Genomic DNA, 144,179 nt, shown 5'->3' with positions numbered 1-144,179 from the left:
ACCTGTCTATATAAGGTCCCACACTTGACAGTGCATGTCAGATCACAAACCAAGCATGAAGTGCAAGGAATTGTCGGTAGACCTCCGAGACAGGATTGTCTTGAGGCACATATCTGGGGAAGGGTACAGAAGAATATCTGCTGCTTTGAAGGTCCCAATGAGCACAGTGCCCTCCGTCATCCATATATGGAATAAGTTCAGAACCACAAGGACTCTTCCTACAGTTGGCCGGCCGTCTAAACTGAGCGATTGGGAGAGAAGGGCCCTAGTCAGGGAGGTGACCAAGAACCAGATGGTCACTCTGTCAGAGCTACAGCATTCCTCTGTGGAGAGTGGAGAACCTACCAGAAGGACAACCATCGCTGCAGCAATCCACCAATCAGGCCTGTATGGCAGAACAGCCAGACGGAAGCCAAACCTCAATAAAAAGCACATGGCAGCCCACCTGGAGTTTGCCAAAATGCACCTGAAGGACTCTCTGGTCTGATGAGACAAAGATTGAACTCTTTGGTGTTAATGCCAGGCGTTATGTTTGGAGGAAACCAGGCACCGCTCATCACCAGGCCAATACCATCCCTACAGTGAAGCATGGTGGTGGCAGCATCATGCTGTGGGGATGTTTTTCAGCAGCAGGAACTGAGAGACTAGTCAGGATAGAGGGAAAGATGAATGCAGCAATGTACAAAGACATCCTGGATGAAAACCTGCTCCAGACCACCACTGACCTCAGACTGGGGCGACGGTTCATCTTTCAGCAGGACAACGACCCTAAGCACACAGCCAAGATATCAAAGGAGTGGCTTCAGGACAACTCTGTGAATGTCCTTGAGTGGCCCAGCCAGAGCCCAGACTTGAATCCATTTGAACATCTCTGGAGAGATCTGAAAATGGCTGTGCACCGATGCTTCCCATCCAACCTGATAGAGCTTGAGAGGTGCTACAAAGAAGAATGGACGAAAGTGCCCAAAGATAGGTGTGCCAAGCTTGTCACATCATATTCAAAAAGACTTGAGGCTGTAATTGCAGCCAAAGGTGCATCAACAAAGTATTGAGCAAGGATTGTGAATACTTATGCACGTGTGATTTCTTTGTTTGTTTGTTTTTTATTAAATTTGCAAAAATCTAAAAAAAACAAAAAAACTTTTTAGACGTTGTCATTATGGGGTATTGTTTGTAGAATTTTGAGGACAAAAATTAATTTATTCCAATTTGGAATAAGGCTGTAACATAACAAAATGTGGAAAAGTTAAGCATTGTGAATACTTTCTGGATGCACTGTACTACCTACACTACACTCGCTCTCCGCACACACTACCTACACTACACTCGCTCTCCGCACACACTACCTACACTACACTCGCTCTCCGCACACACTACCTACACTACACTCGCTCTAAACACACACTACCTACACTACACTCGCTCTCCGCACACACTACCTACACTACACTCGCTCTCTGCATACACTACCTACGCTGCACTCGCTCTCCGCACACACTACCTACACTGCACCTGCTCTCCGCACACACTACCTACACTGCACTCGCTCTCCGCACACACTACACTCGCTCTCCACACACAGGACCTCATTCAGAGTTGGTCGAAGCGGCCGCACGGTCGTACGGGAAAAGGGGCCGGATATGCAAATGATTCCCTCGCAAGTTGCGTCCCTAAGTTCGGATCGGTAGCTGGCCGACCAAGGGGAGGAAGCGGTCGGAATTCAAAAAAATACACCCCCTTCTCGTACGCATTGCACGTCATCTCCGGGCATATAAGGATTAATTGAGACCATTGGGAACCATCGGAACTGGTCGTAGAGCTTAAGGTTGACCATACCCTCTCTTAAGCTCTACGAAGATGTCAGTGTAAAAACCTCCCATGTCACATGTGCCATGACGCTACTTTGTTAATTATGCAATCCCATAAACCGTATGCACTCCCATAAAATGCTGTTCGCATAATTAGGCACGCCTGCGTTCGGATCTCCACTCCCCCATTTTCAAGCACCTTCCCCTGTTACCACCCACAAACGCCTCAATCTGTCACTCAAACTACCGACCTGGCTGTGTTCAAGGAGAGAGAAATTTCTGTTCGTAGCAGCTAGTTTGCGCACGCGCATTGCGAACTTTACGCATGCGCAGTATAGCGAACATCGGTGGCATATGACCGTGCGGCCACTTCGACCGACTCTGAATGAGGTCCACAGTACCTACACTACACTCGCTCTCCGCACGCAATACCTACACTACACTCGCTCTCCGCACACACTACCTACACTACACTCGCTCTCTGCATACACTACCTACGCTGCACTTGCTCTCCGCACACACTACCTACACTGCACCCGATCTCCGCACACACTACCTACACTGCACCTGCTCTCCGCACACACTACCTACACTGCACCTGCTCTCCGCACACACTACCTACACTGCACTTGCTTTCCGCACACACTACACTCGCCCTCCGCACACACCAGGCATCTTCTTTTGGAAACAAAATGTCAGAACAGAAAATAGAACTATGAGAACGCAACCACAGATGGCTGAGAAACCTGCATGCAGAAAAAAACAGAAATCTGGTTAGGTTGAATTTTGTAGGAGGAGCCTCTCTACATTCACACCATGAAACCTAAGTCTTCCGAATACGGTGGTACTGTTTAGAAGGAACAGCCTTCTGAGTTCTAATCATAGTAGGGATTACCTTGGATGGCATTCCTTTACATCTCGAGATGGCCCTTTCAACTGCCACACCATCAAATGTAGCCACCTTAAGTCTAGATAGACTAAAGGACCCTGTAGTAAGAGATCTTCTCTCAGAGAAATGGGCCACGGATCGTCGATCAGCAGAAATTGAAGGCTGAAATACCAAGCTCCGTGAGGCCAATCCGGGACTACCAATAGAAACTTGGCCTTCTCCCTTTTGATGCGTTGTAGAATCCGAGGGAGAAGAGGAAACAAATAGACATATCTGGAACTGCCACAGTGTTGACAGTGTGTCCACTGCCACTAGGTCAGTAGAGAAGCAGTTGATGATTTTGCCTGGATGCCATGAGGTCGAACTATGGAAGTCCCCATCGTTGGACCAGCTGTTGAAAAACCTGCGGATGTTGCAAGTCCTACCAGCTGAGGTAGTCTGCCTCCCAATTTTGTACGCCTGGAATGAAGATTGTTTAGATTGCCATTGAGAACTTTCCCACGCAGGTTGGAATCCAGCCTACCTCCTTTAGAGCCGCCCGACATCTGGTGCCGCCTTGGTTAATGTATGCCACGGTTGTTGCATTGTCCGACTGGACCCTGACTGCTCGGCCCCACAACAGGTGATCTGTTGTCTGAATAGCGTAGAACACTGCCCGCAATTCCAATATGTTTATCAGCAGACTCGCTTCCTGTGATGTCCACCGGCCTTGGAAGTATCGAAGCCGGATGATTGGCTGAGGCAGAATCTGTTTACAATCGGAATCTGCAAGACGACCATTTTGCGACTGATCTCCCAGCGCCATTTTAAGTTACAACTCATGAGCTAAGTACAGATGGCAATGTATTTGGTAATCTTTTGACAAGCCATGACAAGCCCATTCTGGGGACAACCTTGCATAGAAAAATATCAATACAAACACAGTATCAGTTAGTAACTAGAAAAACAGCTTCCTGAGAAAATTAATTAGAAAAAAACAATACACCAGGAACTGTGGGTGTTTTTGCATGTAAATTAAGAAACCTCACATGTAGGTATAGCTATGGCAATTGAAATATAACCCAGACAATGATCTGCACAATTGAATTTGTAAATAGGCAGAAGAAAACCTTTAGTTTCACTGTCACAGAGGCAGGTACCAGCAAACAGCTGGGGGTCTCCATCCTGCTTGGATGTGAAACTCATTACTAATAACACATTGCATTGCAGTTTAAAAATGTTAGTAAGGGATGATGTATGTGTGTGTGTGTATATATATATATATATATATATATATATATTAAATCCATCATAAATAGACTCACATGCATAAACACTGCACATTATGCACAGTTGCGCTGTTTCACTCTACAAATAAACGCACCACGCATTTTAGCAACTTTATGCAATATTCTCTTACACTTACACAGATTACATGAAAGGTTCACTAATATTAAAGTGTAATATTCAAGGTTTACTCAGTGATTATTAATGTTGTGAAATAAAGATGATTGATTTCTAAGGTTTAACACATGATAAGCCAACCATGTTTCGTAGCGTACTGATCTACTCTGTCTCAACAGCTTTCCGGTGTCAACGGTGAGAAGATCGCAACATGCATTCTCAACTTATGGACTGTAGAGAGTTAAAACACCAAAATGTACTTTGTAATGTTAGCAGTTGCATGCAGGGGGAATAAGGAGACAATAGGCTGTTGGAGGCTGACCTGTGTCCATTTGAACAACCTGTTAAATATCCTGTAACAGATGCACCCGCACTGGGAACCAATGAAACTATGCCAAACTTTTCTATTGTATTGCTTATCCCTGTAAGGGTATAAATGTGCTTACAGACTCCAATCTGGAGTCTTCATGCTGATGCTGTTGATGGAGGTTTCTTATGGATTCCGGTAACTGGTCCCAGTGCGCGTGCGTATGTATAACTGTACCTTGGGTCTTTATAATTTCTTTGCGCTAAATTGTCTTTAGATCACGGCGTGTAACCTACTGTTTTTATGTTGAATAATATACTTTGTGCTTTGGAAACACATTTTCAAGGTCTGAAGGCTTTTATTTTACTGTATGACTGTGTACGCAAATAGCATCAATTTTAGAAGGTATAGGAAGGGTTGTACCATAGGTTTAATACCATTATAACAGAAGTGATGTTCCTGAATCACAGCCCCACATGCTCTCAGACTTGTGTCTGTGGTGATAAGAGTCCCATCTCACACTCCGAATCCCTTTCCCTCCAGTAGGTGTATCGAGTTCAACCACCAGAGAAGGGGTATCCAAGTAGGAAGGTATAGGCAGGTTTTAGAAGGTATAGGAAGGATTGTACCAGTGGTTTTATACCGTTATAACAGATGGGGGCTCAGAGTGAGGTCACTTACCAATTCACACGATAAACATACGGTTATCGATTTCTCACCAAAGGGTGGAGTGGCCACACGCAGTTTACCTGCAACCACTTGATGCTGAGAGATCACTATCCGTTATCATGTGAATCAAGGTACGCTGACTAGAATCCAGGGACAAGAAAGGAAAAAGTTTTTTTCCTTTCTTGATAGAATTGCATGCTAAAAGGGGTGCCGCAGTATTGCGTACACGGCTGGGTCGCATTTTTGCGTACGCAGCAGAGACGCATTTTTGCATACGCAGCTAAGGGTAAGAGTCATACGGTTGTGTAGTAGTCGCATTATTGTGTATGCGACTAGTCGTACAATAGCGTATACGTATTTCCGGTCTTGCTGCCACATGTTTTAAAACAGAGCCGTTGAGATTACTTATCGATTGTTGTCAATAACTGGGTTAACGAGTATTTTTCTGCGCAGGAAAAAAGTGTGTAACTGTGAGTATTTGTTTAGGATGTAACACAGGACCTAAATGCTAAGGGTATCGTAGGACCCTTAAGTGCTAGGCGTAACGAATGGCCTAGTGACTCGGTAGCAGCTTACCGTTTACTTTATACAAGGCAGGTGTATGGGTTGTTATTTTTGTTAGGGTTTGGCTCCCAGTGTGATTATAGTATTCAGTAATCAGTGTGTGATAATCTGTTAGGCTTATTTGAGCACTGTAATTGAACCACATAGTTTTGGCTAAACTGTGATTGTGAACTGGTGAGAGGGTGGACGAAATCATCTGGAAAACAAAGGGTACTTTGCTGCCCCCTAGCGGTTGAAACGTAGTCAAAAAAGGATTGCTGTGTGGAAGTGGCCTTTCTTCCATAGGTGAGTGGAGGCATCTAGAGGTCTTCCATAGGGTTCGTGGATACACCCTTTTTCCAAGGCGTCCACAGGTAAGTGAAAGTATCTTGACTGTCTTTCACCAGTTTAAATCTTTATTGAAAAACGTACTAGTTGTCCCAAGATGGGAGCCACACAAACAATAGAGATGTTAGACAATGATGTGCTGCTAATGGAAGTGCCGCTTGGATCGGCCCGTCGTATTATGCATACTAAGTGCGGTGCTTATGCAATAAGGTATTGTGATGTATGGTTTAAGATAACGATGAAGAGTGTTAGGCCGTTTCCCAGAATTGGTAGTTTTGATAAAGATGTATTGAACAATGGGCGAGATCACATCAGCCTGACGCGTTCTCAAGTGAAAAAGGTAAAATATAACGAATGTTTAAAATTGTGGCAGCATGAAGGGGATGCGTGGCTTAAAGGTGTGCAAGCGACGCCAAATGCTGTTGCGAACGCATTACCAGAAAGTACACCCTCAGCGCTAAATTGCAATGCATGCGAGCTGCAAAATAGCACGCATGTGCAGCAAAGTAGCGTTGTGTAAGGTATTGACAGTGGTTCACGCGCACCACCGCCACCTTATGTGGATGGAGGTGCAGGTACAGTTATTGAAAAAAACCATAAAAATGTAACAAGTAATTTGTACCCTCTCTTAAGTAACCATAAGGAAAATGTTTATGATGTGGATGATGAGCCTATTGTTATGTCTGCCATTTCCCATGCTGTACACATGTTAGATGGTCCACCACGACAATCACAAGTGGTGCCGCCATCTTCATCAGTGGTAGTACAGGAAGTGTTAACATCCACTGCTCCTGTAGAGGAATTTGTTAACCTTATACTTTGCAGTAACAGACTAAACCCCCAGCCAGGTAATAAGGTCAAAAGTAGCAGTGCGGCCGGTCTGCATCCCATCCAGACAATAACTGTTCCGAATGGGAATGCGGATGCGAACGGAGTAGTGCCCACAAGGGAAGTAGTAATGCATTGTCCTTGGACAAGAGCGGAGCTAAATTCCATAATGAATGATTTCCCCGATCCCAAAAAGGAATTAGCCAAATGTCAAAGATTTTTGAGAAATTTGGGTAGTTCCCACGAGCCAACTAACAAAGATTGGTGAGTAGTGTTAAGGGCTTGTCTTCCACGCAATATCAACGTGACAAAATTTATCACGGATTGTGTATTGGATGGAGACGTTCCCTTAACAGATGAAATTAATCAAGATAACATTTCCCGCATTGTAACCCAATTGGGTATATAATTTCCAGTAGTAGTTAACTGGAACAAAATCTTCACCATAAAACAAAAAGAGAGTGAATCTGCAGAAGATTATTGTGACCGGGCTCTGCAGGCTATCACCCAGTACACTGGGTTAGAAGATATTAAAGATAGCACTCACCACAGGGGAATGATTGTCACTGTACTCATGGATGGTCTTAAAGAGAACTTAAAGACCCGGGTTCAGGCCTCACAGCCTGGCTGGAGGGGAGTCATAATAGACACCCTCATAGAATCTGCAATTGAACATGACAAAAACATCTTTAAAAAGAGAGACCCAGAGCGAGAAACTAATGGTTGTCAGTATTCAAGCTCTAGAAGGAATGACAGTAACATCACAGCCTGCACCCACACCTGTACAGGTACACTTCCTCACTAACCCCACACCAACACAAACGCAGCCCTACCCCACTTATCACACACAGCCACAGGTCCCATACTATCCACAAACCCCATATCCTCCACAATATCCTTACCCATACCCACCACCTTTCTCTCCTGCTCAACTCACACAACAATCATTTCATCCACTTCACCCACGAAAGTGTTTTAATTGCAACCAACCAGTACATGTAAGTAAGAACTGTATGGCAAAGAGGGTAGGACCCCCTAACCAGGGAGTACCTGAATATCCCCATAAAGGATATACACAGAGACCAGCCAAAATCCAACAGACACCAGCTCCAATTGTGGCCGTTAATGCTTTATTGGAGAGTGGGAGCCAACGCTAAGGGTCAGGTCATACCTGTAGTCTACAGATAGTCAGGTTAACGGGAAGTACTAGAGAAGAACCGGTAATGATGGTTGATGTAGCTGGTACTCAATATCCTTTTCTTGTAGACACAGGGGCGACCAGGTCAGTGATAAAATCTTCCGTTAATTTACAGGTAACCAACGAGACAGTACCAACAATGGGCGTAACAGGTAAAGTGCAACATTATCCTTTAACAAAATCCACAGAGGTCACTATCGGGCCATTGTATACCAGGCATTCTTTTCTCCTGGCAGCAGCAGCAGCTCTCCTACTAACCTACCGGGAAGGGATTTGTTATGTAAGATGGGATGTGTCATATATTGTACCCCTGATGGTGTATTTTTAGATATCCCAGAGAGAGTTGCGCACGAGGTGAGGGATATGTTGGATACTCCCCAAAGGATAATGTATCACTCTACCAGTTTAAGTGAAAATCCATCTCAGGTAGATCAAATGTTATCCCAAAGTCCAGATTCACTTTGGACCAAGGATGGACAGGACACTGGATTATTGGCAAACGTAAGCCCCGTAATGGTAAATTTAAAAGGCGGTAGGCAAGCTATAAAAATTCCCAAGTACCCATTAAAACAGGAGGTAGAATTAGGGGTATAACCCATAATTGAGCGATTGCTGCAACAGGGAATTTTAGTTCATACAGCCAGTGTAGCCAACAGTCCCTTTTTTCCTGTAAAGAAGAGTGGTGGGAGGGGTTATAGGCTGGTACAAGACCTTAGAGGTGTTAATAAGGTGGTAGAGAGCCAATTTCCCGTAGTGCCAAATCCAGCTGTCATTCTCATGCAAATACCAGCAAATGCAACCCATTTCACTGTCATTGAGCTATGTTCTGCTTTCTCCTCTGTGCCTCTTCATCCTGACTGTCAGTACTTATTCGCTTTCGCATACAGGGGTGTACAATATATATGGACACGATTGCCCCAGGGTTTCATAGACAGCCCTAGTATCTTTTCCCAGGCCTTACATGACTGTTTACAATCTTTTCAACCTGCCAATGGATCTGTTCTAATACAATATGTAGACGATTTATTGATATGTTCTGATTCGTTTATGTCATGTTTAAATGATACTAAACTTTTGTTGCTTCATCTCTCGCAAACAGGACACAAGGTTGCTAAGGACAAACTACAGCCGTGCCAATCCAGAGTAAAATACTTGGGACACTGCCTAACCCAGGGGTTACAACATCTAACTACTGATCGAATCCAGGCCATACAGAACATGACACTGCCGCATAACCAACAGCAAATTCGTACCTTCTTGGGAATGTGTGGATGCTGCCGAATGTGGATCCCAGGTTTTTCTATTTTGGCCTTGTCATTACAGGACTTACGGCCTGATTCAGAGCTGGACGCTATTTGCGCCCGCTCGTTCATAAAAAGGAGCTGGATATTTAAATAGAGCGCTCGCTCTTTGCGGTCTGTTGACACCTCTATGTCTGAATGAGCGAACGAAACATGCGCTTGCTATTTTTTAAAAAACGCCCGCTGGCCGCTCGCATCCTACGTCATCTCCGCTATTTATTAGATTAATCGAGTACATCGAAAGGCGTATGAATTGCTCGCAGTGCTTGTGGTAGCATTTTCCTACCGCAATCATGCAAACAGTTCAGGCTAAAAGACAACCAAGTGACGTGGTCGATGACGCTGCTTTGTAAATATGCACACCCTTAAAACGCCCATTTTGACCGTTTGGCATGCCTGCGTTCGGATCACCACTCCCCGTTTTCAAGCACCTTCCCCTTTTACCACCCACAAATGCCTCATTCTGTCACTCAAATTAGCAGGCATTCGCTATTTTGCGAGCACAGAATTTCCGACCGCAATGACTGGTTCGCGCATGTGTATTATGACCCATACGCATGCGCAGTTGTGCGAACATCGCTCGGCGGGAACGAGCGGCCGCTTACGAGCGGCTCTGATTCAGGCCCTTAGTCTCTTCCTCAAAGCCCGACTGTGTCATACACACAGAGGAAACAGAGCAGGCTTTCCTTAATCTTAACGATAGTCTGACAAAAGCACCTGCCTTGGGAATACCGGACTATGAAAAACCTTTTGATTTGTATTGTACGGAAGCCGATGGTTGCACAGCAGGAGTCCTCACACGAAAACATGGTGAAGCCAGTAGGCCCGTAGCATACTACAGTGCCCAACTGGACACTGTGGCAAGATCACTCCCAACGTGTTTAAGAAGTGTAGCAGCAACGGCTCTACTGGTGAGTAAAAGTGAGGACGTAGTATTTATTATTATTATTATCCTTTATTTATATGGCGCCACAAGGGTTCCGCAGCGCCTTACAAAGTACAGAAACAAATGAGCACACAAGACAACAATTATTAACAGTACAGACAATGCAGGACAAGTACATGATTTATAAACAATGCTGCATAACACCTAAATAAGCAGCAGGGTGTCAGTAATCAGTTTTAGGTGCCATTGTAAATGAAAGTAAAAGTAAGGCAAGAAGAAGCACGTGAGGAAAGAGGGCCCTGCTCGTGAGAGCTTACATTCTGAGGGGAGGGTCAGACAAACAGGGGTGACACAGATGGGCTAGATAGTGAGGAAGGAGCATAGAGTAGTGGGTTAGGATGACCGCTGGAGAGCATTGAGGAAGAAATGGGTCTTGAGGGCCCATTTGAAGATTAAGAGACAGGAAGCCAAGTGATGGAGGAATTTTGCAGGAGCAGTGGTGTCAGAGGGGTATAGCCAGGGTTTGGTGATGGCAAGGATAATCAAGGCATTGCAGATGAAGTGCTCATGAACGGGGACCAGTTTATTATAGACAAAACTGGCTTTCCAGAGGGAACAGGAGAGAGGGACAAAGTTAAGAGGCGAGAAGAGAATGAGATTATTAGGGTTGATGTAGTGTGGAGGTGATATTGATCTAGAGAAGGAGGATAAGGAGTGTGGGGTTATGTGGCTGGCTTCTGAATGAGGAAGGGTGACAGCAGGTGGTGGGTAAGGTGGAGGTTTAGTGTGGTGTGGGGGGGGGAAGGATAGGTAACTTGGAGAAAAGAGAGGGTGCAGAGTTTAGTGGTGCAGCAGGACCATGGTGGAAGAGAAGTTAATAATACTGGAGTTGTGGGAGATGCAGTGGAGAGACTTATATGTGATGAAGAGAGACAGAGGAGGGGAAGGAGGGATTAGAACATAGAGGGGACAATGGATGGAGAAAAGAGGTGAAAACTGGTGGTAGAGGAGAAAATAATGTAGCAGCTGAGTGAGGGAGGAGTAGAAGAAAAGAGACATTGTGTAGATGAGGCAGTTGGGGGGAGGGAAGTCAGTAGTAGTAATGAGTGTGAGATGAGAAAGCAGTACAGGTCAAAGGTCAAAATCAGATAAAAGGAAGAACAGTGCTGGAAGATGTAAAGGCACAACTACAATAGTATATTATAACCAAAAAAGGAGTCTAGAGGTGTTCAAGTTGCAAGACTTGAGAATTAGTATAAAATAAGAATATACTAAAAAAAATAAAATAAAAGGTATAGGTGTGAAACAATGGCAGATACTACAGTGGTATAAAGATAAATTGACAGTGGTATTGGAATGAATTAAACAATGTAGAGAAGAAACACAAACATACAAGTATTAAATGTTCAGTAAGCAGGTAGTTGTTTGCAATGCTGAAGCAGGGTGTTGGCAAAAAGTGTGTCCAGGTTATAATGGAAGCTGGTGGCTGAGTAGCAGGGTTTCCAGAAGCTCAGAAATTCCTTTGTTTTTTCCCTAAGTTTTAGTGAGTTCTTTTAAAATGTTGTCCTCCTGTCTTCCTCCTGCTTAACTCCTGACTAACTCCTTAAGTTATGCTGTACATGTAGTCCCACTTAGAAAAAAACCCACTTTGAAATAAAACCTAGAGGCCTTGTACAAGCCTAAAGCCTAGTGACCTACTGATTATATAGTTAAGCATAACATGTGTAGTCACTGATTACACCCACCCTCAATACCCTCACCCACACCAGATACAAGTCATAAAATTCTAATACAAACAAGCAGAGCCAAAACAGCATCCCATGAAGCTAGGAGATAAGACCTGACTATATAATTAAATTTAAAGTTACTCTGAGTTTACAGATATTAATTAAAGACAGTATACCCAGCAAATCAGAGAATTCCAGACAGCATTGGTTTTTCTATAATAGGTGCCTGGTGCAAATATATGATTACCCAGCAAAATAGAGAATTCCAGACAGCATTGTTTTTTCTATAATAGGTGCCTGGTGCAAATATATGATTACCCAGCAAATCAGAGAATTCCAGACAGCATTGGTTTTTCTATAATAGGTGCCTGGTGCAAATATATGATTACCCAGCAAATCAGAGAATTCCAGACAGCATTGGTTTTTCTATAATAGGTGCCTGGTGCAAATATATGGTTACCCAGCAAATCAGAGAATTCCAGACAGCATTGGTTTTTCTATAATAGGTGCCTGGTGCAAATATATGATTACCCAGCAAATCAGAGAATTCCAGACAGCATTGGTTTTTCTATAATAGGTGTCTGGTGCAAATATATGATTGCCTGCAATGAAAGAATGGAAAAATCCGTCAAATCATCATCCCTCACTGATCGCAGAGGATATAGCTAGTAAGAACTCCTGACTAACTCCTTAAGTTATGCTGTACATGTAGTCCCACTTAGAAAAAACCCCACTTTGAAATAAAACCTAGCAGCCTTGTACAAGCCTAAAGCCTTGTGACCTACTGATAGGGCAAGTATTGGGCCATGATATGATTGTCCATACTCCCCATGCTGTATCTGCTCTGCTGAACTCTGCCCAAACCAGACACTTCTCTTCAGCTAGGCTTATCAAATGGGAACTAGCTCTAATAGCACCTGCAAACATCACTGTTAAACGATGCAATACGCGGAACCCAGCAACATATTTACCATATGTACAACGTGATGTACAAAGGGTGGAAGGAGACGAGTTGCTGGTGGGAAGTGAGTTCAGCGGACATAGTGATGCACATGATTGTATGGAATATCTAAACCAGACCTTTACTGCAAGACCTGACATACGTGACACACCTTTAGAGAATGTGGATGTGACATTTTACACGGATGGGAGTTGTCATAGACAAACAGACACAGGTGAACTATGTACAGGTTATGCTGTTGTAAATGACACAGACATCATAGAAGCTGAACCCCTTGGTCCTCCTCACTCAGCCCAGGTGGCGGAGTTAGTAGCACTAAAAAGAGCGTGTGAATTGGCAGTAGGCAAATCTGCTAACATTTACACTGACTCTAGGTATGCGTTCAGAGTGGTACACGATTTCGGAGCTCTATGGCATCTGAGAAATGTTATGACAGCAGCAGGCACACCAGTTGCACATTCCAGACACATAAAACAATTACTAAAAGCGATTCAACTGCCCAAAACGGTGGCAGTAATTAAGTGTAAAGCCCATTCATGTGAGGATGATCCGGTGTTACTGGGCAACAGCAGAGCAGACGAAGCTGCAAAATGGGCAGCAGGGTTAAAAATGAATATACCAACGGAACAAATTAATGTCTTTTCAAACAATTGATATGCTGAAATTAATTAAGATGCAAAATTTGTGTTCAATCCAGGAAAAGTCAGTCTGGAAGTCCAAAGGATGTGGGCAAGAGTCCTCTGGACTCTGGAGGGATGGACAAGGTAAGCCAGTAGCTCCCAAGGCGTACTACCCCAGCCTGGCAGAGGCAGCACACGGTCTGACTCACTTGGGAAAGCAGGGTATGTGCAAATTGGTGAGAGCATACTGGTGCGCACCTGGGTTTTCTTCTCAAGCGGAAAAGAGAGCAATGTCCTGTCTGACCTGCTTGAGGAAAAACATTGGGAAAATTATCCCTACCGAACAATCCCACAATCCACTGACTGATGTACCTTTCCAGGTAATGCAAATTGATTTCATCCAATTACCACCTTGCAGGAATCGTAAGTATGTATTAGTGTGCACTGACATGTTTTCCAACTGGGTAGAGGCATACCCAGCAGCCACTAATACTGCTGCGTTTTATGCCAAGAAAATTGTACAGGAGTTTGTATGCAGATACGGTATCCCTAAAATTATCGAGAGTGATAGGGGTACTCATTTCACAGGTGATGTTTTTCAAAATATGTGTAAACTGATGGGTATTAATAGCCGACTTCACACCCCCTACCAACCGCAAGCCAGCGCCAAGGTAGAGAGGATGAACAGGACTATTAAAAATAAGTTAAGTAAAATCATGGCAGAAACTGGACTAGGATGGCCAGAAGCATTACCGTTGGTCCTACATAGCATAAGGACCACTCCTAGACCCCCTCTAAATCTGTCCCCCTTTGAAATACTGTTTGGTAGACAACCTCATTTGGTTATAAGTCCACAGGAAGACTTGAAGGGTAACAATGAGGTAACTGTAAGGTATCTTATATCAATGAGTAAACAGTTAAAACAGCAATAGCAGAAACTGAAATTGTTGTCACATGATATGCCTGAAACTAACTGTCATGATGTTGAACCTGGAGAACATGTTATGATCAGAAATTTCTTACGTTCAGGTTGTTTGACTGATCGTTGGGAGGGTCCATATCAGGTGTTGCTGACGACTACCACATCTTTGAAGGTGGCCGAAAGAGATACCTGGGTCCATTCCACTCACTGCAAAAAGGTCAACCAACCAGTGGAGAAACAAGGCGGAGACAAGGCTGATAACGTGGACCTGTCGATCGCGAGCTTGTTTCGGGAGGATTAAAAGGTTGTAGTGAGATACCTGAGCTAAAACAAATTTGCAGGTCCTTGTTGTGGAGATGGACTGGTCTGCTGTGTTCATTTTCATATTCTCTTCCAGAATTTCCATCATCCTGGTTTGCTTGGGGATATCTGGTTTCTGTGACGGGGGACCGATAGAGGAGATGGGAGCTGATGGCAATGCGGATGGAGTGGAGTCAAGAGGAGGAGTGCTATGCCAATCAGGGGAGTGTCTGTCCAATCTTAGTACTGTAATTGTTAAGAGATCTGCTATTCTGGATACTCGGGGAAGGTGTGGTGGTTTATCGTCTGAGGATTACTGTATTTGTGAGCTTTGTGGGTCCCTAGTTGATGAAAAATGTATTCAACGGTGCCAGCCTAAATATGACCCGTACTGGGGTGGGTACCCTTTAGAGGATTATCATAGCATGGTAGGCAAAGTTATAAATCAGACTGATTGTTGGGTGTGCTCACATGTGCCACAGGGACAGCATAATGTAGGGTTGGTGCCATTTCCACTGAATATTATGGAGATTTAAGAATTGCAAAAAGGGAAAACGTTGGATGGAAAATTCCTATCATCCAAACCGCCTCATTTCAAACATAACCAACCCCAATAAACCTGGGAGTTGGAAAGTGACGGGGAATAACCAGACGATGACCTTCTCACTGAGAGCTGATAATGAGCCTATGAATTATGATCTGTTACGCTCAATGAGATCTAATGGGAGACACTTTAGGTATCGGTATACACTCAGTTCCACCAAAGAAATGATTGGTAAGGTATTAGACGGATATTGTGCTAAGATAATACAACCAGAAACTTGCATGTATCAGATGGAAGAACCTGAGATTATTTGCAAGGGAAATGTGTTTAATGATAATGATGCATACCATTCCTTATGTTCTCCCCGATGATGTAATTTTATATGTGGAAGGAAAGCGTATAAGTGGCTCTCCCTGAGTTCTCAAGGTTTGTGTTACCTGGGAAGAGTAGTCCCAGAAGTTATGACCCTCAAACATGATTGAATGCTTGGTATTCATAAAAACACACCATCACCATATCTTCACACACATTATGAACACAGAGACCAAAGAAATATGATACCTGGTGATGTGCATAAAGCCACTTAGTTAATTAGTGAGACAACTGGCTTTCAAGTTTTAGTAGCATTGGATGCCACCAGGATCGCTCGGGGTACACTAAATTATAGATATATCCAAGATCTTGCCAAATTAATGGACAATATCAACGAGATGTATGATGACACATTCAGATATACAGGTAAAGAGTTACAAGCTTATAAGAAAGAACTTGTGCAGCACAGGTTGGTGTTGAATTATTTAACAGCTGTCACGGGAGGGTATTGCATAACTTTAGCCACCCAGTTTGGAGGAAAGTGTTGCACTTACATTACCAACGATACAAGTGACCCCAAGGAGGTGATAGACCGGAAGATGGATGAAATTCTGCAGCTAAAATGGGAATTTCGAAAGAACCATAATGTTTCAGTGGCTGAAGTAGAGGAGAAGGTAGAGGAATGGGTTTCATGGTTGAACCCAGTGAAATTGTTCTCAGGTCTAGGAGAATGGGTCCAGGAAATGATCGCAAGCATAGGTAAACTCCTGATCCTTATACTGGTTGTCATCATAGTAATTGGCATGTGTGTCAAGTGTGTTCCTACTGTGTTGAAGTGTGGAAAATGTAAAAATAAGGTAAACCGGAAGAACGAAATTATGATGGTGGTCAGTAGTGACAATATGAATACTGAGGTAAAGGAAGTACTGCATTACAATCCTGAGTTAGAGTGTACTGTACGACAATGTAACCTGAATTTGTGTGGTTGTGCATAAATATATAGTTTATGTTATTTTAAGTCATCTTAGATAACGCAGTCCCAATCCCCCCCTTTCCAAACTTCCTTTCTAGGTGAGATGAGTTCCCACATCCTGCCAATGGTCCCTTGAGGATCCGCAGATGGCATATAAGGGTTGTTTTACCCTCCTGGAGACGCATTGTCTAAATGGTTCAAATGACCAAACCATGTCATACCATATATAACATTAAACGGTATATTCTCATGCATGACTAAACAGATTCAGAACAGAGTATGATAGCATGTTGTTGGCTATCAAAGGGTGGACTGTCGAAGCCGGATGATTGGCTGAGGCAGAATCTGTTTACAATCGGAATCTGCAATATGCTATTTTGCGACTGATCTCCCAGCGCCATTTTAAGTTACAACTCACGAGCTAAGTACAGATGCCAATGTTTTTGGTAATCCTTTTAGAAGCCATGACAAGCCCCTTCTGGGGACAACCTTGCATAGAAAAATACCAAAACAAACACAGTATCAGTTAGTAACTAGAAAACAATTAGAAAAAAACAATACACCAGGAACTGTGGGTGTTTTTGCATGTAAATTAAGAAACCTCACATGTAGGCAGGTATAGCTATGGCAATTGAAATATAACCCAGACAATGATCTGCACAATTGAATTTGTAAATAGGCAGAAGAAAACCTTTAGTTTCACTGTCAGAGAGGCAGGTACCAGCAAACAGCTGGGGGTCTCCATCCTGCTTGGGTGTGAAACTCATTACTAATAACACATTGCATTGCAGTTTAAAAATGTTAGTAAGGGATTATGTATGTGTGTGTGTATGTATATATATATATATATATATATATATATTAAATCCATCATAAAATGACTCACATGCATAAACACCGCACATTATGCACAGTTGCGCTGTTTCACTCTACAAATAAACGCACCACGCATATTAGCAACTTTATGCAATATTCTCTTACACTTACACAAATTACATGAAAGGTTCACTAATATTAAAGTGTAATATTCAAGGTTTACTCAGTAATTATTAATATTGTGAAATAAAGATTATTTGATATCTAAGGTTTAACACATGATAAGCCAACCATGTTTGGTAGCATACTGATCTACTCTGTCTCAACAGCTTTCCAGTGTTATCGGTGAGAAGATCGCAACATGCATTCTCAATTTATGGACTGTAGAGAGTTAAAACACCAAAATGTCCTTTGTAATGTTAGCAGTTGCATGCAGGGGGAATAAGGAGACAATAGGCTGTCGGAGGCTGACCTGTGTCCATTTGAATCAACCTGTTAAATATCCTAACAGATACACCCGCACTGCGAACCAATGAAACCATGCCAAACTTTTCTATTGTATTGCTTATCCCTGTAAGGGTATAAAAGTGCTTACAGACTCCAATCTGGAGTCTTCATGCTGATGCTGTTGATGGAGGTTTCTTATGGATGCTGGTAACTGGTCCCAGTGCGCGTGCGTATGTATAATTGTACCTTGGGTCTGTATAATTTCTTTGCGCTAAATTGTCTTTAGATCACAGCGTGTAACCTACTGTTTTTATGTTGAATAATATACTTTGTGCTTTGGAAACACATTTTCAAGGTCTGAAGGCTTTTATTTTACTGTATGACTGCGTACGCAAATAGCATCAATTTTAGAAGGTATAGGCAGGTTTTAGAAGGTATAGGAAGGATTGTACCAGAGGTTTAATACCGTTATAACAGAAGTGATGTTCCTGAATCACAGCCCCACATGCTCTCAGACTTGTGTCTGTGGTGATGAGTCCCATCCCACACTCCGAATCCCTTTCCCTCCAGTAGGTGTATCGAGTTCAACCACCAGAGAAGGGGTATCTGAGTTCTGGGACTTAACCATTAGTGAAGGAAAAGATGGAATCCTGTCCACTGAGAGAGGAGGTCTAGCTGAAATGTCCTGGAGTGAAATCGTCCGTAAGGAAATGCCTCTAATGCCGTAACCATCTTCCCCAGGAGTCGAATGCAAACATGCACCGATACCGGACAATGTCGAAGGACCATCCTCACCATCTCCTGAATGGAAGTTGCTTTTTCCTGAGGTATTCACACTATCTGACATAAGCATACTCAGAAACTGAAGCCTCTACATCGGTTGAAGATGAGTCTTGAGAAAATTGGGCCTTTAGCAGAAGATCATCCAGGTAAGGAATAATAGTGATCCCCTGTTACTGAAAGATAGTCCTCATCACAGCCATGACCTTTGTGAATATCCTGAGGACTGATGATAAGCCAAAAAATAAGTCCTGAATCTGGAAATGAGAGTTCCGAACTACGACTCTCAGAAACGCCTGGTGAGGTGGCCAGATAGGGATGTAAAGGAAGGCGTCGTTGATATCTAGAGATACCATGAATTCGTCATCCTCTAGTGCCTCTATCCCCGACTGAAGGGACTCCATCTTGAACTTGATAATCCTTAGGTAGAGATTGAGATTCTTCAAGTTCAGAGTAGGTCTGACCAAGCCGTCAGGCTTCGGAACCACAAAGAGACTGGAGTAAAAACTTTGTACGGTCTGATTTCTGGGAACCTGGACCACCACTCTCATGGATAAAGCTATTGTATACTTTGCTGCAAAAGATACTCCTGTCTTTGGAAACTGGCCCACCTGTAGTAAAAAAACCAGGGTGGAGAAGGATACAGTCAAGCTTGTATCCCTGAGTGATGAGATCCCAGACCAAAGCGTCTGTACAAGATTCCGTCCATACTTCTCTGAAGTCCTGAAAACACTCTCCCACTCTGGGATCCCCCAGGTGAGAGGAAAGCCCATCATGCCTAGGCTTGGTAGTGAACTTGAGTAGATGTTGTTGAAACTCTGAAACTCTGCCTTGAAACCACGGGAAGTTTTCTCCTGTGAAATGACCACATGAACAACCCAGAGCACTAAAAGGGACCGAAACGAGGGTTCTGAGTAAGAACTTCTAGTGGGAGAAGCCGCAGATGGAAGATAAGAGGATTTACCCAGAGTAACTTGAGAAATCCATTTATCTAGATCCACTGCAAGCAATACACTATCTGCGAATGGAAGTGTTTTCACAGCTTTCTTCGATTCTACATCCTTCTTCAGCAGATTACAACGACATGTTGCAGTATCACACCTGCAGCTGTATAAATGGACTTGAGAGTATTCTTCAATCTCCTGTCCAATGTCTTTAAAAGACATGGCCTCAGGAACTGGTAGCGTTGACTCTTAAACAGCCACAAAACCGATTTTATCTACTATAGTGGGAGTCTCACAAGATTTTCTGCTATTAGCAGGAAAAAGGGAAAAAGATAACCACCGGAACATCTACATTTTTTTTGTTTCTATTATCTGGATGTTTCCAAGTTGACATTTTTTGTTTCTTTATAAAGAAATACTGTGGAGCAGGACTAGTGTCCTCTTCCTGTATCTGCAATACTGGCGGATTGCAGAAAATAAAGCCTCTATCCCATCTGACACTGTTTAGTGGTTCGGGAAAGAGCCATGGTTTTGAGATCCCATGAATTTAGCTAATGGACCTCCCCCCATGCTTCTAGAGCCCCTCTATCTGTCCGAGAAGCCTCCAGCTCAGCAGAGATATGCCATTGCTTAAGCAACAGCGCTCTACGCACCGACATCACCTCCTGGAGGGGATAAGGCAAATGTCATTGGACGCTTATTCAAGGTAAGATGCAGCTTCACCTATATGCTATGCTAATGGAATACGCTCCTTAATAGCAGCTTATCTCTTATCAGCCAATTGCCCAAAGCTCATTTACTTTGTTGGCGTAAACTGCGCCGTCCAAGACGGCGAATTTGACATCCCTGAAGATTATTGATCAGGATGCAGTTTTTACTAGGGAGAACACACAACCTGTACCGCAGTGGGAATTTGTGTTACACAATAAGGAGTTAGAGGACTGCCCCTGGGTAAACTAATCTGCACAATATTTGCAGGTAAATAACCACTGAGACGCCTTAGAGCCTCATGATACATACAGACCCCACACAAACAACTGTAAAGTGTAGTGAAAATGGTCAAAAGAAGAAACTGGGATACAGAGAGGCAGGAGAGAGCCACACTTGCCCTAATAGTGCTCCTAGCAGTGCCAGAAAACACTAGGCATATATGGATGTAATCACAGATACTTAAATGCTCTCCTGACCAGCCTAAACCCCACTGTATACTTACAGTCCAAGTTAGGCTACCAGTTTCATGCAGCATCGTTTTTCTCATACAGCAGACAGAGTCCCTCCGTGTAATGGCCGCCAGCACACTTCCAGAGAAGCGCTGGGAGGAAGGAGCAGGACTCCAGGGCTAAGCTCCGCCACCCTGCTATGGCGCCTCATTTAACTATAAGCGCACTATGTATTCTGCTCAACGTGTTGAGCCATAGTAAGACATATTGTCTCAGTAATTGAGTGCCATGTATTAGCTTGAGCTATTTAGGCACATTAATGTCTGCCGTTTGGCTGCTCCGCTAGTTGGAGCTGTCTGCTGCTGAATATACCGCCCTTGAAAATATTAACCTGACTACCCTGCTAGTCGGGGAGCCAGGGAATACTCACGGAGCTGCCCGCTGCAGTAATGACTGGTGAGGGACCTTAAGCACTCTGCAAGCAGCGGCATCTGGAACCCCCTAAGTGGAGACGGAGGTCTCTGTAGTCTTGGACCCCAGACGAAGAGCGGGCACTTGTGAGCGAGTCCCCAACGACAGCTCCTACGACACAGACAGGCAGAGCAGCTGCTGCCGGTCTGTCCTCAATAAACTTCTTTGCTTCAGCACTCTTTCTAATTAAAAACCCTGAGGAGAAGTGTGCATACACAACCAGCTCCCCTCGGGCACAAACTAAGACTGGGCTTGTAGGGGAGTATAGAGGGGGAGGAGCTAGTCACACTTCTTAAAATTTAAAGTGCCAGCTCCCATTAAGCACCATCTATAGCCCACTGTCTATAATCCTCCAGTGTTCCCTAGGGGATGAAGGAGAAAACATAATTATCCAGTGTAATGATGAATAGGCCCCTAAAAATGCAAATCGTCAGCAGTTTATCCCAAACTGCTGCCATTCTAGCGCTAAGCTCCTACCTGTTGGTGCTAGGGTAAAAAATAAAACAAAACCTGTGTGTACTGTGATAAATATGTTATATGTCTCCTTTTATAAAACTGTATATAGTTAACTGTACACTTTAATATTTTTGTTTATTTAATATATTAGTTTTTAGGGTACACAGTTTTTTGTTTTTTTTACCCAGGTACCTATTGGGCAGTGGTACCAGGCAGGAAAGGCCAATGTTACTTATCACAGGAACATGCAATCACTAGACAAGGGTGGCCAAAATGGAGGTTCAGGACGGTGAGGTGAGTAAACACTAAGGGGTCTATTTACTAAGCTTTGTTAGGAGATAAAGGGAACGGAGGTAAGGTACCAGCTAATCAGCTCCTAACTGTCATGTCAGAGGCTGTGTTTGATGTTTGAAAAATGACAGTTAGGAGCTGATTGGCTGGTACCTTATCTCCGTTCCCTTTATCTCCTAACAAAGCTTAGTAAATAGACCCCTGTAAAACGCTAGGAAACAGAGGATTCTATATTGTCGACTAGGCGCTACCTGTGATCAGATACTACTGATCACGCGATATGCTGATAAGGCTTTAGGAAGGGTCAGCGAATCTGGTTCGAAAATGGTCAGACAGAAGGTACAAAATTGATAGACAAATGAATGGGAGTCAAGCTGAAGGTCAGGTACCCGAGAAATCTGAACAGCACAAAAGCTTTTATAAAGCACATCTAATACACACACCCCTGTCATGGTCACCACTCCAATAAATTTCCTTAAGCCTGAATCTACATAAAAATGTTATTTGACAAATAGAAAGGCTCCATAAGAGGGTATGAGATCCCAGCTTTCCACCTATCTGACCCTCACCTGTTTTCCCATTAAGAAAAAGGAGACACTCTGGTCCTGGAAGCTCATCTGCTTTCATCCTAGCTAAGACTGTCCTACACATATTTGCTCTCTCTTCTACAGACCCGAGGAAACTAGCAATAGAACAGGTTTGGTCTGCTCACCGGTTCAAAAATAGATTTTTACATAGTCACATAAGTGTCAAACTCCTGCTTCAAAGCAAAGTTGGTGAATAAGGAACAGTCACCAAATTCTGCTTCCATATTAAGGTATTTTAACCTAAAACTAAGGTCAGTCAACACTGCACGAACATAGAAAGATCGCGCTTCAGGTCTGTCTGCTTAATGTCATATCTGACAACAAAAATAAAGTTGGATATGTACTAATGGAAAGTATAACCAGATTTTGCTTCTAGCAGTCATGTCAGGTATCATAATGCAGCTCTAGCTCACAGTGGTAGCAACAAATACCTGTCCACATAAATCACCTGTAAAAACAGTCGCAGGCTGCACACAGGTACAGGGTATAAATTCCTGAGGGGGAGGGGGTTATATCAGGAAAACAAATACTGGTCCACATAAATCACCTGCAAAAAGGGTCACAGCCTGGCGGGCGTGGGGGGGGGGGGGGGCTTACAACACAGCAGTGATGAATGCCAATGGTGAAGCCATTTATCAGGAAATCTGAAACACATTACATCATATACATGAGTTATTGGTACATGTTACATGCAGGCTACTTAGCTAAGGATGGGTGACAAGGAATGGAGCAATAAACACTAAATATTAACATCGTACGTGTGGCCACTGGAAGGAGCGTGTCTGCAAGAATAATGAACGTTTGCCACTGGAGTTGTCACATTGGGGCCTATACAGACGTATATTACCGCAGTCACCTGCATCTTTATGCTAATGCCACCGCTGATTGTGGTAGGACTAAGACGCCCACTTGCAGGTTCAAGGCATTTCCGTCTTTAGACGCATCATCGGTTGCACCATTGAGACTTGCAGCAGCCCTATGGCAGGTGCAATAGCTGAGTGTGGCCTCCTATGTCAGCAGTTCTGCATCTCTGTACACAGCCAATTTCAACAACATGCCCACATCACCACCCCCGTTACCTCCCAGAAACGCCCAGTGCAATTCCCAGACCCTGCGTCTGAATCTGTGCTGCTTCTCTGTGCGCAGTGTTGAAGCTGGATTAGTGGCTGAGACGGAATCAGCGTAAAAATTAGCGTGCACGACGCCATCTTGCGAATGGCAGCTAGACTCCATTTTAGAAAGATGCCATTTTGCGACCAGCGCCATTTTAAGTTACAACTCCCGAGCTAAGTACAGATGGCAATGTTTTTGATAATCTTTTTAGAAGCCATGACAGGCCCATTCTGGGGACAACCTTGCATAGAGAAATACCAAAACGCCTAGAAAAACAGCCTCCTGAGAAAAGTAAATAGAATGGACAATACACCAGGAACTGTGAGTGTTTTTGTAAAGGGAGAGACCTCACATGTGGACAGGTGGAGCTGTGGCAATTGTAATATGGCCCAGACATTTGAATTTGACTGAATGAACAATGGTAAGAAATCTGCTCTTTTTCAGACAGGCTGGCTCCACCTTGTTTGAGAAGTGAAGCTCACTGCCCATAACACATTTGCATTGCAGTTTGAAACGGTTAGTAAGGAATGAGATATGGATATATATATATATATATATGTTAAATGCATCAAATAGAATCTCATGCATAAACACTGCACATTACGCACAGTTGCGAACGCTGTTTATTAGCTGCATGCGTGCACATCTGCCCCAAATCAGATAAACCTAACTAGCGTCTTTTCCCATATCCCTAATACTTACATAATGCACACTTACACAAAAGGTTCCATAGCTATAAAGTAAAAGATCCAAGTTTTATTCATTTATTACAAATGCTGCGAAATAAAGACTATTTGGTATCTAAGGTTTAATACGTGATAAGTAAGCCGTGTTTGATATTATACTGATCCGCACTTTATCCACAGCTTTCCGGTATCATCAGTGTGAAGATTGGAACATGCGTTCGCAACTTATGGACCGTAAAGACATAAAGAACCAAAATGTACTTTGTAAAACCAACAGTCTAGATTTGTATGAGGTGGGAAAATTAAGGCAACCAGCTGTTGGAGGTTGGACTGTGGACATTTGAATCAACCTGTTAAGTGCCTTGTAACAAACGCACCGCCAATGGAATCGCAACAAGACCTTTCTTTTGTTCAGCTTATTTCTGGGGGGTACAAATATGTGTGCTCTGACCCTGGGTTTCTAGTCTATTCTGCTGATTGCTGATTGACGGAGGTCTCTTGCTGATGCCGCAATCTAGTCCCAGAGCGCTTGCGTATGTATGACTGTATCTTGGGTCTGTATAATTCTTTGCGCTAAATTGTACTTAGATCACAGCGTGTAACTGACTGTACTTTACTTGAATAAAACTTTGTGCTTTGGAACACATGTTCAAGGTCTAAAGTCTTTATTTTACTGTATGACTGCGTATGCAAATAGCGTCAATTTTAGAGGTTTATAGGCAGGGTTTAGAAGGTATAGGTAGGTCGTATAGAGATTGAAATCTAGAATCCTTAGTTGGGGGCTCATAGTGAAGTCATGTACCTAATCACACGATATATACACAGATATCTATATCTCAGCAAAGGGTGGATAGTGGCCACAAGCAGTCTTGCCTGCAACCATTCGATGCTGAGAGATCGCTACCCGTTATCGTGTGACCAAGAGAGGCTGACTAGAATCCAGGGATAAGAGAGGAAGAAGTTTGTTTTCCTTTGTTGATAGTATTTTGCGTTTAAAAGGGGTGTCGCAGTATTGCGCACGCGGCTAAGTCGCATTTTTGCAATAGGGAAGCACTTTTGCGTACACAGCTAAAGGTACGTCATACGGTTGTGTGGTAGTCGCATCATTATGTATGCGACTAGTCACACAATAGCGTATACGCATTTTCCAATTGTGCTGCCACGTGTTTAAACATTGTGAAAAATACACGTTTACCCAGATATTATTAACAGCCAGCAGACACACCTGCACCTGAACAGTTATACGCCCTCACTAGTTCTACACCACAGCAAACACAGCCTTATCCCACTTATCCTACACAACTACAAGTCCCATACTACCCACAAGCTCCATACCTACCACAATATCCTTTTCCTCAATATCATTACCCATACCCACCACCTTTCTCTCTTGCTCAACGCACACAACAATCCTTCCCACGAAAGTGGTTTAATTGCAACCAGCATGGACACATAAGTAAGAGCTGCACGGCAAAGAGGGTAGGACCCCTGACCAGGGAGTACCTGGATATCCCCATAAAGGATATACACAGAGACCAGCCAATATCCAACAGGCACCAGCTCCAATTGTGGCCGTTAATGCTTTATTGGAGAGTGGGAGCCAATGCTAGGGGTCAGGTCATACCTGTAGTCTACAGATAGTCAGGTTAACGGGAAGTACTAGAGAAGAACCGGTAATGATGGTTGATGTAACTGGTACTCAATATCCTTTTCTTGTAGACACAGGGGCGACCAGGTCAGTGATAAAATCTTCCGTTAATTTACAGGTAACCAACGAGACAGTACCAACAATGGGCGTAACGGGTAAAGTGCAACATTATCCTTTAACAAAATCCACAGAGGTCACTATCGGGCCATTGTATACCAGGCATTCTTTTCTCCTGGCAGCAGCAGCTCCTACTAACCTACCGGGAAGGGATTTGTTATGTAAGATGGGATGTGTCATATATTGTACCCCTGATGGTATATTTTTAGATATCCCAGAGAGAGTTGCGCACGAGGTGAGGGATATGTTGGATACTCCCCAAAGGATAATGTATCACTCTACCAGTTTAAGTGAAAGGACCCCCAAACCACGGAGTAACTGGTTATCCCCATAAGGGATATGCACAGAGACCAGCAAATGTCCAACAGGCACCAGCTCCAATTGTGGCCGTTAATGCTTTACTGGAGAGTGGGAGCCAACACTAGGAGTCGGGTCATATTTGTGATCTGCAGATAGACAGGTTGACGGGAAGTACTAGAAAAAAAAAACTGGTAATGGTCATTGATGTAACTGATACTCAATCTCTGTTCTGCTTTCTTCCCTGTGCCCTAACACCCTGACTGTCAGTATTTAGGTCATGTTTAAATGATATTAAACTGTTGTGCTTTATCTCTCACACACAGGACACAAGGTCGCTAAGGACAAATGGCAGCCATGCCAGGCTAAGGTCAAATACTCGGAATACTGTCCAACCCAGGGGCCCAGGCAATATTTAGAGCAGTAGATATTGATAACAGAATTTAAATTGCAGGAATTTGTGTACAAATACAGTATCCCTAGAATAATTGAATATAGGAGGGATACTCATTTCACAAGTAATATCTTTTATAACCTGTGTAAGGTGATGGGTATTAATATCAAGATCATCCCAGACCATCTGTCTACCTGTCCCCCTTTGAGATACTGTTTAACAGGCAGCCTCATGTGAAAATATGATGAGGTTACTGTGCAGTGTCTCACGAAGATGAGTAAGAACAACTGAAATTGAAAATGTTATTAACTAACATGACTGAAGCAAACTCATGATGTTAAACCTGGAGAATCTGTTATGATCCAATAATTTTTTATGTTCAGGTTGCCTGACTGATTGGTGGAAAGGTCCCTATCTGACGTTGTTGACAAAGTACCACATCCTCAAAGGGTGGCCGGGGAATATACGTGGGTCCATTCCACTCACTATATGGAGGTTAACCAACCGGTGGAGATACAAGGCGGAGACGAGGCCGATAACGTGGACCTGTCGATCGCGAGCTTGTGCCGGGAGGATTAGAAAGGTGACAGTGAGAAACCTGAGCTAAAAGAAAACTGTAGATCAGTGTCGCAGCAAGGGATTGTTCTGCTGTGTTCATTTTTGTATTCTTCCAGAGTTTCCATCATCTTGGTTTGTTTGGGGATACCTAGTTTCTGTGATGGAGGACCGATAGAGGAGATGGGAGATGATGGCGGTGCTGATGGAGTGGAGTCAGGAGGAGTGCTATGACCAATCTTAGTACCGTAATTGTTATGTTATTTGGGAAGACTGCTTTCAGAAATTATGACCCTTACACATGGTGAACTGCTTGGTATTCATAAAAACACACCATCACCATATCTTCACACACAGTATGAACACAGAGACCAAAGAAATATGATACCTGGTGACGTGCATAAAGCCACTCAGTTAATTAGTGAGACAACTGGCTTTCAAGTTTTAGTCACACTGGATCCCACCAGGATTGCTCAGGGTACGCTAAATTTTAGATATATCCAAGATCTTGCTAAAATGATAGATAATATCACCGAGATGTATGATGACACGTTCAGGTATACAGGTAGGGAATTGCAAGCGTACAAGAAAGAACTGGTGCAACACAGACTAGTACTAAATAATTTAACAGCTGTCACTGGAGGGTATTGCGTAACTTTAGCCACCAAGTTTGGAGGAAAGTGTTGCACTTACATTACCAACGATACAAGTGACCCCAAGGAGGTGATAGACCGGAAGATGGATGAAATTCTACAGCTAAAATGGGAATTTCGGAAGAACCATAAGGCTTCAGTGGCTGAAGTAGAGGAAAAGGTAGAGGAATGGGTGTCATGGTTGAACCCCGTGAAGTGGTTCTCAGGTCTAGGGGAGTGGGTCCAGGAAATGATCGCAAGCATAGGTAAACTCCTGATCCTTATATTGGTTGTCATCATAGTAATTGGCATATGTGTCAAGTGTGTTCCTAATGTGGTGAAGTGTGGAAAATTTAAAAATAAGGTAAATTGGAAGAGCAAAATTATGATGGTGGTTAGTAGTACCCATATGAATACTGAGGTAAATGTAGAACTGCATTACAACCCTGAACTAGAAATACCATCATATAATGTATTATATTTAGATGTGCATAAAAAGTATTATAAAAATGTTATTTTAAATACACCTCAAATAATGTAAGTCCCTAATTCCCGATCAAAACTTCCTTTATAGGACTGGTGCATCCCCACATCTTTCACATGATATCCCAAGGTCCGTGGTGTGCGTATAATGGTAGTTTTATGTCCCCTCCTAGAGACACAATATTGATGGATTAAGAACCACCTTGTGCCATCCACTAATAACATTAAGTAATATATGTATGTAAGCCTAAAATTAATTTTAACATCAGGATGTGATAGCATATTGTTCGCTATCAAAGGGTGGACTGTCGAAGGTGGATTAGTGGCTGAGACGGAATCAGCATAAAAATTAGCGTGCGCGATGCCATCTTGCGAATGGCAGCTAGACTGCATTTTAGAAAGACGCCATTTTGCGACCAGTGCCATTTTAAGTTACAACTCACGAGCTAAGTACAGATGGCAATGTTTTTGATAATCTTTTTAGAAGCCATGACAGGCCATTCTGGGGACAACCTTGCATAGAGAAATACCAAAACAACTAGAAAAACAGCCTCCTGAGAAAAGTAAATAGAATAGACAATACACCAGGAACTGTGAGTGTTTTTGCATGTAAAGGGAGAGACCTCACATGTGGACAGGTGTAGCTGTGGCAATTGTAATATGGCCCAGACACTTGAATTTGACTGAATGAACAATGGTAAGATCTCTGCTCTTTGTCAGACAGGCTGGCACCAACACAGCTGGGGGTCTCCACCTTGTTTGAGAAGTGAAGCTCACTGCCCATAACACATTTGCATTGCAGTTTGAAACGGTTAGTAAGGAATGAGATATGTGTGTATGTATGTATATATATATATATATATATATATATGTATATATATGTGTGTGTGTGTTAAATCCATCATATATAGAATCTCATGCATAAACACCACACATTACGCACAGTTGCGCTGCTAACATGACGCACAGTAGCGAATGCACAATACCCTGTATGCAAACACTGCTTATTAGCTGCATGCGTGCACATCTGCCCCAAATCACATAAACCTAACTAGCGTCTTTTCTCATATCCCTAATACTTACATAATGCACACTTACACAAAAGGTTCCATAGCTATAAAGTAAAAGATCCAAGTTTTATTCATTTATTACAAATGCTGTGAAATGAAGACTATTTGGTATCTAAGGTTTAATACATGATAAGTAAGCCGTGTTTGAGATTATACTGATCCGCACTTTATCCACAGCTTTCCGGTATCATCGGTGTGAAGATCAGAACATGCGTTCACAACTTATGGACCGTAAAGACATAAAGAACCAAAATGTACTTTGTAAAACCAACAGTCTAGATTTGCATGAGGTGGGAAAACGAAGGCTACCAGCTGTTGGAGGCTGGACTGTGGCCATTTGAATCAACCTGTTAAGTGCCTTGTAACAAACGCACCGTGAAGGAGAGCCAATGGAATCGCAACAAGACCTCTCTTTTGCTCAGCTTATTTCTGGGGGGTTATAAATATGTGTGCTCTGACCCTGGGTTTCTAGGCTATTCTGCTGATTGACAGAGGTCTCTTACTGATGCCGGAATCTGGTCCCAGAACGCTTGCGTATGTATGACTGTATCTTGGGTCTGTATAATTCTTTGCGCTAAATTGTACTTAGCGTATAACTGACTGTACTTTACTTGAATAATACTTTGTGCTTTGGAACACATGTTCAAGGTCTAAAGTCTTTATTTTACTGTATGACTGCGTACGCAAATAGCGTCAATTTTAGAGATTTATAGGCAGGGTTTAGAAGGTATAGGTAGGTGCGTATAGAGGTTGAAATCCAGTATCCTTAGCAGGCCATCAGTGAACATGGCCGTGTGACTCAGATGTATGTGCAGTAGAAAAACCATTGGCCAACCGCAGGCATATGGCCACTGCATCCACCTCTGAATCCGGCCCTCAGTGTTGTGCTCTTAACTAGAACGAACAATACCTGGATTATAATTTCTTAGAAAGTTTTCATTTTCAAAAACTGATGAGTTTTCAATTTTTTTTTTAACCATTTGACAGATATAATCTTTAACACAAAGATTAGCAGAGGTAAAAGCGATTTTGTTGTCAGTTTTCCAAAACAGCTCGGTTTCCCTGTAATAACACTGACATTTAAAACACAGACTGGAAAATTGCAGATAATTGTCGAATTTGCACATTGGAACTATCACAGCTGTAGTATGACCTACATGAGTAATCGCTTATTGAGGCAGCACGTAATATCAGGGTATTATTGTACAATAATATATTTTTTAATGTAACACTTTTAGGAGAGTGACATAATACCAGGGATTTGGGTACGAGATGCTGGCGCTCGGGATCCAGGCTGTCAAAATCCTGAAGTCGGGCATCCCGACAGGGTTAGAATACAGACACCTGTCAGTAGGTATCCTGAACCTCCCCAGAGCCTAAACCTAACCTCTTCCCTCCCCGCAACCTAACCCTCCCTGCACTGCCTAAACCAAACCTTTTCCTTCCCCGCACCCTAACTTTCCCCCCTTAGTGCCTAACCCTAACCCCATTAATTAACTTTGGGATGCCGGCGCCGGGATTCTAAGCACAGGCATCCCCTTTGCTGGGATATTGACTGTATCCCAATACCAGGGTATTACTTGTTGCACCAATAAAAATCTATAACATTTTTCAAATAGTAAGTTCTCCATCTGTGTAAAGTACAGCACATGTATCTTTATGTTATGCCAGTTAGATAGGAAATTATAATACAGATATTGTTGTTTCTAGGTTTAAGGCAGAAAACTTTTAGTGCAGCATTAGTATGAGGCAATGCATAATGGTCCTGATTTCAAGCCTCAAGCAAAGCCCAGGTCAGGGGCATATCTATAATGGGTGCACCCACAGTCCTATACTTACCACTCCGTAGTGCTGCAGAGGAGCAAAACATAAATGGAAAAATGGCAGCAGCCATTTTCCTGGAAACCATGCATGCGCAGTACATTCTGGCACTAAGCTAGAATCTACAGTGCACCGCTGGAGAGAGGAGGGGGCCCGCACTGAGTCTGCACGCATGCCCCCTCCTCTCATAAAATGCCCCTGGCCCAGGTGTTCACATACTTCAGCGATTTTTTTGCAACTGTGCAGATGTCTTTCTAAAGACTCATATGGCGCATGTTACACAAAGGTGCTGTTCCTATCAAGATGGACCATATCAGTAATGTTGTGTATAACTGATGGGTGGTGAAGGTGGCTAGTAGTGCACATACAAATGGTCCCCACAGTGGGTGTGTAATGGGAGTGTCACAGGTATGTCAGTGCAAGCGGCTGCATTCTCAGCCGCAGGTATAAGGCCGCCATAGTCAGAAGGAGAAGCTGCACATGCCATAATATGGCTGGTGCGTCTGATGGTGGAATAAATGGATGCACCAATCGATATTACAGCGAGCATGGACACTAGTAGTGGCAGCTGCACGGATAACCACAAGGGATGGAATTTGTATCAGCATTTGCATAAAGTCGCAGATGGGCGATTTCCAATAGACGCTGCTGCATGTGACTCACAATCAGGCCCATTGTGACAACTCCAACGGCACATCTTACACGTCTAAATTGCTCCTAGAATGTGAGGTAATATAGATTGTATGTTAGGTGCTCTTTTACCAAATGTAGACTTCAGTCCATTTTTTGATCTAGCTAAACAGTTCCCAATCTCGGCCCTCAAGGCACCCTAACAGTCCAGGTTTTAAGGCGATCCATGCTTGAGCCCAGGTGACTTAATTAGTACCTCCATCAAGTTGATTTAACCACCTATGCTTAACCATGGATCTCTCTAAAACCTGGACAGTTGGGGAGCCATGAGGACTGTGTTTGGGAACCTCTGATCGAGACCTTTGATCCACCAATAGCAAAGTCACATGTATGCAAAAAAATCAAAAAACAAATACTATGGTTCTCAATTATTACATATTTGCTTTGGAGTTACACGATCATTGCAGTTACCACAGACATTCATTACTATTATGTGAATATCCCAGGCCTGGGTCAGAGGCAAACGCACTGCCGATGTTGGACTTAAGCTGGGTACACACGAAAAGATTTTCTGTCCAACCATCCAACTAGTTGATTGGTTGGAATGAAAATCTGGTAATGTATGGGAGTAAATGATGATCGGCAATTTGCTCCTAAATGCCAGAAAACAGATGAAAATGGATGTTCAGACAAGTTTGTTAAATGTTTGATCTAAACAATTTGTTCAAACAACAGTTTTAGTCCATTTTCTGGCATTTGGGAGCAAATTGTTGAGCGTCATTTACTTTCATACCGTACCAGATTTTTATTCCAACCAATCAACTAGTTGGCTGGTTGGACAGAAAATCTTTACGTGGGTACCCATCTTATGTGTAGCGATTTGTTGCTACTGTGCATGCTTCCCTATGGTGTCCGTGTGGTCACAGATGTAATTTCAGGTGCACACAGACAGAAGTGTATTGAGGTGGGCGTTCCTGGGCAGCGACAGGGAGGAGTCTTTGCACACGCATGGAGATGGTTTGTCTTATGGGAGTGTGACATTTATGTAGGAGAAAGTTGTATCAGACAGATGCTCGCACTGACACTGGAGACCATACACGGATGGAGATAGTGCACCTGCCATAGAGCTGGTGCAAGTATTAATGGTGCGACCAATGGTGGTGTCTAAGGACGCACCGATCTGTATTACTGCATATACAGATGCTGACAGAGGGCATCTCAGTCCCTGCAAATTAAGATGCACAGATGTCCAGAAGGGAAGGACTTTATATCAGCATGTGCATAAACACACAGACGGTCGACCGCCGTTAGGTGCAAGTTGTGGACGCTACTGCATCCACCTATTAATCAGGCTCCCCATCTCATGACAAATCAACGCTACATGATTTTATTTGTTAATTGCCAAATGTACGTCACATGTTGTAAGTGGTATAAAGCCACCAATTTACCTTTAAGAGTTATCACTAGAGATGTGCACCGAACCATTTTTGCTGGATTTGGCTCTGATTAGTCATCCGGATTTGGATATGCCAAAACATCGTGATTGGTTTTGGATTTTTTACAAAAATTTACAAAAAAAAAAAAAAGCTAAAAATCACAGAATTTGGACTTTTTTTGTTGCCATTATTAACCTCAATAACATTAATTTCCAGTAATTTCCAGTCAATTTAGACCACCACCACCATTATTGGCCAAAGGCTGCAGTGAGCTAGCTGGTTACTAAGCAACAGAGCAGCGGCACAGACACCGCAGTTTAAAGCACATCTATGAAACATTGCCACACAGCATGTATAGACAGAGGGCTACAGCCCAAGGAGTCACGGTGCTTGTATAAACAGAGGGCTACAGCCCAAGGAGTCACTGTGCTTGTATACACAGAGGGCTATGGCCCAAGGAGTCACGGTGCTTGTAATACAGTATACACAAAGGGCTACAACCCAAGGAGTCACAGTGCTTGTATACAGAGGGCTACTGCCCAGGGAGTCACAGTGCTTGTAATACAGTATACACAGAGGGCTACAGCCCAAGCAGAGACAGTGCTTGTATACAGTACACAGTGATACAGCACAAAAAAAAAACTTTTTTAAGTCTTTTTTTTTATTTCTTTTTAAAAATATTATTTTACTTGTTTTTTACACTGAAGCAGATGTGCATGAAAACAACACAGCATACATCAGTATGCCTTGTACACACAGCCACTTGTGAGTCTGGACACAACCACTTTAATCAGCAGAGTAGAGCAGCATACATCAGCATACAGTGTCCCCCCTATGCTGTCACTTAACAACACAGCCACTTGTGAGTCTGGACACAGGCTACAGCCACTTTAATCAGCAGAGTAGTGCAGCATACATCTTACACTTTAACATATGCAGAGACATTGCAGAGCAGTGCGCAGCGTGCGAGTGAACAGTGAAATGGCGTGGTCGCGGCGCCTTATACAGAGTTGAACTCTCGCGAGAATTCGACGTCTGGAGGATGACGTTCGGCCTCAAAGTGGGATCAGTCAGGCGGGAAAACCAGAGCCTTGGCTCAGGTGGACTTGGTGCTCGGATTCCACATAATCTCTAGTTATCAGTTGATTAAGGGGTCATGCCTCTTTGGTACACTTTATTAACAGTTTTTGGCAGGGAGTAAGGCAGGCCACTGTCCCTTTTACCAGTCAGGGTTGGCTTAACTGTCACATATATCAGCCTAGACCTAACTCACACCTTTAATACTATACTGGGAGTTCCCACTCCAGTCTTACGCCGCCAAGATTCGGCTGGTAGATTGATTGTTAATGCAGTAACAGATGTCCAGAACTACACATAGAACAATGTAATTGTGGTTTCAATCCTTCCATTACTGTAAATTCAGACGCTTTGTACTGCCAAATCAGAAAAACATAAAATAAAAGCTTAGGACTGGTCTAAGCAGTCCTCCTGTTACAAAGGTGCATCTTGATCCTGCCACACCAAACGAACAACTGAAGTCCTATGGCTAGGAGCGGGGTATATATGGTGAAGGACCCGAAGAATTCTGGGAGCAGAAGCTTAAACTGTCTGGTGCCTGGTCTACCAACCATAATATCCCCATGGTATCCCTGTGGACCCCGAAGAATAAAAAAAAATGTCAAACTGGTGACCAGAGCATGTGTCACTATTATTATTGTTTATTTATATGGCGCCACAAGTGTTCCGCAGCGCCTTACAAAGTACATAAACAAATAGATTGATTTACAGTGACTTACAGTACAATACATTACAGGACATGGATAATATACTTTGCTACATTCACGACCATAACGCCCAGATAAGCAACAATGCAAAGCAACCAAGTGTTAGGTGCCCTGGTAGAGAGTAAGAAGTAGATGAAGTTATAGTAAGGAGATGCACAAGAGGGTAGAGGGCCCTGCTCATAGGAGCTTACATTCTACACTGTCATGTATTTGCCAGCACTGTAAGCAGATGTGAATTACAGCCTGTTAAGAGTTTTTTTTGGTTTCAGGTTTTTTTTATTTTTGCTGGGGATCATTTTAGCTGGTTTCCAGCAATTATAGCGCCTAACAGTAATACATAGCTAGGCCACACAGGGTGTGACTGGCTGCAGTAACAGTGACTACTGCACGTAAGAACACTGACTAGGAGTTGCAACCCACTGTTAATTACCAGAAAATGCAGGAGAGAGGAAGAGGAGCCCAAGAATATGGCTTAAGTCTGGGTTCCTCAATCTGTAGTACATGCATTTCCATGAGCCACATTCAAAATGGTACTTTTTTCACTACCAAAGAGCGAGAACCAGGGCACTTGCAAACTTCATCAAAGGCTACACTCAGCCACATGTATTCCAGTTTGATAGGATGAGGAATAGCAGAGATAAACACAATGTGTGCACTGAAGTCATCTTGGTGCAGTGAAATCCAATGAACCAGAGCCTTCCAGCATAGATCCATCAAACAGCAGCCAAGGGGGATACAACAGAATTGGTGATTTTACATGAGTGCTGTGTCTCTCAGAAATGTTAAATGCTTTGCTCTTCATCCGACAATCAATAATAAACATATATATCCAAGACCGAGACAGAACCTGGGCAGTCACTGGCTTAGTGGAATGTTTATCTAAGCCTACATTCATTGCAGCAACATATAAAACATTCAAAAGAGTAATTGTCCATAAATGCATGCAGGGCAATGTGGATTAAAAAGTACATGCTTTAGAGGGTACTTGAGATAAACCGATGTATAATGAGGTTTATTTGGCATAAATATTAGCTATTTACCCCATTGAGAATCATTTTACCACATGGTAGATGATACGAAACAAAAAAGTTAGGAAACCGTAGCCAAAGTGGCCATTGGCAGATAAACTTGATCGGTACATGGCAAATAGTGTATTGTAGGGCCCAGTATTATAAAATATGGTCATAGTTAGATAGGATGCTGTATTTCCTTCCAATGTTTTTTTGCTGGCTCATAGCTGTTGTCATGCCTCAAGCACATCTAAAACATGAAACATCTATTCCTAACTTTTAAAACTCCTTACTTGTGCAGTGTTCAGGCCCCCATTCATTTGACGGCCATTTCCCTGATCAGACTGGAACCACCGATGGCCGTCTATTTCGGACTTGAAATAGATGCCCATCAATGATCTGTGATCCGTCTGGGAATCTATGAAATGTTTCATGTTAAAAATGCCCGATTTGCTGATAATATTTTGGTCAGGATCGGCAAATCCTCACCCCAGCATCTGGGCAATTACCCCATTCCACCACAGAGGTATGGGGGCCTTAAGCCTACAGCAAAAATTACGGTCAAACAAATATATAAACAATGGGCGTTTTTTCTTCTCTGTCTCTAGAAAACCTACGTGTGTACCAATGTGGTGATAAATAAGTCAAGAGACAATTATTCTTTTAAGTAAAATCATTTTATATACATTAATGCATATATTTACATTGTAATACTGGTCTGAAAAGAATGTCATGACATCATACTATAAACATTGCAAGATAAATTAAATATGTTTAATACATTGAAGAAAATGAGATGGATTAAGAATGATGAACCACAACGCAATAGATTACCACAAAGATATTATTCCAAAATGTATTCATTCCACTATTCCTTGCAGCAACTGAAATGCATATCTTCCATTACTTCAAATGACAAATACAACTGAAAGGTGTAATATTTTTCTCGTCAACAATTTAAAGGATGGCAAAACATTTACTTTAAGGTTTTAGATTACCATTCACGGGAACCCTCCTGTAAATAGGAATTCCACACGTTAGGATTATATCCAGCACCACTTATTCTTTTGTTTCCTTGCTTAGCTTTGATATCATTGGGACTTTGAGTACAAGTTAAGCCTTTTAAAATCCATTGTATGTAAACCAGTTATATATATATATATATATATTTTTTTTTTCTTTAGAGGAAAAATTATATATTCACAGGACAGTTGAAACTCAGATGATGTTGCTACAATTATAATAGAGAATGCCAAATTATTCTGAAAAAATCACACCAACACGTAAGAGATGAACAACTCCTCGTCTAAAATGCTGGTCAATTCAGCATACAACATAACATACTAGATCAAATGGAATAATTTTATTTCTCACTCCACAATGCTCACCTTTTTGTATACAATTATGTGGGATTGACTTTAACAAATATAATTAACATAAAAGTACCACTAAACCTAAAATAATTGATTGTCTATATAAAAAAAGCTACCAATAACTTTAACAAATATATACATAAAAGCAGACCATCATCCCTCTAAAAGACACTGCAGCCAACCTGAAATGGCTGATACTGTACATTAGTTAGCACTCAACTACACAGCAAGTACCAATACAGTGTTAATGAACTTTAGTCCACATACAGGAGCTTTTATCTATATATTTGTGAATGTTAATAGCTTTGTTATGTAACTTAATCTGTGTTTTAGGTTTAGTAACTTTAAAGTAGCAAAGTTGGCTGCGTACAGACTTCAGGGCTTTGAGCCTCTGTTGTAGACAAGCCGAGATAATGAAATGTACACATTGATTTGCATAAATGGAGTAAGAGCAGAGGCGGAACCATGCATCGCATGGCAATATTTAGGGGGAACTCTTTCAGCATGTGCATGAGTCACACATATGAGGCGTCCACTTTGCTTTTCGCAGAGCAAGGGTCCTTGGGAAAAGGATGTGGGTGCCTCGGAAAAGGGGGTGCCCCGAAAGGCCACCCCCATGGTAGTTCCACTAGTGAGTAAGAGTGAAATTTCTGGTCACTTCATTGCACGTGACTGAAAAAGGTGCCACAGTTTCTACAAAGATGCTGCTGACTTGCTGGAGAAAGTAGCTGGAAAATGTCAGCTGGAACTGCAATGAGTGAACTTTACACAAATTACCATCCAATGAATGAATGAACTGTGGCAACAGGCTATCACTAAGTAGGAAATGCGACTGTACATAGCATAAAACACCAGTGAATCCCTTCCACATGTCACTGCCACGGGTGGTTCACAGTGCACTTCAGGAAAGTGGGTCAAGTTCATGCAGCTTTCTAGCTTAGCATCGGTTTACATGGATCCTGGCAACTTGATAGCTGACAGAAGTGTACACAATTCTTTGGTTGCAGATAAGTTAAAAGAAGGGAATATTTAAAAAGAAAACATGTAACTGTACATTACTGTTGATCTCCCTGCATTTCACTTTAGTGAATATACAGAAATCTGATCCAATGTCTGTATATAAATAGGGTATACATTCCTAATTACAGAACATTTACTGCAACAAAGTAAATGTATAAAAACTACTACATCTAAAAAGTGCTTACTTACAAGAATTAATGACTTTAAATTACAAAAAACATATCCAAATACAATTTGGATTCCAAACATAACCATTGACCTTTACCACGGAAAGAAAACATTTAGTCTACAACACTCAACCACTGAGGCCAAACGAGACCACGGCACACAATGTGTCATCTCTACAAACATCCTCAGAGCAAAACTTTCCAGTCCTAACTTAACCTTTAGAATCCAGCTGTGCACAGAGCCATATGCCAGCTGTATAGAATGAAAACAGCTAATCTGTACCACACTTACTGAGGCCAATGATTAAAACAACAAAGGTTACCAATGTGGTAGTTAAACTTCTCTTGTGGGAGAGGATGATCTGACAATTATCTGAGCTGCCACATTAACAGCGGACAGTTAGTATTTTTTATAGCACAGGTTCTCAATCTCAGTCCTCAGGACCCCAAACAGTGCATGTTTTCCAGGTCTCCTCACAGAATCGCAAGCAAAATAATTAGCTCCACCTGTGGATCTTTTAAAAATGTGTCAGTGAGTAATGACTACACCTGTGCAACTGCTGGGTGACCTGGAAAACATGAAATGTGTGGGGTCCTGAAGACAGAGCTTGAGAACCACTGATTTATAGTAAAGATTGAAAACAAGAATCCGCAGCCCTGTCACAAAAGAAAATGTAAAAAAAGGCTCATTAAAAAGGTAACAGAATAGCACAAATACATTTTTGCCGTACAATCTTCAAAACCAAAGAGATTTGTGAGGCAGCAGAAAGGACCAGCAATAGACATAGGGAGAATTATGGCCACAGCCCAAAAGATGGCATCAAGAAGGAAAGCTCTATTTACACCCTACTAGAGAGTGTATATAAAAAAGTATGGGAACCAACGCTTGTTTAAACCAAATCTCTTATTAAATAATCCATTTACATGAGAAACGGATGTGTAAAACACTATAGCAACACATTTATTACATTATAATACAAGCAATCACAAAAGGGATCAACATAAAAACATATATATTATGCTTCAGAAGAAGCTGGAGGGGCTTACTCAAGCGAAAAGTGGGTTTAACCAAATACTGCACATCTGTGGCTGGGACTCCTGCACAATTGTGAATTCTGGACTCATTAATATCCAGCAGATTTTGGACTTACTATAACACCTGTGGACACCATTGCTATACTTGGATTTTCCAACCTAGTAACCACTTGGTAAATATTTGCTGTATATAACCAAAACGATTGTCCTAAAAACTAAGTCCTAAATGCCAGTCAAATAATATATAATATACAGGAGTCCTCCTAGCAGTTGACTGATAATATATATGTTTTTATGTTGAAGATCCCTTTTGTGATTGATGGTATTATAGTTTAATAAATGTGTTGCTATAGTGTATTACACATTTCTCATGTAAATAGATTTTTTAATAAGAGATTTGATTTAAACAAGTGCTGGTTCCCATACTTTATTTCATTTTATTTATCAGAGGCTGACAAACTCTTACCAGCAGCTAATTGGCAAGCTCTCACAGGTTCTGTTTACTCATTCTAGATAGAGTATATAATTAACTGTTACAGGCTTTGATAAGGCTCTAATTTAATCTTTAAATTACTAACTCAACATAAGTGGAGTTTACCTTTAAATAACATATTGCTCCAATAACAAATAAGAGATTTAAGGACTTTCAATAGCATGAAACATGTTCCGCATACCATTCCGCCTAGTAGCTATTTAAATGAACATAGATAACATTTCAAGACTTTACCCTCTCATGTGAATGGAGCAAAAGTCAAATGTGTGTAAAATTTACTTTGAAAACATATACACAATTATAATCTGCAGATAGGTTTTTTTGACTTGCAGGACAGATCTGTAAGACTGACAACTTGCAAGTGACCACATATGCTTGCAAACAATATAATATAGTAAAAATTAAATGGTAGTTGTCCCAGTCATAACACAAAAGTAGCATCTGTGTTTTACCCCATCATGCATAAAATAATGGATGTGTGGTCATGATGCTGTGTGATTCCTCTATGCACCAATATCACAACATGGAAAGTGCACACTAACAATACAGCACTACATTTCATTGAAAAATGTGCAGAACCCAAGCACTGCAGCACATCGCAACTTATAGACCTTCGCTTGGTGCCATGAGATTTTTAGTTCCAAAATCCAATGAAAATGGGCCTAGTTTTGAAATCTAAATATAGAAAAAAGCTAAATAGTGCAGAATGTGAAAGGGCTAATGTAACTCTCAGGAGGGCAGAACGTCCATTAGAGGTCCAACAATTGAAACGCAAACATTTTCTGAATCCATCCTTGAAAATGTGTAGTAGAAATTCCTACTTTTATAAATAATGAATCTTGAATGTGCATGCTTATAAGCCAGAACAAGGGGAGTTATAATAGAAACAAAATAGTTCTGACAAGCTTACTGTACGTTTGTCTGCTGTTGAGTGTCTGTAATTCAGCATTTACAAAAAGCTATTCAAGGCAGTGCTGAGACATCACTTGCTTTATTAACATGCTATGATTGGATAGCTGTGGAGACAGTAGCCAATGACTGGCCTTGCCCTCCTAGAAACAGAAAAGTGCAGTACAGAAACTATGAATTAAGGAAGCATAAAGAACAAAGTATTTAGAAACTATTACTAGGGGGAGGCAATCCACTGTTGGTGACAAAATTAATTACATGGGGAGGCAATCCTCTGGCCAACAGGCAAGTCACGGTGGAGACTAAATTAATTCTGCATATAACTCTTACCAAAGTTTTGCACTGCATTTTTTATCAACAGTTTAGAAGCCCAGCTCATCCGAAACACTCTTTATACAGACACTTCAGTATACTATGCTGTCAATCAATGTGCTGTAATGGAGAAGTGTAGAAACCAGCTGTTCTGCTCAAAACAGAGCAGTTTGAGCACTAGCGATTACTAGTTAGGAAACAGTTACTGTTCATAAAGGCACAATCACTTCCATGGTGACACCTTGTGAGGGGGTAATGCTCTAGCCTTATGACACAAGAGAGTGAGCTTAGGAACTGTAGTCAGCACTTGAATGTGTCATCATAGGAGCGACTTACTAATGCTTGTCCTTTTCTAGGTGATAAAGTGCCCAGAGGACATCACCCTAAAGGTTCAAATGAAAGAATTTCATGTTAGGATATGTAACAGCAGACAATACCTTTGTATCAGTCAGATTTTTTTAAAGCATCTATATGAAACTGATGGGTTACATACAACAAGGTTTAAAATGGCGTCACAGTAAATGCATACGAGAAGTGGCGTGGTGGTTTGGACCCTTCAAGGTGATCCAAAGGATTGTAGTCCTTGTAGGACTAAAAAGCTGTCTTCTACTCTTTTGGGGCTCTGCCTTTGATATGCAAACAAACTTACTAGATGGTCATCATCTGATTGCAGTTCACAGATAGCAACCAGAAGTACACATCTAATACCATGATAAAATCAACATATATACACGTTAACAGAAAAAAATTAACATACATACATTCTGGAAGAGGACCGCAAGTTTGCACAAACGTACATTTAACTGAACCCTCTGCTATGAAAAAGCTTTGCAAGATGAGGGAAGATCCACGTTGCAGAGAAAGCCAGGGGACACTTGGTCTGTACCACAAGACACTAACATTGTTGTCGAGAAGTATATTGTTTACAGAGAACCCCAAATTGGCATTTTCATCTGCAGTTAATCACTGCATGTTCAGGCACACTAAGTTTATACCACATATGCATATTTTATATGAAAGAAAAATTTCAAATAGAAAACTAGATTATCTAAAACGAAATCTATTAAAGCTCAGGATTGTGCAGTAAAAAGGAAAAAAAACAGCACGCAACTGAAACACACAAATTCTGATGCACAAACGGAAGCGGTCATCATAATTGATACAACGGTGCCACCTACTGGACAAGAAGTTGTTAACAGCAAAAACACTTCCTTGATTCCAGGGTTAATAAAGGTTTCTCAAACATTATGTTCACTTAAAAAAAAAAGCTTGAGCATGGGGAATATTAGAAAGTTCTAGATTTTTAAATTATACTGGCCTGTATACAGAGCAGCTGGTGAACAAGTCAAAGGCATGTGCTCTATCCAAATATTCCTGAGGAAACTGCTAGCCAGTGTAACCATGTCAGTTACATTCCACAAAAGCTATCTTCAAGTATATTAATGTACTGACTGCCAGCCAAACCTGAAACATGTAAGCTCAGGAGTATGTTCTAGGCTTCTCTGGTAGTATTAAGCAGCTTGTGTATACAGCAGCCTGCTGATTATCAAGGGACAAAAAATGGAGAGGGCTCATACCTTTGTAAAGTACTGCAAATCCATGAACGGCTGTGTAATCCCTGCTAGATTTGTACCTAATAACAGTACAGTAGTGTGAGTTCATATGTTTCTAAATAAATTACAGTACCAATGATTTTTTTTTAAACCTCTATCTACATTTATGCTGTATGTTCAAGCACTGTGGAAATTCAGTGATATAATTTACATAAAACTATTTTAGAGTTCTTTAAGATGCAAGATTTCTTTTCTTAAAAAAGAAAAACCCATAAAAAAAAAAAAAAAAAAAAAAAACACTTTAGCTACTGAGAATCTTCTTGAGAGTTTGTTTGTTCTTCGATAATTTGCTTTACTATTTCTGCAAGTTTGAGGCGGTCAACTTTGTCTGTAAATCCTTGCCCTAAAACAAAAATACATTTTACAGATTAGTCTGTTGCTTTATTATCACAATCTAAAGAGAACATCTGCACATAGAACTACAACTAAACACTTTTTGGTATTTATTTATTAACATATCACTAAGGGGCCTATTCATCATCACTTAATTGTCACAAAAGCAGGTGAAAAAGCACATTTTCACCAGCAATTGTGACAATGAAGTATTCGGGCCATTCATTAAGAAGGTGAAGCAGGAGATATCTCCTACTTACCTTCTGTTTGCGGAATGGCCCGATGTTCCCATACACTATGGGGACAGAATTCTTCAAGCTCCGAAAATATAATATTTTCAGAGCTTGACTGTGGGGGCATTCGCCATCTTCAGATGGCGAATACCCCGCTTGGGGTTCGCAACCCGCTCTTCCCTATGGGAAGTAGGCCCGGGTTACGAGAAGGGATCCTTTCGAATCCCTTCGCCCCTGTCCGGCTCCTTCCGCCGGACGTCGGGGCTCTTGTGCGCATGCGTGACCTGCCGCTCGCGGGGGCAGCTGATTTCACGACGGGGCAATGCTGAATTGCTCCGGTGGCCGCGGCGAATTAGAATGTTAATTATCGGGTCCGTTCGGACCCCGATAATTAACATCATGAATAGGCCCCTAAATCTTGTAAAAATATATCACTATTATTATTATCCTTTATTTATAATGGCGTCACAAGTGTTCTGCAGCATCTTACAGAGAATAATATAAACAAATAAGGGAACAAGAATCCAGTGACTAATTACAGTATAATACAGTGCAGGACAAAAACCATGTTATACAGATTGGTGCGTTAGCGATTAAAACATTCAAAATGAGCAGCAGGGAGTCAACAATCAAGTGTTAGGTGCCCTTGTGGGGAGAAAGGAGTGGAAGAAAGTATAAGGAGAAACACATGAGGGAAGATGGCCATGCTCGTGGGTGCTTACATTCTAAAGGGGAGGGACAGAAAAACAGGCGTGACACAGATGGGGTAGACAGGGAGGAAAGAGCATGTAGTGAGGTAGGATGAGAGCTGGTAGGCCATGATGAAGTAGTGGGTCTTGAGAGCCAGTTTGAAGATTTGTAGAGAGGTGGAGAGTCAGAGAGTTCCATAGGTAGGAAGCAGCACAGGTAAAATCGTGAAGGCGGGAATGGGTAGAAGTAATCAGTTGGCAGGAGAGGCATACAATTTTTTGAGCAAAGTGGATGGGTGGGAGTGTGAAGGGAGATGAGGTCAGAGATGTAAATGGCAGATAATTGGGTGAGGGCTTTGTAGGTGAGTAAGAACTTGTATCAGTCCTTATAAATTACTAAGTGTATAGTGGCCTAGCCCACTTCCTTCCTATTGTTTAGAGCCCAGAAGGCAAATCAATCCACAGATCCCAAGCAAACATGGCTGCCCGTGTGGAGACTAAAGACCTTAAGAAACTAGCAGGGAGGTGGAACTGGGGTTAAGATCATCTACTACTATTTGTACTTAAAATGCGTAAGTGGCATCACCCCCAACCCACATACTGCATGGGACTTATTATCCTTTATTTATACAGCACAGTAGAATCAGACCCAAGCCTCAAGCATTCCAGACAGCAGACACCAGATTTGGCTGAAATCCTAATGGCACTCATAGAAACTGTGTGCTGGGGTCATGGGTTACATTCCGAGCAGTGCATTATTTGTGCGCAGTCTGAATGTTACAGGGTCTGTAGTGAACGATTCTATATTCCTTGTACAGCGTTGGGTAATATAATTTGCTCTATATATATATAATAGTATTGGATCTCTGTTCTGCCCTTCCTTCTCATTGAACCTGTACAGTGGAAATGAGCTGTCTTTTTATGTACCAACATCTTAATATAAACTGTGTGTGGCCTGTGAGTTGCCCGCACTTCTTTGCTCCTGACTTACCATTCCAGCTGAAGCTTTGCAGTGTATCTCTCAATAATTTACAGTCTCTGTTGAATTCCCAGGCTTCCAGCACAACTTCATTCAATTTCTCATCCTCATTTTCTCCTGCACAAAAGAAATTCACAGAAGCAAAAGTCAGTGTGTGCATCGTGCCCACTCCTATTTTACAGCATTTTACATAGTGAGCATTGAGACCAATGCACAAAAGGGATTGAAATATTGGATATAGGGTTGTATAATGTTCTGGATTTACAGTTCCTCAATACTGCACATGGTAAATACATTTTTCTTCCAAATACCACAGTGGTATATATTCACTTTTAAGCACACTAATTACACCTTTTCTCACTATATAGCTGCCAAGTCGTTCTTCATTAAAGACCCATAGGCCTCCCCCAGAACCGCAGGAGTTTTTAGCCCTGGCCAGCTGTGCACTGGTAATTGTGAGGTGAATAAAGCACAGACTGAACATTAATAGGTGGAAAAGAATAGTTATTGTGTGCCCACATTACATTATCTGTCTTCTACAGAATGTGTACAGTGCCTACATGAGAACACCTCTTTCCACCTCACTGATCGCAAGTGTAGATATGTACAAATTGCTTCTTACTCTGCTTTCCTGCGGGCGCTCATTATCGGAGCATGGGCAGTGCAAACAAAAGCTCTGCAAACTGGCATATAGATTCCGAAAGGTAAAGTGTCTGTATAATATAAATTATTATTTGGAGGTCAGAAAATGATTTTTCAAATAAACTGATTACTTGTGATTTTGTAGTTTTTAAAGGAGATTATTTTTGATACTAAAAGCTATAACTATGCATGTTGGCTATTAACACATATTGGCATATACAATTTGGAGCAAGGTTTACTTTGCAAAAAGTCACGGGGACCTCGCAACCGGTTGTGGATTACCGCGGGTATGCGCACTCCCAATACCCGCTGTATTCAATTTAAAAAAAATGCACGTGGGGTTTTCAGCACTGTAAACCCTGCGGTGCGAGAATAAAAAAACCTATTTACCTCTCCGGTGGTCTCCAGGGCTTCCGGTCATCTTCTCTCCATCTTTGCACTGAGGAGTGGGCTGCTTGGAGGGGAGGTGGCTGCTGGGAGATGTAGTTCTCCCTGCAGCTGCCTCCGGGGGGACTCGCACACACACGGGGGTCACATAGAAAGACACTCACATACACACACAATCACTCACACCGCTGCTGCAGAAGAGCAGGTCCTGACACTGGAAGGTGAAGACAGCACTTCAGAAAGTATTTCCTGACTAATTAGGCTAATTGGAAGCAGAGGGGGTTACAAAAAATTGGTCGTGCTCTGGAGGTGTTCAAAATAAAACCTCTTGGCGCTCGAATAATGAAAAACCCTGCATCTAATTGAATAGCAAAAATCCCACACCTGCAGGAAAAACTCAGAAGGTGCGTGATTTTTGCTATTCTTGCACCTAATTGAAGATGCCCCATAGAGGTTGATTAAGTTATCCACAAAAGGACGCATGTTGTACTTGCAATGGTGTTTCCACACCACAACGTTGCAACATCCACAAGACTTTTGCCCTTCTGCTCCACGGGAGGTTTCTATCCTCTCTGAGCTCGCCTTAAGACATTAAGAGTTGTTGTATAACATATCTTTTAACTCTTTCTTCGAGGTCCATAGGGTCAAAAAGAATTACATTGGTGCCTGGATCACTCCAACCACATACCCCAAACAGTTACAAACTTTAGCTCCCAGGATGCACTGGGGCCTCCTCCATATATACCTTGCCCCTGGCTACAGGCACTTAGTTTGTTACCAAGCCCAAAGCAGGAGAAGGAAGGACAATTGTAAACCATAAACACTCTAAGAAGAGGGAATCATTGAAATACAAAAGAAAAAAAAAAAAAAAGATTACCCAATAACAACATCGAAGAAAAAGTGTAAACAAAAAGGTATGTTATACCATAACTCTTTTCTTCTTCGGGTTCCTTAGGGTCCACAGGAATTACCTTGGGCATGTCCCGAAGCAGTTCCCTTAAGGGTGGGAATGATCCTGTTTAGCAGAAAGGAGAATCCGACGCTCAAAGGAAGCATCCTGAGAGGCAAAAGTATAAAAGGCATAATATTTGAGAAAAGTGTGGATGGAAGACCACATGGCTGCTTTGTTCAGTAGAGGCACCACGACGAAACGCCCACGACAGTCCCATTGATCGAGTAGAATGTGCTGTCACTGTGTTTTGAACAGAGAGATCAGCTTGTGTGTAAGCCTGAGAATTCGTCATACGAAGCCATCTAGCCAGAGTCTGGTTGTTAGCTGGCCACCCTCGCTTATGACAGCCATACAACACAAAAAGAGAAATCAGATTTCTTAATGGAGTTGGTACGATCCACGTAGATACGTAGGGCCCGCACCACATCCAGAGAAGCATCACCTACAGAGAGGTCTGAAGACTGGCAGGCTGGAACCCCTATTCCTTAATTTACATGAAAGCGGGATACTACCTTAGGAAGGTAACCCGCCCTAGTATGAAAAACAGCTCTATCCTGATGAAAAATCAAAAAGGGAGAGTGACAAGAAAGGGCTGCCAAATCAGAGACCCTGCGGGCAGAGGAGATAGCAAGAAGAAAAATGGTCTTCGCTGTCAACCACTTAAGGTCTACTGATTTCAGGGGTACAAATGGGGGAGCCTGTAGAGACCTGAAAACCAAAGACAAATCCCACGGAGCTACCGGAGGGACAAAGGGAGGCTGAACTCTCAGAACACCCTGAAAAAATGTCCTCACATCAGGCAGCAGGGCAATCCTTCGTAGTGCAGACACCTGAACTCTCAGGGTGGCCAGGCAGAGACCCAGGTCTTACTTAGCTTGGAGAAAAAGCAAGCAATCGCGAGACCCTAAAAACTTTAGGATCATATTTTCACCACTGAAGATACGAGTGCCAAATTCTGTAATAGATGCAGGCAGAGGAAGGCTTCCGTGACCTAAGCATCGTCTGAATTACAGAAGTAGCAAAACCCTTGGTTCTTAAGATGGAATATTAAAGAGCCACGCCGTCAGACAGACGGGGAAGGTCCGGATGCAGGCAGGGACCCTGTGTTAACAGGTCTGGCCTTAGAGGAAGAGGCCATGGAGTGTCTATGGAGAGACTCTGAAGATCGTCGAACCAATGGCATCTGAGCCAAGCAGGGGCTATCAGTATTACTGTTCCGCCTTCCTGCTTGAATTTCCTAATGACCCTTGGGAGGAGGGAGATCAGAGGAAAAAAAGATATGCTAACTCGAAGTCCCACCGCACTGCTAGAGTGTTCATCGGCTGAGGGATCCCTGGTTCTAGACCCGTACCCGAGAACCTTGTGGTCCCATTACCCGGCGTGTATATTCTGAGGACTTAGGAAGTCCGCTTCCCAGTTGAGGACTCCTGGTATGAATACTGCAGATTGCTGGAAGATGACATTCTGCCCAGACCAGAAGGTGTGTCTTCCGCATGGCTGCCAGACTTTGCGTGCCTCCCTGATGGTTGAGGTAGACTACTGCGGTCGCATTGTCTGACTGTATCTGGACAGACCTGCCCTTTAGTATATCCTGTGCCTGATCGAGTGCTCTGCACGAAGTTCCAGGATGTTTATGGATAGGTGACCCTCCATCTTCCCTGAAAGGTGTGACGACCCATCACTGTGCCCCATCCGTGGAGGCTGGCATCCGTAGTGAGGAGCACCCAATCTGGAATCCAGAAGGAGTGACCCCTGTTCAGACGAAACGTCTGCAGCCACCATGAGAGGGAAAGCCGATCCTCTGTAGGGGATCAGGTGTTACAGTGGTCTGGAGTGGAACTGAGCATATTCCACCATGTCGAAGGTGGACACCATGGACCCCAGAACCTGCATCACTGAGTGGATAGACGCAGTCTGATTGCGGAGAAATCTGCGAAACCGCAATTGAAGGGCCACAATCTAGTCTCCTTGCAGAAATATCCTTTGTGCCAGAGAATCCAGGAGTGCACCTAAATGCACCATCTGCTGTACTGGAGAAAACAACGACTTTTTCAATGTATGATCCAGCCGTTTCTGTGTAGGCAGGCAATCGTCAGTCTGGGATGATGTAATATATCTGGAGACTGTGCCAATATCAGGAGGTTGTCCAAGTATGGCCTTCTGACTCCCTGACGCCTGAGGTAGTAGGCTGTCATCACTGCCATTATTTTGGTAAAAACCTGTGGGGCTGTTGATAAACGAAAAGGCAGAGCCTGAAATTGGAAATGTTGCTGCAGAACTGCAAACAGCAGAAACCTTTGGTGGGAAGGCGTAATTGGCATATTCAGGTACGTATCCTGAATGTCCAAGGACACCATAAAATCCCCCAGTTCCATTTCCAGAACAATTGACCAAAGAGTTCCATATGGAACTTGGGCACCAGGATAAATCTGTTGAGGCCTTTCAGATTCAGAATTGGGCGGTTGGACCCATTGGGTTTCTGGATCAAAAATAGATTGGAATAACAACCCTTTCTTTGTTGATCCAACGAAACTGGGATTATCACCCCTAAACCCAGCAGGGAACGAATGGCCTGCTGGAGGGCTAAGGCCTCGGCAGACTCCGAGGGAAGAGCTGTGCAAAAACGCTTTTGCGGGGGACTCTTCCAGAAAGTAAGGGCGTACCCTCGAGAGAGGCCAGTTCTCAGACCCAGGCGTCTGTTGTCTGATGCCAGGTACCCGAAAACTGAAGAAGTCGGCCTCCTACCTTGGGATTCCCCAGGGGTAGGCCCCTCCCATCAGGCCGAGGGTTTGTTGTCTGACTTGGAAGCCGGACGTCTGGTTGCCCAAGATCTCTTAGTTTGCAGCCTCCTACGATAACTGGGTTGTCTAAAGGAAGATTGACCTTTCGCTTTTCCTTGCAGGCGAAAGGTTGAAAATGACGACTGCCTAGGTCTAGGGGTAGTTGTTGAAGGTAGACCAGCTACTTTAGAAGCTGCCAGAGTAGCCACAATCTTATCCAATTCTGCCAAACAATATGCCTACCGTAAATGGCAGGGTTTCCAGAGCCTACTTGGAAATTGCATCTGCTTTCCAGGCCCTTAACCATAGAGCTCTACGAGCAACAACTGAAGCAGCTGATGCCTTAGAAGCCAGAATACTGGCATCTTATGCCACCTCTTCCAAATAGGAGGCTGCCTCCTTGATATAGGAGACAATCGTCAGCTGCTCCCTGGAAGCCTCTGGAAGTGTATTTTCCAGTGCCCCTTGTCCATTCCTCAATGGCCATAGATACCCAAGCCGTGGCCGGGCGGATAACAGCTCCTGACAGAGAAAAAAACGGCTTGAGACAGGCTTCAAGTCTTTTATCTGTGGGATCCTTAAGGGAGGATGCAGATGGTATAGGCAATGTGCCGCTCTTAACCAGATGTGTCACATGAGCATCCACAGTAGGCAGAACTCCCCGCTTAGCACATTTGCCAGGTGGGAGTGGGTATAAAGCTGTAAATTTCTTTGTAACATGGAATCATCTATCAGGAGAACTCCATGCTTCCCCCATAAGTTCAGAGAGTTGCTCAGATTTGGGAAGATGAAGAGAGAGACTCTTGAGAGGAGCCTTGTACATCTTCAAAATCAACTGAAGGTACATCAGAATCTACAGGCTGGACGGACCGATAGGAAGAAGCCGAGCGCCTTCTGGTTTTAGGTACTACTGGCCTACCTGCTTGCAGCATTTGCTGACATGCAGCAGGGGACGGAGCCATACTCTGGCTTGAGTGAGCATAAACATCCATCCAGGACGGAGGCATAAACATAGCAGGTTGTAGCTGCTGAGGGTACCCCATAGTAGGTGTTGGCATGGGTGTAGATAAACGGTTCACAACCTGCGCCATAATCTGGGAAAAGGAAGCCCAAAGGGGGTTCCTGCCCAGAAGCTGGTAGGCGGGAATGATGTGGTGGCTCCTTATAACAGCGACCACACAATCCATCCTGTATGAAATCATGAGAGGACAAGCCCGCCTGACAGGCCATACATGACACCAGCACAGGGGCTTAGCCTCCTGTTTCTCCTTATATTTAGACATAACAATACAATATTATGCAAAGTACAATGTGACAGTGTTCACCCCCAAAACAACCCACACACCTGTAGCAGAGGATTATGAGAAGAAATAGCAGTGATACTTCTAACTGACAGTTACTCAGGAATAAAAAAAAAGGCAGCATAACACACAGCAGAACTTACACAAGTCACATACACTGCAGATAGATAGATAGATAGATAGATAGATAGATAGATAGATAGATAGAGACTCTTAATCAACTACGATAAGCACAAAAGCTTAGTAGGATATTGAGCTCTGTATAACCTGGCCACCAAAGGAGAGGTATACAGGAGACTGACCAAGATTCAAAGCTACAGTAGAGCACCTGAAAGTGGTCTCTGGGTTTGTCATATACAAGAGAGGCAGGGAGGTAAACCCAAACGCGGGAAACCTTGTCTCTGGACAGCATCTGAGCTGGGTGAGGGGCTGCCGGGGAGAACCTACATCCACTAGGCTGTATCAATCCACCGAGCGCACTGGCTTCTTACATGGCCACCGCCACTGTCCCCGGCGCCAGAATTATCTGGCACGGTGGTCTAGTGGGGGAAGCAGTTGTCCCTGGTTCCCCACAACAGCGACCTCCGGCAGGTCTCCACTGCCGTAGGTACGGAATGCCAGCGGGGAACCACCTTTCCTGCATCCCCGTGTCTCCGGCTGCAGTCCTGGGCTCAGCGTCTATTCAAACTCTGCTGACGCCTGCCGAAATCACCAGTTCCTTCACTGGTGTTGCAATGCCGGCGGGGGTATATGGAGCAGCAGCACGGGCGTTCATCCAGATGCCTAGCACAGCTTACTCATATTAAAAAAAAAAAAAAAAAAAGCTTGGGACTGCCTATGCAATCCCCTGTTACAAGGTGCACTCATCCTGCGCACCACCAAAAAACTAAGTGCCTGCAGCCAGGGGCGCGGTGTATATGGAGGAGGACCCAGTGCATCCTGGGAGCTAAAGCTTGCAACTGTTTGGTGCCTGGATCACTCCAACCACATACCCCAAGGTAATTCCTGTGGACCCAATGGAACCCGAAGAAGAAACCTGCATTACGGTTTGATAGGTGTACCACCCCAGTATAAGTGAGGCATATAGCCACACTTACCTGCGGTCGAGAGTAATTTAAGGGGTTGAATTAACCCCTTAGTTGGTGGACTGCAATTGGAACACAAGCAGTATAAATAAAATCAGTTGATTAATTTACCAGCTTGCGGTAGTATACACTGTGCAATAACATCCCGCAGCTTTTCCAAAGCAACATTGGAATCTTCTCCTCCATTCTCAGGATCCTGGATGTAAACACTATCCTTTGGCTTTGTCCTACATTTTAAAAGGGAAACAAACCAAAGTTTTCATAAGATAGATTATACAGTTACTGAACATGAAGCAGATGTAATTTGATATGGAAAAAGCCTTACAGCATTGCCAAATAAAGATGTGCTAGTTCTTCTACCACAGCAAACCTTAGTGAAATGATATGCACTCTAAAATATATCTAACTGTGTGCAAGTAGAAGGAGAAAAAACAAAATGTTCACTAATATATAGACCAATCCCACTCATTTAGACCAAACTAACAAATTTAATTTGAGGAGAGAATGATTAGTATTTTTTTTATTTTTTTATTATTATTTAGGTTTTTGTTTTTTTAAACCAGGAGTGACCTTCTGGAGACACCAAAGACTCTGTTGTATTCAGCTAATGCCAGGACATACAGGACCAACATAACCTGGATAAAGTAGTACAAGAACCAAGTACAACATTACTAGATCCCTTAGCAAAGGCTGGCAGGGGAGACCCGATTCTGGTCTTCTAGTGACAGCACAGGATTCGCTAATCTAATACAGAAATGAACAGCACTCAGCAATGAAAGAACACAGAGTTCATTTTGAAAGCAGTGTGTAGGAACTGAACTAAATAGTTCTCTGTTCCAGGATTAGAATCCCAGGCTATCACTGATAGCAAGTATCCGGCGAAGGGCAGCTTTTGGCACAGCACGGTTGCCATCTTTATTAATGGACATTCAGAGATGTGGGAACTCCAGAAGAACTGGTTATAACCAGACAGTAAATTTGAGAAAACTTAATCAAATCAGATTTTGGTAGTTACTGGTAAATCCTTTTCTCCGATTCCACAGGGGACACTGGAAGCTAGTACACTGGGGTATAGAGGCATGGTTAGTTGGAGCTGGCACTTTAAATAATTTAGAGTGTGAAGCTCCTCCCCCTCTATTCCCCACCAGCCCTCAGTTTAGAAAAAATGAAGACAGAGGAGATGGACAACAATAGGAGTAAAGAGAAGGGAAGGTCACACAACAGCAAAACTATACACCACACGGAACGAACCGAACAGGCAGACGAAGAGCGCTAAGGTGGGCGTCCAGTGTCCCCTGTGGAATCAGAGAAAAGGATTTACCGGTAAGTACCAAAATCCCATTTTCTCTTTCATCCACTAGGGGACACTGGAAGCTAGTACACTGGGGACGTCCCAAAGTTTTCTCCACAGACAGGAGCGCTGTGAGGAACCTGCAAAACAAGGCTGCCAAATCGTGACGTTGAAGCCGCAAGCGTGTCAAACCTAGGACCAAGTAGCCGCACTAAACAGATGCATGGTGGAAGCACCCTGACATGTCGCCCACGACATACCCACAGAGCATGTGGAATGTGCTGAAATAGACAGAGGAGACCTATCACTGCTGACATAAGCCTGACTTATAGCCAGCCAAATCCACCTCGCCAACTTTTGTTTTGACGCTGGCCAGCCCCTCCGAACAGAACCACAAACGAATCAGTCTTACGGAAAGACGTTGTCCGAGCCACACAGACACAGAGTGCTCTAACACCCAGAGTCAAGGATACTTCGGAGTCCTCAACCAAGGAAGGCACCACAATAGGCTGATTGATATGGAAAGCCGACACAACCATAAGAAGTAAAACAGCTTGCGTACTGAGCTCCACCCTATCATCATGACAGATAAGGTATGGGGGCATACAAGACAGGGCCCCCAACTCAGAAACCCATCGGGCCGAAGCCTACACCAGGAGGAGAACTGTCTTGCAAGACAAATACTTGATATCTACCTTATCAAGCAGCTAAAACATGTAAGACATGAAGAAAAGTAAGAACCAAATTCAGGGCCCTGGGCGCTGTAGGTGAAACAAAAAGGTGGCTGCACCCACAACACTCCCTGAAGAAAAGTCTGCACCCCAGGAATGATGGTGAATTTGCGTTGAAAGAAAATAGAGAGGGCAGATATCTGCACTTTTAAAGAACCTAAACGGAGACCAGCATCGAGCCCCGTTTGAAGAAAAAAAACAATAGCCTAGATAAACGAAAATTCCTGGGCGAAAAGTCCCGACACTCACCCGTGCTACATAAGACCTCCAAATGTGGTGGTAATGCACAGCCGCAACAGTTTCTCTGGTGCAAAGCATAGTGGGGATAACAGAGTCTGGGATGTCTTTGCGTTTAGAGATAACGGCCTCAATAGCCACCCTGTTAAACGCAAATGCGCTAGGTTAGGGTGTACAAAAGGACCCTGTTGCAGAAGATCCAGACGAAGTGGTAGGGGCCACGGTCGTCTGCTAAGAGATTCCGAAGGTCCGAGAACCAACTCCTCCGAGGCCAGTCCAGTGCCACGAGTATGACAGAGTCCGACTCGTGTAAGATCCGCTTAGTAGACGAGGAAGCAATGGAATTGGGGGTAAAGCATATCTTAGATCCATGGTACTGTTAGCGCATCCACTGCCTCTAGACCTTAGTAAGTGTGCGGCTTAGAGCAGAGCGTTTTAAACTGCTGAGTTCCAACAAATTTATGGGCCACCGTCTTTCCTGTGGAGACCAACGGCCCTGAAACTGACAGTTTTAGACTACCGCTCCCCATCCTCGGAGACTAGCGTCTGTTGTCACGATCTAATCCCACATTCCAAATCTTCGACTCGCCAAGAGGTTGTTGGGTTGCATCCACCAGAGAGACACCTTTGTCGTCGGGGGCCAACCGGATCATCAGATGTAGGAATAGGTGAGACCCTGACCCCTGTGTTAGGAGGTCCAGATGGAACACCCGGGAGTGGAATCGTCCGAATTGTAGTCCCTCAAAGGCAGCTACCATCTTTCCCAAGAGACGAAGACAAAGTAGTAAAGACACCTTCTTCGGTCTGAGAAGTCTCTGAACTAGTAGCCGAATGTCCTGGGCTTTGTGTTCCGACAGGAATACTCGCTGTACCCACGTATCCAGGATCATCTCCAGAAACTGTAGTCTTTGAGACAGAATTTGGTTGGATTTTCTTTGAAATGGATCATACAACCGTGCTGCGTTAGTTTTGTATGTTAGTAAGGCGTGGTCCAAGAGAAGATATTCCGATGGCTTTGATCAACAGGTCGTCTAAGTAAGGAATTATTGTCACACCTGATGTCCGAAGGTGTGCAATCATGACAGACATGACCCTGGTGAAGACACGGGGTATCGAGGATATAGCAAACGGCAATGCCCGAAAGGGATAGTGATCGTGAAATATCACAAAATGCAGGAAAGCTGGATGCGGTACCCAAATTGAGACATGTAGATACGAGTCTCTTACATCTAGAGAAATTAGTAACGACACCATTCCAAGCTCGCAATGACTGAGTGAATAGACTCCATCTTGAAGCGATGAACCATCACATACTGTCACAAAAACAATAAAAAACTTTAGTTTTAGGATAGGCCTGACAGGCCCATTCGGCCTGGTTACCACAAAGAAGGTCTGAGTAGAAACCCCAGACCCCGATGATGTACCGGAACCAGCACTGCCGATTTTAGGAGAGACAGAACTGCCTCGCACAGATCTCTGGCCCTGTCTGCTGACACCGGTAGACCCGTAGTGAAAAAACGATTTGAAAATGAAACTTCTAAATCTATCCTGTACAACAGAGAATAATCTGCGGATCCAAAGAGGTCTGTTGAAAAGTGTGTAAGTGAGCTCCTGCTGTAGGAGATCCCAAGTGGGACGGGAGACCGTCACGCCACCTGTTATCAACTGGTTGTAGTTCCTGTCGACGTGCTACCGTCTATTGGCGACCTCTACTTCTACCACCCCTAGGGTGCGTGAAAAGAGCCCTGGCTTCACCTCGAAAGAGCTGCTTGGCACGAAAGGAACGAAACTTGGGACCAGTGTAAGTAACTGGATGGTGGGGCAGTTGAAGGGAGGAAAGTAGACCTACCCCCTGTGGGTTGGGATAGCCATTCGTCCAGTTCTGTACAACAAAGTATATCACCCGTGAACCGCAGACCTTCAACCGCCCCCTATGGATTCTGCATCCGCCTGCCAAGACCGCAGCTAGAGAGCTCTGCGGGCTGCATTAGCGGAAACGGATATACGTGATCTGGCTGATATTCATGGAAGCCTCTCCCAGGTACACCACCGATTCACTGTGTTCTGCTAGGAATTGTAACTCTGCACTGAAAGTACCGGAGTCCAGACCCATTATGAGCTGCTCCTCTCAGCAGGCTACAACCTTGGAACCCAAGCGCTAACAGATGCTAGTTGTGCTTCTGCAGAAGTGTACACAGATCGGTGTGTTGTTTCTAACTTACGATCCGAAAGTCCATAAATGATGTTGCACCTGGGACAGAATCGTTCTTTGATACCAGAGAACTGGAGCCGCTGGTGGAAAGGTTTTCCGCTGTTCTATCAGAGATAGAGGAAACAGATGGCTGGAGTTGAAACGTCTCGGGATCTGGAAACGCTTATCTGGTTGCTTCTAGGCCATTGAAAACTGGACCTGAAGTTACCGTGGAAAGGGGAAAAAAAAAAAATGAGAGACTTCTCTTGCGGTTAACCAAATAGATTAAACTATTTAGGTACTATGTCTACTGGGAGATTAAGTACCTGCTGACCGCCAAGATTAATAGCTCTACCCCCTGAGTACCAGATATTAATCCTGCGGTACAGTCTTGGTAGGAAGTGTAGGGCATTCTACTAGTGGAACCCATATTCACTGATTTGGCCAGTCCTGCCCCCCCAGGCGGACTGTAATAACGCTAAATCATCACGTCCGCTACGGCTGAGGCCCATGGAGGAGTAGGTGAGGAAATCAGAGTAACGGGAATTTTCCCCTGTATACGTATCACAGATTGTGGTACCAGTAGGATTTGGCTGTGAAGTTTTGTCATTGCTTATAGAGCAACAAACAACTTTAGAGAAGTTTGGTGGCTACCTTGCCTGTCCTGGTAGAGACACATACCCACTCACACAGACAGGAAAATATACAGTTACGGGAGACAAAGGGGGAGAATCACACCAATCCCTTGTCCAATTAACGGATTCCCTATAAGCACCAGCCTTGTCAGAAGGTGCCCAGAGAATCACTGTAACCGCGTAGTCTCTGCAACATGACGCCTGTACTCAGCCTGGAAGGAGAGATGCAGGGAGAATATGTGTAAAAGCAGCAGCGTTGTTACAGCTTGTGTGCAGTGAGAGCCCGCTCTATGAACCTCCGTCCCCAACCTTACTATTGTCATGATTATATATACACTCACAGCCCTTGTTTATACATGTTGCCGCTAGCGCCGGGTACTTGCTGGACCAGCATTTACACCCACTGCTTCCGTGTCACAAAAGCAGTGGAGCAACAGCAGTGAGAGCCGCAGTCGCGAAGCTCGCAGCTTAGAGGAAGGTGGAGCGTGTGTGGGAGCAGCAGCAGCGCTGTATGTTACAGCCTGTGTGCAGAGAGAGAGCCTGCGCTGTGAAGCTATGTCCCCAACCTCTCTACATCCCAGCACCATGTTATTACCAGCTACCGCTAGCGCCGAGTACCGGCTTGACTGGCTTACCATCCCGCTGCTTCCGTGTCCCAGAAGCAGTGGGGGAACACTAGTGAGCCGCAGTATCAGAGGCGGGGGGGGTGAAGCTCTCGGTGTGTAAGGAGAGCAGTGTCTAGCCAGGACTTTCATACTCACAGCGTTCCTACGGCTGCAAAGGGAAGCTGTCAAGGGCTTTCAGAAGCCCTTTGCACTCCCCAACAGCTCTCCTGGTGCGGCAGCGGAGGGGAGTTGTAAGACCCCAACCTTTGGATAGGTGGCGAAGGGCCTCTCTAGGCCAGGGGTAGCCAACCTCGGTCCTTGAGAGCTACCAACAGTTCACGTTTTCCAGATCACCTAGCTGGTGCACAGGTGTATTCATTACTCACTAACACATTTGAAAAGATTTACAGGTGAAGTTAATTATTTCACTTGTGATTCTGTGAGGAGAACTGGAAAATATGCACTGTTGGTAGCTCACGAGGACCAGGGTTGGCTACCCCTGCTCTAGGCAGTCTGCCTCTGTAAAAGTTAAAATAAGAAAAATAAAATAAAGCAAAATGCTGGAGCTCTGTCCTGAGTGACCAGCTCCTACAGCACATTTTTCTAAACTGAGGGCTGTTGGGGACTAGAGGGGGAGGAGCTTCAACTAACCACACCTCTATACTCCAGTGTTCTAGCTTCCAGTGTCCCCTAGTGGATGAAAGAGAAATTTACTAAAAGATTAAGGGCTCTATTTACTACAATCCGCATTAAAATGCAGATTGTAGTGTGATATTACTGACTGCATTCGCATTGCAAATTCAGACAATATCACAGGGATTAAAAATGCCTTGCAGGGACAGAGCTTGCGATAAAGTTCTGTCCCTGTGAATCCCATCCGCAGCCTTATCACTGTATTTTTCGGGGTAAAAAAGTGACAAGGTGCCTGCGCATGCGCCGACCGGCCGCCGCTTTCCCCCACCCCCTCCTTAATTTCAGTCAGCTGACCGTATCACATTGCAGGATGGGAGACCAGCTGACCAGAGCTATGGAGGACATCACTGGAGCACCGATCACCGCCCCTGGACTGATCAGCTTGTGGCCTGTTTAGATCACACAGTTGATCACTGGAGCCGGCTCCGGGCTCTGCTATGCCTGTTAGAGCAGAGCAGGAGTGCTGTAACCAGGGGAAACCCTGGATAACGCCACCTCCAGGTGGCGCTTTTATCACAGGGCTTCCACCCGGTATTTTTTCACAATTTATTTTTAGTAAATCTCAGGCAGATCGCATTTCCCATTACAATCATGGGAAATGCGATCTGATTACTAAAAATATGTGATAATTAGAGCTTGGAGTAGAATTTTATGACTTCTACTTCAATTGCCCTTTAGTAAATTTAGCTGAAACTAAAATAATGAGAAGAGGGTGTGAAAACACCCTATTTCACATTATTTTAGTAAAAATAATGTTAGTAAATAGAACCCTTAGAGATGTGCATAATAACAATTCTCATTTTTACAAAGCAAGCCATAAAAATGGGAAGATAATAATAGATTGGTAGGATGTTCAAAATGTAAATGCCTGCCAATGTTCTGATATAAGAGACCAACAAATCATTTACGGAAGTGAAAAGCAGACAGCAGAGACCGGACTTTACGATATAAAGTGTCAGGGCTAAGTGGACAATTAGTTTAGGATGTGAACATATTAACTAACACAAATGTATCCCCCCTAAAAATCTTCCACTCTAGTTTGGTGGGTATACCATCGCTGACGCTGTCCTAACACCACTACAATTTTAAGTTCCATAGGGAGGCAGACACTGACACAGACTTGTTCGTTTGGAATTTTCAGGTTGGATCACAATAGAAGGGATCATGTCATGCTGTTATTAATGGGGAGTGAGGGCTCTCCACAATACTAACCCTAGCAACTTTCTCTTGCGTAGAATAGGATTGTTGACGATATTTAATGGTTTCAAATTGACATTGAGATCTTGTATTCTCATGTTGGCAAGCTGCTCGGCATGGGCTTGTTGTATCCCGGCAACCATAGCCTGCAATGGAAAATGCCACACATTTTAATTAGTTCCTCTGAAACTCTCTAAAGACAGCTCTGCCTCTAAAGTGATGATAGCTGAAAAGTCTTTAGTCTTACATTGTACTGACAACAGGATACACTGCCCTAATAAACAGCACATGCCTTAGCAAGTCTATTATATACATATTGTAACGTAAAGACCCATGTCATATTTGGCAAGTAACATTTCCCCGTTAGACATAATCTGAAACCCATTATTAATATATAGGTAGTACATATTCGTCCAGTGCTCCCTCTTGACACATAAATACAATATAATGTAGGATATCCTCATTAGAACACCAGTTTGTGTGTTTTAGGATACAGTTATAAAGACAGAGCACTGTAATTATATTTCACTATTGCTTGCAATGGATTCAAATATAAAAAGTCCCTGTGACACTTTATATTTTTTAGAAAGAGATCATTTGAGATACACATAAACTGAAATGTGTTACTTTACTATGCGTTATGCTTTGGCCACTGTCCAGGTAACGGGACATTACTTTGCATCCCCGCAGAGTGCAACAACAGACACTCAAACCATTGCCACGTGTATCAGATGAAGATACAATCTGTAAACTTTGTGATTAATACAAAAGCACAGAGCTAAATTACAACCTTATCCTTCATCATCTGTGCAGATGGCAATATGTTATCCAGGGCTTCAGTAGAGTTCAGCCAAGGGTGGTCCAGAACGCCTTCAATGGTGAGACGCTCCTCAGGCTTAACCTTCAGCAACCTGAAGAGGAGACATGTCTAGATATTATCACTGGTCATGTGAAAGGTAATATTTATCCAAGATAAATATAAGAGTGTTCATATGAATCTTAAAACAGCTGCTTAATATAAATATAACAGTTTCCAAAATCCTATCCTTCCTTGGTTCAACCTCACAAGTAAAGGGTCATCGTTTCCACAAGAAAACCAGTGCCAGCAGTGCTGTAATGTTGTGGGGACGGGAATAAAGCCACAGAAAAGTGAAACGGAGTGGTGAGGGACAGGAAAGTATGTAGGGAGTACTTTTTGTATACATACTTTATTTAAACTGACTTGACAATGGCAAAATACGCTTTTGCCTTGCCAGATTCTGTCTTTCTGTAGTTAGGAGAAAGCCCAGCCCACTGCAGTCACATGACTTATTGTATAAAAGCGTGGTGATGGCTCTGTACTGCATGTCTACTATGATTGAAGGGGAAATGCAGGAAGAAAGGAGATGCCAATGGAGATTGTTGTGTTGAAATGTATTCGATTCCCCCTTCTTGAGAACTCCAAGAGGAGAAGATACTTACATATTTGTGTGCAAATGCACCTACGATTAGTCCTGCATTGTAACAAACAATGGCTATAAGTATATAAGATAGAGAACAACCATAGTTCTATCACACAAAACAATGGAGGGAAGGTCAATGGATAGAAAGTAAGGGAGTCAGATGGTGGAGTTATTGAGGAATTGGGAGATCAGATCAGGGTGATGACCAAGGCACAAAGTTGAACTGTGTGGAAGAGGTGAATGGAGAGTAACTGGAAGGAGGAGAGAGCAGGGCAAGTGAGGGGGAGAGAGTGTGGGGATGGCAAAGGTTGGGAGGGAGGATAGATGCAGGGTGGAGGAGTAGAAATACTTCTTTTATTTTATGTACAGGATTCAGCTCAGTAATAGCCAGCTGTTGAGATATACATTATCCTTAAGAAGTTAGAAAACTAAAACATGAGTATCTTCTTGCTCAACTAGCACCTGTTGGTCTTGGCTAGACCCAGACATCCAGCATTTTCTGTAGTGATAACACCACAAAAATAAAATAAAACACAGTAACTTACTTTCTAACAATGTCTTTTGCCATTTCTGAGATCTGGCTCCATTCTTCCTCAGGAAACTCAAAACTTCCCGTCATTATCTTCTTCCTCATGTCTTTTGGGATAGTCCGACTGTGATGCTTGGAGTAGAAGGGAGGATAGCCACAGAGCATCACATAGATAATTACACCTAAGGACCACAAGTCACAGCTCTGGGAGAGAGAGAGACACATAGAAGAAGATTGCAAAAAAAAAAAATGTAACTTACATTTTTTTACGCGGCTTTTACATTTACAATCATTTATAGCCTACATAGAAAAACCACCACCACCACAAGCACCTTACTTTAGGCAAGATTCAAAAAACAGATCAACACATCAGAACTGAAGGCTACAGCAAAGAACCACAAATCTCTTTGCTTTATCCTCATTCCCGGTAAGTTTTGTGACCACCAAAAGTAGGCAAATGCATCAGACTGTGCTGAGATGGAAGCCCCGGAGATGGGCTATAGAGACTGGAAACCGATGGTCTGTTTCCCCTTATGTTACTCTGCGATTGTTAACCCTTTCTTTAAAACTGCACTGGTTGTGAATATTTGGGTTTTTAATCTGAAATTTGCATGAGTGTGAAAATACTTTCACTGTCCTTAATATTAGGCTGGAAAGTAGCTGTGTAAGTACTGGTAGACTCAGAGTACAGTATTGCAATTTTATATACTCCCATATATTACAGAATTTTGTGCAATTTAAAGTTGTACAGGGGAAGTAGGCTTTCTTTTCTACCACTTATATAAAAGAAGAGTCTGCCCACATCCCTGTTATAAGAGTCTCCACATATATTTCTGGAAATAAACATTATATACATAAACACAGACAAACAAGCAAGTGATTCTAGTTATGTTTTGTTCTACTATTTCATTTTCTAGTAGACCTTGACAAAATACAAAATGCATATATCTTGACACACAGCATATACCTCACTACTTCAGGATGAACGAACAGTTTCTGAATCTAGATAGGTTACTAAAATATGTCAATATACCTTATTGTAGGTGTATGGTGTCGGTGAGGTAGGAATAATCCCAGACTTCTCTTTCTGGTGTCTTCTTTGTGCCTCCAGAACCTGATAAGTGCAGTACAAAGACACAGAATGAGCACTGTAGGACTGTAATGTGAGGTGGTGCTGTTTTATTAGATTACACTCCTAGCAAGGGATTTTGTACATATGCATTTTGCTGTTATTATGTACAAATTGTAAAGATTATTGTGGTGTGGTCAATAAGGAATAAGATCTTTAATTACTGGGCATAGCTGAATTTAATTTGATTTGAAAGAAAAATACTGTGTAATGTAATTGACAGGGAAAGTAAAAGGTTTGACATTGAGTGCAATTAAACTGACACTGTCACCTTGCAGTGATTCAGCGCCGAGACAAACTCTGCTCAACTACATTTGGTTTGTAGTTTGGTTAATGTTTTCAAAAAACATTGAATAGGTGTATCTTTTTGTTCCTTGGACATGCATACTTGTACATGTAGCGTAAAGCCATGCATAAGAACTTGCTGACAAGTGTTTCTCTGTTCGGCAGTGAAAAATCTTTTCATTCCTAAAAGTACCACTTAAAATTGTAAAAGGATGGTGAAAAAGAGCACAACTCCGCAACATACCGCAGATAAATAACCTGTACATAAGTACCCACATACACCTAAGCTCAAATCCCGCCAAATAGCCCCATTGGCACATAACAGACTTGTGACTTAGCTGCACCATGCAAATTTGTCATGAAATATGGGTCTTAATCTTCTACTGTATAACAATTCCTCTGTCACAAAAGATGGAGCATCCAAGTCATTCCAGGCATCTTGTGCCACGTGGCGCAAAAAGGATAGGTGTATGAGGACACATTTGTATATCATAGGTCAAGTGAAGAAAAACAAAAACACTACCATCCAAATGTGCTTAGACTCATGTAAAAATCAGGCTTGCAAAGCCACCATTTTTCTTTCCATCCATAATCTAAATACAAGTAACATGCAGATTTACATAAAAACTGCATTCATCATACCTAACTTGTGCTTAAATGGAAGACCAAAACAATGGAAGCCATGGATTATATGGTATCTGTAGCTATGAATAAATTGCTGTAAACAATTTGTACATTTCCTCATGGAAAAAGTAAAGCAAAGTATTCACAATAAACCATAGCAGTTTGGAAGGACAGCTTAATCATTGCAGGTCAAATTGGCTACAAATCCACCAGTAAGTAAGTTTGAATTGCATTAAAAGCCCATCAGCCAATGACAGTGACCTTTCAGAGTGTGCGGGAATCAGACGGCTATACCAGCTGGGCTTCATGTGACCTGAGCCTCTGAGTCTGTACTATTTATTTAATAATTTGTGTGACACAGCTGGACATAGATCCTTGCCCATGATTGGAAGGGCAGAACCTCTATCATTTCAATTTTACCTACTTTTATCCACACACCACAAGCCGCATCCAACTCAGCAACCCAATGTATGAACTTTCAAATAACACTGCTCAACAAAATATGTTTCCAAAGTGTAAATCGTTACTTCTAATTGATTTCAGCATGCGAAGAATGAATATGACATTTAAAACTCTCAGTAAGCTCTCTGTTCCGAGATATAGCCCAATTATGATGATGTAGGAGTATTTTGGCGTCTAGAGAATACTATAGGTTGGCAAATGTGAATACATGAATGCTGAGTCATTGAAGGTCATGGAAATAAATGCCCATCACAGTCCTCTGGTTGATCGAATTCTTCTGCTCCCAGACATCAAACTCGGACTTATGAATAACTTTGTAAACGGGATGAACAGGGATGGAGAAGCTTTCAAGTACCTCAGAGGAACATTTCCACTTCTGAGTGATGCTAAAGTTAAGGAAGGAATCTTTGGTGGTGCAAAAATTCGCCAACTTCTTAAGGATGAAAACTTCGACAGAGTCCTTTAGGTTGATGAGAACTTGGCTTAAGAAGCCCTTAAAGACGTTGTACATGGCTTCTTGTATAGCAGAAGAGCTGGAAAATTAGAGTTATGGTAGACTTACCTAGATAACTCCTTTTCTTTGAGGTCCATAGGGTCCACAGGGATACCAAGGGGATATTATGGTTGGAGAGATCCAGGCACCAAATAGTTAAAACGTCAGCTCCCAGGATGCCTCGAGTCCTCATCCATATATACCTCGCCCTAGCCATAGGCCTTCAGTTTAGTTAGAAATCCTCAAGGCAGGAGAAGGAAGAGCAATTGTACACCAGAAACACTTTTACACAAAATGAGGTAATCTGTGACCGAAAGAAAAAATTACCCATGCAGCTAGGTGCGTCAGGGTGGGTGCCCTGTGGACCATATGGATCTTGAAGAAAAGGAGTTATCTAGGTAAGTTCATCATGGCTCTAAATTTTCTTCTTCAGGGTCCATAGGGATCCACAAGGATACCATGGGGGATGTCCTAAAGCAGTTCCCCTAGGATGGGGGACGCTCCTGAGCAGAAAGGAGAATTCATCGCCCAAAGGAAGCATCCGGAGAGGCAAAAGTATCAAAGGCATAGAACAAGAAAAGTGTGGACAAAAGATTACGTGGCTGCCTTGCACAATTGTTTAACATAGGCACCACAAGGAAAACAACCACGATGGTTCCACAGACAGAGTAGAATGTGCTGTCACTGTGCTTGGTACAGGGAGATCAGGTTGTGTTTACACCTGAGAGATAGTCATGTGTAGCCATCTCGCCATAGTCTGCTTATTAGCTGGCCATCCTCATTTGTGAAAACCATATAATGCAAAAAAAAAAAACATCTGATTTTCTAACAGAGTTTGTGCGCTCCACATAGAGCACGAACTACATCCAGGGAGGCTTCACCTACAGAAAGATCTGGAGCCTGAAAAGCTGGAACTACAATTTCTTCATTTACATGAAAACGGGACACTACCTTAGGAAGGTAACCCTCCTTTGTACAAAGAACAGCTTTATCCTGGTGAAAAATTAAAAATGAGCATCAAGAAAGTGCTGCCAAATCAGAGACTCTGCGAGCAGAAGAGATAGCGAGAAGGAAAAGTGTCTTCGCTGTCAATCACTTCAAATCTACAGAGAGTCTAGAGGTTCAAATGGGGGAGCTTGTAGCCCCTTGAGAACCAAAGACAAATCCCACGGTGCTACCGGTGAAACAAAAGGAGGCTGAACTCACAGAACTCCTAGGAAAATAAAAATTCTAACATCTGGTAACCAGACTGACAGTGCAGAAACCTGCACTCTCAAAGTGGCCAGAGGGAAACCTTGGTCTAAAACCACCTGGAGAAAAGCCAGTACCCTGGAAATCCTAAACACATATTCGGATGATACTTCCTATGGGAACACCATTGACCAAAAGAATGCCAAACTCTGTAATAGATGCGGGCAGAGGCAGGCTTCCGTGCCCTAAGCATCGTTTGAATTACAAAATTGGAAGAATATTTCGCTCTTAGGATGGAAGATTCAAGAGCCATGCCATCAAAGCCAGACAAGGTAAGTACGGATGCCGGCAGGGACCCCGCGTTAGCAGATCCTACCATAGAGAAAGGGGATACGGACTGTCTCTACAGATTCTGTATTTCGTGTACCAATGACGTCTGGCCAAGCCGGAGCCACCAGTTTTACTGTTCCTTCTTCCCGCCTGAATTTCCTGTGAACTCTTGGGAGGAGGGAGCTCAGAGGAAAGAGATAAGCCAGCTTGAAGTCCCATCTTACTGCCAGTTTGTCCACGAAGGCTGCTGATGGGTCCCTGGACCTGGACCCGTACTTGGGGGACCTTGTGGTTGTGACGTGACGCCATCAGATCCATCTCTGGTAGACCACATTTGTTTACCAGGATCTGAAACACTCCCGGATGGAGAGTCTACTCTACGGCATGTATGTACTGGCGACATAAGATGTCTGCTTCCCAATGGAGTACTCCCAGTAAGAATATTGCCAAGATGGCTGGAAGATGACGTTCTGCCCAAATCAGAACCCTGATCACTTCTTTCATGGCTGCGTAACTTCTTGCGCCTCCCTGATGATTGAGGTAGACCACTGTTGTCGCATTGTTGGAATGGATCTGGACCGGCTTGCCATGGAGCAGGTCCTGTGCCATGAGAAGTGTTTTGTATACTGCTCGCAGTTCCAGAATGTTTATTGACAGATAACTTTCCTGAATTGTCCATCTTTCCTGAAAAGTGTGATGACCTGTCACTGCTCCTCATCCACGAAAATTTGCATCTGTGGTGAGAAGCACCCAATTTGGAATCCAGAATGGGCACCTTTGGTTCAGATGATCGAACTTCTGGAGTAAGAAAGATCCTCTGGGACCTTATTAGATTATACTGTCCGTTCCACTTGGAGAGAATACATTTTTGCAGAGGCCTGGAATGGAACTGAGCATACCCCACCATGTCGAAGGTGGATACTATTGATCCCAGGACCTGCATTGCTAACAGAATGGATACCCCTCGCTTGCGCAGCAGCTTGCGTATCCGCAACGCTAGGGCCACTATCTTGTCGTCTGGCAGAAACACCATTTGTGCCCAAGAATCCAGTTGAGCTCTCAGATGCATTATCTGCTGTGTTGAAAAAAGTGATGATTTCTTCCAATTGATGATCCAGCCGTGCTTTTGTAAGCAGGCTATGGTCAGTTGAGGATGGTTTTGTAAAACAAATGGAGGCTGCCCCAATATCAGAAGGTCGTCCAGGTATGGCAGAATTCTGACTCCCCGACGCCTGAGATAGGCAGTCATGACTGCCATTAATTTGGTAAATACCCAGGGACCCGTAGATAGGCCAAAGGGTAGAGTCTGAAATTGGTAATGTTGCTGAAGGACAGCAAACCGTAAAAATTGCTGGTGGGGTGATATAATAGGAACATGCAGATATGCATCCTGAATGTCCAGGGAAACCATGTAACCCCCGGCTCCATTGCCAAAATAATTGATCGGAGTGTATCCAAACAAAAACTTGGGTACATGGATAAACTGTTGAGGGTTTTTAGATTTAGTATAGGGCAACAAGCCCCACTCGATTTCTGAACCAGAAATAGATTGGAATAATAACCCCTTCCCTGTTGCGACACAGGAACTGGGATTATTACCCCCGCCTGCAGCAGGGAGTGAATAGCTTCTTGAAGGGCTAAAGCCTTGACCGCATCGGATGGAAGATCTGTGCAAAAAAACTTCTGGGGAGGATGCCTCCTGAAAGTGACGGCATACCCCTGAGAGACCACTTCTCGGACCCAAGCATCTCTTGCTGTTTGACGCCAATAATCAGCAAGCTGAAGAAGTCATCCTTCCACCCTGGGATCCGCCAGGAGGCGGCCCGCCCCGTCAGGCTGAGGATTTGTCGCCCAGTTTAGAAGCTGGACGTCTTGCCAGGCCTCTTAGCTTGTCGCCTTGACATTTTGCAAAAACTAGATGTCTTAGAGGAAGGCTGTTCCCTTGCTCGTCCCCGAGGACGGAAGGACAAAAATAAGAAACCAGCCTAGACTTTATAGTCGCTGTAGATGGCAGACCTGCTGACTTTGTAGCCAGAGTAGCTATTATTTTATCAGACTGCTCCAAAAATTACTTTTTCATAGAAAGGTAAAACTTCCAGCGCCTTCTGTGATCCTGTATCAGTTTTCCAGGATCTTAACCAAATGACCCTGCGTGCCACTATGGAAACTGCTGATGCTTTAGAAGCTAAAATTCCATCATCTACAGCAGCTCCTCCCAGATAGGAAGCCGCTTCTCATATGTGGGAGATATACATCATCTGTTCTCTGGTAGCATTTGGTAGAGAATCCTCCAATGCTCCCATCCATTCTTCAACAGCTTTGGCTACCCAGGATTCAGCCATAGCTGGACGAGTAGCAGCTCCAGATGATGAAAATATTGTTTTCAGACATGTTTACATTTTTCTATCTGTGGAATCCTTCAGGGAAGATGCTGACGGAATAGGCAATGTAGCATTTCTGATTAAATGTGTCACATGAGCATCCACAGTAGGAGGTAACTCCCGCTTAGCACATACAGAAGCCGGGAAAGGATACAACAATGTTATTCTCTTATTCACACAAAAACTTGTCAGGCTTACCCCATTACTCATCCATGAGGGAATCGGTATGAAATACCGCCGGCCATCGGTTCGATTCCCAGCAGCGCCTGGCCGACTACGGCAGAGATCCCGGCAGCGGAAGCCCGACAGCGCTGGAAATCCTGATCGTTCCTAAGGTAAGTATAAACTAACCTAACCCCCTAACCCTAACCTCCCCTGCAAGTGCCTAACCCTAACCCCCCCCTTCCTCGCTGCCTAAACCCAAGTCCCCCTGGGGGGGTGCCTAATCCTAAATCCCCCCGGGGGTGCCTAACCCTAACCCTCCCTCCCCCTAGCTTAACCCTAACCCTCCCGGGGGGTGCCTAACCCTAAGTCCCCCCCTGGTGCCCTAGACCTAACCCTCCCCCCCGCGGCTGTCCGCTCGCAGGGGGGGGGTTAGACGCCCGGCATTTTACCCTCGCCGGGATATGACAGTCGGGAAGCCGGCTGCCGGTATTAAGGCAGCCGGCTTCCCGACTGTATACCTCCATAAGCTCAGTGAGCTGTTCAGATACAGGAGACTCCGTTCTGACCACCTTCCAGTGGTGATTAAACACTGGAGCCTTCTTACTATGAACTGGTTCATCATCCTGAATATCTAGGATTGATTTAACCACCTTCACCAAAGAAGGAACATCCACTGTGGACGGATGGTCCTCCTCCCAGAGCTAGACCCTGAAGAGGAACCTTGCGCATCATCTGATTCCTCTGATGATGCATCTGAATTCATATGTTGAGCAGACTGAAAAAAATAAATAAATTATAACTTGCACTTAGGCGCCTTTGTAACTACCGTCTGCTATCAACATTAGATGGAGCCATACTCTGACTAGAATGGCCATAAACATCTTTCCAGGAAGGATGCATAGGAGGTGCAAACATGGCATGCTGTGGACACCCCATCCAAGTAGGCATAGTGGGAGCAGCCATACGATCCACAAACTGCTTCATTATCTGGGACAAAGAGGATACCCAAGATGGCTCTTGTCCAGGTGGCTCTTTATAACAGACAAACACACAAACCATCCTTAATATCCTGAGGGGACAAATAGGCCATACATGATTTACATGAAACCGGCACAGAGGGCCCCCCCCCCTGTATTCCTTTATCTTTTGACATGTTCAATAAAGCCAATAATTGCATTGTTATATGACAGCCTTCACAAAATCTTAATGAATGTTTAGTACTCAGAGAAAAACCTCCACTCCAAGATGGAGAGAAAAACAGTGATAGTTATAACTGACAGACAGAAATAATAGATGACAGTGTCAATAAAGCAGCTAGCAAACAGTCACATACAACGCATATGTAATATAATTACAATAGACTCTAAATCAACTACACAAACACAATGAAAGTATAGAGCACTATATACCTTAACCAAGGAAGAGGTATACAGGGAGACTGACCCAAACCCTCCTGAGACCAACAGCTACAGAGCGCACTGAGCGTGGACCGTGAGCGTCTCATACACACGTGGAGGGTAGGTGGAGCAACCCAGACGCAGAAAACCCTCTGTAGGGACTGCGTCTGGGTCAGGGAGGAGCTGCCGGGGGGGAGCGCCTACCTCCCCTAAACTGTGTTAACCAACCGGGTACGCTGGCCTCATGGCAGCAGAAGCGGCTGCTGCTGATCCCTGGCGTCAGACGATAAGGCTCCGGTGGTGTAGTGAGGACGCGGACAATCCCGGCAGCTTCTGGTGAGTCTCTGACACCAGAAGCAAGGACAGCCTTGCAATCCCCCGTAAGCGAGGAATCGCCTTAGCTGACATCTCCGCGAGTCTGGTTGCAGTCCGGGTCGCAGCATTGCTGCTAGCAAGCTCAGCTGCAACCCGCCGAAATCACCAGCCCAGTTACTGCTGTTGTGGAGTGGCGGAGGTAGATGGAGTCGCAGTACATGCATCTTAATTCAGATGCTTAGTACTACCAACCCAAAAAGATAGAAATAAAACATAAAATAAAGGCTTAGGACTGCCTGAGCGGTCCCCTGTTACAAAAGATGCGTCTTGATCCTGCTGCACCAAATGAACAACTGAAAGCATATGGCTAGAGGCAGGGTATATATGGAGGAGGGCCTGAAGCTTTAACTGTTTGGTGCATGGATCTCTCCAACCATAATATCCCCATGGTATCCCTGTGTGACTCTATGGACCCTGAAGAAGAAACTATGTTGAGATTGATTATGCTTTTCTAGAAAGTTGTTCACAATTACGCTGCAACAGGTCACTCAAAATCCACTTTCTCGACGCTCATCTGCACTTCTTCCCTGGCAACTGCAGTGCAGCGAGTGATGAGCACGGTGAGCGATTCTACCAAGACATTTCAGCAATGGAACAAAGATATCAAGGATAGGTGGGACGCTTCTATGTTTGCTGACTACTGTTGAACGGTGACAAGAGATGCCCCAGAAGAGTACAAGCGACAAGCAAAGAGAAAGCGCTCTCATGAATAGGCCATTATTTGAGTTAGTACTTTTGGTTGCTGTATGTTGTTTCGTTTTGCGTTCTCATTTGCGATTAGTGAAAAGAGCTAACCTCTTGTAGCAGATGATCCCAAAATAAAACTTTGGTGATTTACTAACATCAGTGAGATAAATTTGAGATTTTTTTTTTTTTAAATTTCAAAACTTGGCTTTTTGAGAGAATCAAAATTTGGATTTTGAATTTTTCATTGTTATTGAAACATACTGCTGGGTTATAGATCATATGAAAGCCCATAAAGAGAGGTTTTAAATGAGACCTTTTCCAAATCTCTAAGTGAATTAGGTAAGCTGCAAATGTAATTTAAAAAAATAGTTAAATAGCCAATTTTTTGTTAAAAAATTGCAGCTTTAAAAAGGCATATAACTTCAAAACCAGTGTACTTATTTATCACCCTAAGATTTAGGGGGTTTCCTTACACCCATAGCAGCATTTAATATACCAAATGTAATTGAAATAACAGATTGTAAGGTAGAATTTTTTTGAAAATTGTGTTGATTTGATGTGGAATAAACCCTACAGTTATTTATGCTGTATCAAGAAAATATCAGATTTGAAAATTGCTTTTCACTATGACTATATTACTGAAGTACATATAGCGCAAGTAGTGTAGCTCAAAAACTAGAGCCAATAAAAAGATTCTGAAGTTATATTGGTTTTTCTTGACCTCAAATTAGTAAAGTATGATTATTTTTAGAAAGGAAATAAATGAAAAGTATTTCTTTGTTGTGCAGTGTTATCAAGTATATCCTTCTCTCTATTCCCAAAGAAAAGCACATTGGAATATAGAGTTTGGAGCAGGGAGCCTGTTACTTTAAGAAACCTGTAGGCAGATGTTTTGATTGGCGCCACTCGAGTAATACCAAATACAATAAAAATATAAAATTTAAAAAAGGGTGGGTGTAGTGTCATGCAGCCTAGGTGAATAAGGAACTTCCCAAAAGTCCCAAAGGTGTAAAGAGATAGGTTTGTGTATGTTTCTCCGGTGCTGGATATGACATTTTCTTTAAAAATATTAGGAGAAATTTAGTTAGACCAACAATGTGCCTATTAAAATTGTGGGATCTAGTTGTGGTCAGAATTAATCCTGTATAGTGCAGATCTAGGTGTTTATTTGCTAAGCTTCAATGCTTCCACTCATGTTTATGCCAGAAATTTAAAAGGACACGACAATGGAAAGCACCGGGTTTTAGAACCAGACTCTTAGTATATAAACCCACTAATCCAGAGTTTCACAAACACTGCCATTACGGTCCAGGTTTTAAAAGACATCTATGCTAGAGCCGATGTGACTTATAATTAATACCTCAATCAGTTTGATTTATCCATCTGGACTCATGCATTAATATCCTTTAAATGTGGACTGTAATGGCAGTTTGGGAAACTCTGCCCTAATCTATTACTCTTCTAATAATGAGAAACTGATGTATATAAAAGAATCAAAAAGTATACTTGCTCTGTATTGTCGATTTATTTATTAATTTACACACAGTGAGCGAGACTAATATCCTAAATATAACTTGCTACTGTATATATCTTTGTATACCACTGGTTCCTGGGAGTGAAGGATAAACACCCCCGACATATGTGCTTCTATCTTTTGATGCAATAAAAGTTTATTTATTTCACTAGCCACTTGACTGTTCTTTTCTTTACATTAGTTTCTCATTATTAGTATACGAGTAAGAAATTAGATCTCCACTATATTGCAATAAATAAGTCCAGAACTAGAGCCCACAAACATTTTAATTACAGCTTGCACATTGTTAGTTTAACTAATTTCTCATACTATTTTAAAACAAAATATATCAAGCGCCTGAAGAAACACACTTTAATAAACCTGTAAAATGCATGCTCCTTCACCTTTATACCCCAGTGGCTTCCAGAGAGCCCCAGTTTGGTTTAGGTGCCTGAAGGGGTTGGGTCTCATTGTAAGGGCTGCTACGGAAGCCTTTTTTTCTTTTTAACCTAACTGGCATCCATCAACTGCTGCTGGGTATGCCTGGGCAGACTGCAGAGGTGGCACGATTGGCACCATCCTTTTACAGAGGGATTGTCTTTGGTGGGGGACCAAATCTGCGCGGATACAGGTTGTGCTTGGTGCCCCCACGTCTTCGGTTATCAGGCCCAGGCCAGTCCCGGAGACACTGCAGAGGCACGTGAGCTGGCAGAACAAATCACAATCGCCCCTCCTATCACCATTGTCTGTACTAGTGTCTGTTCTCCACACTAGGCAAAGTATGGTCATGGACAGCACCATCTCCTTGGAAAGCTTCTCTGACAGGGGTAAGCCTATCCACTGTGGGGGTTGCGATTGCAATTCATGGACACTTGCTTATGGACTGCTACTGGTGCTAAATGTGTAATCGGTTCTGGCAATTGCACTGTAGCAGGTGGTAAAGGCAAGGTTTAATTTTCATTCCATAGCCACTCCAGTTTATTCACTGCAGGTTGCTGTGAATGTTGGATCTATACATCAGCTAGACTTATGCACTGTATATGTCTATTGCTGTGCACTCTCACTATTCCAGGTGTACTGCAGCGGTCCTCTCCATCATTCCTTATTAGTTCCTTAAGGTCCAATTAGGTGGCGTATGCGCAGAGTAAGGACTGGTTTTACCAGTCCCAAGTGCCACACTAAATTATCTTTAGATCATTCAGGTGCTGTGGTTTTTTGTGCAGCATGTGGCAGTCCAACTACCTTACAGACCGAAGCATTCTACAATCAGGATGAGCCTGTATGTGTAGATCTGTTTTAGGTGATGAGTTTTTTTTTACCCAGGGTCTGAGTGAGATCCTTTTCCTTCTCTGCTCCTCTGGGGGAGGATTAAGGGACAGTGAATTCCCTGACTTTACCACCCAGGGGCATTTGTGCCTTGCTGTGGAGTTTTGAGGCAGACCAGCTTGACAAAATTACCATGGTTCAGTCTATGCATTACCCACTCAGGTTTTCCACTTGACAAGTTCTCTCAAGCGTTGATGATGTGACTTAGCTTTGAACTTGTAGGTTCTCTCGCTCTTCTGAAAGGTTTCCAATCAGCAGCAGAGAGAATAAATTTAGTGCATGACATCAGGCAGGTGCTAAAATTTTCAGGAAGATGAGGAGTTGGCTGTGCCAACATTTTCTAAAAGCTAGAGAAGGCATATGGTTCAATCACTTTGGCCCCCTTTTTTTTGGGTGCCCTACTTGCAAGGTTTCAGGTCTGACGTTGATGGCAGGCCCTTCGCTCAGTTTCTTGTGAGGTTACAGAAATGGCAGTCCCCACCGGGGGTAGATACTACAATAGTGCAATCTTACTAGACCACCTCTTGACCAAATCCAAATTGCTGAGGCCCTGTTGGACGGCACGGATAAGAAAATGGGAAAATGGAGTCTACCGTTTAGCATGTGTATTTTCTTGGGGCTGTAGAGAGGTTGTCTGAAAACGTGGCATAGGGAACCCTTTTGTTCCTACAGAAAGGTGAGGGCTCAGACTTCCGGAGGGGCAGTTCTCCACCCCCATGGAGAACTGCGTTGTGTTCACAGGCTTGGGCTGTGACGTGACTAGCTGCCAAGTCCTCTGACCTATACTCAGCATGACAAGAAGGTCCGCAAGAGGATAATAATACATGACGTTCCTTGCGGTAGCACTCTAATGGCCCCTATTGTCTTGGTACAGGAACATTCATGCCATGGAGGAGGGCCCAGACTGTCACCTGTCTCAAACTTGATCACTTCAGTCCTCTATTCTCTCCAGAGTTTATCTTGGTTGGCTTTACCAGAAGAAGGGCTGCTGAAGCCTTGATCCTTATAGGTTTTTTTTCTGGCAGTTGTTCAAACCTTGCTCAGTGTTTGCAGATCTGTTTCGATAAAACCTTACCACCGGGTTTGGAAATTTTTCATAACCTGGTAAGAAGCAAAAAGGTTTCCTACATCTACATTTGGCCCAGCTGCTGCTGTTTGGCAATATATTCTGGATGGTGGTTTAAATTTCCGTTCCGTTAAGGTTTTTGGCTTTCTTTCAGAGAAGGATCTCTCCTTTGCTGGAATGCAGGCCTTCTTATAAAAAGGTATGAATTCAGATCAGCCTCTATTTACATATCCATCCTATAGCTCCCCAAGAGCTCTACTTGACGCCCTGTTCTGTTCAGGACAAATGATCAGTTGTTCCTTTAAGATGTCCACAAGAAAGGCTTGCCAGCATCATAACAGCATCATAACAGACCATTGCCAGGTCCCCACCTGCAATGCAGCATGGTTTTACCAAGATGCACAATTACTTGCTCTTTCTTACTCTGGGCCTGAGTCAGCAAGCAACACCCAGGAGAGAAAGCACGCACTTGGCCGATGATTTTGTACTGTGCATGCATCGCACAGACGTGCGCGAACTGGCCAGTGCGGTCGGGTAAGCGTACGCAGACCCCTTCCAATATTGATTGACAGAAAGTGCCGTTTGTAGGTGGTGACGGAGGGTGGACGGGCGTGCCTGTGCGTTGGGACGCTGTTTTAGGGGCGTGCATAAATTACCTACTGCTGTGCCGCACGCAGTGATGAGACTCCGTGCACACAGGAAGTTGCTAAAATCCTGCGCGAGGTCTGGTCAACCACTTATGCAAATGTGGTCAATGCTTTTTGATGTTACCGATGTTTACGCCATCTTGCGTACTCATCAGGCTTTGAGTAAAGGGAGATGGGCGTCTGCATCTTATGCTGCTGTCCCTGTGTGTATGCATTGATTAGATATCCTCGCAGCGGTCAGGTGCGTGAGTCTGCTAGCGTGTTCCTTGCTGAATAAGGCCCTCTATTCACAAATATGAATCAGAACCTTTAACTGTACTTTATTAACACTACTTTTTCTTTCAGAGTTTATTACTGTCTTTTTCTGCAAATCTGCTTACACACATGGAATACATTGTACATAAAATTCACCAAAATAGAATCGGCTGCAAATTAATGCAGAGTGAAAGAATTTCCATGTTTCCATTAATGGTTCAGATTACTTACGGAAAACACTGAATTAACAAGGGTAAATGAAGCGATGCAGTTAATGAATCCACTTATTAATGTTACCTGAGGTGCTACGTAATAAGGGGTGAACTGCGGTGTCATAAGGTCCCCCTGGTCTATTTTTGCAAAACCAAAGTCACACAATTTGACTGGAGCATCCTGAAATATACAAATTTGAAACAAAAAAAGTGTCAGTTTTATTCCTACACTCAGATAACCTTATGAAATATTAATTGGTAGACTGGCTAGAAAATCATTATAGTGGTAGCTCATTGAGCCTGCATGTTTATAATACTCCATCTGTAATTAGTGTGAAAACTGCCCACAAGACAAAGAATTATAACATCTTACCAAAGAGTTATCCTTAAAGAGCAGGTTCTCTGGTTTCAGATCCCTATGTGCAATATTTAGCGAGTGACAATGCTCTAGGGACAAAGCAATCTGTAAGAAGAAAATACAAGTCAATACACATTTTTTTGGTCTCCTTTACATGCTAACCGATTTATTGCAAGAGGAGCTGCAATAATGAACAGACCTTTCTGGCAACAAAGTAGTTAAATGCATGGACCTCTCTGCTCTTCATTTATTAAGACACACTATTGAGATTTAAACGTCCCAGATATACTCAACCTTTCAGCTCCACAGGGATTTGCAACACCAGAGCAGCAGACAGCAGTGGGTGAGTATCCCATAGTAACAGCAGATAAGGAACTAATGACATATAGTCAGGCTTCATGGAGAAGCGGATACTGAAACATATGGAAACTTATTTGCAATAATCTTGTACATCTGCACTGAGAGAAGTGGGAAAGGCTGAACTTTGCAATAAATACATTTTCATATTTCCGTTATCAACCTATAAATCACAAAAGGTGCAAATCAGCAACCACAAATCAAAAGGTTAAATGGTCAGATATGACCGCCATTTGTTTTTGATCATATGATTTAAACCAAGACAGGCTTGCAGTCCACTGCAGGCCCTAGAAGCAGAGTACAAGCTTACGGTAACCCCAGAAAAAGGAATTACATAGTGTGGCTGAAATAAAATCGTTATGCCAGTGGTAGCGTGCATCACATATTTTGATTATAACAAAGCAGGCAATAAGGTCAAGTGAGAACCTAAGTCTCTTTAATGCCTTTAACCCCTAGTTGTTCATTGCAAGACTGCTGGTGGAAGCTTCTGGAACTTGCCTGCTTTGTTACTTGGCTGGCTTGCTTCTCAGTGAAGTGCCGGTGCTGGCTGATTCTGTGAAACAGCTCTCCCCCCTCCATCATCTCCATAACAATTAGGAGCCGTGCCCTGTTCAAAAGCGTTAATTTAAAGAGTGGGTCAAATATCAGTGAGTATGCAGTTAATGCTGATGCTGGTCAACGGAAGGCGCAACCTTGCCTTGTTACTGCTCTCCCCATTTGTTGTCTGGATAGATTTTAGTTTGGTTGTGGTGAAGGTCGCGCCCCAGATTGACAGCACTGGCACTTCTCTTCCAGCAGTGATAGAATCAACCTTCCTGCCATTATATAGTGTGTTGTAATTCTGTTCAGCCCAATATGTGTGGGTGACACCAGTACTCTACTAACGCTGCCTGTTACAATGTGGATATCTACAAACAGTGGCAGTAGGCACATAAGAACGCAGCATGTCATTTCACTAGAACTAATGACATCACTCATGCCATTGGTCCAGAATGAAATTACAGGTCGCATTATAGGTTTCCAGGCCACATTATACATCCACTGAGTGCAGATTACAGGTGTACCTTAAATAATACTAAGTGAGCTTCCAGAGGTTCTCATTGGTCACCAATTATATTATGCAAATCGTCTGCTCTGTCTTTAGTGTTTATCTGGTTTGTACCTTATTGGTAGGATTTGCGCCGTTTTGACTAACTCTAAAGATAATGTCAGTTTACTAGTATGATTTTAGGATCCCACTGATCTAAAAAGTGTGGCAATAAATACACTACATGGTAGCATCAGTGATAACTTGTTTGTTTCTAGTTGTCAATGATTTGTGACAATATAGGGAGTTTAGGAGTAGTTTTACCTTTTTTTCTTCTATATTCATGCCTATGTCTATAATGTATAGAGATGCTGGCTGGGAGAGAACCTAATCTATCTTCGCAATCATGACCCCTGAATAAATGGTTAAAACCAATCAGAGCAGCTATATTTTGGAACAATGCAGAAAGTATAACACTGACAGATCAGATGCACCCCCACCCGTCATAACACCGCAACATAAGCAGCTGCCGCCTGACAGGCACATTAAACAGGGGAAGCTCAATATAGCTGGCAATGGAGTATCAAAGGCAATATACTGAAACTTTCTGTAGATTAATGAAGATTTCCTATCAATAATTAGAGGAATTGGAGCGTATGAAGACCTGATAATCTCCAGCATTGTAAACTCATTGATGAGACCCAGCATTGGGAAAGCAGAGCTTTACACTTGGGTCCTGTACGATGCAGTATTTGTAAATAAATTCCTGAGGAAAAGAAGAATAATTTTATGATAACCTATATCAAGTAACATAAGGAATAGAGAATTAAACAAAAAAGAACATAAACCCTTCAGAACTAGATCATCCTACTAAAGTAGTCTTACATTTTTGTTACAGGACAAACTATTGGTGGTCATACTTCTGCAAAAGAATAAAGTACATGTAATCAAGATGCAGCATACATAAAGGTCACTGTGGCCAAACAGAACAGGTCGGCTAATGTAGAATGGTCTGCTCTTACCTGGGACTAGTTTCGTGGGGGAACTGCACACTGTTTGCATAAACGTCAATGATTTGCACAATGTTTGGATGTGATGCACACAGCATATGCAGCCGTACCTTGAAGAAAAGAGCACAGGTATTAGACTACTTGGTGAGCATTAGAGATGAAAGGGGAGGCTAAATACATGGAACACATAGGGGGAGGGGCCCTAGATTGCACACGCTAAATCAATGGAACACATGGAGAAACACAGGATGGGGAACCAGGAATTAATGGAGTACAACATTCACATGGAAAAGGGGACCATGCAATAAGGCTATTAGATAGCATGCAGTTTACAGTGCAAGGTATAAAAGACCACTGACCTTCAAATACAATTTGCTATATGTAAAAAATTCACAAATGTTACAGAATTTTCAAGAGCTTATCAGACCCAAGATATAATATAAAGCTGTGAAAGTAGGAAAAGTTTTTTTCACATACGCACATCCAATTGTGTGTGTTTAACAAAGATTTATAAATAGTGGATGTGGGAATTTAATTAAAGGACAGCTAAAATAGGATATGCGCAAGAGCTAAACATAATATCCATAGATATATCTGTAAAAGGTTGTATACCCTCACAGAAATATTTCACACTGAATTAAACCTTCACGTCCAGCAGAGTTAAAACTATTTTTTAATGTTATCAGTCATTTCAGGTTGCTGCAGTGTCTTGTAATGGGAGTGCTGGATAGGGAGAAGACGTCCCCACCCCACCTCCACAAAGAGTAGATTTTTCTTGCAATATCTCCAGTTATGATAAGCTTCCTGAAACATGTACATAGATATTAGTGAATGTTATTATTAGCTCTGTTAAAAATATACATATTGTATTTTAAGTTAAGTAACCGTTCAAGCAGTGATTTTAACAAACATCTCCTTTCTTATTACTGTTCACATAGACAATAGGAAGCCCTGTATGGGAACTACTGTGTGTCTTCACTGCTGTGCTCCTGCTCTACTTTTGCACTTTCAACATTCCATAAAGTACTCTAACACTGATGTGAAACTGGCAATAGAAAGACAGATTGCTGCCCAGTTGAGGCATAAACAGACAAGGCTGGTTATTTTGCATTCTGGCTAAAAAGATGGGCAGAATCCTTTAATAACAGGGTGGCCAACCCACAGTTCCGAGAAGCATGTTGGTATTTGATCTTTTAAAATATGGCCCCAGAGTTGTAGTGTGGTGCTATGTACACCAGTGGCTGGGGAGGGGGAACGCTGATAGGGACGAACCGCCACCTACATTACTTGACTTCTTTGCACAACATAGAGAGATCACACAGCTCATCCAATCAGGGAAGAGGAGCATGTAGTGTGCTCTTCAGCCTTTCTGCTCTCTGTGTTGACTCCAGCAGTGAAGGTACGTGTGGAAGATGTGAGGAGGCATATAAGAAATGTATAGGCCTTTTGGTAGGTCTGATAGCAAGTAAATGGCATGTTGAGTGGTGCAATAGTATATGAAGAGGTCTGAGGGGTATATGAAGGTAACTGAGGGCATTTAAGAAGCATGTGAAGAGGTCTGACGACAAGTGTGCCCCAAAAAGCCATTTTTCGTCTTCTCCTTGCTTTCTGGCAAGAATAGAAAAATAAAAAGTCTGATGGCAATGTAAGCCATGTTGGTAGGTTTGATGGCATGTGGAAAGGACAAATGGCATGTAAGGGGCATGGGGAGAGGCCTGAAGGGCACGTGGAAAGAATATGGGTATGATAGGCATGAAATGTCTGATGGGCATGAAAGATATGTGGAGATGTCTGATGGGCATTGTTGATCATTTACAACTGTTTTTTTTAACCATAACAACAGGTCTCTCAGCAGTGATTGTGTAGCGGTAGCAGCATAAGTAAGACTATTTGTAGCATTTTGAACACTCCTCCACAGAACTCAGCAGCAAGGTAAGAGCTGTTCTGATTTGAGCATTATTTTGAACATTTTGGCATTTGGGGAGATCAGAAGGGCATGTAAGTGATATGTGGGAAGGTCTAAAGATTGCCAATAGTCCCAATGAGTCAACAATGTGTCACACAAGATTAACAAACAATTTGATTGTTTTATTTTAGCCAAATACTGTAAAGGGGTTGGATACAGAAGGTCGATGTTGATCTCACTATGCTGGCACTGGGATCCCTAATTGGTGAAATGCTATTTCGAGCTTTTGACCCATGGGGTTGTTATAACTTTAGACATGCCAGTGAGCGGCATGTTTAAGGATATATATCCCCACTTTGAGGTCCATGCTATACGCCTCTTCCAACCAGTAAACCTCAGAGTAGCTGTCATTTACCGTCCCCCCCTGGCTCTCCCTCCAAATTCCTTGACAACTGTACTTCCTGGCTCCCTCACTTTCTCTTCTCAGATCTTCCCTCCATTATCCTAGGTGATTTTAATATTCCTATTGACATTCCCACAGAATCCTCTGCCGCTAAACTCCTTACCCTCACCTCTTCATTTGGTCTCGCCCAATGGACCTATTCACCCTCCCATGTGAGTGGGTACTCACTTGACCTGGGCTTTACTCACCGTTGTGATATTTCTGATTACGCCAATTCCCCATTCCACTTCTCTGACCATCACCTTCTCTCTTATCTTATCCCTCTCTCCTTTCCCTCCTTTACCTCCTAAGGCTACCATTACTAAGCGTAACATTGAGGCCATTGACACTGTTGCTTTTCCTCCCTGCTGGACTCACTTCTTTCACCTATCCTTTCTCTCTCCTGTCCTGAAAAAGCCAATTCCCTGTACAATTCCTCCCTTACTTCTGCTCTTGACTCTGTTGCTCCGGAAATAACTACTCACCCTCGCAGATCCACACCACAACCCTGGCATTCCAAATGCACCAGATACCTGCAAAAGTGCTCAAGAATTGCCGAGCGTCAGTGGAGGAAATCACACTCTAAGGCTGACTTCCTCCATTTCAAATGTATTCTCTCATCCTACAGTTCTGTCCTGTCCCTCTCCAAAAAAACATATTTCAAGAACCTCATCTCCTCCCAGTCCTCAAACCCCCAGCATCTCTTTGCCACTTTCAACTCCCTTCTCTGCCCTTCCCCTCCTCGCTTTCTGCCCTTGACTTTGCCACCTACTTTACATCTAAAATTGACTCCATATGTGAGGACATCATACCCCATCAGACCCTCAGCACTCCTGACCCTCCTTTCCCTGACCACCCTCCCCTTCTGTCTCACCAACTCTGATATCCTTCTCCCGTTTCTGGAGACGAAGTTATGGTCCTCATCCGGTCCTCCCCTCATTCCACCTCCCCCCTTGACCCTATCCCTTCCCGTGTCCTGTGTTACCTTTCTCCTTCTGCCTGTTCCCATCTTGCTCACCTCCTCAATCTCTCCCTATTATCTGGCACGGTCCCTTCTGCATTCAAACATGCCCTCGTCTCCCCCATTCTTAAAAAACCTATCCTTGATCCTAACATACTCTCCAACTACCGACTAATCTCTCTCCTCCCTTTTGCTTCCAAACTCCTTGAGCGTATTGTTTACAACCGCCTCACCACCTGTCTTTCCTCTCACTCCCTCTGTGACTCATTTCAATCTAGCTTCCGTTCTCTCCACTCCACTGAAACTGCCCTCACAAAAGTCAGCAATGACCTCCTTGCTGCCAAATCCAAGGGCCACTATTCTCTGCTCATTCTCCTTGACTGCTCTGCTGCATTTGACACTGTAGCCCACCCTCTCCTCCTGCAAATCCTTCGCACTATTGGTTTACGTGGCACTGCCCTCTCCTGGCTGTCCTCCTACCTCCTCTCATAACTCCTCTTCCCCCCCCTCACTAACTGTAGGAGTTCCCCAAGGTTCTGTTCTTGGACCTCTCCTTTTCTCCCTATATACGTCCTCTTTAGGCGAACGCAAACTCTTTTGAACTCCAATATCATCTCTATGCTGATGATACTGAAATTTACCTTTCCACCCCTGAGCTCTCCCCCTCACTTCTTACCTGTATCTCCAACTGTCTCTCTGCAGTATCTTCATGGATGTCCCAGCGCTTTCTTAAACTTAACATGTCTAAGACTGAGCTGATTATCTTCCCACCCTCATCCACTACCTCACTTCCCACAATTTCATTATCTATTGACGGCACAGCTATCTCCTGTAGCCCCAAAGTGCGGTGTCTTGGAGTTATCCTAGACTCCTCCCCCTCCTTTAAACCACACATACAGCACCTCTCGCAGTCCTGTCGTTTCCACCTAAAAATATCTCCAGGATTAGACTCTTCCTCACCCAGGATGCAACTAAAACCCTCATCCACTCGCTGGTTATCTCCAGATTGGACTACTGTAACCTTCTTCTAGCTGGCCTCCCAGTCTCTCACCTCTCTCCACCACAATCGGTCCTCAATGCAGCTGCTCAGGTTATCTTCCTCTCCAGACGTTCTACATCTGCCTCTCCTTCAAGACCTACACTACCTTTCCCCTTCAGATACCAAGTCAAGATTCTTACACTCGCCTATAAAGCCCTCACCAAATCCTCCCACATACATTTCTGACCTTCTCTCCCTTCACACTCCCACCCGCTTCGATCAACATATGAATGCCGCCTCTCTTGCCAACTGATTTCTTCCTTCCACTCCCGCATCCAAGATTTTGCCAGTGCTGCTCCCTACCTTTGGAACGCTTTCCCTCTCCCCATCAGACTCTCTACAAATCTTCAAGCAGGCTCTCAAGACCCACTACTTCATCAAGGCCTCCCAGCTCTCATCCTAACCCACTTCATGCTCTTTCCTCCCTATCTTCCCCTTCTGTGTCACGCCTGTGTCTGCCCCTCCCCTTTAGAATGTAAGCTCTCACGAGCAGGGACCTCTTCCCTCATATGCTTCTCTTTACATTTTCTTCTACTCATTACTCCCCATAAGGGCACCTAATGCTTAACTGCCAACTCCCTTATTGTATCCTTGTCCTGCAAGTTACTTGTTTCTTGTTCACTTATTAGTTTTATGTACTATGTAAGGCGCTGCGGAACACTTGTGGTGCCATATAAATAAAAGGATAATAATAATAAATCACATGCAGGGGTAAATGATGTAAGTAGTGTTTTGGCCGTATCAGGATCCCAGCGCTGGCATACTGAAGTCGTCATCACTGTCAACCTCCTGATCGCATAGAATTATTGTTAATGGTTATACTTACAATGTATGTGTGTATGGTATGAGCGGGTTTATACTGCGCATATGTAGTGTTCCTTATAGGATGTAGAGGCGGCAGGGCACTTACCAAAGTTGTTCCCCCAAAAAGGGGTGTGGTCACCAGAAAAGGGGGCATGTCATTGAGACCCGCCTCCTTTTCATCACTCTTCAGGGCGTGCTCAACACTCACAGAGATGCTGGGCTACTCCCAAGCTCTCCTGCAGTGTGCATAGATGCCGTGCGCATGGCATCTATTCACTCACCCAAGTCGCCAGTGATCTTTTCACAGGAACTCCCAGAACCCAACCTCCCACCGCAGGACACTTCGGCCCGTGTGTTGGGACGGCTGTTTCAGCGGGGCGCCGCCAAAAGGCCAGGGTGCATTTCAGTTACTTCAAATTCGGCAGGGTGTGGCGCCCAGCGGGAACGCTACATATGCACATATAACAGGTAAACGTGGCTCTCTGTAGCATATATAGAGATTTTTGGACTCTTAGGGGGTAAATTTGCTGTGCAGAATTTTCAAAAGGCGTATTTTGTATTTAATATTAGTGCCCCTTTAATTCCAACAGCCGAAACCCTCAAGATGCGGTGGGTTTGAAGAGCATCGCATAATAAAAATACCCCCTTATTTTCAGAATGGTTGCCCATCCCTGCTTTAACATTTTATAGGTGAGAAGGGTTGAAATTGGAGAAGGGTTGAAATTAAATCATCAGCCCCTAATTTATTAAAACCATCCACAAGCTTAATATGAACATTTTGAAGAACACTGCAAGGAACCTTTCCCAACCTGAAATTGGCTGATAACAATGGCTTACAGTATTTTAAACTGTAATAGATCTGTTGATTTGAGCACAAACAGAGAAATTGAGCTCCATTTGTTATTATTATAACCATATTGGTCCCAAATTGTTCCAAAAGAAAGCCTAAAGTAACATCTAATAGAGATAGGCAATGACCTCGATCCTGTAGTGCAGGGACAGGGAACATCAGACCCAGGGGCCGTATAAGGCCCTCAGAATCATTTGGTCTGGCCCTCTGAGCTTTTTTCCGTTAGCCTCATCTGGCTAGCAGGGTGCCTAGAATGGCGCCCTGCACCCAGAATCTATGCAGCAGTGCCGCCTGGAGTGCCCTTAGGATACTTCAGACGGTCACACCGCTGCCCTTACAGCTCCCCAGAGCATCTTCAGGATGCTCCAGGCATTGCTGTAATCACCAGCGGTTGTGGCCCCGCCCAGTGTGACGTCACACGGAGGGGTGTGGCCTGCACCAGGCCCATGCATAATGTCATATACAGTATATCAAAATGGACACACATCTGGCTGCCCGGACAAAGACCTGATCAGCAATTTTGAAGTGTACAACCTTATAAAAAATAATTTTAGAAAGATGATTTTGTAAAATAGGTTAGGAAACAGAACTATAATATATATTTAAATCAGAAATAAAAATGCATAATTTTTTTATTTGACCCAACACAATAGAATTACATTTTCATAGTAATAAACTTGGGTTTAAGAATATGGCTTTAAAATCATATAATGGAACATTAAAGAAACAGTGCACTAGTTAATTTGCTCTATTTCATTCCACTGCGTGGGAAGTCACACTGATAATGGAAACAAAACAATGAGGTTCATTTACCAGCATTGATGCAAATAAGTAATAACCCATGTCAATCAATCACAAATTTGGATTTGCTTACTGCTATTTATGTTTGCTATGGTATCTGCTGCGGCCCTTCTATATTGGCATCATAAAAGTAATGCCCCTAGTAGGGTTAGTATGGCAAAACTACCAAATTTACCAAGCTGTGAAAACTAACTTTTCAGAGCTTGGCCCCCAATATAGTTCTCCATTGTAGCCTGCAGGCTTACTTCCGGTAATCAATGCTTGTACATGTGCGGTCTGCTGACATCACATGCGCATTAAGCAAGCCAGTCCGAACCAGGAAGTATACACACAGGGGGCGATTCAATTGATTGCGACGTTGAACAGCCCCAGGAAGGAGGTCCCAGAGCTATTCAATTCATTGACTTAAGTACTTCTAGTCAGGACTTTACAGCGCTGTGAAGTCCAACTGGAAGCATTTCTGGGTTATCCTTATAGGTGGTTATTGGTCTCGACAAAGGTCCGTTTAGAGGCAGAAACGTCGATATGTACACCATAATTGTAATGCCATGAGTAATAATAAAGGATACATTTTCATTGCTGCTACTGAAAAATCTGGCGAGTGCTCTCCTCTTGATATATATTATATATGATGACTGGTGGCCATCTGAGATTACGCACCCCAGCATTTGAACTATATTGCAATACTGTGAGCGCAGCCCTGCACATGGTAATAAATAAATGTATACACATACATACACACATACTTACATATACCAGGATTAGCTGGAACCCAAATCAATATTTTCAGGAAATAATTACCCTTTGACTATAATTTTTAGATCACAGACAACACGTTTCATATTTGCTGTAGCAGCCTAATGAATTGATGCCAAAACACAGCGTTTCCATTTCACTGAAGCATTGACCAAACTAAAACTCTATCCCTCAATGGGTCCTTTGCCTGCTTTACAGTCACCAGAGTGAGGTTTTATAACACAACAAAAACAATGAATCCAAAAACATTTGGAATAAAGCACTGACTGGACTAGGTCAGTTGCCATTATGATTATATAGCTTTACAACAAAGGAAAAGTCCTGTAAAACTAAAATTATCACACGTAGGGGTCTATTCATCACCACTTAATCTATACAAAATCAACACTTTCACATACTTTTGTATAAACTGTGAGGGCTATTCACCAAGTTCCGAAAAAAAAATTTTTTTCGGAACTTGATGGTGTTACTGAACTTGGCCCTTGAACTTGATGGTGTTACTGAACACCATCCTGAGATGGCATTTACATGGCAGCCTGTGAAGACTCACAAGGTAACCACTGCAGCCAGCAGAGGGATCTATTGAGATCCCTCCCTGCTGTGCTCAACTTCGGGAGCTGAGAGCTCCGGGGCACCGCAGTACTGTGACCAACTCACTTGCTCACAATCCTCCTCCTGTCCAGGCTCCATGGTGCTGCTCCAGGTAGGGAGAGGAGACAGGTAAGTGTAAGCAGGGAAGTGGGGAGGACAGAGCAGACACCGGTGAATGGTTATGGGAAACAGCATTGGGGTGAGGTGATCGGACACAGGGAAGCAAGGACAAAGTGTACACTAGGGAAAGCTTATGGGATACAGCAGAAGGGGGAAGAGATGACACAGAGGACATGGGAGGGGGGTGGGTTAAACACAGCAATGGGGTTAGCGGGGGCCATAGACGGCGGCAGGAAAATCCTTAGGGGCACAGCAGGTGTAGGGGGAAAACTATCACTTTACTGAAAAGCAGAAGGGATACTTTAGGCAGTCTCCAAACTGGCTCTGAACAGTTTTTTAAACTTGCAGCTAGTTTAAAACATAATCACAAGTGATAATTATGTAAGGATGAATAAACCCCGTACTGTTCATTCTAGCACCCTGCACCTGTCACAAACAGTGTAGTTCCTCTTTCCTGCCTGGGGTGTCGCTCTCTGCTCTGGTGCTTCTAGCATACTAAGCTGATGCAACAGAGCAGAGAGTGACACCCCAGGCAGGAAAGAGGAACTGTATTGGCTGTGACAGGTGCAGGGTGCTAGAATGAACACTACTCACATTTCTTCTACTTCTCAGAATTAGACAACATAGTAGTATCAATATATTACACTAGCATGTATGTTTACTTATATTGCTCTATCTTACGAATATCAACTTGCTCCCAAAAATCATTATGATTAGAAACGAGACGTTAGGACTTTACTTCAAATGTACTACACTTAATTTACAATATTATTTGTAAACACAAGTGTATTTCATTTTCATTGCAGTCCCAAGAGTTTATTGATATGCTAAAGTACGTAATTTAGAGTTGGTCATTAATAAATCTAGTATGTATGTTGATTCATTTTATTCAATAATATTTTTAAGATTAAATATATTTTTATTAATTGCAATATTTTATATCTTTTTATTTAATTTTACTTTCTTTTTTACAGTGTTAAATCAATAATAACGTTAACTTTTGCGAAATGAAGAGAACGTGTGTTAGATAATTGTAGAAGTAATACAGTTAAACATGGTGGTGGTCATGTCATGATTTGAGGTGGTTTTGGTGGAGGAAAAGTTGGAGATTTAGTTCAATTAACATCAACTATGGATAAGAAACGATATCACAGTATTTTAGTTCATCACGCTGTATCAAGTGAAACTCTAAATATTGGAAAGAGGTTCATCATGCTACAAGCACACATCTAAACAGTATCAATTATTTGAAAAGTAAAGAAAAGCAGAAAGTTCTACAAATTATGACATGGCCTCCTCAGTCACCTGATAGCAATCCAATTGAGAAACTCTGGGATGAATTAGACAGAAAACTTTGTGTAATGGCTCCAACAAATACTAAAAAAACTTATGGGAATGTCTGAACGAGCCCTGGAGAGACAACTTAGGAAACTTTAGAAAAGTTGGTGTCTCGAATGCTCAAATTATGTGAAGCAGTGACAGGAGCCAAAGGAGGACACATTGATGAAAGCCAACTTTAATCTTAAAATTATATTATACTATAAAATTATAAATGAGTTTGATAATGTTTAGTTACAATATCATGTGAACATTACGAATAACGATTTTCATTATTTCACTACATTTTGTCTTTTATTAAACAATTTCCTTGGCCTAAGACTTACATGCTAGTGTAGGTACATTAACAAAATTATTGCAAATAGACTGTAAAATTTACAAGAGACTTAAGTGTGGGCAATTGTGCAACTCTTCTACACACTATATCAAGTGTGATCTGAAAAGTGTGATCATACACTCTCAAGTGTCATGACTGCTAATCACATACGTCCTTGTCTACTTGCCTTGAGATGAAAATTAAATATGCTATCAGATCGGTTTTTAATAAGTTACAGGAATGTATATATGTTCAGTAGTGTACTATGCCTAGTATAAGTGACAGAATATGCCAGTCATAGCACATACAGATGGACAGAATATAACCATCAGCAGAATTAGGGAGAGGTGCTTGCCACTCTGAGGTGCTTGTCCTGATGCCTGACTAAATGACACCTCCCACTGATGTCAGAGCCTACTAGCCCCAATCATAAGAAAACACCTCGCCTTGAGGCTGTATCGTAAGCCAATGAATTGTGTGAAGAACATCATATGTGTAAAGGAAGCTTCTGGGAAGAGAAAAGGGTATTGTAAGACACCTCCATTCAAAATTGAATTCCTACAATATACAATAAAAGTAAGTGAGCCTCCAGTCACACATCTTTTTATTAGGAAAAAAAGGTTTGCGTACTCTTAATGTGACTACACACATAGCGATGTGCTCACGATCAGACATCGTGCACAATTTCCCTTGAAAACTCTCCTCTGCACCTCTGCACACGATTTGGTGTTTGCAGTGTCCCATCTTCAAATGATTATCGTGCATCGGGTCCCAGATTGGCAGATCTGCCCTACAGCACGGCAGATCTGACGATGCGATGTACGACCAGGGGGGACGCGCATCGCATCGTGAGTGGGGACTCATGATTTACTCACGATTTGGGCATATTTTACACGATCTGTCACTCCGATGCATCGGAATCAGCCAGATCGTGTAAAATATAGCTATGTGTGTATGCACCTTTAAAACACAATAATTGTGAATTGTTTGCAGCCTCTCTCTGCTCCTCATTTCCCCTTATTGTTTTTATATTAACATTACAGTTACTGAAGTTTAATGATATGCTTATAGCATATGTAACTAAACCTTTGCTGCTCGTTTACAAATTTTATTTTATTATTTATTGCACTTCTACACCACATTTGCTGGACCATATAATTGTGCACAGTATATAAACAACTGAAATTCCAATGAACCCCTATTGAAAAGAACAGACCGTATATATATATATATATATATATATATATATATATATATATATATATATTCCACATCTAGAAGACATCTGCAGAGATTGGCGGAACTTATGCAGTGTAAAGAAATAATGAATACTACAACTCACCTCATTCCTGGCTTTGGGGCGATCAATAAGAATTTTTAGTGCAAAACGCTCTTGCGTTGATTTTTTCACACATACTCTGAAAAAGAAACAGTTTGACACTTATTTAGTCTAGAATGCTATAAGCTTTCTCCCAATTTTACATTAACATGGCAAAGACAGCCAGTAAAATTGAGTAAATGCTGCACTTCCACATATACAAGTGTTTAAACTATACTACTATAAAAGGATATCGGTTTATTGTGCATGCCATAATCACATATATGGAGTGGCATACACAACCATTACTAAAACCTTTTTACTGCAACTTTCCATGTGGAATACTCCTTATCTGCGGCTTCCAATGAGACTCTGTAGAACGTTGGCCTTGCATTAATGAACAGTATATGGAGCATAACCTAATGTTAATAGGATCACAGGATGCAGTGTATCTGGATGTGCTGCTTTATAATGGGAAGAAAGATGTTAAACAATGGCTGGACTGGTATGTGGAGATGGCTGTTATATATCAGGAAGGTTATTGTTGGCTGGCCAGAATCAACACTTGTATCAGACGACAAGACAGGCCCTGAAAAGGAAGCATTCTCTCTCCTGGTATAAATAGATGAAGGCTACATTACGGTGTCAGAGGCTGTGTAACTGTACACTATGACGACAGGACACAGGAGCCCTAAGTAAATTATATACAATGGTGCTCAAACCCACTACAAACTCATATTTCTATAATGGAAACACAAATGAAAAAACAAACACTCGATATTTAACACAAAATGTGAAAATAGCAAAGACACATGCACAGCTAAATAAGACAAAGTGCTACCTTCACAACATAATATCATATTTACTTGTTTTCTAAAGCCCTAATCATATCACAACAACCAGACTATACAAACCAGTAGGGTTGGCGTTTTATAAAGAAATATTAGGCAAACATAAATACAGGCAGCATGACTAGAATACCTGCTTTCACTTTAAGGGGTCTATCCAATTAACCGCAATGTACTTGCTGGTGCGAGTCATTGCGGAAATAGTTGCACTTTATGGCAGCCAGAATTCGCTTAAAAGTGCTTAAGCAAAACTTGAGCAAATTCGGGCTAAGAGCGGACCGGGAGAGCTGAGAGATGAGGTGCTGTTGCTGGCATTTTAACACAGTGACAACTGCAACTCGCAGCCTTCTCGGCTAATTGGATTGACCCATTAGCATCTGAGAAACCTGCCCCAATGACAGATAAACGAGTATCATGCTTAAAAACACAATTACCCACATTATTACCCTTTACATTGAAAATAAAATGACCTTTGTACCTCACTGGGCCACTGATTCCAGCCCCAAGCTTTTGCGTCCAATTGATGTTGAATTCTTCTAGGATAGATGTCTCCTATGGGCAAACAGATGTAACTGTAGATGGTTGAATTACATACACAACTTTGTGTTTGGAATATTTCTGGCCCAAATAAAAAAAATACGTACATTTAAAAAAAAAAAAAAAAAAAGAGAGTCATAGACAAGACTGTAAGCTCTCAGCAGAGCCTGCAACCCTCTCTCAGCAGAGCCTGCAACCCTCTTAGTTCTAACCCTGCACTATCCTGGTCTCCAGTGCGCTCCCAGGGTACTGGGTCATTGAGTACTACTGTTAACAGAGGTCAATCATTTGCAGAAGTTATGCAAATGTCGCAGCCGCCATCTTTTGTACAGACACGCCCACTGCCGGCTTCTCAGATTCAACACTTGCGTTCAAAGACACAGCATCGGACGAACATTGGTCGCACCATCGGATCTCTGAGCAACCCTATGGTTGTCATGAATGTCTGTTGCAAGTATGTTGGCTGTGCCAGAACCACTGCGTAAGAAAATGCAGTCACTGGCTGCAAGACGGCCCAAAAGCGGTCGCGACACACCTGCATGCAAGTTGCCGCACTCCCGTTACCTCCTCCAAATAGTCGCTGCCTGTCAATCACTCACTCTTAAAATTCAGGTCCACACGAGACATGAGTAAATCACAAATGAAAAAAATAAAAGTCTAAGTATTACATGAACCCTAAGCCAGGCTGCTTGTAGTTTCTACACAGCATGGATATAAAGGCATGGAAACAGTAGACGGCACAAGTACATTCTAAAAAAACAGATTAATCTTGACGAGCCCTAAATTCCACAAGATGTTATTCTATATTGAATCAATTTCAGTAATTTTATTCTTATCTATCTACAGTCTCACATTGGCTTTCAGTGCCTATATTTTCCAGTACTTCTAACCTGCATCTTCCTGTGCATAGCAGGAAGTTCTGCCACAAGGGACCTAATAAGCTCTCATGAAAAGGGACCCACCATAGCGAACAAGCATTTCATTAATCAGCAGCTTCAATTAAAAACAACTAGACTTGTACCGGAAAGATGAATGTACTTGCTCCTCAGATAAATGTATTCTCTAAGGAACAATCAGGTAAACTTGAGACAACCACCAAGAGAGCTGCAGTATATGTAACATTGCACCAAGCCAAACTTCATATTTCAGATGCCAAACAAGCTGTTTTTAACTGAAGCTACTGATTAATAAAAATATATTTACACTATACAGCATCCCCATTTAATTGTATTTTGGCTCAATCATAAAACATGATCAGTTGGATCTCTCTTATTAAAGAAAGGTCACAATATACATGAAAGGCAGTACAAAAGTTAGCAGAAAACGAGAGACAAAAAAACTGGTAGAAACCATAATCAAAGGCTCCAAACAGTGACCAATTTTTCAATAAACAGGGAAGGGGAGGGCAAGAGAAAGGGAACACGGCGTGGCAGACCAAGAGGAGAGACGAGGAAGAAGAGACCAAGGGGTATATTTAATAGACTGCGGGTTTTTAGAAGTGGAGTTGTTGCTCTATAGCAACCAATGTATCATTTATCTAGCACCTTCTAGAAGATAATAGCTATAATCTGATTGGTCCCTATTGGCAACAACTCCACTTCCAAAAATCCACACTTTAGTATATATACCCCCAAGAGTCGAGAGAGAGAGAGAGAGAGAGAGAGAGAGAGAGAGAGAGAGAGAGAGAGAGAGAGAGAGAGAGAGAGAGAGAGAGAGAGAGAGAGAGAGAGAGAGAGAGAGAGAGAGAGAGAGAGAGAAGAAGAGAGTTCAGATGGATGGGATCAAGTCAGGCGATTAGGGTATTTCAGCCTTAGTTATTGAATGAGAGCCAAGGGCTCCATATTTTATCAAATGATTTAGATGAGTTATTGATGATACTAGTCATGAATTCCATACAAGTGTATCAAATTCTGGAAATTATCGTTTGAAGTGATGGAGGCGCAGGTTTTTTCCCCAATCGGGTGCCACCTGACAAGTACTAGCAGTGACATAGTAGTAGTATCATCATCCGATTACGTCATTTTCACCTGTTGTCATTATCCCCGTATTCAATTACAAAGACTTTTCGCCAGTGCGAAAAGTCTTTGTAAAAAAACGGGGATAACTTTTCGCCAGCCTTTAGCTTGTGAAAAAAAAAGTGCAGAATTGGGGTTTAGGGGTGCAGGGAAAAAAAATAGCCTGCACCAATGGGAATGGTCCCTAAAATTAATGTATGTCAAAAAAAAAAAAAAGAAAAAAAAAATAGAAAAATATTGGGACACCGCCCCCCCAAAAAAATTAACATTTTGGGGTAAAAAAAAAAAAAAAAAAAATAAGGAAAAGACTTCTAAAATAGCTAAATGTAATCCAGAGGGGTTCCAAAGTATGTGACAGGTGTTTTCTTCAATGCGGGTGACAGCGGCAGGTGCATTTTCGCAGAATTTAAAAAAATTATTTTAGGGACTTAGAAATATGCTTGCACCCATTTTCAAATACCCCAAACTTGATGGGCATAGTTATTTTTTCCCCAAAAAAAATGCTAAATGCTCTTCTGCATCACCTTCTTCAAAGCCGCATTTATGCGCCTGCCGCAGCTATTTGCATACCTGACTTCCTTCAGCAGGCAAAAACGGGGGTACCCATAGTGATCCCCCATTTTAGGACATCTTTAGGGGGTTGCAACTATGATTTCCCGAAAATATCACTTTTTTTTTTTCGCGTCCTTTGAAATTGAATACCGGGATAAGCAGGAACGCGCACGATACTTTTCCACCTGGAAAACAGGCGAAAAGTCTGAACTTTTTGCCTCAAATTGAATACGGACCTAAGTGTTAGGTGCTCTAGTGGGGAGTAGACGGGCCCTGCTCATAAGAGTTTACATTCTAAAAGGGAGGGGCATACAGGTGTGACAAAGATGGGGCAGACTGGGAGGAAGGAACATGTAGCAGCAAGTTAGGATGAGAGCTGGAAGGCTTTAATGAAGTAGTAGGTCTTGAGAGCCCATTTGAATGATTGTAGAGAGTCTGATGGGGAGAGGGAGAGAGTTCCAAAGGTGGGGGAGCAGCACGGGCAAAATCTTGGAGGCAGGAGTGGGAGGAAGTAATCAGTTGGCATGAAAGGCGGCGTACATTAGTTGAACGAAGAGGGCGGACAGGAGAGTGAAGGGAGATGAGATCAGAGATGAAAATGAGAGAAGATTGGATGAGGGCTTTGTAGGCGAGTGAGAATCTTGAATTGGGTTCTGAAAGGGAAGGGGAGCCAGTGGAAGGTTTGTAGGAGATGGGAGGCAGATCTAAAGCGTTTGGAGAGGAAGATGAGCCGAACAGCAGCATTGAGGACAGACTGGAGAGGAGAGAGATGAGATTTGGGGAGGCCAGATAGAAGGAGGTTCCAGTAGTCCAATCTGGAGATGACCAGTGAGTGTTTTAGTAGAATCCTGGGTGAGATAGGGTTTTTACAGTAGTTTATAGATAAAGCTAGAGGCAGCATTCTCTCAGATCTCTGTCCGATCATCATCTTCCAGCATTTCCCCCAGTTCAATTTCCCAAACCAACTCATGCGGTAACAGGGAGATGCAGGAGTTTCAATCAGCTCAAAGTATAGGAGCAAGATTAGACTTTTCTTCGAAAATCTCAAAAGGCAGACCACTTCAAACATTTTAAAGGAGCCTATGAGAAAGATGATGAGCAGTTGGATCTCTTATAAGCTAGGTACACACTATTCAATTGTTGGTCATTATTAGGCGGATCAGCCGATCATGTGTATGCAGGAGTGTTGGAGTGGTTAAAGTAGATACACTGCTTCAAACGCTCCTGCAACGCGATAGCATGTGCTGCAGACGCTATATCGTTCCCGACGTCCCAATCCCATTCAAGAGATGAATGAAAAGAACACACCGACCAGATATTCACTCCATCGGATTGGAATGTTTCCCGGATCGGTGGCACCTGTCGGGTAGTGTACCTAGCCTTACATGCAGTAGAAGCAGACATGCAATGATGGTGGAGAGCATGGACAAGTAACCCACTAATTTTGATTTAATTAACCATCTGTGCTCAAGCATGGAAACCTTAAAACCTAGACTGTAATCCACTTTATGTAACATTGTCCATGTTAAACATTATAGGTGCGTACACTCAGAACGATGTTGGTAACCAACGATTTTAGTGAATGATATTCATCCAGATGTTCCCTTGAAAAAGTGAACGAAAATAGTTATTATAAAAATCGTTGGTTACTAAATTAATGAACGATTTTCATGAACGATTTTTTCATCATGCATACAGTGAATGGACATCGTTCATTCTGTACAACATGAACGATTTTCTGAACGAAAATCGTTTTTTGGATAGTCAGAATGGACGATGAATGCGCATGAACGATTATCGTTCATCTTTAGAAGATGAACGATTTTATAAACAATTTAACGATAACGATGTCGTTATAGTTAAATCGTTCAAAAAATTGTTGAATGTACGCACCTTAAGGAGTAGACTTACTAAAGCTCCTAAAAATGAAAAGTGGATGCATTGCCCATAGCAACCAATCAAATTCAACTTATCATTTCTCTATAGCATTCTATCTATATATACACATACATATATATACACATACACACACATATATATATATATATATATATATATATATATATATATACACACACACACATATATATATATACACATTCATACATACACACACACAAATAAAAACATTCACATCACATATTGTCTACAGATAACTATAGTAAAAAACCTGATAATAGACCAATTCTATCAGCAACTAAGCAACCATTTTAACAAGAGCATCTGTTCATTTTAATGACACAGAGGGGGGAATTCAATTCAATGCGCTATTGCATAGTGACGGGAGGGACTCCCAAAGCTATTTAATACACCGCTCTGTTTGGGCGCTCTAAGGATTTCTTCTCGCACCCCCCTGGGGATGCGAAGAGAAATTCGACCAAAGTGCGGGGTGCACGGCTGATTTTCTGCATAGCGCGGCGCTAACAGCCGAGCGCCCGGCACTTTGGTCAGAGAATGCCGGTTACCGCGCCTTAACACCCTTGTTAAGGCGTGATGACCGCGATAACCGGCATTCTTCGACCACATAGTGCACTGAATTGAATAGCTCCGGGAGCTCGCTACCGGCGCTATTCAATTCGCGTTTAATTTAATCACCCCCAGAGTCCTCTATAACTAGAACAAGCAAAGTAGCAACACCAAATAGCCTGTTAGAAAGCATGAAAAGAGCCATCTGGGAACATTTCCCACAACAGATTGGATCAATCATGAAGGATCATAAAATATTGTCAAACTGCACTGTACACAAATTTCTAAATATGTCAACACGTATTCTCATGAGTTCAAGTTTTACACCATGTTTACTTCATCCTTCTTTATGAAGTCAACATATGGACAAACACTATTTTAGGAGAAAAAAAATGTCTTCACAGTTAAATAACATTTAGTCATAGAGATTGAAACTGGTATATTTTAAACTACTAGCACAAAAAGAATGCTATTCCTGAAAAATAATTGTAAGAGCTACAAAACTTTTTAATGAAAAATAATATATTTGCATAATGTTACAGATGTTTAAAACCAAACTAAGCAGTCTGCTATGGGGCCTATTCAATTCAGCGGAGTGTTAATATCTCTGGGAAGTTGGTCTCAATGCTATTCAATTCAGTGCACTGTTTAGTCCAACTATAACAACTTAAGTTGGAGAAGGCCGGGTCTCGCGACTAAACTGGTCTCCAACTAAAGTGCCGCGCTAAGCTGGCAAACAGCCTTGTGGCCGGCACTTTAGTAGGACTTTTCCTCGCACCCACGAGGAGGTGCAAGAAGAAATCCTCTAATCGGCTAAACAGCATACTGAATAGAATAGCTCCAGGACCAACTTCCCAGGGATTTTCACAGCACGCTGAATTGAATCTGCCCCAAAATTTAATTCAAGCATCTCGTCCCACTGAGAAAGCTGCCAGATGTTCATTCAAACACCCCTCCCTATAGAAAATGAACAAACTTCCTACCACGCTCAACCTGGCAGATGTTAATTTACACTAAATAACTATATAATCATTTAAACTTTCCACTATGCACAACATGCAATATTCTTTAAAATACCCACCTACGCACAATCCATCAGATATTCAGTCACCTTCACAGCACAACCCACCACATGTTCATTAAACACCCCCGCACCCAGGACCCACCAGATACATTCACACCTCCTACAAGCACAACCCACCACAAGTTCAGTCGCCTCCCCAGCGCGCACAACCCACCACATGTGCATTCAACACTCCCCGCACACAACCCAGATACCTACGCAACACTCCCCGCACACAACCCAGATGCCTACGCAACACTCCCCGCACACAACCCAGATGCCTACGCAACACTCCCCGCACACAACCCAGATGCCTACGCAACACTCCCCGCACACAACCCAGAAGCCTACGCAACACTCCCCGCACACAACCCAGATGCCTACGCAACACTCCCCGCACACAACCCAGATGCCTACGCAACACTCCCCGCACACAACCCAGATGCCTACGCAACACTCCCCGCACACAACCCAGATGCCTACGCAACACTCCCCGCACACAACCCAGATGCCTACGCAACACTCCCCGCACACAACCCAGATGCCTACGCAACACTCCCCGCACACAACCCAGATGCCTACGCAACACTCCCCGCACACAACCCAGATGCCTACGCAACACTCCCCGCACACAACCCAGATGCCTACGCAACACTCCCCGCACACAACCCAGATGCCTACGCAACACTCCCCGCACACAACCCAGATGCCTACGCAACACTCCCCGCACACAACCCAGATGCCTACGCAACACTCCCCGCACACAACCCAGATGCCTACGCAACACTCCCCGCACACAACCCAGATGCCTACGCAACACTCCCCGCACACAACCCAGATGCCTACGCAACACTCCCCGCACACAACCCAGATGCCTACGCAACACTCCCCGCACACAACCCAGATGCCTACGCAACACTCCCCGCACACAACCCAGATGCCTACGCAACACTCCCCGCACACAACCCAGATGCCTACGCAACACTCCCCGCACACAACCCAGATGCCTACGCAACACTCCCCGCACACAACCCAGATGCCTACGCAACACTCCCCGCACACAACCCAGATGCCTATGTAACACTCCCCGCCCACAACCCACCAGATACTTATTATCAGTCTGTCAGATATTCATTCAAACACCACACACACAAAATCTGCCCAATGTTCACATACTCTCCAACCTGACCGGTTCCATTAGGTACAAAATGCTCTGCTCCTGGAGTTCCCATCTAATTTGTGACTGCTGTCACCTGTGTTGAACTAGGTAATTGTGATGAGAGGCATTTATTTCACCACAGGTGGCAGCAATCATACATTAGGTAGGAAGTCCAGGGGTAGAGTATTTTGTACCTAATGGAACGGGTCATGTTGGAGGGTCTGTGTTCATGTAATCCCCTGTCAGATGTCAGCCACATCTCCCCACACCATACAATGCAGACAGCGGCCAGTGCCATGATAGAATCGCTGACTAGGCACCTGCTCAGCCCTCACCCTGACATCACAGTGCGGAGAGAGCGGCGCAGTACGGGGACAGAGCCTGTAGTGTGTGTGCCCCAGGCAGACCGTATACACAGAAACCATAGCTGATACTACTCCCATCCCCTCCGCAGCTGCTGCAGCCGAAAGCGTACGTTACACTACTGTCACCTCCGTGTCTCACCTTTATTGTCCTGTCCATGTCGCCGCCGCTCTGCGACATCCCTCAGGAACAGATGTGACCGGCGACGCCGCAGTGGGTCAGAGCCTGCGCCACACCATGAAGCTACCGGCTTGGGTCCCCATGCAGTGTCACAGGGGGTAGGGAGGTGGGGGACTGGGGACGGAGGGACCGGAGAACAAGCCGGGCTGTGAGGAGGAGAATGCCTCCCCCACCTATACTACATAACCGCCCTCGCAGCGTGACCAAGGCAATGCCGGTTTCGTTTAACACCTCAGTCCCGAAGCTCCTCCCAGCTTGGAGATCTCATTGTTCCCGCACACACACCGTGACAAGTACACAATGGTGTGGTTGTTGCTGCTTTGTGTCTGAGCCCAGTTGTACGGATCACTAAGCCGGCATTGTGAAGGGACAACCTAGCGGCGCGCCAGTAATGAAGAAGGCCCCCTGAGGTTCTGCTAGTTCCATAGTGTGTGTTCCTCGGTCCTTCTACACTGAGGTCGCTTAGTGATGAAGGAAGTCATTGTACAGAATTAATGTTGACAAAGGATTGTGTATAGACCGCCTCCAGCTAATGTACCTGGTACATTTACTGCATGGGAAATACGAGGCTGAAGTTGGCTCCTTATTCGGCCAGCTGCTTATTCACTTCTTATTCATTTTCCAGCCTATTAGTCAGAAAATGTTATATTAAAACATTTAACCCTGCTTCAGGCGCACCTCTGGGACTCAGGTTCAGGCGCAGTGCACCTGACAGACGCCTGTTATAAAATCGTCATTAGCACCTAACTATCTCAATTCGATCGCTCTTAAAGTGATCAGTGACCTTCATTAGGATGTACAAAGAGAGACTATATGGAAATCTGATTCACAAAACCACATGTATTAACCTTAAAGCAAGTAAAACAAAAAATACTAAATTTTAAGAGGCGCAGTGTGCCTAAGAGGCCACCCTGGACAAACCTACATATTTCCACAAAATACCCACAAACCTTGTAAGTTTCATTCAGAAAATGAGCAAAATACACAAAATTGTGAGAAAATAAAAAGAAATACGTACCTTCAAAAGTCGGACGAGTTCGGGCGCAATGAGCCTGAGAGGCCAGGAAGGTCACTACTGCACTCCACGCAGGCGGCAGGAAAACTGACTAGGGGGTTTCAAACAGCACCTAGAGATAGGAAGGTACTAGGAGCGGCAGGCCTCTGCGCCCCCTTGCGGCGGAGAGGTGAGCAAGAACAGCTTTGTGGCGCATGACGCAGGGTTAAATAAAGTTAGATCACTAAGTTAACACTATGTAAACAAAGAATTGTGTCCCTTAAACAGATTTTAATTGTATTTTTACTTGCACAATAAGATTTTGGGCATAAATAGGGCAGTAAAGCGGGCACAGGCACCAGATTTTGTCATTTTGAATAAGAAGCTGTAGTTGTGCAATCAGTCTATATCAGGTCTGTTCAAATTAAATAGCAACCAGCACACACAATAGAGGGTTTCCCCCGCTACAAATTTAGAACAATAAATACATTTCTGTTAAAGACGGACATTACGATGATTATAGCCTAATCAGGATCATTCTAAAAATAATATATTAATGTAGTGCTATCCTAACATCATAATTTACAATAAATGTATGTCTTCAATATGGATAGGAAGGTCTGATATTGTTCTTGAGGGTAGCAAGACAGTGGTAGGATTCTCCCAATTGCAATCTGGGCCTGATTCAGAGCCGCTCGTAAGCGGCCGCTCCGAGCGATGTTCGCACATCTGCGCATGCGTATGGGTCGTAATGCGCATGCGCCAACCAGTCAGTGCGGTCGGAAATCGAGCTCTCGCAAAATAGCGAGGGTCTGCTAATTTGAGTGACAGGATGAGGCGTTTGTGGGTGGTAACAGGGGAAGGTGCTTGAAAACGGGGAGTGGAGATCCGAACGCAGGCGTGCCAAGCGGTCAAAACGGGCGTTTTAAGGGTGTGCATAATTAACAAAGCAGCGTCATCGGCCACGTCACTTGGTTGTCTCTTAGTCTGAACTGTTCGCATGATTGCGGTAGGAAAATCCAACCACAAGCACTGCGAGCAGTTCAGACGCCTTTCGATGTACTCGATTAATCTAATAAATAGCGGAGATGACGTAGGATGCGAGCGGCCAGGGGGCGTCTTTACAAAATAGCGAGCGCATATTTCGTTCGCTCGCTCATACATAGAGGCGTCAACAGACCGCAAAGAGTGAGCGCTCAATTTAAATAGCCGGCCCCTTTATCTGAACGAGCGAGCGCAAATAGCGTCCGGCTCTGTATCAGGCCCTCTGTTCCTTCTTGTGTTAAAGAAGAGTTTGAATAATGATTTATAATGTTCTGGGTGAGAGTCCAATGGATAGAGGCAAAAGGCAAACAAAGCATCCAATTCTGGGTCAGCTGATTAAGTAACCTACACCTGAATTGCAGTTTATTATTTTTTTCTTTTACAGTCTGATCTATAGTCAGTATTGTTGTGCCCCAGTGCTCTTAATGAAGTGCTATGAAAAGGCAGTGGGAAAATTGTTTTCTAATAGACAGTTATTTTTATCTCCAGTCTATTATGTTTCCCCTCAAATCTATTCTATTTCCACATCTTGACTTAAGGTAAATCCGTGTATTATACATTGTTAAAAAAATATCCTTTTTTGTGGAGTTATTGCATGTAAATCACATTCTAACTGCATGTTAAAATGGATTGAAAATGCATATAACATACTAGCTAGGATACCCGGCATTGCCCAGGTTGAAGATGGACCCTGGAGTACAACTGCAGCCTGTATTTGTTTAACCTCATTCCATTGATCCTGAAAAGGACCCCACTGTTTGCTAACATGCTTGCAAACAGTGGCGTAACTACCGTGGGTGCAACGGGTACTGCTGCTATGGTGCCCGATCTGCCTCTATGGCTCGCCGCTCCTCCTGCACTCAGTCACACACACAAGGTGGGCCAGGCCGCCAAGGGGGTCCTGGGTGTCAGCAGAGTTGATTTGGTGCCAGCCTGCCAGCTGATTACAGCTGGTGCAACTGCAGGCAGGCATGGACAAACAGCGCCGCCAGTCGCAAGGCAATCGGTGCTCGCGGACAAGCGGCCAATCAGCAGTTGCGGACCCTGATTGGCTGCTGATCCACGAGCTCCAATTGGATCGTGACCGCCACCAGATTCAAATTACGTCGACACTATCTGTTCACGTCTGCCGGTGCACCAGCTGTAATTAGCTGGTGGCCCGGTGCCAAATCCATACCTGCTGATTGCCGATGGCACACAGGGGGAGGCAAGAGGGTGCTGGACGGACACGGGGAGGTGAGTTGCTGGGGTGGGCACTGCTATTGGGGGGGGCATAATGTGTAGTGGGCACTACTATAGGGTGGAATAATGTGTTATATGGGGGACTACTACTATGTGTAAAGGAAATAGTGCTACCTTTAATGAAAGGAGTGAACTATATAAAACCTTAATTATTGCATGTTCAGTTGCTATACTGATAGTATACATTGTATAAACTGACACACAGTCCTTTCCTGACCCTTAACGTACTCCAGACGATGAATTTTCGTCTCATGTTTCTCTGAAGTTCTATATCTAGAAGGCTAGTTACTTAGAACCAGAGACTGAATACATTTATTTCTGAAATCTATGTTTTTTTGCATCCGAGTAAAAAGATACAAATTTATCAACTAAGCGTATTGAATAAAAGGTGAATACTAATGTTGTGTGCATACAGTGAAGGCATTGAATCCTGGAAACATCTTAAAAGGATCATTTACTTCACACATTAAGGCCCTCATTCAGAGGCGCTCACAAGAAAAGAACGCTCGTTCTGAATGAGGGCGGCCGCTTGTTTTTTTTAGTGCTGCCTCCTGGTCGCTAGCTAAGCCGTGGGTTACCACCCACAGCTTTAGCGACCGACCAGGGTGATAGTCGCGATGGTCAAGACCATCGCGACGATGGGGCTTGCGCCGAGGCCCTAAGGTTGGGTCTCGGCAACCGCAAGCCACAGGGAGCTTCTTGCTCTGATCGAGCAGGAAGCTCCCCACTGACATCACTGCTGAAGTCAGTGGGGCCGCCCACAAAACGGCAGACATTCCGTCATTAATGCCTCCGTTTGTGTAGCCACCCCCCCGCCCCGCCTACAAAATGGGGAGAGCTGTCAATCAACATCGGCAGCCGCCCCTTTTGTAGTGAGCTCTGGAGCGAGCGCAGGACCTTAACATCGGCCCAGTTGCGAGCGCTCAGCGCTTGCGACCGGGTGTGAATGAGACCCTAAGTATATAATTATATATTCACACTATTATTTAATTAATATTACATACATTTGTCTTCTGTATAGAGTGAGCTAGATGTCTGCTGATATTTAAAATATTAATGAATCAGTCAAAGGATAATAAATACAGCTTGAAGTACTATTAATGGGACACAGAGATATTTACAGCCTTTTATTTTAATTTTCAGCACTTTTCTATATTCTTTTACTTAGCTGATTTTAATAATATTGTTTATTAATGATACCCAATAAAGGTTATGTTTTAGAATAATGAATATGCCCCTATATTAATATACATGTGCATTCCACTATTTGGACTACTTTTTCTGTATTGTTAAATAATCTGTAAAGGGCATTACTGTGTGATTTAATGTGTAAGGGGCATTACTGTGTAGTGTAAGGGGAATTACTGTGTGGCATAACGAATGGGCTCTGCATGGGGGCAAATGTATGTGTTTGCCTCTGGGGGGCCCTTTTAAGATCTTGCTATGTGGCCCACAAAGTTATAGTTACGCCCTTGCATGCAAACACAGAGGGCTGACTAATATATATGGTCACTTTACAAAGGACTAACTCTGGATTTAATATGAATTTGCATGAGTCATTAATACATGTTTTACACCAAAGTCAAATGTCTGACTCGGGATTTGTAACACATTTCCAACTCGGATCAGACTCGGGTCAGATCCCTTTCACACTGCGGTGCCAACCCGGGTATAGCCGTTCATACTGGACCCAGGTCTGCAGTCTTCCGACGTTACAGTGGATGCTTGGAGATGATGTAATCTCCAAGCGCCACTAAAGCGGCCAATCAGGTAGCATTCTGCACGACCCGGGTCATCGTTATCCGGATTGCGACGTTTACACTGCAGGGTGACACGGGAATGACCCGTGCCCAACCCTGCAAGCTAGCGGTGTTGGATCCCGGGTCACTGGACCCGGGTTGATCCATTTACACTGACAAAAATCCCGGGTTGATGCTCGTTCACAAGCAAAAACCCAGGATTTTCATGTCAGTGTAATGGTGCATACACACACGGTCAGATTTTTCTTCAGATCTGAACGATAACAATTTAAAAAATTGTTCATATCTGAAGGAAAATCTGACATGTCTGAACGATGAATGATGCGCGTTCCCGATGGTCAGATAACGATATCTGACATCTGATGTGTTTGCAGTCAGCTTTGGATGATTTCAGTAAAGCTTTGGATGATTTCAGTAATTTTAATGCAGTCAAAAATCGTTCGTAGTTCAAATCATTCAAATCGTTTGCAAAATCACTCAAATCGTTGGTCAAATCGTTCAGTCGTTCATCTGACACATCTGACCTTGTGTATGCTCTATAAAAGGGGTATAAGTTTGACACTTGTTCAGCTAGTGAGGTTGAAGGGATACTTTTGTAGCCTTCACACAGGTTTTGGCAGAATGCCAATTTTTACTGGAGCCTGCCCTGGAACCTGTGTAATGTAAGACTGTACCCATTTTTAGGGCTTGTGTGAAAGTGTGTGGCCCTGACGAAGTTCAAACCTAGGCAAAAACCTAATCCTGGTCAAACTACATAAAGGACAAACAGATAGACAGACAGACACACTTTCTCGCTTATTATATAGATTAGATCCTTCCCTAGAGACTAGTGTTAAAAAATGGACAAAAAATGCATGTAGCTGCATTTTTAAAATCTGACAATAAAAAAGCCATAGTAATAAAAAATAAATAATAACAAAGCAAGAAACTGAATTGGTGCATTGTCATTGCTTTTGTTATTGTTAAAAAAAAAGGGATGAACACCTTAAGAAAAAACACATGCAAGGGGCAGATTTATAAAAGTTTGAAGATAGATAAAGTACCAACCAATCAGCTCCTGCCATTTTTCAAACAGCATGTAACATGACAGGAGCTGATTGTTTGGTACTTTATCTCTCTCCAAGCTTTGATAAATCTGCCCCCATGGACCCTTACCTACTACTTTGGCGCTGACTTGCAGAGATTTAATTTAATGGAGGTAGACCAGCCTACAATTGCAGGTGTTGTCATGGCCTAGTGCAAGTATTATAAGTGCTAATTAGATAAACAACAATTCACCTCAACTGCATATTCCTGAATTGTGAGTCCCTGGGCCTTATGCCACACTTGCCTATATTTAATTTCTCCCCTCAAGGAGATCATGAAGAGGAACTCCTGTTGGGAGATGTCAGGGCATGATGCAGCGAAACGCATCATTGTGACCCCGCTTAATGCAGCCATTTGTGATATTGAGCAGCAGAGAGCAGGGCTACAGGGGCCGCAGGATCTGGGAGGCTGATCTTTTTTTGTGGGTTATTTTGTAAAATGGTTTTGTCACGCTGGGAGGCGGTTTTCTGGAAGCTGAGGCTGCGGGAGGAAACGGAGGCGAGGGGCCTGAATGTACGACCTCCGCATCCACGGGTCTTGGTCGTTTGCGAGACCTAGTCAAAGGTGCGGAATCTAACCCACGAGATGGTGTTCGCCAGTGACCCCACCAATCGGGATATGGGCTTGAGCTGCACCTCGTAAGCAGGTCGCGGTCCTTTGACTAGGTGACCAAAGCCTGCGGGAAAAAGGAGAGACGGACACTCGTGGCCCAAAGGGTCTGTGCCAGTAAGGGGTACGTAGGGACACTGTACTTGAGGTACAAGGAAGTGTGCACTGCGGATACACTCTACCGGGTTGCCGGTTAGAAAGAGTGCACCACAGTGCAATACTGTAACACGTAGGTAGGGACCACAGAGTCCAGTAACGAGGTGGGTAGTGGTACTGGAGCCAGCCAGAGATTATGACGCTGGAGAGGTGGGTACGTAAACTACACTCAGGCTGTGATGGTAAAGCACTGGTGAAAGGGATAGTATACTGCACACAGGCGGCGGTGGTAACGCACTGGTGGAATGGAGGTATACTGCACACAGGCGAGGTGGTAACGCACTGCTGAGATGAATGATATAGCTGCACACAGGCTGAGGTGGTAAAGCACTGGTGAGATGAATGATATAGCTGTACACAGGCTGAGATGGTGAAGCACTGGTGAGGTGAATGATATAGCTGTACACAGGCTGAAATGGTAAAGCACTGATGAGATGAATGATATAGCTGCACACAGGCTGAGGTGGTAAAGCACTGATGAGATGAATGATATAGCTGTACACAGGCTGAAATGGTAAAGCACTGGTGAGATGAATGATATAGCTGTACACAGGCTGAAATGGTAAAGCACTGATGAGATGAATGATATAGCTGCACACAGGCTGAGGTGGTAAAGCACTGGTGAGATGAATGATATAGCTGTACACAGGCTGAGATGGTAAAGCACTGATGAGATGAATGGTATAGCTGCACACAGGCTGAGGTGGTAAAGCACTGGTGAGATGAATGATATAGCTGTACACAGGCTGAGATGGTAAAGCACTGATGAGATGAATGGTATAGCTGCACACAGGCTGAGATGGTAAAGCACTGATGAGATGGACGATATAGCTGCACACAGGCTGAGGTGGTAAAGCACTGGTAAGATGGATGATATAGCTGCACACAGGAATAGATCACTGGAAGCAAGGGAACCTGGAACGAGAGACCACTAGTAACACTAGCAACGACAATGGTTGTTCAGGCAACTACCTGATACACAGGAGCCGGATATATACCCCTGGAAGCCCACTGATAGGTCCACAGCGTCAGCTGACCGGCCAGACTGTCAGGGAAGGAAGGATAGTCAGAGAAGGAAGTGTCACGGCGGCGCCCATGACAGGAACTCTGATCCCCGCGCACCAGGCCGCCCGAGACACCAGCATCAGGGAGAATGCTCAGCACCTCCCACGTCGCCGCACCAGCCGCCCGACTGCCCGGGAAGTCAGAGGAAGCCGGCGGGATGGTAAGGGACGGCCGATCCCCGGCTGAACTCTGACAGGTTTATGTTTTTCTTGTATACGTCTTGGCCAAAGAATAGGATCAAGATCCACACATATTTTCTAGCAGGTATAGAAATAAGATTTATTTATTATCATACTGTTAGGGTTTGCGGTTAGCAAATCATCTTGGTGGCAGTTCCCAGTCATAGTTGTTACTGGGATACTGCATCATGTCCTGTCTTTGTTCTGGCTTTTTGCAGGTAGCTGGAAATTCTGTCTTGTCTGTGTTTAGATCTATGTGTTTTGTATTATGTGCTCCATTAATTACTAGCTGTCTCTCTGCAGAGAAGGTACACGCATACCTTTGGTTAGGAATTACTCTCCAGGAATGGTCACTGATTGGATCCTGCATCTCATAGTATACAACCAGCCCTGCTCTCATTGACGGTTATACTGTCTGACAACCAATGTATGCATGTCTCTCTGAAGTCTGAACTTTTGCCGGTCTCCCCAAGTTCCACAGTTCCAGTATCCTGCACCTATCTGTTTAGTATTAGCCTGTGGAATATACCCTGCTGCTGCCTGTGGCACTTTCATTCCAGAGTCCAGCCAAGCCGTGTCAGTATGCTTCCTGCCTGCCAGAGTTCACCTGTCTGCCATATTGCTCCAGACACACCTCAGCCTGCATCTCATCTCGGCTGTCATAGCCGCCCCACGGCCCACAAGGCCGCATCATAGCCTGCATCTGATCTCGGCTGTCATAGTCGCACCACGGCCCGCAAGGCCGCATCATAGCCTGCATCTCCTCTTGGCTGTCATAGCCGCACCACGGCCCGCAAGGCCGCATCATAGCCTGCATCTCATCTCGGCTGTCATAGCCGCACCACGGCCCGCAAGGCCGCATCATAGCCTGCATCTCATCTCGGCTGTCAAAGCCGCATCTCAGCCCGCAGGCTGCTTCCTAGCCAAGTATTACCCGGCTCTCAAAGCCGCATCTCAGCCCAAAGGCTGCAACTCAGCAAAATGTCACCCGGCTCTCAAAGCCGCATCCCGGCTGTCTAAACTGCCCCACGGCCTCAAGGTCATCTAGTACCTTGTGTCTATTTTGTTGTGTCCACCTAGTTCTTGTCTGTTTTTTGTCAGTCTTGTCATAGTCTATTCTTGTCCAGTGCAGTCCAGGCTTGTCTGTAATCCTGCTACATATCAGTCCAGGTTGCTCCTGCCCTGCAGCAATTATTATTGTAGTGCCACTCATTGCTTGACTACCCAGCTGCATCACTGTTCCTGGACATTCCTGAGACCCATTATCTGTTGCTGCTGGTGTATCCTGTCCATTACGCCTGTTTTAATACCATTACGTGCAGCCTCACTCCAGTTAGCCAGTTGTGGAAGGACTGCCACATCACCATCCTGCCTTGTCCTAGTCAGCAGTCCTGCGGTTTCTCGTGGGTTGTGTAAGCCTCTACTGCTGGAGGCGTAAATCCAGGCGGGCACCTAAGTATCGGTGTGTAAATAATTCACTAAGGGAACAGCAGGTGGCTGTTATTGGTGGAAGTTCCTCTCCCTGGCTCTAGAGTTCTTACACAACCGTGCGTGAACTATAGCACATACATTACATAGCTGTGCACAGACTGGGTTTATGAGTCAGGAATTCAATAACATAATTCTAGGATATTGCTTAAGAAAAAAAGGTGTAGGAGTAAAAGGTAAAACACCAAACAATATGGAATTTTATGATGATCCTTTGTCATAAAGGTTAATTTAAATAATACAAAGAAATGAGGCAAAAATAACTTTAATCTGATAAAAACATCAGGATGCACAGCAAAAGTCAAGGTCACTCCTCCTTCTCTTCACCATGTGTGATGATGTGTACAAGGTTTTTGTAGTTCAAATTTCCCATAACATCAGGTGGGAATGCTGTGAACATCTGGTCAACCTACGGTAGATAAAGGGAAAAGGCACTGAAATGTCACACTACTACAAAACCAAGCACAAGCATAGCTAACTGTTTTATTAGGACAGTTGCTTGTACTTTTAGTTTTCTTAACTTTTTTTAGTACTATTTGAGTGCTATTATAGTTAAAGGCGTTTTCTGCTGTAAATATATACTTTAGTAAATTCCCTTCCTTCCCAATAACAGTACTTTGTTATGGGCGCCTACCCTAGGACCTCCACCGTTCGGTCTGTTTATTGGGGTTCTGGCACTGCCGTATAGCTGGGATCTCTGCCTATCACTTGTTGTGCTGGTGAGCTATCTTTGTATTAGGAGAGATCCAATGCAGCATCAATAGTTGAAAGTCTAGAACTGCAGTGTTGGATCATTCCTGCTATGGAACACTGAGGGTGATCCTGGCTATATGTGCACGATGAGACCCGGGAAATAGATCGAATGGTGGCAATGCCTGGGAGGGACTATTGCCTATTATTTTTGGGAAGGGAGATTTCGTATCAGCGTTATAGAAACTCAAAACCCATTTCAGGGCCTGATTTTGAGTCACACGCACTAAAGACGTTGGACGCAGTGGAGCGATGTTTTCTATTGCACATTCACAGTGTCTGAAATTTATTACAAATTTATTGGGTGTTCCTGGGCTGTGACGGGCGGGTGCCTATTCAGACTCACTGAGATGCTGCATCTAATGGGAGTGTTGCTGAAAGTGGTTACGTACAAATACACTTCATCACTCACATTGGAGACCATACTCGCTTGGAGAATCTGCACCTAAGCAGCAAGAAAGAAGAAAGTATTCCTATTTGGGGCACACACGGACCTAAATTAATGTTATAATATACCCTTAATTTAGGATCTTATAATAAAATATAACTTTTATTGATCTATTAAAAAGTTCAGCGAAATATAAAGAAAACAACAATACAACATAATATATGAAATATAATTAAAATAAATATGATGCTACCTAGATTGGGGATGAATTCAATTGCAATATAGTTCTCACATAACAATATAAGCTAGTGTTCTGCCGCTCATTATATAGTTTTATCCTGTAGAGGGTCCTCCTATCAGAATTTTACAGGCGACAATCATTATTATGACCACTATATTCATAAATCTTATGCTCATACATAAATGTCAATATAGTGGTTTGTCTTGTCTGATAACTGAAGAGAACTGTATTGAGATCACCTAGGATACTGTGACCTTTGTTGGTGTGGAAATAATGTTTATTCACAAGAATTAGACCGCTCTTAAGTTGTATAGGATGATATCCAGCTCTTATAAATTATCTATATCTCCTGATGATCAACCAGGAAACTGGGTGTTCTAATACTGCAACTATTTATCAGAACCTAAAACAGAGTCTTATTATATGGTAGTTATATGTCTCTCATATCTTTTCAAACTACATGGAAAAATGTATAGTATCCATGTGTTGTTTGAGTAACACCATAAATATAAACTCCTCTATTATTCTGTCAAATCGGCAATATTTAATAAAAGAGAAGTAACTCTGTATATTGGGCTCTTATCATCATAGCAGTGGAATTCTGCCTTGATCAAAACTCCTATTGTTAAGCGGTAACATTTATAATAATTGTAACATATTTCACACACACTTAGACAGCATTGTGAATGTAACGATCACAATGACAGTCTAGCATTCATACACCATTCATCAGTCATAGCAAACAATTATTGCAGTGGTGTAATGTCACAGTAAGCCAATGTAGGTGTTATAACATTTGGCACCAATCTCAGGCAATCATAATAAATATACACGCTGACAGCGTGTCTCTTTTAGCGGCAAGTGCCGCGTGTCTTCCGACGCGCATTTCGCTTAGTCAGCTTTCTCATAGGATCACTATTTTAATTATATTTCATATATTATGTTGTATTTTTGTTTTCTTTATATTTCGCTGAACTTTTCAATAGATCAATAAAAGTTATATTTTATTATAAGATCCTAAATTAAGGGTATATTATAATATTAATTTAGGTCCGTGTGTGCCCCAAATAGGAATACTTTCTTCTTTCTTGCTGCTTTCACATACTTTTATTCCTGGGTGCACCCCCTACCATATTTATTATACAATATTTATTTATATAATAGGGAAGGACCATTGAGAATTGTGAATCTGTGCGGGTGTTCTTGTTGTGTGCTATTAGAATCTGCACCTAGCAAGGGCTGGTGCAAGTTCTGATCGTGGTGACTAAGGATGCACCAAGCGGTATTTGAGTGTCTAAAGATGCTCAAAGTGGCCGTCTCAGTTCTTGCACATTCGGACCTATGATTGTGCACCAGGAAGGGGCTTTGTAGTGTAAACAAAAAGTCTGTAACTGATTTCATGGAACATTGATATTTGGCATTACTCACTCTCTACATTTGCTATGCTCTGTCATCTGCTATCTCAGACTGATTTTCATATATAAATCCTGTAGAAGTCCCCTTTGTAGTGACAAACACTGTAGGAGCATGACTATGGGGTATATTTATGAAAGTGAGAGTTTTTAGAAGTGGAGATGTTGCCCATAGCAACCAATCAGATTTTAGCTATTATCTTCTAGAAGGTGCTAGATAAATGTTAAGTAGAATCTGATTGGTTGTCATGGGCAACATCTCCATTTCTAAAAACCTGCAATTTAGTAAACATACCCCTAAATGTGTGAACTCTCCACTGTAACTCTATCCTGACACTGTCACCTGTATCCAAACTGTTTATAGCTGATAATGAGGGGTGTGGATTGAAAGATCTACAGTAAAAAGGTAGACAATGTCTAGATAGACACCAGATGTTAGACATGCAATAGGTCGACAGTGACAAAAGGTCGACACACTAAAGGTCGACATGTAAGAAGGTCAACAGGTACAAATGGTTGACAGGGTCAAAAGGCCGTCGTGCAGATGGTCAACATGAAAATGGTCGACACATGGTGGTGGTTGTTTTTTTTTCTAACCCTAATCTTCACCCTAACCCTAGCCCTCCCTTTGGTGCCTAAGCCTAACCATCCCTCCTGGTGCTTGACCCTAACCGTTGGGGTCGGTGCTTGACCCTAACTGTCCCTTCTAGTGCCTAACCATAACCATCCAGTAAGTGCCTAACTCTCCCTTCTGGTGCCTAACCCTAACCGTTGGGGTAAATTGCCTAACCCTAACCGTTGGGGTAAGTGCCTAACCCTAAAAAAAAATCACGTGTCAACCATTTCCATGTCAACCATATGCACGTTGACCATTTGTACTAGTCGAATTTCTTACATGTTGAAGAAAAAGAAAAATACAGATCCCACATTCTGACCAATCAACATTGACCCATTCATTCCTATGGAGAGTATCCAAAAGTGATTTCTCAGTCTCAGCGGGACTCTATAATTGTCAAGTTGTATCATCTGTTATGGGGTTTTTTTTTTGCTCAGTGACACAGATAGCTACATGGACCAAAGAGGACCTATACCTTTGCAATGAGCAATAAATTGGTAAATGAGGGTGACTTTTTTTTTCACTAAAGGGCTTTGTAATTCTGTGTGTGTGTACTGTGTCTATTTTAATATTTTTTTTACAGGTGCCAGTGGGCCTTTGATGCCCAGGCATTCAGACACTTATGGATGTCTGGCAGCCTTGCTGGACCAGTAGTCCACCTGTAAAGAACAATATTATTTTAATTATATATATATATATATATATATATATATATATATATATATATATACTCATTACATCTATACCATGAGCCGTAACGAGGTGTGTACGACCGGTGCCACCACAGAAAGCATGGCTCTGTGTGCAGCACGATCGCCGCCTCACAGCCCTTGCTTCTAGCTAGCAGGAAGCCTGGAATGGCACCCTACCCTACAGCCAGGATCACTACTGCAATGCCACTGAAGTGTCCTTTAGATGCTCCAGACGGGCACCCTGCAGTCTGTGCGGCAAATCAGAGTGTCCTCAGGACGGTCTGTTCGATGCTGTAATGCCCCAATGCTGCCAGACCCATTCCCTCTGTGCAATGTAATGTCGTCATGTGCGCAATGTCATTATGTCAGGCGCTTGGGGGCGGGCCGGTACAGCCCTTTTATGGCGTTGTCCATACCCACTGCATCTAGGTTGGAGGAAGGGGGCATTTTTTTTGGGGGGGGTCCCCACTTTCCTAGGGTTTCTAGACTTGGGCTGGTTAGCCTAGGGCTGGTGGACATTATTGTGGAGGACTCCACGCTGAATGTTGCCCTGCTATAGTATCACCAAACCCAGTGCCAAATTAATGTCCACATGGGCCTGGAGCTGAAATTTATGAAGGGCCTATTGTTGTGACTAGCAATGGGGGGAGGGGCAGTGCTTGTGGGCAGTATCCTAACATGGCGGCACTACACCTTGTGCTCACCCTGCCCCCTACACCCATGCAGAGCTGTAACTAGACTTTTTGGTGCCCTGTGCCAGAGAGAGCATTGGCGCCCCCCCCCCCCCATTTTTTAAATAGGGACATAAGATAATGCACCTGAAAAAGGGCCATGGCTTAATGGGGAAGGGCCAGGGAAGAGATGGAAAAGATATGGGAGGCCAGGAGATGCTGGGGATAAAAGAAGAGGAAGCTACAAGTGAGAATGATAATAAACAGGAAAATTGACAGGCCCAAACAGCACCCCTGCCCTGGGGTGCCCTGTGTCATGGCACTGGTTGCACTACCCTAGTTACAGCCTTGCACCCATGACATCATTACATCATGCCTATGGGGCGGAATTGCCTGCACCGCCGCCAGCTCCAGCTGAGGCAGCTCTGTAGTAGCGCTAGTGGCTGCAGGGTGCAGTTCCAAGCACCCTGCAAGCCACATACAGCTCCCGTTACATTAAGGTGCCAGTGTTTTTGCTGTATTTATTCTGTGGTTCTGAGGTATCTATACTTTTCAATGGAACATTGCTGACCGCACTACACTGCCTCTCCCATCACAGAGCATTGCAGTGACCAACATATATTGCAGGGAGCATCATAGTGACCAACAAATATTGCAGAGAGCATCACAGTGACTGACATATCATACAGAGAGCATTGCAGTGACTGACATATTGCAGAGAGCATTGCAGTGACTGACATATCATACAGAGAGCATCACAGTGACTGACATATCATACAGAGAGCATCACAGTGACTGACATCATACAGAGTGCATTGCAGTGACTGACATATTGCACAGAGAGCATCACAGTGACTGACATATCATACAGAGAGCATCACAGTGAATGACATCATACAGAGAGCATCACAGTGACTGACATCATACAGAGAGCATTGCAGTGACTGACATATTGCACAGAGAGCATTGCAGTGACTGACATATACAGAGAGCATCACAGTGACTGACATATTATACAGAGAGCATCACAGTGACTAACATATATTGCAGAGAGCATCACAGTGACTGACATATTATACAGAGAGCATCACAGTGACTAACATATATTGCAGAGAGCATCGCAGTGACCAACATATATTGCAGAGAGCATCACCGTGACTGACATATCATACACAAAGCATCGCAGTAACTGACATATCATACAAAGAGCATCCCAGTGAGTGACATATCATACATAGAGCATTGCAGTGACTGACATATTATACAGAGAGCATCGCAACGACTGACATATCAGATAGAAAGCATCACAGTGAATGACATATCATACAGAGAGCATCACAGTGAGTGACATAACATACATAGAGCATTGCAGTGACTGACATATTGCACAGAGAGCATCACAGTGACTAACATATCATACAGAGAGCATCACAGTGACTGACATCATACGGAGACAATTACAGTGAGTGACATAACATACATAGAGCATTGCAGTGACTGACATATTGCACAGAGAGCATCACAGTGACTAACATATCATACAGAGAGCATCACAGTGACTGACATCATACGGAGAGCATCACAGTGAGTGACATATCATACATAGAGCATTGCAGTGACTGACATATTGTACAGAGAGCATCACAGTGACTAACATATATTGCAGAGAGCATCACAGTGACTGACATATCATACATAGAGCATTGCAGTGACTGACATATTGTACAGAGAGCATCGCAGCGACTGACATATCATATAGAGAGCATCACAGTGACTGAAATATCATACATAGAGCATTGCAGTGACTGACATATCATACAGAGAGCATCATAGTGAGTGACATATTATACATAGAGCATTGCAGTGACTGACATATTGTACAGAGAGCATCACAGTGACTAACATATATTGCAGAGAGCATTGCAGTGACTGACATATCATACAGAGAGCATCGCAGTGACTAACATATATTGCAGAGAGCATCGCAGTGACCAACATATATTGCAGAGAGCATCACCGTGACTGACATATCATACACAAAGCATTGCAGTAACAGACATATCATACAAAGAGCATCCCAGTGAGTGACATATCATACATAGAGCATTGCAGTGACTGACATATTGTACAGAGAGCATCGCAGTGACTACCATATATTGCAGAGAGCATCACAGTGACTGACATGGATGCGGTCAGAATGTAGATGCTGGAATTCCAACAGTTGTCAGACAGACATACTGGCGCCGGCATCCCAATCGCCGGAATCCCGAAGGTAAGTACTGGGGTTAGGGGAAGGGTTGGGGTATGGGGTTAGGGTTAGGCACTAGGGGGAGGGTTAGGGTTATGCTGCGGGGGGAGGTTAGGTTTAGGCACTGGGGAGGGACGGTTAGCAGTAGGGTTAGGGGTTTGGTTAGGGTTACTTACCTGGGGCATTGGCATTCTAACTGGTCGGGATGCCGGCATCGGGATTCTGACCACCAGGATCCCGAGCACCGGCATCCCATACCCAACCTAACTGACATATCATACAGAGAGCATCGCAGTGACCAATATATATTGCAGAGAACACCGCAGCGACTGACATATACAGAGAGCATCATAGCGACTGACATACAGAGAGCATCGCAGCGACTGACATATCATACAGAGAGCATCGCAGCAACTGACATATCATACAGAGAGCATCGCAGCAGCTGACATATCATACAGAGAGCATTGCAGCGGCTGACATATCATACAGGGAGCATCTCAGCGACTGACATATCATACAGGGAGCATCGCAACGCCTGACATATCATACAGGGAGCATCTGAGCGACTGACATATTGTACAGGGAGCATCGCAGCGACTGACATATCGTACAGGGAGCATCGCAGCAACTAACATATACACGGAGCATCACAGCGACTGACATGTCATACAGAGAGCATCACAGCGACTGACATATCATACAGAGAGCATTGCAGCGGCTGACATATCATACAGGGAGCATCTCAGCGACTCACATATCATACAGGGAGCATCTGAGCGACTGACATATTGTACAGGGAGCATCGCAGCGACTAACATATACACGGAGCATCGCAGCGACTGACATGTCATACAGAGAGCATCACAGCGACTGACATATCATACAGAGAGCATTGCAGCGGCTGGCATATCATACAGAGAGCATTGCAGCGGCTGACATATCATACAGGGAGCATCTCAGCGACTGACATATCATACAGGGAGCATCGCAACGCCTGACATATCATACAGGGAGCATCTGAGCGACTGACATATCGTACAGGGAGCATCGCAGCGACTGACATATCGTACAGGGAGCATCGCAGCGACTAACATATACACGGAGCATCGCAGCGACTGAAATGTCATACAGAGAGCATCACAGCGACTGACATGTCATACAGAGAGCATCACAGCGACTGACATATCGTACAGGGAGCATCGCAGCGACTGACATATCGTACACGTAGCATCGCAGCAACTAACATATACAAGGAGCATCGCAGCGACTGACATGTCATACAGAGAGCATCACAGCGACTGACATATCATACAGAGAGCATGGGAGTGACTGACATCATACAGAGAGCATGGCTGTGACTGTACAATTCTGAAATATAATGGAGGACCTATAAACTGATATGTACTGTACAGTACAGGGGGCATAATGAGCAATAAAATACCTGGGCTGCTCTATACAGTACAAGAAACAAAGGTTGGACACAATGCTGCACTATAGGCGCCCTTTACAGTACAATTGAGTCTCCTATATCGAAAATGCTTGGGACCAGAAGTATTTGGGATATTGAATTTTTCTGGATTTTGGAATATTTGCATACCATAATCAGATATCTTGGGAATGGGACCCAAATCTAAACACAGAATGCATTTATGTTTCATATACACCTTATACAAACAGCCTGTAAGTAATTTTATACAATATTTATAAGAATTGTGTTCCTTAAACAAAGATTGTGTACATTGAACCATCAAAAAGCAAAGGTGTCACTTTATCAAGTTCAAATTCAGTATTTTGGGATATTCTGTATTTTCGGAATATTTGGATATGGGTGACAGTATTGGGAAGTATATATATACTGTATCTCTCCCTCTCTATCAACTCACAGTTAGAAGGTGGTTGGATGTGCTGCCTGGAGGGTGAGTGGGCGGGGCATCAGATGACCAGAGCTTTCATTCAACTCGTTGGACACAGCTGTGGATGGACCAGGGGGCAGAGTCAAAGTTTAGAGCGGATGGGGGTGGAGCTTTGGACTGTATGAAGGTGAAGCTTTGGACGGCCCCCAAAGGGGAGGTGTAGGGAGGATGAGTAACGGAGCTTCAGATCTGTCAACCGGCAGGTGAATGGGCAGGGCATTGGAATGCTGTTGGAAGTAACAGGAGAATAGTTATTTCTCCGGTCTGCACTGCACTGACTGTATCCTGTGGGCTCATTTTAATGAAATGGCCTGGAGCTGCAGCTCCACCTGCCCCATTGTTAATCTGGCCCTGCCAACCCTGGCTTTTTCATTCTATGCTGGCTAGTGGAAAATACAGGTGACCCAATGCCATTTTCCCCCCATATTTTTCACTACCAGCCAGTGCTATGTGTCGGCCCCACCTCCTGAGAACATGACATCATGATGGTGAGGGACTGCCAGTACCAGGAAGTGCAACACTGCCCCGAGCGTCCTCAGGACAATCCAAGCGGTTGTACTTATAGGCGTGGTGTATGGCATGCTCAGAGCGTCCAAAGGATGCTCCGGGCAGCACTGCCGCAGTGACACTGGCTGCAGGTGCCGTTCCAGGGTGCCATTGCTAGCTAGAAGCAAGGACCATGGAGCAGCAATGCTGCCATCCACAGAGCCCTAGGATCTGTGGGGCAGCACCAGTTGCACGCCCCTAGTTATAGCCCTGTAACCAGCCTAGGCTTGTTAACAATTTGTAGGGGATCCCTACGCTTATTCCCCCTCTTTTTAATATGTTTTATATAATACAAGTATGGTTTTGCAGCAGGTTTGAGCTTAGTAACTCTGCAGGATGCATTCCTGTCGGTAACCTGCCTCTTAGTTAATTTACTCCCTGGTGTTTTTATGGTGGAGTCTCATCTTGAAGTGCTTCAATGTACTTTCTATTAATTTTAAATAATTTGACTCTTGCCCCTTGTTTTGTGAACTGATGTGCACTGTAAAGTCTCTCTCTCTCTCTCCCTCTCTCACTAAAGATGATTAGCAGTAACAATTAACTTATTACTAAGCCGAACCAGTCTCTGCGGAAAAACACATGGCTAAAAAAAGGTTAAAAAGCAGCTTACATTTATTTAAAATAAAATGTCAGCAACTAACTGGAGTGCCGGGCCCGCACACTGGCAGAACAGGGGGGAGGACCCACCCACTCCTACCGCCGCTGCATAGCTCGCACTACCCCCTTGAGTGAAAGGGGGGAGCCCGCTGCTATCGCCCGCTTGCTCTATCCCGGCCTGCACTGCCCAGTCCTTATTAAGTAAAAGGAGGAGGACCCGTTCAGGCCGCTCCAACCTGCACGCCTCGCTGACGCCCACCCACCCCCTTGTTCAATAAAGTTTATTTTGGAGTCAGCGCACGTGACGTCATGACATCACACTGCTAGAAAGGACAGGTCAGAGGAGCCGCAGCGCGTGAGGAGCAGTGTCTGCCGTCTGCCAGACCAGGAGGAGAAGAAGAAGTCAGAAGGAAGGAGCCTTCTTCAAGGAGATAAGGTAAATCATGAGTCATGAGACTTAATAAACCAGGGAAAAGGAAAGTGGGAAATAGACCTGGGCAGGGTTTATAATTTTTGGGCAAATTTTTTTTTGTAGAAAAAGGTAGTGGAGGAAGGGGCAGGGGTTTTCTATTGCCTATTTTGTCAGTCCCAGGCCCCACAATTTCTGATTGCAGCCCTGAGCATATATATAGCAACTAATAAACAAATATCTATTTTAGTCACCTGTGACATCCAATCAGGCACTTGTTTAATCAGTCAGACTGTGTATGCATAAATTGATTATGAATTGATTCTTTGCTCCATAATTGCAGTTCCATAAAACAGATCGGTATATGGAAATGTCTGCTGCATCCCAGCATATTGTAAAGCTTATTGAGTAATTTTCCACTTTTTGATAACTCTCCTTCATTAAATCAACCAAATTTAGATGCATTTCACTAACACACTGATCTGTGATAACACAGATAATGTTTGTTCTGTCATTCTTAAGTAGAGTAGATGAGTTGCAAATTGTACCTCTTCATTTGAGAACCTCTCAGCCTGAGTCATAAGCATTTCTCTGATACTAGAAATAAAACATAAAATTAGAACAGCTCAAAACAGGAACCAGCACAGCATCTTCTCAGATATGACTACTTACTAATCTGATTTTAGGAGACCACTGCCTTCCGGATCAAATACTTTGAAAGCATTGAGAATTGTTTCTTCTGGATCAGCTCCTAACACATTAAAACAATATATATTGTAACTTGTCTCAGACCCTTCCACATGCCCCTAATATGGGACCAGTCCTCCCACATGAACTTTACATGCCATCACACATTCTACATGCCAACTGACTCCTCTACATGGAGTCAGATGGCATGTCTACATAGATGGAGTCTACATGCCCCTTATATGCCATCAGACATCTCTCCATGCCTCATATATGCAATCAGATCACTCAACATGCCCTTTACATCCAATCACACTCCTCCACATGTCATCAGACTACCCTACATGCCCCTTATATGCCATCAGACACCTATCCATGCCTCATATGACATCAGGTCACGCAACATGCCCTTTACATGCAATCACACTACTCCACATGCCTGTTCTATGCCAACAGAGTCATCTACATGCCCCTTATATGCCATCAGACCCCCCTACATGTCCCTTATATACCATCAGACCCCAACATATATAAAATCAGATGTCCTCCCTTATGCCCTTTATATGCCACCAGAACCCTCCACATGCCTCTTATGCAGGATGCCATTAGATTCCTCCACATACCCTGTATATGCCATCAGTCATCTCCATATACCTCTTTTATGCCATCAAACTCCCCCACATGCCCCTAATATGCAATCAGATCCCTCCACATGCCCCTTATATGCCATCAAACTTATCCATGTGCCACTTATGACATCAGACCTCTCCTCGTGCACCTTATATGCCATAATACTCTTTCACATGCACCTTATATACCATGACAATACTTCTCCAAATTCCCATAAATATGACATCAGATCCTTCTAGATGTCCCTTATAAGCCATCAGACCCCTACAGATGTCCTTTAAGTTATGAGACTATTCCACATGTCACTTAAAATTTATTTTTATGCTCTTCAGAATTTCCACTCATTTACCTTTGAGTTGTAACCCATGAAGGGAGGTGAGACACACATTCCTCCTCCGGCCCTCACTAGAGTGCACTGACTCTGACTAGGGTAGGCCTTTGACCATTGATGGTTAGCAACCATCAATGGCTCACTGATGATGCTCAATGTTTTTTTACATCAATGGGGAGGTCTGATGGCAGAGGTTTGATGTCAGAAGTTTGTGCACTTTTGGAAGTGATCTGCGCATGCGTCACTACAAACCACTGATGGTTAAAACATCAATGGTATAGCAAAGATGGTTAGAAACCATTGATGGCAGAATCTTTGACGGTCAACCCCAATTGTGACTTCCCCACGTTATGCAGAGTAGTTTGTCAGGTAACCCACCCACAGGTCCTCTCCCAGCCATCCATGCAATGGCACCACCCTGCTTTTGCTACCAGCCAGGAGCCAGCTAGATGCCGTGCTGTTTAAAAGGGTCTGGCACACGTGGCAGGGGATGCCAGCACTTGCACTAGGCCATGATCCCGATCCAGCATAGCCATGCTTCAGATCATAACATGTCTGATCTCTACCCGTAACACTGCCCCTGTCTGGATATGCCTTGCCACTTTGCTGTAAAATCAGGACTGATGAAAAATATTGTAGTTCCCACCCTTTAGCTTCTCCCCAAACATTGTTAAGAACACAGTGAAGTTGATTGGTCCTGGAGCTTCTTTTAACATTTCTTCCAATTCTTCATTTTTCACATTCAGACGACCTATTAATAGAAGAATGTGTACAGCAGATATATACATTGCTTATTTTTAAGATATATAAGTAAGGGATTATAAATCAATGGCATGAATGTACATATAAAAATAAAACATGGGCTATTTTTATCCATTCTTAAGTCAGATGACAGCTGTACACTCCAATCATGACTAGTAAATCCTACATGATTATGTGTATAATGTTACAGTTTTGTGTATGGACATATGAGTATAGCATGTGCAATATTTCACTAATGTAAGCACTGAATAACCATGATGTGATAATAGGGAATTACATTCTACTTTCATCTCTACATATTACTAATACATCACTGGCATCTTGTCTTCTCTCAGGCATTTTGAGACTGTTTAAGTGGTCCTATTATATAATGCTATTATATCATGCTCTCAAATTATGTGTGAAACATGTTCGCGTCTTCAATTGATTTATGCAGTCAATTGAAATATCTGCTACATGCATAATTTATGAAGTGTATTATAAGTAGCAGGATACTGCAGCTAAGTACATGATATATAACTATATATATATATATATATATATATATACTGTGTGTATATATGTATATACAATTATATATATATATATATATATATATATATATATATATCTATCGCAAGGGAGGAAACCATTTTAAAATGTTACAAACATTCTATAGAATAAGATCTGTGACTCGGACACTTAGGGCTCGATCCAATTGGGTGCGATGTGCCGTTGCAACGGCGTTAAAACACCGGCAACGGCCCAGCACATCACACCCTTCGCAGCCCGACTCACCACTGAATTTGCCTGAATTTGCTCGCTGACCTATGGGGCAGCGAGCACTTTCAGGCGAATCCGGGGGCGGCCGTCAGGCACGGCCACTGTCGCAATGACTCGCACACAGGAGTATATCGTACCTAATTGGATCGAGCCCTAAGATGCTGTTACACACACATACATCGGGTTCTACTCCCTCCTTAGTGTTATATAACTGGCATATTTCTGGATATCCAAAAGAGGAAACAGAAGCTGAAATTGTGGCCTTACTGATCCCTAAATTATTATAGCTAATCCATTCACATGGCCATAAAATAAAATGAATCAATCATGACACACAATGATTAATAGTTTTTATTTTCAGACTTGAGAGTTTATTTACTAAGCATCCCTATTAAAAACATTGCCCTTATAAATTTCAGTCTTAAACACGCCAGGAAACAGTGGCATTTGCAAGCTGCCCGCTTAGTAAATAAGCTCCTTGGTATTTCTAAAGCAGATAATAAATTCTGTTTGTGCAATTATATATTGCTAGTATATCATCTTGTAACCTTGCTTACTACAGTGACAGTTTATTGATTTATCTTTACACATCTATCCTTTACACTTCACTATCACCTTTTTTCCCCTTTTCGTGTGATGCCCTGGGGATGGTCCTTGGCTGGAATTTTTTGGGGTGCCTTGCTTCTCGGACGTGAACCCCTTAATGTTAGGGACTCTGGTATAGAGGAGCCTTGACGGTGGCCTAGCGCTTATTCATATATTTGCAAATGTATGTAACCAATACCTCTGAATTTCTATTATTATGTAGGATTCAAGTATTTTTGATTTATCTGCAGTGTGCTGGAGGGCAAATTCCTTTTTTCTGTAGCTTAGTGTAAACCCCGCCCTTTACAAGCACCTGCAGTATGTCATTAAGCTGATTGAGCAACTACCATATTTTTTGCTTGCAGTTTGGAGGCATGAAGGGAGTCAGCATTAGGAGGAGGTGCTGATCCTTATAGTGCCATGTGGAGGTTTTCTGGGGTACCTCCAAGGTAAGTTAGCTCTCAGTTCATACATGTATTGTTATCATGCAGTACACCAATTCGGAATTATATGACCCAGAGTGGGTGCTACTATTATGTAGCAATAATTATTTTGGGGTGAGCGTTTGGGAGTGGGGCCCCGGGTTTGTTCCAGCTGGACCTTTCTCATGGCATCACCACTTAATTCACATACAATATTTTTCACTTCTCTAATCGTTTGTATATTATTTATGTCATTTTAATTCTTTTACATTTCATTAACACTTATTGATTTATCTTTACACATCTATCCTTTACACTTCGCTATCACCTTTTTTCCCCTTTTCGTGTGATGCCCTGGGGATGGTCCTTGGCTGGAATTTTTTGGGGTGCCTTGCTTCTCGGACATGAACCCCTTAATGTTAGGGACGCTGGTATAGAGGAGCCTTGACGTTGGCCCAGCGCTTATTCATATATTTGCAAATGTATGTAACCAATACCTCTGAATTTCTATTATTATGTAGGATTCAAGTATTTTTGATTTATCTGCAGTGTGCTGGAGGGCAAATTCCTTTTTTCTGTAGCTCAGTGTAAACCCCGCCCTTTACAAGCACCTGCAGTATGTCATTAAGCTGATTGAGCAACTACCATATGTTTTGCTTACAGTGACAGTACCTAGAGCGGCAAAGGTGTCTCTGAGGTCTTCTTTGTCAATGAAACCATCTCGATTCTGATCCATAATAGTAAATGCCTTAATTTAGAAGAACAAATAAGAAATGTTAGCATATGTATTTTTGAATAATTTTTTTCCTTCGATTAATGTGTCTTTACATTTAGCTTATCCTTTGCTAAAAAAACAGCTAATGAACATAAATATACAGTAGACTTAAATTTACCCCATATCAGGGTTGCCTACCCTCCCGATTTGGGCAGGAGCCTCCCGATAAACGGGTGCAGCTCCCGCCCCCCCCCGGAAAGGCAAGCCTCCCGCCTGCCGCCGATCCCCATCTCCCCCCCGCCAGTACCTGTTAAACCCCCGCAGCGGGGGGGCGGTGACGCGATTCGCATCATTTTGGCCCCGCCCCCTGCTTCACAATGCCTTTTTTGGCATTGTGTAGCGGGGGCGGGGCCAAAATGACGCTATCGCGTGGCCCCGCCCCCTGTCACACCCGCAAACTGCCCTCAGCCCGCCCAGCCACGCCCCCTGTTCTGCCGATCTGGCTGCTCCCTCCCGGAAGGAGCAGCCAGATAGTCGGCAAGTATGCCCCATATGCAGCTATAGTCATCTAATACAATTTTTATTGATTAACTTATACTATAATCTTTTGCACTTTTGGATGACAAATAATCATACGAATGAAATCTAGATCATCAAGTTTGGATATTTGATTAAACAGTTATTATTAAATTATTTGATTTGTGTGTGTGTATTGTAGTTTGGAAAATCAAGTCCAACAATCGCATTACTGTGTGTACGCTTTTTCAATTCAAACAAGACATTATGGGGAAGGTTTATTTTATTTTTTTCATTCAATATATATTTTTTTAAATGTATACCAATTTATAGGGTTATCAGCAGTGATGCAATATGTGAATATACGATTTAAGAGATATTTTACAGGTATATATGGTATTCGGATATTTTGGTTTCATTTACAATATATAGTATTCTGATTAACGGTCTCTAATGTCCGAGCAGCAGTCTGTTGAGATCACTACAACAATGGGTAGAGGCTTAGGGGTAAATTTACTAAAGTGAGAGTTTTAGAAGTGGAGATGTTGCCCATAGCAACCAATCAGATTCTATCTATTATCTCCTAGAAGGTGCTAGTTAGATGTTAAGTAGAATCTGATTGGTTGCTATGGGCAACATCTCAACTTCTAAAAACTCTCCCTTTAGTAAATATACCCCTTAGGGTAGGATGTATCAGGCATCACATATTGCATGCGAGACATTCCGCCATATATCGCACGCAAAGTGGCATTTATTAATGCCGTATGAATGTACAATTGCAATTAAAAGTGCAAAGGATAGCTATTCCGATAAGCTGTCCTTTGCATTGTTAGGACTTCCAGGTACATGACCCTGGTGTCCTATTGCGCATGTGCTGCAGTCGGCCAACGCATGGGCGAGTTGTGGGGGACACTGGGAGGGATACTATTGGATTCCTCTTCGGGATTTATGCTAAAGGAGACCATAGACTTCTGTAGGCAACACAATCTATAGGTGGCATTGCCTATTGGGTACAAGCTCCTTAATGTTTTGCTTTCTGGAGCTTGATACATATGGGAAATGCAGTCAATCCTCCAAAAAGGATTGTTTTCAAAGTTTTTGACTGCATTTCACTGTAAGTACATCCTGCCCCTCAATGAGATTTGCCACCCATATTTCTGCAATTAATCTCTGTTCTCCAGTCAAAGTTTTGTTTTTGGTTCACTGAGACATTGGATGGTATATTCACATGATGTTTGGATTCCCAGCCAATATCTAATACTTAACAAAAACAACATTGAGATTTCAATATTTGCTGCTCAGCATAGATGGTAGTAGCAGAAAGAGCAAAATAATAAAATACAAACTAAATGAACATTGGAAATATTGTAAAATAACGTAGAAATTACAAGGAACCATTCTATTGAGGCCAATACAAAATAATGGTACATTCATCCATTCATTTACAAAACACACTAAATTTCTGACCCAGTTACACTCACCTCCTTAAACTCCTGAATCTGGGTTTGCTCAAACATGGAGAATACGTTGGAGTTGGCCCCTTCTGCTCGCTTCTTTGCTTTCTTTGGTGACTTGGAATGAGGAAGGTTACAGAGTTATAAAACAAAACGATTTGACAGATAAAAGTCTATGGGGGAATAAAACTTCTTGCACTAGCTGTGAATTGTCACTGGAACAGTCAGACAAAGGCACTTTGCGGCCAGTATCTTCAGTAAGGAGCTCATTAGCCATGCACATCATCGCGGCTTGTAACAGTGCCCGGGCTATTCAATTGCAGCCCATGGTAGCCTGTATGCTGCACTTAACATGGATTTCTGCCCTTATTGTGGCTGCTGCGAACATTGTTAACCCATAACTCCGGGTACTTATCTCAGAATCTATGGGATATTTTGTTAGCCGCGGATTCACCACGCAAGGAAAAGGGCTTATAATTGAATAGCTTCAGGGCTACAGCCCTTTTCCTCATGCATTAAGGTATCGAAGCTAATTAAATCCAGCCCTAATTATTCCTCACACCCTAGACAGGGGCGAAGATTGTCTACTGTAATGAACGGTCCGGTGGCACTTTGTGAGGAATTTAATTATTCCCCTCTAAGATTTACAAATGAATGCATCCTCAATATGGTTAGAATGCTACTCATATATAAACTAGAGATGTGCGGTTCAGTTCTCCAGAAATTCGTATCCACCCGAATTTCGTGAATCCGGGTAAATCCGAGTCGTGGCTCTGATCTCCTGGGGAGATCTGGGTAAATCCGAGTCGTGGTTCTGATCTCCTGGGGAGATCTGGGTAAATCCGGGTCGCGGTTCTGATCTTTTTTGTGGTTCGGCATTCGGATTTTAAATCCGAATGTCAGGTTTTGGATTGCATAAATTACATGATTTTTGCTGTTTTTAAAACTTTTTTTTTTTTTAATCTAGATCCAAAACCAAAACACTTGAGGGTGGTTTTGCAAAACCAAATCCAGATCCAAAACCTTGAAGGAGACAGATCCAAAACTAAAACCAAAACAAGGGGGTCGGCGCACATTCCTAATATACACACAAATGCACAAAAATTTATGTTATTGAATTATTAACTAAACTATCTTATCCAATTTAGTCATCATTTATTTTTTAGTTTTACTTCTAAATCTAATTTATTTTATCAGAATGTCAATAATACATACATAAACAATCACAGATTGGACCTGATTCAGACCCAGACGCAGGTAAAGCATCAGATACAAGCACCCCATGTTTTAATTTAGCATCCAAGATGCACTGCGCATGTGTCACGATGGTCACCAATGGCAAACGCAGATCGAAACTGGGTGATTACAGGGGGGTGGCTTGAGGCAGCGGGCTTGTCGGTGTCAGGGACTGCGTCAGATTGCATAAGGCTGCTCCGAAGTCCGATGGTGCGGCCGTAGTCCACTTGATGGTGTGCTTTTGTGCGCACCACTGCGATTTAGTGCTGCAGGAAATGGGCCTCTCAATAGATAACCCATCAGCTCTGAATCACCCCCATTGTGAGGGTAAGAAATTACAGCTGTAACATGAGACAGTAATATATCGGGAGCAATGTGCTCCAAACGTATATTATATACTTTTGTTATTTACATTTTTCTCAATCATTTCGGTGTTGTGACCAGATTATTCATTCTAATGAGCTACAGCAGTGGTTGTCAAAATCGGTCACCTGGTCACCCAGCAACTGCACAGGTGCACTCATTACTCACTGACACATTTTAAAAGATCCACAGGTGGAGCTAGTTATTTCACTTGAGATTCTGTGAGGAGACTTGAGGACCGAGTTTGAAAACCTGTGAGCTACAGCAATGACCCAGAGTCGTGAATAAATATGGCTGTGTTTGAAAGCAGGGGCAGAACTATATGAGACAATGGAGGGCGCCAGCTCTGAAGGGGCACCTCCTCCATTGCCCACAATATATTCATCCCACTTAGGGCTGTAGCAATGTGCCCGGAGTGTACCGTCACGGCTGCCCAATACATGGCACCTCTTCCCGGCACCTGTGAAGCCACCATATACTAGTGGAGGGCTCCATGTCAGCTGCCACCTCCTCCTTCCGTATATATATATCTGTGCTACCCCAGAACCTGGGAGTACCTCATGTTGTGTACCCTTATATATGTGTTGCTGGACAATTGAATGCATTCATTGGTGACAGTGAACAATGTAGCCAGCTTCAGGGGCTGGCGTGCAGCTGGAGAGACTGGACTTCCAATGCAATAGAGAAACAGTGCCCTGCGACCAGAGGGGCTTGTACTAACAGTTGGGTGGCAGTTATTGTGTGCAGTTGGTGAGACAGCTGAGTGGAGACTGGTAGCCCGCAACACCAGCGCTTACCATTAACGACAGCAAACTTGCTCATTAGCGGGCAGAGTGCGAGGTGGAGGTGGCAGTCACATCTGAAGGCAGTGCAGCCTAAATGCTTCTCTTCCATCCAGCGGAGACAGGCTGACGGGTGGAGCGGCGGATAAGAAATAAAGCTGGAATGGCTGGTTGAATAACAGGCGAACTGGAGGTGGGACTCCTGGGGTAAGGAGAGCCAAACACTCACCCTCTCATCTCAGTCTCACATAGACAGCACCAGTGCTTTAATTAACAATACTGCCTCAGTATAACAGTTACCCCTGAGCCTCCATTAGGGACATATTGCTGCCTTATAAAGTGAGAGCCAGATCAGAAGCGGAGACTAGCCCAGAGCCTTTAGGTTACCCCCTTCATTGGAGGACATATGCCTGTTACTCTCAGAGATTATACGAAAGTATAGAACTGTGGAGCCTTGAGGTAGATTAAAGTGCCTCTGTCCCTGGGAAATCACATTGAGGGAAATCGTAGACTATAACAAATTAAGGCCCTGATTCAGAGCCGGACGCTCTGACAGAGCGCTCGCTCTGAATCAGGGCCGTCCCTTCTCCTTTTTGAAGCGGCCTCCTGGCCGCTCGCATAGCTGTGGGTGACCACCCACAGCTATAGCGAGCGGCCATGATGATGGTCGCGATGGTCAAGACCATCGCGACCATCGGGCTTGCGACGAGACCCTGCGGTAGGGTCTCGCTGCCGCAAGCCCTGGAGTGCTTTTGGCTCTATCAGAGCCAAAAGCACTCCCACTGACATCACTAGTGATGTCAGTGGGGCCGGCCCCAGACGGTAGGCGTTCCCATATTAGGGAGGCTCCCTGCCAGATCAGGAGGGTAGGCAAGCCTGATACAACATACATTACATTATATCCTCAGTGCAGTCCCCATCTTTATAATAGACAATGTTGCAATGTTATACCTTATCTTATATCACTAGTATACAATGGGAGAGCTGTATACCTTTGCATGTGTACCAGGTGCATTAAGTGAAGGGGATCTATACACAACCCTAATGCAAACCCTTCACTTGTCCTTCAGCCCTACTGTGCATGTGTGAGTGCCAGGGAGGGATGCTATGGATCCCTCTCCCGGTACTTTTTGCAATCTGTAGCCCACAGGCAACAGCAGCTAACGCCCCATTGAGATAGCGTTAGCAGTGGCGTATCTATAATGGGTGCAGTGTGTGCGGGTCCAGGGGGGCCCCGCACCGCACACACTGCACCCATATTATTTTAAACTTACCTGTCCATGGTCCCACGTCGGATGTCAGCGTTGCTCAGAACAGCCATTTTCCTGGTGTTCTGCGCATGTACAGTAGACTCCGGGCACACGCTAGTGCCCGGAGTCTACTAAGGCTCCAGTGACTGGCTTGTCGCGTCAGTCGGCTGCCGGCCACCAGGAAGAGAGGAGGGGGCCCCGCACGGGGAGTGCACGCGGGCCCCCTCCTCTCTTAAGACGCCGTTGAGCATTAGCTACCGGGGTCAATCTTCGGAATGCAGATACATTCAGGGGATTCTATAAATTTGCAGATATCTCCTGAAAACTGGTGTTTTTTTGGGGGATATTCTGCAAATTTACTTTAATAAATAGGCCTAATTGTGGATGGATAGATGGATGGATGGATGGATGGATGGATGGATGGATAGATAGATACTGTATGCACCATATTTATTTTCCCTTTTTTTTGTTGGTGGGGGCACCAAATTATAACTTGCCTCCGGGTATCTGGGATGAACTTTCGCCACTGTTTGAAAGGTTCAGCTAGTTTGTTTTATATACTAAACTATAGTTCACATCTGATCCTAATTGTATATACGCATTGCTAATTATATATACACAATGTATTTTAGGAGCTTTTTTTTTTAGGTTTTTCCTTCCCTTGCTGGAGGCAATGGAAATTGGAGATAAACATTGGTAGAATGAAGAGAACAGTTGGAGTAATAAATATGAAGACAAGATATGAGATGGACAGGTGCAGCATGGTTGAAGAAGGTAAAACCCAGAGATGCAGGCAAAGTGGCAGGCAGTTACAGAAGCCTGATTTACTACCTTATGCTAATGCCAACATCAACTAATGCGGGAGTCCGTGCGTGTGCAAGCAAAACCCCCTACCACGCATTAATGTTTTACGCTGGCCGCCGCAACCAACATTATTAGTAACTGCACTTGCACCAGCTCCATGGTAGGTGCGAGTTTTCTGTCGGATATAGGCTTCCCTTCTCTGTACACATGACTCTTAATCACACGGAACTTTTGCTACACACCCATGACAAGGACTATATTTCTGCCGGAACGCTCCAAAATGTTGTTCATGTAAAAAATTACATAATACGGCAGGCTGCAAAGTAAAGTGCAGCCTGAGCTGGGGGAACTAAGGGCCTGATTCAGAGCCGGACGCTATTTGCGCTCGCTCGTTCAGAAAATAGGGGTGGCTATTCAAATGAACTGTTCGCTCTTTGCGGTCTGTTCACGCCTCTATGTCTGAACGAGCGAACAAAACTTGCGGTCGTTTTTTGAAAAAATACGCCCCCTGGCCGCTCGCATCTTACGTCATGTCCACTATTTATTAGATTAATCGAGTACATCGACCAGGGTATGAACTGCTCGCTATTCTTGTGGTTGGTTTTTGCTACCACAATTTTGCGTGCAGTTCTGGCTATAAAATAACCCAGTGACTTGGTCAATGACGCTGCTGTATTAATTATGCACACCCTTAAAACGCCCGTTTTGACCTTTAAGCACGCCTGCGTTCGGATCTCCACTCCCCGTTTTCAAGCACCTTCCTCTGTTACCACCCACATACGCCTCATTCTGTCACTCAAAATAGCAGGCATTGGCTATTTAGCGAACAAACGATTTTCGGCCGCACTGACTGGTTCGCGCATGCGTATTACGATCCGTATGAATGCGCAGTTGGGCAAACATCGCTCGGAGCGAACGAGCGGCCGCTTACGAGCGGCTCTGAATCAGGCCGTAATAGCAGTGTGACTGACTTGGGCGTGGCGGCCATCTTGCGGCATCTGGCTTGCTGCTCTGGGTCCTGACAGGAGGCGCAGCCTGCCAGATGCCGCAAGATGGCTACCACAAGATGGGGGCCAAACATCAGAGCCATATTGGATCACCGAGAGCAGTGGGCCGGCTGAAACTCCCCTCAGCGGCTTACACAATCACCCCGGGCCGATTTTGAAATGGGCTTGTGTTGGGAGGGCGCACACTCTGGAACCTGTGGCCACTGCAGTTCTTTCGGGACCCAGCAGGTATAGCTGTGCTGGGAACAGAAGAGGTGTTGGTAAGGAGGGGGTTTCAGGAGGGTGTGCAGCTGCAGCGGCCTGAACATCCGATGAGTATCAGGTGATCCACGGGTTCCAGATGAGAGGTTCCAACAAATGTGCACTTTCTTTGATACATAGCAACAGCTTGGCCACTCCTCCATGGTTATGTGAGTTTTAGAGTATTACTGCACAGCATTGTTTGGTGACTACATAGCCCCAGTGTGATTGCTGCTGCACAGCATTGTGTGGTGGGTGCATTCCTCCAGTGTGATTGCATCTGCACAGCATTGTGTGGTAAGTGCATTCCATGCATTAGATCTTTGTGCCTCGGCCCCCCCCCCACATTACCCCTGACTGCCTCTGACCCCCATTAACCCTGTGTGCCTCTGATCCCTCATTACCCCTGTGTGTCTCTGACCGCTCAACCCATGTGTGCCTCTGACTTCCCTATCCATAACACCCACCCCCACAGTCCAAATGTTGACAATTTTTACTTTAAAAAAAAAATGGTTTAGGCACCCATTGATGCCCCACACCCGCTGTAGCTACACACACGTTATCTACAGCTCTGCCCACCTCTGCCCCTATTTTTCTAGAAAAATAGCACTACCCATGGCACTCCCACAAGTCAGGGTGGTTACGTGTGATCGCTCCCACACAAAACGCTCTGATTCATGGACAGGTAGATATAGCCAAGTTGTGTCCAACTCCGAATGGGATGGACATACGCACAAAAGTGCAAATTTTAATCTGTGCATGTGCTGTGTATACAGAATCGCCATTTGTGTCCATGAACAGAGATCTGTGTGACTCAGGATCAGCCACAGAATTATGCTGGGTACAAACTTATCCAATCTTCGGGAAATCCGACTCCCAACCGACGGGTCTGACCGACATTGGACAAGTGTGTACCCGCCGCCGACCGTTCCACAGACCTGATCCTGCTCACCTGTCAGGTCTCCTGGTTTTTAAACATGCTTAAAAGAGACCCGACCGCCGACCAGGCGACCATTGTTGTAGTGTGTAGGCTGCGGAGACCGGAGCTGGCGACCGATCTCCGGTTCCGGCAGCCCAACACACTATCAGTGTGGTGGCGGTGCGGGATCTGGTGGGATCCCGCACCGTCCGCAAGGAATGGCAGCGGCAGGGGGACGTGGCAGGCATGGTGGCGGTGGCGTGGGAGGTGGCTTACCTTGCGGGCAACGGTGTGGCACCTTTTTAAAAAATTACATTGCGGCGCCATTTTTGAAATTCAAGCTGCCCTCGGGGGAGCGGGTGTCAGTCTGACGGCGGAGGAGGAGCGAAAAAGAGCTCCTGAAGATTGAAGACGCTGGGGAAGTCCTGCATGGGTGGCGGTGCACATCTATTCAGCTACTCCGGGGTCTGGCACTGCCGCACAGCTGTGGCGGTGGGGGTGCCCAACCTCCCGACCACCCATGGGACACTTCGGCCTACAGGTGGAACAGCGGGACAGTGCCCAAAAAGTGGGACTGTCCCGCTGAAATTGGGATGTTGGGAGGGGTGTGCCCTCTATAGGGTGGCACCCATGTTCGACCACACTGGTCGAAATAGCCTTGAGCCGGCCCTGATACTTATACTTCTTACACTTATTCCTCCTACCACATGTCTCTTTGGGGGCTCTATATTCTCCTTTCATTACATTAATATATCTAATAAAATACCATTCTAAAATAGAAAGCAAACATATAAAGTTAATATATAAAAAATCCAGTTATAAACTGTAGTGTAAAAATAGTTGTTTTTATGTAGTGCACAGACCTTATTACTATGGGTATACACTTATCCATAATATGCACATATTACCCATATTTTCCGGGCATCAAACATGCTATATTGGCCCAGAGGGACCCGCCTCCTCCTACACACTGAACACAGATGATGGTTGTTCAGTGTATACGAACAACCACCATCTGAAGATTTAACTAATTATATAACCTGTAAAACAGTATGACTGTTATTAGTTTTAACTTTTGCACCTTGTGTACATATGGGCAGAATAAAGACGTTACTAGCACAGACAATCATAATTCAATTTGAAATGTGATGAAAAATAAAAATGGATTCAAATAATTAGAATTAGCTACATACAGTGAAAAACACAATGGTTGGTGAAACAGGTGTTTTTGACTAATATCCACACCATAAATCAAAAAGATTTGCCGGTTTCGCTAGAGATAAGGGAACAAGCATTGTGGCAATGCATGTACCACTGCAACACTGATAGTATGTTACCGCCATCGTCTTTAAAAGATGAAAGTAAAATATTTCACTAAGTAAGATGTAGAAAATAAATATGCTTTCTCCTCCTTAAAGATAACATTAAGGGGGAAATTTACTAAAGGTCGATTAAAAATCGCTCAACATCGAGGGTTGTGTTTCAAGGGCTCAATTACACATTTACTATCAGATGATTTTCTTTTTATATACCGATTTTTAAGTGTTAGTAAATGTGTGATTTAGCCCCTGAAACACATCGATGTTTATCGATTAAGATCGATTTTTTTTTTTTATTGGTTAAAACTTACCTTAAGTAAATGTACCCCTAAATTACAAATCTTAGCTACATACTGAGTGTTGAGTGAGCAGTAATTTGGATGTGGGTAAAATACTTTTTTACTCTCCAACAAACAAAAACACACCATTGTCCTGTTATTTGTCAGTTGAGGGACACTTGGGCAGAGAGCAGAAAGAGCGGCTTCTTGCTTGCTGTGTGTCATTAAACCCACTGACTCCCACAGATATCTCTTCTGACCACAAAACATTTTACATAAATATTGCTGCACATGCATGAGCATTGCAATAATAAAAAATGATGAAATGAACTTACCTAACAGACCAATTCTGCAACTCCCCTAGTAAACGTTAAACATCAAACAGACCAGTCCAGTTTCCTAATTATAAATAACGATTCCATTGCGAAGTTGCGAATCACTCACCCCAGCAAATAGCAAGGACAAGAAACGTTCTCATGTGTCTGTGTGGATAGATGCACCATGTACAGAGAGAGCAATAAGCGCATGCACCGCTGCGCCTTATGCCAATTTAACCAATTAACATGTTTAGGCGCTAGGTTTGGACTTTTATTACTTGGAAATTGCCAAATTAGCAAATGGATATTTATTTTTTTTAAAAGTCGTAAAATTTTGAGGCCCCCTGCCAGTCAGAGGACTGAGGAAATTTCTTCTTAGTCCCCCTCTGGTGGGGCCTGGAAATGAATAGAAGTGCGTGTCAGCAGGGCCAGTGTCACCGTTAGGCAGCTTTAGGCAGCTGCCACTGGAGGGTGCCGCACGCCATCCATAAATGACCATGGGCTCTATTTACTACTATCCGCATTTTGAATGTAGACTGTAGTGTGATTTTACTGACTGAGGTCCTGATCCAGAGGCGCTCGCTATTTGCGAGCGCTCGCTCTGAATCAGGGCGGGGTGGGTTTTTTTTTTAGGGTCTCAGGTCTCGCAAGCCCGAATGGACTTCCTGCTCTAATAGAGCAGGAAGTCTACTACTGACATCACTCGTGATGTCAGTAGGGCCGCCCACAAACGGCAGGCGTTCCTTCGGGAACGCCTCCATTTGTGCAGCTACCCCCTCTACCTGCCTACAAAACGGGGCGAGCTGTCGATCAACATCGACAGCCGCCCCGTCTTGTGGCGAGCCCCAGAGCGAGTGAAGTTCTGACTTGCTACGGGGCTTGCGCACGCGCGTGGCGCGCGGTGCGCGTGTGCACTGGGCCACCATCGACCCGCTTGCGAGCGCTATGCTATCACAGGGATTTACTAAAAATCCCTTGCAGGGGCAGAGCTTGCGATAAAGCTCTGTCCTTGTGAATCCCCCCGCACACTTATCGCAGTATTTTCGCAAAAAAAACTGTGACAAGTGCCGACACATGCGCCAACCGACCGTCACTAAGCCCCGCCACTAAACCCCCTGTGAGCTGCGTGTTCAGCAGAAGCACTGGACAGATCAGTGTGATCTGTGCAATGCCTCTGAGCCTGATTCAGTACGGAACGTAGGTGCAAAAATATGCTTATGCGCATACACAATGGCAAGCAATCACTCTATCTGCATACGTAGTTGCATTTGCGATCACTGCTGAATCAGGCCCCTCTGTGCGCTATAGTGTAAAGAAAGAGCTACAAAAAAATTTAAAAAATGATGTGGGGTCCCCCCATAAAAGCATAACCAGCACCAGACTTTTGAGCCCGTTCTGGTCCTGGGAAAATGGCATGGGGATCCCTCGTATTTCCAGTCACCAGCACCGATCTCAACCAGTTGGGGGGTAATGCCACAGCAGGGGACACACACAGGGGACATGCAGTGTGGGGTCCCCCTGCCAAAGCATTCTCCATCCCCAAACTGGTAACTCCAGCCCTGGTATTCCTCGGAAAATAGGGACTCCACTAAAAAGGGGAAGGACTAGAGTGAAACCTGGGGCTCTACCCTGCTTCCCTGATCTCTCACAGTGAGTGAATGTGTAATAAAGTGTTAAAACATGCAGTGTCCATGTACTGTCTTTTTTTATACTTTCTTCACATTGGGGGTACAGATGCCAGCATCCTGCTGACACTTGTGGTACTACAAGTGCTGCAGGGCTGGCTTGCTGGGACCTGTAGTCCCACTGTGAAGAACAATATTATTACTATATTTAAGCCATTACCCCTGCACCCACTGCCTCCTTGGGTGCAAGGAAGAGTCCCAGAATTCAACCTAGCCCTGGGCTATTCTCAGCAAGGAAACCCTTTTTGGGGGAGTCCCCACTCCAAGGAATACCATAGCTGGGGTGGCCAGTTTGGGGCTGGAGAATGCTTTGACAAGGGGGACCCCACACTGCATATCCCCCGATGTGGCTGGTTAAGCCCGGTGCTGATAACTGGAAATACGGGGAATCCCGGTGCCGTTTTTCCCATTTTTCCTGGACCACAACATGCTGAAAAGTCCAGTGCTGGTTATGCTTTTGGGGGGGACCCCACACGTTTAAAAAAAAAAAGATCTTTCCTAACACTATAGCGTACAGAGGCACTGCATATGCTGCTGAGGAGAGGGTTTATTTGTAACTTCTATTTTGGCCCGAGTTTACTCCATCTATGATTGTGGTTGCAGACATAATTCTTGGTAAATCCCAGTGTTGTATTCCTGTTTATGAAAAGTACTTGGGAATAGGTGTATTGACCACTATTTGTGTGTTCGGCCATGTTTTGTAGATTGAATCCTGTTTTTATATCAGTGTTTGCCTTTAGTAAGTCTCTGTGTTTAAAAATCATGTAAAACACGCCCGGGAATGCAATCTCGCACAGACACGATTCTTAGTAAATATACCTCTTACAGTACAAAATATTACAGAACATGGGCTATAAGGTCTAGAAACATTGCGGCATCAGCAGTCATAATACCCAAATAAGCAGCGCTGGCTGAACTCAAAGGTTTGGTGCCGTTGTTGGCAGTGGTGAGGAGATGATGGCGTAAGTGAGGGAAGGAAAAGAGCACGAGGGAAGAGGGCCCTCAATATAAGTACATATAAATTTCCACAAAGAATTGGGTGAAAGAATAGAAAGTGATAACATCTGCCACATAGTCTCGTAAATTAATCTTTTTATCACAAATCTGAATAATTTGTTATACATCTGTATTGAATGTATGCTACAAATACACTTGGAACACAATATATGAAGCTGCATCATTGCTTTTTTTTATAATCCATCTGAATGCTCTTAATCAGAGATTAGCAACTTTCAACTGCTGGGGAACTACAACGCTCTGCATCATGTACTGTAGCAAATAATGGAGGACATTGGAAGGTCCCCACCAGGTGCAGTCCAAAAGCCTCCAACACTCTACACACACCTTATACGTATGGTAGCAAAGAGCAAATGAAGTAGCACAAGACATCATACAGGAGATGTGGTATCATATATAAAACATCAGGTATTATTTTAAATACATTGAGACTACCATATTTAGTGTCAAAGTCCATTGCAGGACAGGCTGTGTATCATTAAGATGTGCACAAGGTGGAAGATAACTGTATATGGTTGAAAGCCCTGTCTGCGTAGCATCCACTTCCACTATAGTTCTGGTAACACTGTACAACAAATGAATACTTTTAATTTGTTTCCTTTCTAAAAATAGTCATACATTACTAATTTCAGGTCAAGAAACACTAAAATTATTTCAGAATGTTTTTCTAGCTCTATTTTTTGAGCTACACTACTTGCACTATACTGTATGTACATTAGTAATATAGTCATAGTGAAAAACTATTTTAAAATAATCTGATATTTTCTTGATAGAAAATAAATAACAGTTGTTTTAATTCAATCAATCACAAATAAGAACACAAAACGAAACAAACATACAGCATACGAAAGTACTATCTAATATAGTGGCCTATTCATGGGGGTGCTTTCTCTTTGCTTGTCGCTTGTGCTCCTCTTCTGGGGCATCTCTTGTCATTGTACAACAGTAGTGATTCACCTGCCCTGATATCTTTGTTCCATTGCTGAAATGTCTTGGTGGAATCGCTCACTACGCTTGTCACTCAGTGCATCACAGTTATCTTGTGTGGGTAATCCCGTGAATCGCATATATTTGAATAGAGGAGGGGACAAATAACTGATTCATTTAATTGGGTCATTAGGCCCCGCCCCCTCTGCACGGAACGCAGATTGCTGGTAAGATTCCCTCCATTCTGCCCACTTCACTAGGAATACTCCTACATCGTCATAAATGGGCTATATCTCAGAACTCAGAGCTAACTGAGAGTTTTAACTGTCATATTCATTCTATGCATGCTGAAATCAATTAGAAGTAACTATTTTCACATCGGAAACATTTAATTATTGTGCAGTGTAATTACTCTCTGGTTAATGTCCACCTATTTTTCAAATATTGTAGTCTTTTTACTAAGCCTTGGATGGAGATAAAGTTCACAGAAATAAAGTACCAAGCATCCAGTTCCTAACTGTCATTTTTCAAACACAGCCTGTGACATGGCAGTTAGGAGCTGATTGGCTGGTACTTCACTTTATCTCCATCCAAGGCTTAGTAAATAAACCCTAGAGTTTTCTATTTGTAAGTTAAAAGATACAATCCCAATATGGCTGTTGATGCTCTATAACTAGTTATATACTTATTGTGACATTGGTCTCAGGCATCACTACCAAGACATTATGTTATGAATGCACCCACCACTGTGTACCTTCCAGTCCCTGATATAAGCTTCTTTATGTCCTTTTCCTATGAGTACTCATGTTACAGAATTTTACTTACCATTGTTACGCTGCTAGGGGGGATGTTACTGCCAGTGAACTTCCAGGACCAGATCTCAGGTCTCTGTCCAGCCGGACAATAAATATCCCCCCAAACTAGTTATAAATAAACTCATGACCACTTTTGGCAGTGTTAGGTAGGTTAGCCCCATCCTCATCCAAACCTTTCCCTTGTCTCCAATCTAGACACATAGTTGTGCAGGCTGATGATACGTGAGACAAAAGATCTGAAGGTTAGAGAAACCCAATGCAGCTACATCCCATGTGTGATCTTATTTAGAGTAACAATGCAACAGCAGATGGCCGAGAACACTGCTTATAACAATCGCTGCTGACGTTACACTGATGGCAGAGGGCCAACTTGTTCTTTTTGTGTCATCAGTGTTTTATTAATGGCCAGTTCTCTTTATTTTTCCTTGCTGCCTCAGTTCTGGGCAAACAAAGAACATTTTCTGTATTAGATAACTGGTGAAAAGTGCTCAATTTGTCCAGATATGTAACAATATTCTAGAGGGGCCTATCCATTAGCAGACTTTCTGCACGATACGACCAAAACCAGGAGGTTTTGGTCGGAACGTGTAGAAAGTCTGCTAGTGGATAGCCGGCAAGAACCAGCGTTGCGCTGGGTCCTTGCCGACCCCGACTATCTCTCCAACATGCCGGTCAACCTGACGTGCAGCAGCGGCAGCACTGAAAAGACGTTCATTGAACGTCTTTCAGTGCCGCTCAGCAACCGGCGACTTGAAGGTCTGTACACTATATATATATATATATATATATGCCTTCCCAAAACGTCTACTTTAAATTTATATTGCTCCCTCCATCATACTTTCCCCAGAATCCCAGGTGGAGTTTCCATGGAGGAGTGTGTGGGATATATATATATATATATATATATATATATATATATATATCCACGATGACAGCACCTGCACTATTCACTGGAAGGCTCACTTGCCCGTCTGGACCATCTATCTCAGCCCCTCCTCCCACACATACCCCAGGAACCAACCTACCTGGTCACTAGAGCCGCGGAGATACGGCCTGGGCCCAGAGGATGGGGCGTGGCCTAATAGCAGGAGGCGTGGTCACACCCCCTTAGAGGAAAAAAGCATCCTTTTTCCAGTGCGGTGCAGTATGTCCCCCAGGCTCCGTCTGCTCTGTACAGTGCACAGTGGCTGTGTTACGGGGGGTGATTGCCCTGATCGCCCCCCCTGGATCCGCCAATGCATTATGTATATATGTATATTTGTCATGGGACTTTTAACCTTTTCCTGGCCACTTATGTTATTTATTTGAGATTAATATGTTTGATACAGAAAGTTCATTTTTAAAATTCTCTCCCTCAGCCTATACTATAAACCAGTGTTTCCCATACTCATTCCTCACGGAGCACTAACAGTGCATGTTCTCCAGGTTTCCTCATAGAATCGCTAATGAAGTAATTAGCACCACCTATGGATCTTTCAAAATGTGTCAGCGAGTAATGAATACAGCTGTGCACCAACTAGGAAAAATGGAAACCATGGGCCTGATTCAGACCCACTAGCGAGCGGCTGTCCGCTCGCAAGTGGGTCGATGTTATGGACTGAGCATGCGCACGACGGAGGGAGCTCCGTCGTGCGCATGCGCCAGACGCGACGAGCAAAGGAAAGTCCTTCGCTCGTTGTGTCCGATCAAAGGGGGCGTGCTGTCAATGTTGATTGACAGCACGGCCCCTTTGGTAGGCGTGCCGGGGGCGTGCCTCCCTGACGGGGGCGTTCCCAGGGGAACGCCTCCCGTCAAAAGCCGGCCCACTGACATCACTAGTGATGTCAGTGGGAGTGATTTTGGCTCTGATAGAGCCAAAATCACTCCGGAGCTTGCGGTTGAAAACCTCAACCGCAGGCTCCGGCTCGCAATTTCGATGGTCGCGATGGTCACGACCATCGCGGCCATCAAAATGCACGCTCGTATAGCCTGTGGGTGGTGACCCACAGCTATACGAGCGTCCAGGAGGACGCTCCATTTTCATGGAGCCCGGCCCTCATTCAGAGCGTGCGCTCTGCTCAGAGCGTACGGCTCTGAATGAGGGCCAATGTTCTTTTAGTGCTTCCTGGGGAATGAAATTGGGTAACACTGCTTTAGACTATCAATAATGTTGATTATTAATAGTGCATACACTAGACAATGTATGTCCATATGTGTCCTGGGCCAGTGCTAGGTTCATCTGCTGCTTCCCATGACTCCTGGGCTTGTTCCAATGTTCCGCAGAGCAGGAGACTTGAATTGTGCAACGCTGCACACATCCAGAAAAATTATTCAGCTCAGGCAGGCTGGCCATAATTCGCATGGTAACGGGGTTGATCTGCTCCCTGTGCCAGCCACGCCCACTGAGTGCATGATGTCATGTGAGAGGTGCAGGGCTGCCAGCGCTGGTAAGAACAGAACTGCCCTGGAGAATCCTGTGGGCTGTTTTACGTTGCAGTCTGAATGTCTGGATCATCCAAAAGATGTTCCGCCGATGCTGCACCAGAGTTTCTGGCTGCAGTGTGCTGTTCTAGACACCTTTGCTAGCCAGATGCAGGGACCATTGGGCAATGTGATTATTGGCCCTATACATGTCTGATGTATTACATACACTGCCCTTTGTATAGCCAGTCCTACTGCGGCATATCCTGGGTTACTGTGATTGCTGGTCCTGTATATGTGCGAATTATTACATACACTGCACTTTGTATGTAGCAGACTACAGCTTGTTATGTGTTGATTATTCCTCCTTCATGGGATGACACACTGAAGGATTTGGGAACCCCCCTCTCTAGAAATCCTGTTTTTGTCCCTGGGATGTATATTTATAATACCAGAGAATATTAATCTAGTACCATAACAGGCGATGTACTCATAATGTCAGTATTACCAATATCCACATTCATAATGTCCATACCACAATGTTGGCAGTTATGATGTCGACATTGTTAAAATGTTCACAGTCAGCATGTGCAGAATGTCAACCTGTTCACAATGTCAACATGTGAAATGTCGACATTCAGGGCCTGATTCAGGGATGTACACAAACCCGATAGTTTGTGTACATCTCCGATTGTTGGGGGTCTGCACATGCTCAGGACCCATTCTGCACATGTGATCCTGCGTGATCGCTCACAGCTCCCCCCTTAGCTGCAGCATGATTGATTGGGGTGGACACAAGAAAGCGTCTCAAGCCCAGGTTCCGTGTCATCAGACAGACCCAGCTATCCAGTTCTGACCGACAGGCTGAGTAAGTTTCAGCTTACGCAGCCTGGTCAAAGCAGCAACCATTGGTCGCGATGGTGATCTGAGACAGCATCTCCGGATGTGGCACTTGCAGATGCATGCAGGAGCTAACTATAGCCTACGGTACCTACTTCTGCATTTGCATTTTAGTTAGACGCTTACCTGTGGCTGTGCAATACTGTCCATCTCTGAATCAGGCCCTCAGTATGGACTGGCAGCGAGGGTTAGGCTTTAGGAGGGGAGGGTTAGGCACTATGGGGAGAGTCAGGGGTTAGGAGTAGTCATACTTAGCTCTGGAAGCGTTGCAGGATCTGCTGGAAGTCTCCATCAGACCTGGAAGCCACTGCTGGAGCCACCGTACCATGTATGTCACCATTGGACCACCAGTGATGTATTGTAGACATTCTAATCATGTCAACATTTCATCAGTTTCGACATACCATAAGAGAGGGGGTTTCGGATGCGTCCACAGCTGCGTTGCCAATTTACTCAGACACTCACCTCCTGACTCCCAGCCTCTCACCTTCAGGCCAGGTCGGATGCGGACAGTCACGATCGGGGCTCTCACACCTGGGCCTGGAAGAGCACAATGTGCTGAGGTGGGGTGACCTCCATTGGGATCAGTGGATGGTCATCATTGGCACTTTAGGCCTCAGACTGGCTACAGCCAAGCACAAGAGTGTACCCTGAACGAAAACGCCCAAAAGGGAAATGGGTAACACACGACACAAACAGCACACAAAACACAGTTTACGCTCTCCGAAAATAATCTTGTCCCTTTGCTGGACGAGTGGTCCTGATCTCAGCACCTGCAAACAAACACAACAGCAAGAGCCCAACACAGGACCCAATACAATAACAGATGCCTTACCACAGCCTATCTTTGATGGGAGCCTGACTATGGAAGATACAGCGACTTACCAACAGCCTACCTTTAATGGGGGCCTGACTGTGGGGGAGAAACTCCTGGTCCCAGCACGGTCTACCCTTAATGGGGGCCTGACCACGTGACCTTTTTCCACGATGTCTCTAGGGCCTTCTTACCTTATGTACCCGCGACCTAGCCTGACCTACCGATGTCCATGGCGTAGCGCCGACCAGGGCCAGATTAAGGGGGGGGCATTAGGGGCAGTCGTCCCTGGGCCCCCACACACAGAGGGGCGCCCACACAGGGTCGATGTGACCCTGACGGGAACAGGTGTCCAGTGGCACCTGTTCCAGGGTAGAGGCTCTGGAGCCGCGGCTGTTTGACAGACTGCATGCAGCA

The 144,179-nt window shown here is 43.6% G+C and overlaps 2 protein-coding genes across 6 annotated transcripts; both read right to left on the bottom strand.

Moving 5' to 3' along the window:
- Positions 1-43,288: 43,288 nt before the first annotated feature.
- On the bottom strand, positions 43,289-99,848 carry MAPKAPK5 (MAPK activated protein kinase 5). Of its 4 annotated transcripts, none has more exons than XM_088449090.1 (14): positions 99,678-99,848; positions 91,860-91,933; positions 90,558-90,633; positions 79,304-79,401; positions 79,167-79,203; positions 76,913-77,002; positions 76,625-76,720; positions 63,035-63,115; positions 62,018-62,205; positions 60,821-60,941; positions 60,046-60,176; positions 52,562-52,677; positions 45,316-45,420; positions 43,289-43,412 (listed from the first exon to the last, which is right to left on the bottom strand). In XM_088449090.1, exons 1-14 carry the CDS (start codon positions 99,714-99,716, stop codon positions 43,315-43,317), a joined length of 1,350 nt encoding a protein of 449 aa, XP_088305216.1. In that variant the 5' UTR covers positions 99,717-99,848; the 3' UTR covers positions 43,289-43,314. The 4 variants fall into 4 exon arrangements, with proteins under 4 accessions (XP_088305216.1, XP_088305214.1, XP_088305215.1 ...); XM_088449088.1 differs by lacking the exon at positions 79,167-79,203 and adding an exon at positions 77,753-77,861; XM_088449089.1 differs by lacking the exon at positions 79,167-79,203 and adding an exon at positions 77,753-77,861 and having other exon boundaries at positions 91,860-91,930.
- Positions 99,849-109,588: 9,740 nt separating this feature from the next.
- MYL2 (myosin light chain 2) lies at positions 109,589-139,720 on the bottom strand. 2 transcript variants are annotated; one of them, XM_088449086.1, is made up of 8 exons: positions 139,659-139,720; positions 126,717-126,806; positions 124,677-124,752; positions 122,120-122,224; positions 120,498-120,576; positions 120,374-120,422; positions 110,502-110,534; positions 109,589-109,748 (listed from the first exon to the last, which is right to left on the bottom strand). In XM_088449086.1, exons 1-8 carry the CDS (start codon positions 139,659-139,661, stop codon positions 109,647-109,649), a joined length of 537 nt encoding a protein of 178 aa, XP_088305212.1. In that variant the 5' UTR covers positions 139,662-139,720; the 3' UTR covers positions 109,589-109,646. The 2 variants fall into 2 exon arrangements, with proteins under 2 accessions (XP_088305212.1, XP_088305213.1); XM_088449087.1 differs by lacking the exon at positions 110,502-110,534.
- Between the last annotated feature and the right edge of the window lie 4,459 nt (positions 139,721-144,179).

Source organism: Taudactylus pleione, unplaced genomic scaffold (genome assembly GCF_031769625.1).
Source record: "Taudactylus pleione unplaced genomic scaffold, aTauple2 ptg000479l, whole genome shotgun sequence".
Taxonomy (NCBI): domain Eukaryota; kingdom Metazoa; phylum Chordata; class Amphibia; order Anura; family Myobatrachidae; genus Taudactylus; species Taudactylus pleione.
The sequence above is the reverse complement of the archived record's forward strand: the minus strand, read 5'-3'. Positions and strand labels throughout refer to the sequence as shown.

Coding starts and splice junctions, on each gene's coding strand:
- MAPKAPK5 (XM_088449088.1), bottom strand. CDS start 99,716: ATGTCGCAGAGCGGCGGCGACATGGACAGGACAATAAAG. Junction 63,116..76,624: donor CTTATTACGTAGCACCTCAG/GTAACATTAATA, acceptor TGCACTTATCAG/GTTCTGGAGGCACAAAGAAG. Junction 62,206..63,034: donor CACCATACACCTACAATAAG/GTATATTGACAT, acceptor TCTCTCTCCCAG/AGCTGTGACTTGTGGTCCTT.
- MYL2 (XM_088449086.1), bottom strand. Junction 122,225..124,676: donor AGACACCTTTGCCGCTCTAG/GTACTGTCACTG, acceptor TTCTATTAATAG/GTCGTCTGAATGTGAAAAAT. Junction 120,423..120,497: donor GGTCTCCTAAAATCAGATTA/GTAAGTAGTCAT, acceptor TTTTATTTCTAG/TATCAGAGAAATGCTTATGA.